The sequence below is a fragment of the Staurois parvus genome, unplaced genomic scaffold, assembly GCF_062004578.1.
Source record: "Staurois parvus isolate SC_StPar_1 unplaced genomic scaffold, SC_StPar_1.0 ptg000135l, whole genome shotgun sequence".
Lineage (NCBI taxonomy): Eukaryota > Metazoa > Chordata > Amphibia > Anura > Ranidae > Staurois > Staurois parvus.
The window spans coordinates 790392-934570 of NW_028317931.1; positions in this window are offsets into that span (position 1 = coordinate 790392).

Sequence of the window (144179 nt, forward strand, 5' to 3'; positions counted from 1 at the left end):
AGTAAAATATGAATGACTGAACAATTTAGTTTTATTTAAATTGTGCAAGAAAGGAAAATCAATGAGTACTTTTACAGCAATTATCTTTATTACAATTCAATACAAACTCCAATCAATAGAACCTAATTTTACAATATAATATGCAGATGCACAGTTACATTAATCCTCTCGAAAACACATCCCCAAGATCAGCACTTAGACAAATAATATTAATAGATGTAATGCAACCAGAACTATTAACTTTTTTTTACCTAAACAGAACAGAGTAACTACTTCCTTGGAAAAATGTGGCCACACAGTTCCTTGGCTCATATTTCAATTTCTCCTGTGAGGTTTTACATTTAATTACCTAAGCCTCATTAGATACTGGCTCACCTATCCCGTCTCTAAAAGCCAAAGACATTTTCAGTTATGCTTCACATTGAGCATTAATTTCCTTGAGCGCTTGCTCTATTAATCATGATAACAATCAGATTAGGACAATTATTTTAATGAGCTAATGAGATGTAAAGAGCAGATGATACACTTTTATTCCTTCCCATGGCAGCGCCCTTTCAGAAATGCCACACATGTCAATAAAGTGCTAGGCAGTAAATGTGCTCTTTCAGGTGAGTATGACAAGATGAAAATGTTTAAATCTGACAAATCTTTCTATGTTACTCCTAATGTAGTCAGTTACAAACCTACTGAACCGTATTTCTCTGAAAAGATTTTTTTTTACTTTACAGATAGATTTATCTGGAATTGTTCTGAATATTTTTCCTGCATGATTCAGTCTTTCACAATCCCAATGAGCTTCATTTACCAAGTAGGCCTTGCTTGTGAGGCTGAGGGTAGAAGAGTTTTATGCTTCTCAGCCAATTAGATTCATACTTTTTCTCTTCATCTGCCACTTTCCAGTTTTATGGCTTACCTGAGGCAGATTTTCTCTTACAACAATATACAAATTAGACCCAATGACTCTAATTTACCGAAGGAGAAGAACATTTTCACTTCTCAAAGAACCTGCAATTACTTTTCAGAAAATCATTTTCTGTATGCCTCAGATCTCTAGTACATCCTGTAAATCAGGCTTTGGGCCCCACTTCAAACTCTACCATATCTTTATAGCGTATGTACTCCCCAGCGCCTCAGGATATGCACAGCCAAAAGGGAAGCCAAGGGTACCAGGACAGCGACAACCAAAGGAAATGCTTCAGGGGTGCAGCCCTACTCAGACGGGGAAATCAGCCACTGGATAGAGAGAAAACAGGTGGCGCACACACCTAGTGCATTATCCAAGGTTTATTGTAGGAATTAAATCATAAAAACATACTCACAGACGAAGCATGTATCTAAAAAGCATCAGCATCAGAGGTTGGTCATCAGCTCTGAGGAAAGGGATTCGTCCCCGAAACGCGTCAGCCATTTGACCGCACTGACAGTGAGAACACCTTGCCCGCCGTTGTGGCCATTGTCATTTTTCTATGCTTTTTAGATACATGCTTCGTCTGTGAGTATGTTTTTATGATTTAATTCCTACAATAAACCTTGGATAATGCACTAGGTGTGTGCGCGCCACCTGTTTTCTCTCTATCTACCATATCTTTGTCCTGTAGGAGCTAGAGAGAGACAGATAAGGACTGTTCTTTATAGGTGCTACCTTTTGTGTGAAAGACCCCAATGGTTAAAATAGAAGTCCAGTCTAAACTCTTTAGTCTAGTCTAACTATAATCTTAAACCTGCCCCACCCTCATTCTAAGTCCTATATATATTAGCCTGAAAAGGAAAGATGTGTTTACTTACCTTTTCCTGGGTTCTTGGGTCTGGTCTCATGATCTCCCCAGAGGTTGACTTTGGATAGAGGAGAGATCTCTGGTAACAGCTTCAATGCCTGGCCGGTGACATCACCCATAGACATACAATGGGACTGTTGTTGACTGTCTCTCCTCTACCCTGAAGCCGGCACTGAGAGCCAATCACCCAGGGAGCACCCAGGGATTAGGTATTTTAGACCTCTTTCCTCTTCAAGCTATTTAGTTAGGACTTAGAATGTGAGTGGGACAGGGGCGGACTGACAACTCATGGGGCCCCTGGGCAATAGGGAATCATGGGGCTCCTGTGTCCTTGCCCAAACTCAAAAAAGCCTATGAAAAAGGTACCAGGGGCATCTCATGGGGCCCCCTACTGACCCCGGGCCCTCGGGCGGTGCCCGAGTTTCCAAATGGTCAGTCCGCCCCTGGGGTGGGAGCAGGTTAATGATTAGATAGGTTTAGACCCAACTTCCTCTTCTTGTTGCAATGAGAATGAATTTCACTGTGTCTGCTGCTTCAAATTGACAAAATTGTAACAAGTTGAACAATGGCTTGCTAATAATAATGGTTGCAGATGAACATACCTGAGAGAATAATGGTGCCCTCTGTTGTTGGGTGGACTGTTTATTGTTATGCACCATTATCTTCTTGGATATGTGCTGTTTAAACTATATATATATACAGTGGGTATAGAAAAGAATCACCCCCTTTCAAATAACCATCTTCATTTCAGGCTGCAAAGCAACAAAATGTGAAGACAAAGACGCAATTTTTGGTTTATCCAGCTGTATTTATTCAGGGCATCTCAATGCCATCCCTTCCCCAGGAAAGTGAAACACACAAACCTGACCATCCACATGAACACATTATCCACATGCATCAATGAGCCTTGGCTGCCCATGACCCTGCCATTGGTTTTCCTTCTTTGGACTGCTTTTGGTCAGTCCTGACCACTGCAGACCAGGAATATCTCACAAGAGCTTTAGTTTGGGAGATTCTCTGACCCATAGTTTTAGCCATTACAATTTGGCCTTTGTCAAAGTCACTCAAATCCTTTTGCTTGCCCATTTTTTCTGTTTTGAACAGATCAACTTCAGGAACATATTGTTCACTTGTTGCTAAATATATCCCATCCACATTCAGCTGCCATTGTAACAGGATAATCAATATTATTAACTTTACCTTTCAGTGGTCATAACGATTATATATACACTCACCGACCACTTTATTCAGTACACCTTGCTAGTGCAGAAAAAATATCCCCCACACCATTACTCCACCAACACCTGAACCGTTGATACAAGGCAGGATGGATCCATGCTTTCATGTTGTTTATGCCAAATTCTGACCCTACCATCTGAATGTCCCAGCAACCAGTCTGCCCATTCTCCTCTGACGTCTGACATCAACAAGACACTTTTGTCCACACAATTCACTGGATATTTTCTCTTTTTGGACCATTCTCTGTAAACCCTAGAGATGGTCTGTGTGAAAATCCCAGTAGATCAGCATTTTTTTAAATACTCAGACCAGCCCATCTGGCACCAACAACAATGCCACGTTCCAAAGTTTTAAATCCTCTATGTTCCCCATTCTGATGCTCGGTTTGAACTGCAGCACGTCATCTTCACCATGTCTACATGCATAAATGCATTGAGTTGCTGCCATGTGATTGGCTGATTAGCAATTTGTGTTACCCAGCAATTGAACAGGTGTAACTAATAAAGCAGCTGGTGATATACTGTGTACATACCAAATATATACATATACAGGTGAAACTCGAAAAATTAGAATATCGTGCAAAGGTTCATTTATTTCAGTAATGCAACTTAAAAGGTGAAACTAATATATGAGATAGACTCATTACATGCAAAGCAAGATAGTTCAAGCCATGATTGGTCATAATTGTGATGATTATGGCTTACAGCTCATGAAAACCCCAAATCCACAATCTCAGAAAATTAGAATATTCCATGCAATCAATAAAACAAGGATTGTACATAGAACAATATCGGACCTCTGAAAAGTATAAGCATGCATATGTACTCAGTACTTGGTTTGGGCCCCTTTTGCAGCAATTACTGCCTCAATGCGCCGTGGCATGGAAGCTATCAGCCTGTGGCACTGCTGAGGTGTTACGGAAGACCAGGATGCATCAATAGCGGCCTTCAGCTCTTCTGCATTGTTCGGTCTCATGTCTCTCATCTTTCTCTTGGCAATGCCCCATAGATTCTCTATGGGGTTCAGGTCAGGCGAGTTTGCTGGCCAATCAAGCACAGTAATCCCACGGTCATTGAACCAGGTTTTGGTGCTCTTGGCAGTGTGGGCAGGTGCCATAGTCCTGCTGGAAAATGAAGTCAGCATCCCCATAAAGCTTGTCTGCGGAAGGAAGCATGAAGTGCTCCAAAATCTCCTGGTAGACGGCTGCGTTGACCCCGGACTTAATGAAGCACAGTGGACCAACACCAGCAGATGACATGGCTCCCCAAATCAAAACAGACTGTGGAAACTTCACACTGGACTTCAAGCGTCTTGCAGTGTGTGCCTCTCCATTATTCCTCCATACTCTGGGTCCTTGGTTTCCAAATGAGATGCAAAAGTTGCTCTCATCAGAAAAGAGGACTTTGGACCACTGAGCAACAGACCAGGTCTGTTTTTCTTTAGCCCAGGTAAGACGCTTCTGACGTTGTTTGTTGTTCAGGAGTGGCTTGACAAGAGGAATATGACATTTGAAGCCCATGTCCAGGATCCGTCTGTGTGTGGTGGCTCTTGGTGCACTGACTCCAGCCTCAGTCCACTCCTTGTGAAAGTCCCCAACATTTTTGAATGGCCTTTTCCTGACAATCCTCTCCAGGCTGCGGTCATCCCTGCTGCTTGTGCACCTTTTTCTTCCACACTTTTCCCTTCCACATAACTTTCTATTATTGTGCTTTGATCCAACTTCTTTTCCAATTACCTTTTGAGGCTTTCCCTCCTTATGGAGGGTGTCAATGATGGTTTTCTGCACAACTGTCAGGTCAGCAATCTTTCCCATGATTGTGATTCCTACTGAACCAGACTGAGAGACCATTTAATGGCTCAGGAACCCTTTGCAGGTGTTATGGCTTAATTAGCTGATTAGAGTGGGACACTTTGAGCCGAGAATATTCCACCTTTTCACAATATTCTAATTTTCTGAGATTGTGGATTTGGGGTTTTCATGAGCTGTAAGCCATAATCATCACAATTATGACAAATCATGGCTTGAACTATCTTGCTTTGCATGTAATGAGTCTATCTCATATATTAGTTTCACCTTTTAAGTTGCATTACTGAAATAAATGAACTTTTGCATGACATTCTAATTTTTTCGAGTTTCACCTGTGTATATATATATATATATATATATATATATATATATATATATATATTGTAAAATGTTTGTATGAATCACATTTTAACTTTGTCACCGAGTGCCTTCTGTCTCGAGTTGTTATCAAAAAGCAGGACATTGTTTCATTATATGAGCACAAGCTGAATCATGTTATGTAGCATCACAGTCTAGAGATTATGGATTGAAAAGACAAAGAAGGCAACAAACCTTCTAGTTAAGCCTAGCGTAAAAATCCTGAATACTTCTTATACATGACTGATATCAGTAAGCATGGAGCACCAGTTTAATACAGGGACACTCAATATTCATGAGCAAAGTTATTGAGCATGTAGAACCTGGAAACTACCTTCCAATATAAATGAAGCATGGATAAGCTGAGAAAAAAAGAACACTTTGCATTCTTTCAGTTTTAGGAATTTAGTTTTAGAAGTACTTTGACAGTATAAGGCAGTTTGTAGAATTTGTATTATGTGTCACGTAGAACACATAAAAACCAATATATAATGTATAACAAAACCTATACTGCAGGTAAGCAATTAAGTATAATTTTGAAATACTGCACATACAGTATATGCGTATTTAGTTCACAGAATTTAATTCCATCCTACCAAAGAATTACTGTTTTGCATGCCAAAGGATTTGTTATTCTGTTCAGTCATTCATTTGACCTAGTGATGAAGAGAAACCAGCACACCAAGTAGGTTCTGAGAAAAGATATCAGTACATCTACTTGGCGTGCTGGTTTTCTCTTCATCATTGGATTCTGTATGGTATCACTGTAAAGTCATGCAGCCACCCTTCAAAAGGTTTATAGAACACAAATAAAGCACTCATGTGAACTCACCAAAATAAATGTCAATAAGTAACAGGTTCTGTGTAATCCATACATGAGGATAATGAAAGTGTGTGCTCTTGTCATTTATAATATAAATGAAGGGTGCAGCGCTATAAATGGAAATATGAAATAATGCATACAATGTATATATAATAAAGTGTAAATAAACAAATCATGCAACTTCAATGTGTCAATCCATATGTGTCACTATGCGTGACCAAAGAAGTGCATGAATAAAGTGCAAACATTATAATTTCCATAAAGAGTATATGCGTCACTCCTTCATAACCACACATGCATATATAGTGATAAAGTCCAAAGTGAATTAATCCAAGTATATAAGGTACATGGAAGATCTCAAGGATTTCCGACAACTGGTATAATCATCCAGTAAGTGATGGTGTGTCCAAAACTATAAAGACTGCGCACTCACCAGATGCGCAATCATTAAGTGCATTTAAGAGATAACACTCTTAGAGGAACCGTTGAAAGCTCCTCAGGAATATGGTCTGGTCTGCTGTCCCTCACTGCTCAATCAGCTGTCTGTCATGGCTCAAATCATCCCTCATGTGGCTATTCTGCCTGATGCGTAGTGATCGGCGTCTGTGTCTCCTTTGCGTAAGAAACTACTTCTCGAGGTAGGAAATCCACCTGAATGATCTTGGAAACTCCAAGTTTAATAGGTCTTCTTCTGGGGTTTAATTTCTAAAGCTGGTTCACTCAGAATCTCATGCACTTCTGCCTTCTTGTCATTTATTCTAGAAAGGCACCAACTTTCAGGAAAAGACATCCCAGTTGAAAAATGTTGCTGAACCGAGAAATCGGCACAAAACATGTTGTCTTGGTCACTGGTGACGTAATTCCTATTTCCTGATGTCTCTTAATTTATCTGTGGTCCCCTACCGTCAACTTCCAGTTTCCAGTGACATCACTTCCAGTGATGAATATCCCCTCTGCTAATGTCAGGGGCCATTTGTTAACTGTGATACCTGTACCTTTTCCACCTAAAGCACTGTGTATTGACATTGTAGACATAATATACAGTACACTGCAATATCTGTCTTCACTGTTACCTTTGGAGTACTATCATCTTTTCCCTTGTTGCTGCCGACTGTGTTTTTTCTAGGTTATGTAGGCTTGCTCAGAGCTATGATGCACTTTGTTAACCTCCTCGGCGGTATGATTCTTTCCGATTTTTTTGTGCTGAAAGCGGTACCATTTTTTTGCATAGAAATATGTAGTTTTTTATTGTAGGCTGTAATTTTTAGGAATAACTCACTGAAATCTGTCCGAACAAGAGTCTAGTAAACATCCCGGGTAGGATAAAACTTGAAACACAAAATCATAAATTATAATTTAATAAATAATCATAAAAAATAATAATATAATAATAAATTTAATTCAATAATATAATCAAACCAAAAACACTGAAATTTGAAATACAGAGGCAAATTCGCACATCGCTGAGCAAAGTCGCAAAATCGTTTTCAGTGTCTGATGACGAATTTCCCCACAAATCATTATCACTCAATTCTGCAAGTGGTTCTGATTTACTATCGCTGTTCTAAAACCGCTTTTGACGTAAAGGGACGCTTTTTGGACGCCATGGACTTTTCTCAGTTTCCAGGCAGAAAGAACAGTAAAAATGCAGGCAGGGCACAGGACAAAGCAGTAGGGACAAAATATATGTGAAATGCATTGAAACAGCAATGACAGCAAAAATGACATTTTTTTTAAATTTCAAATTTCCCGCTGGTTCCGGCGCCCGTATGTCCCGACGTCACAGGGACCGGAACATGGAAGCCGGATGCAAGCATCGGCCGGAGGAGATGGCCGGGGACGCTGCAGGGGACACATCGCGGGAGTGAAGGACAAGGTAAGTGCTGCAGGGACCCCCGGAGAACGCCGCATGGTAAGCCCGAGTGTAGCTCGGGGTTACCGATCTTGGTATAGAAATTTTACCCCGAGCTACACTTGGGAATACAGCCAGGGAGGTTAAATATTCCCACATAGGGGAGGACTGGGCTGGAGGGCAGGGGAGCATTTACCACTCCACGACAGAGCTAGTAGGATACTTCACTATTCAGACATCAAGCAGAATGGAACCTACAGTCGGTGACACATAATGGGCATTATATAGTGAACTGCTCCCCTTTCAGATCTGTGGTCTTATAGTATGGCAGAGAGAAATTTTCCAGAACTAACTTATGTTATGATGTTAAGTGACTAAAAAAAAAGCTGCAACATGTGCCACATTACAGCAGAACTTCACTTTGTAAATTAAGTTTGTCTCTATGCCTTTGCCCCCGACAATGATGATCTTTTTTTTGGGGGGGGGGGGGTTCTAGGTTTTGTTTTTCATATTGTTCTGGTGGCATCACCCCCATCTCCTTTCTGTACCAGAATAATATGTCCTTCCCAGCAGCCTCCCGGGAGATCCAGTTGCATATCCCAGGAGGCTGCATGAGCCCATTGACAAAATGTTGGGGTGGGGAAGGCAGAGCTTCCATGTCATTGGGAGTCCAGCTGCCTGAACAGGAAAGAAGCAGCTGGCTGAAGAGGACCAAAGCCGACCATAGACTAAGCGATTTTCAGTAGGAAAGAAAATCACTTGATTCCCCCATCAACACAATCAGTGTTGATGAGGGAATCCATCCCGCAGAGCCACTGTGTTCTCCCAGCAGGGGGAGCCAGGAGAACACAGTGATTACTGCTAGCCTCTATAATGGCCTCTAGCAATAATACCATGTAAAATCGATCAACTTGCGTACATTCATCCTGCCCATACATGGTTCGAATCTTGGCTGATCCCTACTGAATCGGTCAAAATTTGAACCTTCTATGGCCTGCTTAAGGTGGTAGCACAGGGCATTAGCATAGACAGTAGAAAAGCGTATTGCTGCAGAACAACAATGAATCCACTGGGTAAGCAAGTATGCAACTTGAATTCAAACCAGCATAACAGGTAGGGAGGACAGCGGGAGAAAAGGTGTGTGTGTTTTTTTCCTCTTTAACCACTTCCCGACCGGCCGTTGTATATAAACTGCCGGACGGTGGCAGTGCAGGGTCGGGTGGCCGTTTATACACAGTGGGACACAGTGGAACACCGATCGTCGTACGGGACCAATCAGTCCTGTACGATGATCGGCCAATCAGTGATCACATGCAAAAAGTAGTAAGCAAGATGTCACTTCTGACATCATTGCTTACTACGTGTCAAATCTGTGAATGATCACAGAGGTCACATGGTACAAGGCTATTCACAACAGCCTTGTACCATGTGACAAGCTGTGACCAATCACAGCTCACACAGTAGTTCTCAATGGCTGCAAGAATGCAGACAGAGAGAAAGAGAAGTGATTGTTTTTACATCCTATATGGGTGTAAAAGCAATCAGTGTAAGGAAAAAAAAAAATCTTCATCACCCCCCAAAAGTAGTACAGTGTCACCATGGTGACACTGTACTGCTAGGGTGACAGTATGTAAAAAAACAAAATGTAAAATAAAATGTTTAAAAATTATAATTTTTGGTTATAAACTAATTTGGCTTATTTTTTTTTCTACTAAAAAGATAACGGAATAAATTTTGGCCAAGATTTATGATGAAATATTATTTATTTGCAAAATTTTATAGGAAAAACACTTTATTTGAAAATTTTTGGACATTTTCATTTACATAGCAAAAAAAAGAAAAAAAATCCCAGCGGTGAATAAATACCACCAAAATAAAGTTTTATCTGTCTCAAAAAAATGGTAAAAAATTCATATGGGTACAGTGTTGCATGACCACGCAATTGTCATTCAAAGTGTGATAGCGCTGAAAGCTGAAAATTGCCTTGGTCAGGAAGGGGGTAAAAGTGTCCGGACTGGAAGTGGTTAAGAATAACCAACTTTCACAATGCCCACTAAACAATGAGACAGCATGGCACACTTTATTTAGCCAACAGAAATTAATTCCTTCCATGAAAGGAATATAAGGAATGGTTGGTTGTGCTTTCCCCCTCCGTCTGTAGGTTCCCAGTCCTCCACTGCCCCCTCTTTTCCTAGTCCTCCCTTACTGTACTTGTATTATTTAGCCATTTTAATTTAGTTTGGGATAGAATGAATAATAGGTAATTTTTTAGGTTTTTACTCCAGCCTCTGACCCCCTGGTGAGATTTTCTTGCAATTCCTACCCTCTGACGCTCATACAGTAAATAAGAGGAGCGGTTTCCAGGGTATTGAGTCAAGAAACCATGTCATTCCAGCGGTGGACTGAACTTTTAATATGTTTGTGATGCTTTTCCTTGCTTACTGCACATATGTTGGCAATCAAGTGAACATAAAAAGTTATTTATATTCTCACTGAGATATTTTTTCAACAAATATGCTGTGCAGATTCAACAATGAAGTCATAGTAAGGTTGTAAATATTCTAAAATTAGTGAGTTCACCTGGAACATACAGACTTTGAACACATAGTTTACTAAATCAAAGAAGAGAAGGAGGGTTCCATTAAGCATGCAATATCACTGGATAGTTTCCACCTATGAAGAGCTGTTATTTCCATCACCTGCAACCATAAATTTTTAAATGTAGCATGAGTTTGTTAGGCTTTAAAACATTTTCAGAGCTGTTTTTATTTAAAAAAGTGTTATTTTGGACATAAACAGAGGTATATTAATATGTCTGCGCATGAAAGGATTGATTTTTCTTTTAAAGCACAACTGGTAATAAGCTGCAGGGAAACCAGATTCTTCCCAGGCTCGTTGCAAAATTTTATACAGATTTTATCCAACATTTTACCCAAAGCTGAAAGTAAGAAGGGCGTATTGGCATAGAAGTATTCCTCAGGGTACAAAAGGAAGTGGCAGGAGAGCTAAACTTACAAATAGCACTGCTGTGCTGAAAGCTGATATTTACTTAAACCATTTACATGTCTCTGTGTAGAGTCAAGCTTCACATTTTTTATTTTACTTTTTCATTACTGTCTGCATTTTTTTTTTCTTTGAACAAATTAAAATAATGAGGCTAAAGAGGGACCAATTTAATTTACAAGAACGGTTTCAGGATAGTTGAAAGGAGCTTCTGGAGTTTAGAAAAAAATGCAAAAAAAAAAAAGTACAGCACTGCAATGCATGACAGTGATGCATAGCAAAGCATGCAATTACAGTGGGGATCGAAAGTTTGGGCACCCCAGCTAAAAATTTGTATTAATGTGCATAAAGAAGCCAAGGAAAGATGGAAAAATCTCCAAAAGGCATCAAATTACAGATTAGACATTCTTATAATATGTCAACAAAAGTTAGATTTTATTTCCATCATTTACACTTTCAAAATAACAGAAAACAAAAAAATGGCATCTGCAAACGTTTGGGCACCCTGCAGAATTTATAGCATGCACTGCCCCCTTTGCAAAGCTGAGACCTGCCAGTGTCATGGATTATTCTCAATCATCGTCTGGGAAGACCAGGTGATGTCAGTCTCAAAGGTTTTAAATGCCCAGACTCATCTGACCTTGCCCCAACAATCAGCACCATGGGTTCTTCTAAGCAGTTGTCTAGAAAACTGAAACTGAAAATAGCTGACGCTCACAAAGCTGGAGAAGGCTATAAGAAGATAGCAAAGCATTTTCAGATGTCAATATCCTCTGTTCGGAATGTAATTAAGAAATGGCAGTCATCAGGAACAGTGGAAGTTAAAGCAACATCTGGAAGACCAAGAAAAATATCAGACAGAACAGCTCGCAGGATTGTGAGAAAAACAATTCAAAACCCACGTTTGACTGCACGATCCTCCAGAAAGATCTGGCAGACACTGGAGTTGTGGTACACTATTCCACTATATAGAGATACTTGTACAAATATGGTCTTCATGAAGAAAACATCTTCTACGTCCTCACCACAAAAAACATTGTTTGAACTTTGCAAATGAACATATAGACAAGCCTGATGCATTTTGGAAACAAGTTCTGTGGACCGATGAGGTTAAAATTGAACTTTTTGGCAAAGGTACGTTTGGAGAAGAAGGGGCACAGAATTTAATGAAAAGAACCTCTGTCCAACTGTTAAGCATGGGGTTGGGTCAATCATGCTTTGGGGTTGTGTTGCAGCCAGTGGCACAGGGAACATCTCACGAGTAGAAGGAAAAATGGATTCAATAAAATTTCTACAAATTTTGGATGGTAACTTGATGCCATCTGTGAAAAAGCTGAAGTTAAAGAGAGGATGGCTTCTACAAATGGATAATGATCCTAAACACACCTCGAAATCCACGGGGGATTACATCAAGAGGCGTAAACTGAAGGTTTTGCCATGGCCTTCACAATCTCCTGACCTCAACATAATTGAAAATCTATGGATAGACCTTAAAAGAGCAGTGTGTGACAGACAGCCCAGAAATCTCAAAGAACTGGAAGACTTTTGTAAGGACGAATGGGCAAAGATACCTCAAACAAGAATTGAAAGACTCTTGGCTGGCTATAAGCTGTGATACTTGCCAAAGGGGGCAGTACAAGATATTAACTCTGCAGGGTGCCCAAACTTTTGCAGACGCCATTTTTTTGTTTTCTGTTATTTTGAAAGTGTAAATGATGGAAATAAAATCTAACGCTTGTTGACATATTATAAGAATGTCTAATCTGTAATTTGATGCCTTTTGGAGATTTTTCCATCTTTCCTTGGCTTCTTTATACACATTAATACAAATTTTAAGTTGGGGTGCCCAAACTTTCGATCCCCAATGTAAATGCATACTAGCATGCTTTACTGTAAATGGGTCCCTGGGGTGGAGATCAGGTATAATTTAAAGCTTAACTCCAACTTTGTTATCACTTTAAATAGTTTGGGCCAAGTTGTCCTAAATAAACTGTCTATAAATAAATAAATAAACTTTTTCCTTTACTAAGTGCTGCAGCTGTTACCAGTGCTGTATAACCTGTATGTAGTATCAGCGACATACAGTTTACAGTGCTGTGTACTTTCAGCAGAATGGAGACTTCCAATGCTGCTCAGCCATTCACAAGAAGCCTTGTATTTGTTATCAGCCTCTGAATGGATCAGGTGGAGAGGTGGGTGGATGACATCATGATCATAATCTCAGCCATTCAGATGAAGCCTTGTATTTATTGATAAAATACAAGGCTTTCTGTGAATGGCTGAACAGCTCTCAACCTGACTCGATTTTGTTCAGGCATGGGAAGTCCCCTTACTGCTGCTGGAACACAGCGCTGTATACTGTATGTAGCTGATGCCACATATACCTTGATCTGCATACAGTTTATACAGCAATTAGTAAAAAAAATAGTTAATTTGGAGAGCTTTGCTTAAACAAAATATTTAAATGGATAGGTAAGCTGGAGTTAGGTTTTAAAATGACTACATAAATGGGTCAAAGCATGGACACCAAGAACTAAAAAGTAACCACCTTAATGGAGCTACTGTATCTTGTCCTGCATACATTATGGAAGGTAGCAAAGTGTTGGACAGGTGGACTGTTAGGATCATTATTTCTTATATAAGGGAGGAACCCTATAATACTTGGGTTTATGTATTTATAATGCTGGGCTATTGCTAGCTAGGGGCTGTGCTTTCCATACAGAATGATCAGTGTAATGTTCAGAAGATTTGACGTGACTAAGACAACGTTGTTTTTGTCAGTTAGGAAATGGTGAAGGGTTTTGCTATTTAATTATTTTTTTTTGTGAATGTTGAAGTATAATAAATGCAAACGTGGCAAGATTATTTTGTCTATATTGTGTGCAGTACAAGTCATGGGATCCCAGATAAGGTGATTGCTTTTTGTTTTTTGGTGTCTATGTCTTGACCCATTTTTATGGGTTGTATGATCACAAAGGGGCAAACTTTGAAAACCGGGCCAGATCTAGCCTATCTGATCTGGGGGTGCAGTAAAGAAAGGTCAGGGGGCACAATGCCAACACTGTGTGTGAATCACTGACAGTCTGTCATGACCTGGGAAACACTAATATGTATTAGGCTATCAGTAGATTTGAATGATTGAACAGACTCTGTGTCCCCTTATATCAGGTGTCCTCTTCAGAGTCCCCTCCAAAATGAAGGTTCCCATCAGTCCCCCACTGCATCAAGGTTCCCATCAGAGTGCCTCTTACATCAACTGTTACCATCAGAGTGCCCCCTAACATATGGTCAGTTACCCCATCAGAGTGCCCCCTAACACATGGTCAGTTACCCCATCAGAGTGCCCCCTAACATATGGTCAGTTACCCCATCAGAGTGCACCCTAAAATATGGTCAGTTACCCCATCAGAGTGCCCCCTAACACACGGTCAGTTACCCCATCAGAGTGCCCCCTAACACATGGTCAGTCACCCCATCAGAGTGCCCCCTAACATATGGTCAGTTACCCCATCAGAGTGCCCCTTTACATCAGCTATCCCCATCACAGTGCTCTTACATTAATTGCCCCCACAATACTGGCACATGTATCAGTAGATTCACTCTCAGAGACCTGGGGGGCTCAATCAAAATCTAGGGGGGCAAAGCCCACCCCGGCACCTCACCAGATCTGGCCCTGTTTGAAATGAGTTTGAATTGAGTGAGTTTACATACTGGATGTATTTAATCTCTATGTTTTTATGTCCTTATTCATTTAGAATTTATTAGGCTTTAAAGCAATCTATATTTTGTAAAAACTCAGCCAAATATGAACTAGTCAGGTTATAAACTCACTAGTGAATAATCTGTGAAAAATAACTGCCCTGTTCTGTCTCAAGAGACTCAGTTCTTACCCCACAAGAGGATGCCAAATCTTCCTTCTCCAAACTTTCTAAATCAAGGACCAGATTACTGTCTGTAAGGGACCGCCTGGCAGTACCACTAGCACTCCACTGAATAGGCGTCCCCAACGCACGGAATCTAAGTCCCAGGGTGCTTGTTCACCAGGGCCCCTGATGGTGGGGATGGACTTGGAGCCCCCCGAGACCAGGTCGTGGCTACTGGGTGCGTCCGTCAGTGGTAGTGGTATGCGCCAAGGGCTCCCACGGGGAAGAGTCTGATGTGAGGAGGTCAGAAGACCCCACTGCAAGGGATGGATGGATGGGATGAGCAAGGTCAGACGGGCCGGGTCGGTAACAGAGAGGACGGCAAGGTACAAGGCAGCGGGCATAGAATGGTCGGGTCACACGCCACGTCAGCAATAGCAGGTCAAATCCAATAAGGGGCATTCAGGAGAGAGGTCAGGCAAAGCAAGGGTCAGAATAGGAGAAAGCAGCAAGGTCAGGTACAATCCGGGTCAAAACTTACAGGGTACAGGTTCACAGGATACAGGATGCAGGGAAGACCAGAAGGCACTGAATGACAGCTCAGGGCCATTTAAATATCCCGCCCTGTGCTGCCATTGGTGCCCAGCGGGCGGCCGCGGCTTCTACTGCGCATGCGCGAACTCGAACGCCGCGGCCGGCCCGGACCTAGTGCCCGTGTCCCTGCACAGGGCGGTGCACTGCGCTTGCGCCGGGACCATCGCGGCGGGGATCGAGGAGATCCCTGACACTGTCCTTCAAGCTTTATGGGGGCCAGACTGTTACCAGTAGGAGTAGAAAATGCTCTGATATCAGTGGGAGTGAACAATGCCTCATCTCTGGTTTTAGTGGGAGGAATAGTGTCCCATCGTTGGTGTCTGTGGGAGGAATGATGCCCCAAGGGCTAGATAAAGGTAAGCAAAGGGCCACATCTGGCCCATGAACTGCAGTTTGGAGACCACTGTCCTACAACAGTCACAGTCCACATGTCAAAGATACTTTTGGCCTGCCTGTGGCAGTCTCCCCTCTGATGATGTGCTTTTAGCACGAAAGGCCTTAGGAAGGAGGAGCTGAACAGAGCGTGACGTTTTATGCCGCTGGAGCCACGAGGAGGCTCGGCGGCCATCTTTAAAGGGGTCAGTATTGCAAAAAAAATTTTTGTAACTGATATATGATGCATACTGCCCTATGTTTGTTTTATGCTTCAATAAATTTTTCCTGAAATACTACACTATTGGGCACCTGTTCTATGAGCTCCTATGCGAGCTATTACATGTGCAGGAAATCCCTGTGATATCCAGTATCCAGAGAAGGGAGCCCTTTCCAAAGCAGAATACCTGTCCATCCTAAGGGGGACCTCTGGACCAGGCAGATTCTCACTACTCTCCAAGGCTTGATGATCAGAGAGGCAGCCCACTACCTATCATTTATTACTACATGCGCTGTTAATATGCGCTTCCGGTGAGTGCGCATTTCTGCTATTTTGGTGGGCTGTTTATACCAGCATTTGAAGTACTGAGATACCTGCCTTATAAGGGTCTATTGCTATTCGTTGAACTTTTATATATTTATTGATGGAACTTATCTTAAGCACTGCACTTCTTTCAATTTTGATGTTTTTATGGAGGTATTATGGTCACCTTTAGTGCAATAGCTGCTACACATTCTGAGCGCTCACTATATAGCTTGTTATTTATTTATTAGTCATGTGTTGTTGCTCTATGTATATGTCAGTTGACAAAACCACGTGCAGCGATAAAGATGTTGACTAGGAAACATGTTGATTACTGTGAAATAAAATGAATCTTTGTATATCAGTAGCATTGCTGTTTAGTTTTCTCAAAGTGTTACTAAACCCACAACAGTAAAATCAGTCTGTATATGCAGTAAAGCATGCTTGTTATACTCACTGTGGAACCTAAGGGGTTAATTCCTTCACATTGTGTAAAAAGAATGTTTGATCCTGTCTTCTCTGATCCTCTCCTTCTACTGCCCTCAATTCATCTACTGATAGAACAGAGCATTGGGGGCAAGCTGCACATGCTCAATTTGGTGTGTATTGCTAGTGAGTTTTTTTTCCTGGTAGTCTGCATGTGATCAGTACAGAACCAATCAGCTCTGTCCAGACAGAGGGCCATGGGCTATGCAGCCTCATAGGACAATAAGTGCAGTATGAAAACTCCTCCTACAAGCTGGACAGATATAGTGAATGCAGGGTCCTAGGTTTAGTAACACATTAAGCCTAGTACACAGGATCAGCAAATCAGACAGAAAGCAATTGTGTGATAATCTGATCGCTAGTACACAGCTTTTATCCAAAATTATTTGAAGGGACAAATCCATTTTTATTTTCTTATGATACCAGATTGTACGATTTTCATTTAATCGGTACAGCATTCATCTGAAAAAAATCGGAAGAGCAAGACCAATCATGCTCAGAAATGAAAGAATACATTACAATACAATACAATACATTACAATACATTATATCACTTCTGAAGTTGTATTATGTCGTACGAGAATTTTTGTAACTTTAGTAACCTCTTCACTTTCGATATGAGACTAGCATGTAAAAAAGCCCCCCAAAAAACGGACTATCATTCCGATATTCTCATCGTGTGTAGTAGGGTTTTGGCTGCACATTTTACGTACGCAGGCATCTAAAACAGCTGATGGAGCAGATTATGAACAGTCCTCTATATTTACATGCTGGAAGAATGTGAACTGTATAAAAAGTACAAAAGAGAAGCTTTGGAAACATTTGTTGAACTGCCCACTTCCATATTCTAGCACAGATGTCCTGAGTTATCTCTCAGGTAGGGGATACTGAACGTAATTACAATGACTTCACTGCAATAACATTTTATTTTAACATTTTTTTTGAAATTTGCAATTGAAATAAATAAACTTATACACTATCCTATTGCAACAGTTTTACTTTAGTATTGTCTAACTACTGTTTTCTAAAGGAGTAATAAAAATACATTAATCAGAATATTTTAAAATAATATTTGATAAACAAAAAAACATAACATCTGTTAACTATACTGTATTTGTACTGTAACATAGTAAATGTATAGCAGGTGGTCTTTGAATTTGAAAATATAATTGCATTTTTATTATTAACTGGAATAAAAAATAAATATATGAATAAAAATAAGGAAGCTTCTTAAATGAAATGTATAGTGTTTTTTTAATCTGTTCCTTCTTTTGTTATTATTTTCAGGACTAAGGTTCCTTTCAGACGGGGCTGATCCATCAGAATGATCTGCTTGCTCAGTGGGGGATCTCTCTACTGATCCCCGCTGAGAAGGTGGATGACAGGCACTGCCCACTGATTTCAATGAGATGGTCAGATGGAAATGGACCCAATTGCCGTCCAATCCGATCTGCTGGACGGATGGGGAACAGATCTCCATCCATCTGTTTTTGGTGTACACGATCAGATGCCGACGGGTGTCAGTGGACAATAGTCCGTAGAAGTCCATGAATGGACTGATCGGGTCCACCTGAAAAGCGGAAAGGCGGACCCCATTGGTCCACTTGTGTAAAAGGGGTCTAAAAATGAACTAAATAATATCTGTATTATAGTACATTGCAAAGATAGATACTGTAGATAGTTGATAGTAGGTAGATACCTGTTCATTCCTAGCTGCTCTGTTTGCAAACGAATGTCTGGTGTACAAACCTCAATAGTATCAAATTTAACCAAAAGCTGAAAAGGAGTTGATCAGCCTTTTCTCTTTAGATAGGCTTTAGATAGGATACTGTGAAAATTCAATGTCTATTTAGTCACTAACTGGGAAAAAGTATGCATATGAGGAGTTCTGAATTTACCTTAATTCTCCTTGCTGCATGTTTGTTTCTGGTCATACCTTCAAAAAGTACTTGTGGCCTTCAAATTAACAGATCAACAGTGCGTAGAGAGCTTCTTGGAATGGGTTTCCATGGCCAAGCAGCTGCATCCAAGCCTTACATCACCAAGTGCAATGAAATCATCGGATGCAGTGGTGTAAAGCATGCCACCACTGGACTCTAGAGCAGTAGGGACATGTTCTCTGGAGTGATGAATCACATTTCTCTGTCTCACAATCCAATGGGTTTGGAGGTTGCCAGGAGAATGGTCTCTGTCTGGCAATCTAATGGACTTGTCTGGGTTTGGCGATTGCCAAAAGAATGGTACTTGCCTGACTGCATTGTGCCAAGTGTAAAGTTTGGTGAAGGGGGGATTATGGTGTGCGGTCGTTTTTCAGGGGTTGGGCTTGGCCCCTTAGTTCCAATGAGGGAACTCTTCAGGCATCAGTATACCAAGACATTTTGCACAATTTCATGCTCCCAACTTTGTGAGAACAGTTTGGGAATGGCCCCTTCCTGTTCCAACATGACTGCGCACCAGTGCACAAAGCAAGGTCCATAAAGACATGGATAAGCGAGTTTGGGGTGGAGGAACTTGACTGACCTGCACAGAGTCCTGACCACAACCAGATAGAACACCTTTGGAATGAATTAGAGTGGAGACTGCAAGCCAGGCCTTCTCATCCAATATCAGTGCCTGACCTCACAAATGCGCATCTGGAAGAATGGTCAAACATTCCCATAGACACACTCCTAAACCTTGTGGACAGCCTTCCCCGAAGAGTTGGAGCTGTTATTGGGTGCGCTAACTCAATATTAAACCCTACGGACTAAGACTGGGATGCCATTAAAGTTCATGTGTGTATAAAGGCAGGTCTCCCAATTCTATTGGCAATATAGTGTATAGAGGGTGAATCTCCATAATAGGGGCACAGACTGCAAAAAAATCTGACGGGTTCTAATTCCTCTCCACTCTATCGAAAACTAAAAAAAAAAGCTTTGCCTTTAGTTATACTTTAAAAGCCTATTGGCACATCATTGTTTGGATCTCTTTTTACCAGTTAATTTCCTCAAATAGATGGAATATACACCATGTTCCAAATTATTATGCAAATTATATTTTTCTCATTTACCTAAATAATTGATGTAAATAACAGTCAGCATAATTCTCATGTTATCAACTATTAAGAGTACAAATCAAATTTTATTGAACAAACCTCCTAATGAGAACAGAATTTTTGTTAAACATAAAACACTTCCAATGCACTGTTCCAAATTATTCCGCACAGTAAGTTTCAAAACACCTTATAGGTTGTAAAGAACTGAAAATTGTCATTTGTTGTGTTTGCAGCATATTTACTGAAATCAAAAGCTATTTCAATCAAACATTTAACATTTTAACTTTTTAAACATTTGAACAGGTCACGTTACATTTTAACATAGGACCCCTTATTTGATAGCAGCTTCACAAGTCTTGCATCCATTGAACTTGTGAGTTTTTGGACAGTTTCTGCTTGAATGTGTTTGCAAGATGTCAGAATAGCCTCCCAGAGCTGCTGTTTGGATGTAAACTTCCTCCCACCCTCATAGATCATTTGCTTGAGGATGCTCCAAAGGTTCTCAATAGGATTGAGGTCAGGGGAGGATGGAGGCCACACCATGACTTTCTCTCCTTTTATCCCCATAGCAGCCATTGATGCAGAGGTATTCTTTGCAGCATGAGATGGTGCATTGTCATGCATGAAGATGATTTTATTATGGAATGCATAGTTCTTCCTTCTGTACCAGGGAAGAAAGTGTTCAGTCATAAACTCCACATACTTTGCAGAGGTCATCTTTACACCTTCGGGGGCTCTAAAGGGGCCCGACCATCTGTGTTGCCATGATTCCGGCCCAAAACATGACTCCACCACCGCCTTGCTGACATTGCAGCCTTGTTGGAACAGGGTGGCCGTCCACCAACCATCCACTATTCCATCCATCTGGACCATCCAGGGTTGCACGGCACTCATCAGTGAACAGGACTGTTTGATAATTAGTCTTCATGTATTTTTCTGCCCAATGCAGCCGTTTCTGCTTGTGAGCATTGGTTAGTGGTGGCCGAATAGAAGGTTTATGCACAGTTGCAAGACTCTGGAGGACTCTACACCTTGATGTCCGTGGGACTGCAGAGGCAGCAGCAGCTTCAAATATCTGTTTGCTGCTATGTAATGGTATTTTAGCAGCTGCTCTCTTGATCCGATGCATGGATCTGGCAGAAATCTTCCTCAATGTGCCTTTATCTGCACGAACCCATCTGTGCTCTGAATCAGCCACAAATCTCTTAATAGTGCGATGATCACGCTTAAGTTTTTGTGAAATATCTAATGTTTTCATACCTCGTCCAAGGCATTGAACTATTTCACTCTTTTCTGCAGCAGAGAGATCCTTTTTCTTCCCCATATTGCTTGAAAATGGTGCTCTGCTTAATAATGTGGAGCACCCTCCTTTATTAGTTTTTCCTTAAATTGGGCTCTCCAGCCAATCTAATTATCTCAGGTGTCCGAGATTGTTTTCAGTGATCAAAAGAGCCCTGACACACAATGCCATCCATGAGCTAAACTGAAAAACAAAATATTTAATCTTTGTGACACTTAAATAGAATTTGCATAATAATTTGGAATACAGTATACAGTTGTGTTCAAAATAATAGCAGTGTGTTGAAAAAAGTGAATAAAGCTCAAAATCCTTCTCATAGCTTTTAATTCCATACACACAAATGCATTGGGAACACTACACATTCTATTCTAAATCAAAACATGAAGAAAAATATATCAAATTTGTGTTGTTCCTCTAAAAAATTGAAGAAAAGTGAATATTAGACTGTTAAAAAAATAGCAGTGTTTGTATTCTTCTTTACAAACTCAAACATTCACTATATAAACTGAAAAATGTTTGAAGATTTTGCTTTCCTTTGAATCACTTAATGAATATTTAGTTGTATAAGCACTGTTTCTGAGAACTGCTGTACATCTGTGTTGCATGGAGTCACCCAACTTCTGGCCCCTGTGATCAGGTATTCTAGCCCAGGATGATTGGACTACATTCCACAGTTCTTCTCTATTTCTTGGTTTTGCCTCAGAAACTGCATTTTTGATGTCCCCCCACAAGTTTTCTATTGGATTAAGATCCGGGGATTGGGCTGGCCACTCCATAACGTCAATCTTGTTGGTCTGGAACCAAGATGTTGCACGTATTCTGATGTATTCAAACTGATCCATGATCCCTGGTATGCGATAAATAGTCCCAACACCGTAGTATGAGAAACATCCCCATATCATGATGCTTGCACCACCATGCTTCACTGTCTTCACAGTGTACTGTGGCTTGAATTCAGTGTTTGGGGGTCGTCTGACAAACTGTCTCTGGCCACTAGACCCAAAAAGAACAATCTTACTTTCATCAGTCCACAAAATGTTGCGCCATTTCTCTTTAGGTCAGTCAATGTGCTCTTTGGCAAATTGTAACCTCTTCAGCACGTCTTTTTTTCAGCAGTGGGACTTCTTGCAGATAGCTTGGCTTCACATAGGCGTCTTCTAATTGTAACAGTCCTCACAGGGAACGTCACACCTTCTTTGATCTTCCTGGAGCTGATTGTTGGCTGAGTCCGCGCCATTTTGGCTATTCTTCTATCCATTTGAATGGTAGTTTTTTGCTTTCTTCCACGTCTTTCAGGTTTTGGTTGCCATTTTAAAGCATTTGCGATCATTTTAGCTGAGCAGCCTATCATTTTCTGCACTTCGTTATATGTTTTTCCCTCTCCAATCAACTTTTTAATCAAGATACGCTGTTCTTCTGAACAATATCTGGAACAACCCATTTTCTTCAGAATTGCAGAGAGAGATGCAACCCAGCCACCCCAGACCTTATCACATTTAAGGGGTACCCGTCTATTAGCATAAGTGTGCTTATATAATGTGAGGGCCTTATTTATAAGAAGCTGCACCACCTTCCAGAGGCTCTATAAGTGGACTTTATTACAGAAAGGCAGTTCCGTTACTGTATCGTGTTATTGGAATTAAGCTTTATAGTTGTTCTGAAGGCAGAACTTTTTTTTTTACCTTAATAAAATGTATGCATTAAGGCAAAAAAACATCTGCATGCAGCATCCCCTCACCCTTATACTTACCTGAGCCCAATCTCAATCCAGCATTGTGCACGACTGCCACGACTTTCTGGGCTCTCTTCCTCCTCATTGGCTTCCACTGCTGTAAGTCACAGCCAGTGAGGAGGGGTAGGGGGTGAGCCTAAGTTGTGCTCTGTGTGTCTATGGACACACACAACTGCTGATTCTGAATTTGTTGCTTCTCTATAGATGGAATGGATGAGAGAGTGTAGTGGCCCCAAGACAGGATGTTTTGTTACTGCTCAGATCACCAGGGAAAATAAAGGATAAAAGAAATCTAACACAGCCACCACATCTAAGGATTGGTCATCTGCAATATATTAACTTTTTTGAATGTTAGATAACATTTTTAACACAAAAGAGTCTTTTTAAAATGGAATTCCAGAAGCATTCGAAATTGAGAGAGGAGTTCTTATAACCTATCAGGTTATCACTGGTATTTGTATCCTTATTGGGAAGATATCTCCAAATCAGCACATAGGCACAATAATACAAAAAAGCTGTTTAAACTCTTCCCCGACTTTATCAAATGCTAAAAAAAACGACCCAGCTGCGGTCCCACTCAAACTACTAAAAAGGATTTTACAAAAGAGATAAAAAAAGTTATGGTGACATTTTGTAAGATTTTTACCATATTTATGTGTTCATTTGGAACTGGTAGACTGGCAAATCTGAACAAAATCAACTGGGGACAATGAGCATTGCAGTTGCTTATTGGAATGAGCAGTAATAGGTATGCTGGCACAATGAACATTATACTTAGTGCCCAATTTTCCCTTATTATCTCAGTCTCTAGGGTTATTGTGTTCTCCTGTAAAAAGAAATGAAATAAATAATCAGACACCCATACCAAGAACAAAATTACATTAATGAGTTCAAGGATGACTTTTTTTTTGTCTGGCATGTAGAAATATCTTAGCTACTCTAAAGATCCTATTTAACAGCTTGGCAGGTTACATGTCTTGGACTGTATTCACAAACACATGTTCTACAGACTGCAAACCGTCTTGCAGCGAAGTGATGACTTTGGCAAATGTATTTTTTATTTGCTTGGGAAAAAAAAAATGAAAACGTAAAGCTCTTCTCCCAGAGTGAACTTATTAAATAGTGCTTCTCTCAATCCTCGAGTATTTTATTCTAGCAATTTAGAAACAAAAATTATATTTGAAAACTCATCCAAAACCTTTAGGCTCAGCAGGAGCGAAGTTTCCTGCAGAGTTAACAGTAATACTGAAGATCAGACAAGCAGCTTCTTGAAAATGATACAAGGAGCAAACTAAGATAGTGGGGCAGAACCAGACGTATCAGAAATATTTGCTCCAAATCTGTCCTCTGAGATGCCATGTAAACATTGAAATAATGGAATTTGAGGGAAATACAAAAAAATACTAATAATAGTGACAATAATTCAGTTATATAAAAAGTGTATTATAGATGGAAGTACTTGAATTTGTCTTTAACCACTTATGGACTGCCCACTTGCAGTTTTACTGTGACAGGGCAGCCCTGCTGTGCTGGATCACGGCCATGTACATGATCAAGCATTTCCAGGTAGGGGGCGTGCTCGCGCGCCCACCGCCACACCTGTGCTGTCATTCACTATGGCACAAGTCAGCCAACAGGTCCTGACCAGAGATCAGTTTAGCGAATGACAGTATAGCGTCCTGTGCAGGGGTGGACTGACAACTCATGGGGCCCCCGGGCAATAGAGGATCATGGGGCCCCTGTGTCCTTGCCCAAACTCAAAAAAGCCTATGAAAAAGGTACCAGGGGCATCTCATGGGGCCCCCACTGACCCCGGGCCCTTGGACAGTGCCCGAGTTTCCCAATGGTCAGTCCGCCCCTGGTCCTGTGTTTACTAACAACTACATTGCTGCTGTCTGCCCTGTGCTATTTTTTTTCTCCCTGAAAAGCACATTACTTAGTAAAAGAAGCACCCATTACACATTGTTAGGTGCACAGTTGACCCTTTGATTGCCCCTGTTAATTCCTTTTCGAGCCAGTGTCATTAGTACAGTGACAGTGTATAGTATCAGCACTGGTCACTGTATTAGGGTCACTGGAAATGTCAGTGTCATTTAGTCAGTTCCCACTCTGTCAGTTAGTGTCAAATTGTCCATCACAGTCCTACTTTAAGTCGCTGATCACCGCCATTACTAGTATAAATTAATAAATAAATAAGAATTCCAGTATATATACCATCATATGCAGAGACTATAACATTCATGCAAATCAATTAATATACACTTGTTGGGTTTTTTTTTTTACAAAAGACATGTAGCAGAATACATTTTGACCTAAATTTATGAAGAAATTAGATTTTCTGATTTTTTTTAATGGATATGTTTTATTACAGAAAATAGAAAATATTTTTTTCAAACTTTTTGGTCTTTTTTCATTTACACACTGCTCAAAAATATTAAAGGAAAACATATCAGATCTCAATGGGGAAAAATATCATGCTAGATATCTATACTGATATGGATTGGGTATTGTGTTAGGAATGTAAGGATCCCCCATCGTTTGATGGAAATGAAAATTATCACCCTTCAGAGGACTAAATTCAAAGACACCCCGAAAATCAAATTGAAAAAATGATGCAGCAGGCGAGTCCATTTTGATGAAATGTCATTGTAGCAACTCAAAATTGTACTCAGTAGTTTGCATGGCCCCCACGTGCTTGTATGCATGCCTGACAATGTCCTAATCAGACAATAGGTGGTGTCCTGGAGAATTTTCTCCCAGATCTGGACAAGGGCATCACTGAGCTCCTGGACAGTCTGAGTTCCAACCTGGTGGCATTGGATGGACCGAAACATGATATCCCAGAGGTGTTCGATTGGAATTAAGTCAGGCAAGCGTGGGGGCCATTCAATGGTATCAATTCCTTCATCCTCCAGGAACTGCCTGCATACTCTCCCTACATGAGGCCCGGCATTGTCATGTACCAGGAGGAGCCCAGGACACATTGTACCAGCGTAAGGTCTGATAATGGGTCCAAGGATTTCATCCCGATACCTAATGGCAGTCATGGTGCCATTGTCTAGCCTATAGAGGTCTGTGTGTCCCTCCATGCATATGCCTCCCCAGACCATCACTGACCCACCACCAAAACAGTTATGCTAAACGATTTTACAGGCAGCATAATGTTTCCCATGGCTTCTCCAGACCCTTTCACGTCTGTCATATGTCCTCAGGGTGAACCTGCTCTTATCTGTGAAAATCACAGATGGCGCCAGTGGTGGACCTGCCAATTCTGGAGTTCAATGGCAAATGTCAATCGAGCCCTATGGTGCCGGGCAGTGAGCACATGGCCCACTAGAGGACGTCGGGCTTTTAGGCCACCTTAATGAAGTCTGTTTCTGATTGTTTGGTCAGAGACATTCACACCAGTAGCCTGCTGGAGATCATTTTGTAGGGCTCTGGCAGTGCTCATCATGTTGCTCCTTGCACAAAGGAGCAGATACTGCTCCTGCTGATGGATTAAGGACCTTCTAAGGCCCTGTCCAGATCTTCTAGAGTAACAGCCTGTCTCCTGGAATCTCATCCATGTTCTTGAGACTGTGCTGGGAGACGCAGCAAACCTTTTGGCAATGACACGTATTGATGTGCCATCCTGGAGGAGTTGGATTGCCTGTGCAACCTCAAACGGGTCCAGGTATCACCTCATGCTACCAGTAGTGACACTGACACTAGTCAAATGGAAAACTAGTGAAAAACAGTCAGAAAAGACGAGTAGGGAAAACAATGTCAGTGGCCTCCACCTGTAAAACCATTCCTGTTTTGGGGGTCATCTCATTGTTGCCCATCTAGTGCACCTGTTGTTAATTTCATGAACACCAAAGCAGCTGAAACCGATTAACAACCCCCTCTGCTACTTAACTGACCAGATCAATATCCCAGGAGTTTAATTGACTTGATGCTATACTCTGATTAAAAAGGGTTTCTTTATTTTTTTGGAGCAGTGTATAATAAAAAATAAAAAATCTAGTGGTAATCAAATACCGCCAAAAGAAAGTTCTATTTTTGTGAAAAAAAATGATATAAATGTAATCTGGGTACAGTGTTGCATTACTGCACAATTACCAGGTAAAGTAACACAGTGCAAAAATAGCAACAAATGCCCTGGTAATAAAGGGGGTAAAATCTTCTGGAGCTTAAGTGGTTTTATTTGCCTCCACTACTCCATAGTAGAACTTAGACATACTGTAGAGAGAAAGGGCCATTGCCATACACCAATTAGGCTTGTCTGCAATGCAGTACTTTATTTATCATTAAGATGGCAGTATTAAGCATTCAGACAAATATACCATTGCCCTTTATTGCTGCAAGCTGCCATTCCTTGTCTTCCATTGTGGTCACTGCCCACAGGTTGCTGAACTGAGTTATACCTTTGCTCCCTGGTGGGCAGAATCTTTTCCCTGTAGCTCTATCAGCTTTGGCCTAGACCATTTAAAGAGGGTACTTTTGCTGCTTAAGTTCAAACTCACTTTTTAAAGTGAACCACAGCAACAATTCCAATCCCCTTAAGGTGGCTCTTGCTTACAACTCTATATCTTGAAGTGACTCTTGCACACAACTCTATAGTTTAAAGTGACCTATGCTAACAACTTCTTATCTTAAAGTGAACTGTGCCAACAACATTCCCTCTTGAAGGAAACTATCCTGTTCTTTCCACATCTTAAAGAGACAGCACTTTGCATTACACTTCAACAAAAGGGCCCCAACTAAGCCAGCAGATGAACAAACCCTAAGACACTCAAGGTCTAGCCATTAAGCAATACTGTTATTATTATTATTATACAGTATTTATAAAGCTCCAATAGGTTGCTCAGCGCTGTAGATTACAATGGGAGACAATACATGAGATAGTACAATAACAATACAATGCGCTACACGAGGGGTTCGAGGGCCCTGCTTCTTGGAGCATACAATCTAGGAGGGGGGGGGGATAGTGGTACAGGAGGAAAAGCTGTGGGGGATGGAGTGGTAGAAAGAGTGGAGGAGATTGGCAATTAGCAGGGGGCGGGGTAGGCTTTCCTGAAGAGATGGGTTTTCAGGGTGCGCCTAAAAGGGAGGAGAGTAGGTGATAGTCTGATAGATTGGGGTAGGGAGTTCCAGAGGATGGGTGATGCCCTGGAGAAGTCATGGAGGTGGGCATGGGAGGAGGAGACCAGGGAACTAGAGAGAAGGAGGTCTTGTGAGGAGCAGAGAGTGCGTTTTGGGTGGTATTTGGATATTAGGTCGGTGATGTAGTTTGGGGTGGTATTGTGGACACCTTTGTACGTCAGTGTAAGCATTTTGAATTTGATCCATTGGGCAATTGGAAGCCAGTGGAGGGATTGGCAGAGGGGGTGGCGGAAGCGGAGCGGTTGGTAAGGTGGATGAGTCCGCCTGCCGTATTCAGGATCGACTGAAGCAGGGATAGTCTGTGGTGAAGGAAGCTAGTGAGGAGGGAGTTGCAGTAATCGAGTCATGATATGATGAGGGAGTGGATGAGTTGTTTAATGGTTTCTGGGGTTAGGAATGGGCGTATTTTGGCGATGTTCCGGAGGTGGAGTCTGCATGAGTTTGTTAGCGATTGGACTCGGTGCAGGAAGGATACATTGGATTTAAGAATTACACCAAGTACTCTGGCTTGCGGGGTGGGCCTGATGGTGGCATTGTTGGACGTGATGGAGAAGTCAGTGGGGGGGGGGGCATGGGCTGGGGTGAAAACTAGGAGCTCGGTTTTGGAGAGGTTCAGTTTGAGGAAGTGGAGCAACATCCAATCTGATATGTTCAGCAGGCTAGTGATTCGTGCAGACTGAAGGGGTGAGGCGAGGGGTCGAAAGATAGATTTGCGTGTCGTCAGCATAGAGGTGGTAGTTGAAGCCATGAGAGTGAATCAGTTGGCCAAGGGAGGAGGTGTAGATAGAGAAGAGAAGGGGCCCAAGGACAGTGCCTTGAAGGACCCCGACAGAGAGGGGGAGTGAGGGGGAGGTGGCAGTGTTATAGGTAACGCTGAAGGAGCGTTGTGATAGGTAGGACGAGAGCCAGGAGAGATCAGAGTCTATGAGGCCGAGGGAGTGTAGTTTGTTGAGGAGGAGGGGGTGGTCGACTGTGTTGAAAGCCATGGAGAGGTTGAGAAATAGGAGCACTGGATAGTGGCCATTAGCTTTGGCGGTTAGCAGGTCGTTTGTGAGTTTAAGTAAGGCAGTTCGGTGGAATGTAGGGGACAGAAGCCGTACTGTAGGGGGTCGAGGAGGTTGTTGTCATTGAGGTGGGAGCTTAGTCGATTGTAGACTAAGCGCTCAAGGAGTTTGGATGTAAATGGCAGCAGGGAGATGGGTCTAAGGTTGTTCGGGTCAGTGGAGTCCAGGGAGGGCTTTTTAAGTATGGGAGTGATGTGCGCGTGCTTCAGATGGGAGGGGAATGCGCCAGAAGAGAGGGAGAAATTAAAGATGTGGGTGAGGGAGCGTAGGATGGAGGAGGAGGGAGGTCGTGGGAGATGTGAGGGGACAGGGTCGAGGGGGCAGGTGGTGTGGCGGGCTTCAGAGAAGACCTTAGTGACCTCCTTGGTGGTAGTAAGGTAGAAGGAGTGGAGTGTTGAGGGGGCTTCAGTGTGAGGGATGCTAGGTGGGGTGGAGGTCTGAACAGTGGTGAGGCCAAGGGAGAGGGGTGTTGAGGGGCTTGCTGTGTGAGAGGAGATGGGTGGGAAGGAGGTCTGGGCAGTGGCGATATCCCTGCGAATTGTATCAATCTTGTTTTTGAAGTGATTGGCAATCTCGAGGGCGGTGAGTGAGGTGCTGGGTGGAGGTGGGGGCGGAGAGAGTAGTGAGTTGAAGGTAGAGAAGAGCCTGCGAGGATTGGAGGAGAGGGTATTGATAAGGGTCAGAAAGTAGGCTTGTTTGGCAGCGTGGAGGGAGGAGGGGTAGGTGTGGAAGGCGGATTTATAGCGGGTGAACGCTAGTTGGGATCTGGTTTTGCGCCATAGTCACTCCAGCGCACGACTGAGTTGTTTGCGAGTTTTGGTATGATCAGTCTGACAGGGCTTGAGCGGTCGGGGTCTGATGTCTCGTGTGGTTAAAGGCGCTAGCGAGTCAAGAACGGTTGACAGCGAGTTGTTATAGGCAGTCGTGGCCAGGTCGGGGCAGGACAGGAGAAGGATGCTGTCATAAAATTGATCAGCTGCAGAGTGGAGGGGGCAGGGTTCAGGTTGCGGAGGTTTCGGCTGGAAGTAGTTTGGCATTTGGAGGGGTAGGCGTTTGAGGACGAGGAGACAGAGTGGGTAATAAGGTTGTGGTAAGAGAGAGTAAGGGGGGATTTGTGAGGTGCAGGAACAGATTTTCTTCAGACTTAAATCTACACTTTCTTGACTGAGGGTATACAAGTGAGCTAGCCAGTTCGATACCTTACTGTCCATATGAGTGTCACTTGGGGAGTGATCTCCCTATAGGAGGGCTATTGTTTATGCCTTTGTTCCTGCAGGACATAGGTGGCCACACTCTAAAGGGTATTTGACTTTACTGTATTGTCACTGTGTTTATTGTTTAACCTTTTAACTGTTGCATTGTTTTACCATTTTATTGCTACTAATACAACCTGGTTATTGTTTATCACAGTTGGTATGTATTTTTCTTGTGTGATCGCCGGGAAAGCTCCCCCCACCCCTGGCCAAGGTATTTTGGTGGTGTTAGCAGGAGTGGAGCATTGATTAGGGCCAAGTAAAAGAGCAGAGGACTGTAGGAATATTGTAAATATATATATATATATATATATATATATATATAATGTGGTGTATTCTCAAGTTATTAACACTCAGGGGTCGACTTGTTACATTTCAAAGTAGGTAATTTGCAAGGGTGATAAAATGCAGATTGCTCAGTCAGACTTGAAAGGAGTTGGCCAACAGAGGTATTAAGTATGGTAAAGAGCATTCTTCAAAGGGTAACTTGTTTATCTAATTAATAGTAAAAGAATGCAGTTTAGGAAATATCTAGATAACTTTACTTCAGCTGTCCAAGCCCAAAAGGCATTATCTGTCACCCAGAAGATCAAGGGGCTAATAAAGTGGCCAATCAGAGTGCTTGCCATTGTACTGAATGGGAAAAATGTGTATATTAAGGAAGCTTATTTTTGGTTAAATGTGAGAGGACACAGGAAGGTTCTCTGAAGGGTTCTAATGATTGCCTGTCACCTGCCTTGTCTGTACCTCCGCTGGGAAAGGAGATTTTCCCCTGTCATTAATATGGGAGCACAGGTATAGATCATAACTCACATTACTGCATGCGTGGAAGCTGCCTAGGTGCATATTATAGATTGGACATATGCTGGACGGTGTAGTATCTCTATGCTTGATGTGAAGAAATTAGACTTTGAGGGTTGTTGTTCATTGTAACATTTCTGAATTCCTGTCATCTGTAACAAATATCTTTATCGGAATAAATGCATCTCTCTGGAAAAGAACTGTTAGTTGCTGTGGGAAAAGTACATTTATTAGAAGACAACAAGGACCCAAATCTATAAATGGCTCCTTTGGGGGTAACACTACACTGATAAAAGTAGAGAACAGTGAACACAGTGATGATGGCTTATTGGTTTAGTGCTGCTCCTTCACTGTCCATTTAGCAGACTGGGGGAATAGTATAGCCCAAGTTGTTTTGTCATTAGAGAGAGTCGGGATCAAGCTATGCTGTTTTCCGGAGGGGGGGGGGCTGGGTAACAAAACATTAAAAAAAATATGGATTTGAACTTCAGGTTACTGAAGTACTGAATACAGTTAAATGAAAAATGAATTCTGAACAGATTGTTGAAGCATACTACACCTCTTGTATTTCTTGTCTACTTGTTAATTTTCTTTTCCTGGGTTTTTATCATGCATAGCATTTTCTATTTGGTAAAGCTAAAAGCAATGATATGCAACAGCCCAAAGCAACCAACTACAAATTCTGTCTCAGTAAGCCGTTAAGAAAAATAAAAGGTGATTTATTTATACAGATTTGTTCAGATTGGATGTTTTCTGGTCCTTTAACTCCCTTGTCCCCCCAAACACACACCATAACCATCAACACTACCTTCCTTGTATCAAGATCACTGCAGCTGCTTGGATTAATGTAGACATTAGTTTATAATTGCATTTTTACTAACACCATGCTAGTTCAATCAGTATCTATAAATACCTAGCTTATTCCAAGGTAAAGTGCTGGTGGCAGTACTAGCCTGCAGTAAACTAACAAGAAAACTCTTTTAGGGATCTGATTACTTTAACACATACTGTTGCCATCTCAAAGAAAACACTGAATACATGACATTCTTTAATTCAATCCCACCCAGCTGTGGGTCCCATGCTTTGACTTCTCTCCTTTGACTGTAGGTCTGTCTCTCACTACCTTACTGTAAGTACTTACAACATTCCTCCTCTAGCTACCCCACCTGATAGTCCACCTATAGCTCATTGTCTGCTGACTTTGTACTCTTCCCTGTTGACTAAGTTGTCATGCCTTCTTCAGTTCCCATTGGCAGTTTATGCTGATTTAGTAGAATAAGTTTAGTTATAGCTAGGAGAAGGTTCTATTTCTTTTGAGCTATTGACCTGAGGTATACTACACTCATATGAAGTAAAGCTGAGTATTTTTAAACTCCAAGCCATTTGTAGGGGCAGAATGGTTTCCAGGGTTTAACCTCCCTGGGCGGTATTCCCGAGTGTAACTCGACGTAAAGTTTCTGTACCAAAAGCAGTAACCCCCGAGCTACACTCGGGCTTACCATGCGGCGCTGCATAGGGAGTCCCTGCAGCGTCTTACCTTGTCCTTCTCTCCCGCGATGTGTCCCCTGCAGCATCCCCGACTATCTCCTCCAGCTGATGCCGGCATCCGGCTTCTGTGTTCCGGTCCCTGTGACGTCGGGACGTACAGGCGCCGGCGGGAAATTTGAAAATTTTAAAAAAATTTCATTTTTTTCAAAATGAATTTTACATAGTAAAACATTGCTGTTTCAAACCATTTCACATGCATTTTGTCCCAAGTGCTTTGTCCTGTCCCCTGCCTGCATTTTGACTGTTCTTTCTGCCTGGAAACTGAGAAAAGTCCATGGCGTCCAAAAAGCGTCCCTTTAGGTCAAAATCGGTTTTAGACCGGCTAGAGAACAGAGATAGTAAATCAGAACCACTTGCAGAATTGAGTGATAATGATTCGTGGGGAAATTCGTCATTAGACACTGAAAACGATTTTGCGACTTTGCTCAGTGATGTGCGAACTTGGCGCTATATTTCAAATTTCAGTGTTTTTGGTTTGATTATATTATTGAATTAAATGTATTATTATTATATTATTATTTTTTATGATTATTTATTAAATATAATTTATGATTTCGTGTTTCAAATTTTATCATACCTGGGATGTTTAATAGACTCTTTTTCGGACAGATTTCAGTGAGTTATTCCTAAATATTACAGCCTACAATAAAAAAACTACATATTTCCATGCAAAATAATGGTACCGCTTTCAGCATCAAAAATGTGAAATAATCATACCGCCAGGGAGGTTAAATCTTATGGATAGTAAACATAACACCCTCTTCCTACACAAACACATGAACATACAAATTGGCAAATACCCAGCTCTAAGGAGACAAGTAGCTAAGGATGTGATCCTATTCAGCTGCCAGGCAGGGTATTTCCTTGCCAGTAACTGAATGTAAACAAATAGTACTTGGGATAATGGCTGTCTGCCAGCACCCCCCACCACCACTTTGTCTACATTCAGCGGATGACCAGGGATCTGTCAGTTGTGATGAGAGTCCTGGTGATTACTTGTGTTGACGGTCAGCATTTTTTTATTGGTGAGTTGTCGGGAACTCCATTTATAATTAATGATAATGGCTCTACATCACTGAAGGACATGACTGACAATGGATTTAGATTGTAAGTTTTTTTGTGGACTTTTTTAAAATAAAGTAATTTATTAATGTGTGTGTATTGATTTGCTTCGTAATTTTGTTGTGAATGAGTAACTAGGGTGTAACGTAGCTGGTTGGGGAGCCTGATGTGGAGAAAGGGCGTACTCCTACCACTCCCGCTTGGGACCCCTGATAGGGTAGACAGAAGGTATCGAGTTAGGAGAGGCACGAGTGCCTGATGGATCTGCGGTGACACTTGGCAGGTGATGACGTGGAGGACCAGGATGCAGATCGGTTGCAGATGCAGGTGAGCAGGTGCAGCAGCAGAAAGGTATAGCGGGGATGTGGACAACCATGGCAGCTGGCAGCCAGGAATAGTCACTGGCAGGAGAGGTAGAAGTGTCAGGAAAGCCGGGTCAGGATCAATTTGGAGAATCAGGTACAGAGGAGCAGGCTAGCGGATAGTCAAGGGCTGCGCCGGGTCGGTGCAGGCAGAGTTCAATCGTAGTCAGGTCAAGCAGGTAAATAACAGGAATCAGGATACAGGCACAGAACGTAGTAGACCAGAAGGCACCATTCTAAGTGCAGCAGGGGTTTAAATAGCACACCTGTGCACGTCAGCGCGTGCGCATTCGGGTGCGCGCAAGCGCATGCGTACCGGAACGGCCACTGGGCAACCGGTGCTGGCACACAGATGTGCGCAGATGCAAAACTCTTTTTCCCTGACACAGGGGTACTGTGCACCTCTTACTTATTCATGTAGGCAGGACATCTGGATAGCTGGGGACCCCTTTTTCTTAACTTTAAAGTTCTTATAAGTCATCCCCCTGCAGACCCTGACATCCACTGGGATGTGGTGAAGAGGCCCTTGTACCATCTACATATGTTCTCTGCCTCCCCTTTCTTGGGCTTCCAGGCTACATGCTTGGACAAAGATCTTGTATGGATTCTGGGGAGAACCAATTGCATATCTTCTTTTTTTTGCCCAAGGTTCACTGTTAAAATTAATAAAAGACCCTCATCAAGGATGAGGATTCAAGTAAGGATTTGAGGGGCGGGGGGGTTACACTGTTTATTTTGTGGTTACCACTTAAACTCTATACTAGATGCTTTTCAGATTCAACAGTCATCTGGGCTAAGGGGAGCACCATGCCTTTTAATAAACAAGCCAGTAGCAGGATTGTTTTCTTTCTAGCTTGTCACTTTTTCTGTTTTTAGAGGTACGCCACTTCACATGCAGGTTTAGGGCATCCCCCACCCAAGGACATTTTGTATTTTTAAAGTTTCACTTTGAGCCTTATTAAAAGAGCAGCTTCCCACTGAATGGTATTTTTTGCATTGGTATATGTTCCCCAGGGAAGTGCCCAGCTCCCCAAATCATTTGTTTGACAATTCCTTACTTTTTAGCCTTAAAATGAAGGAAGTTAACTTGCAAGATTCACCTCCTATTGATTCTGGGAGGTTTGCTTTACAGTGTGCAATTTACAGACTATTGGACGTATTTGCTGAATGCGCGTGTGAATCGAACCAAATGAATTTTCCCATCACTACCAGGTCCCAATGACTAGCAATAACTGCAACACCTCTTTTACAGAAATGTTGAGCTCACAGTAAAGAACATAATGGAGATAGCTTTGAACAATTTGTTTATACATTCTAGCCTGTATAATTCACACACATATCAGTTGCACGAGGGGATATAAAATGTATAGCGATAATATTTGCCCAATGGCTCACCAATGCCATACAGCCCCATGATTTGCCTGCAGCTAGAATCAGCCCTGCTTAGCAAGTCTGTTGTTATATTGAACTCCATTTACAACCAAACGGCTGACAGCGTAAGCTTGACATGACTTCATACTTAACTGCTGTTTGATTTTGGTAGCTGTTCATTTGTGTTGCAGGAAATAAATATCATCTGGAGACTTGTGCTATATTTGTAAGATCCTTGGGAACTAAAGTCGTTTGTGCCTAGCTGTAATGAAACAAAATGAGCTTTGTCACAATGGAACATCTTCCATATTCATGACATATTATCAGCTCAGATTTTGACGACTACTTAACCATGTTTAAATGAGCAAGGGAAGTAAAGCATGAAAATAAGTACACCAAATGAGAAGATAAAGAAAGGAAAATGGAATTACAAGAGAGAAACACTATTTCCAATTACTTACTAACATTCTACTTATTAGGCAGGTCTGAAATAATGATCTATTGAATTAAGAGTGCATTACAAGTTTCACAGGAAAGAGGCTGGTGCAATGTTTGGTCTAAAAAATAACACAAAAGCAGTGGAGCATGCTAAGGTACAACCCATACACATCTGTGCTTCTAACCACATAGACACATTTTGACAGACCTCTGTTTTATACACTACCTTGTCAGTCACTTAAAGTGTTATTAAAGCTTTGTTCGTTTTTGTTTTTAATAACCAACATGTCATACTTACCTGCTCTGTGCAGTGGTTTAGTACAGAGCAGCCCTGATCCTTCTCTCCTTGGTTCCCCAGCCAGCGCCCTGTCCACTCCTCCTTGACCAGCACCCCCAATAGCCATGGGACAGTGGTGTGTGCTCGCTCCTGAGCCCCGCTCTATGCATCCATAAGACACATAGAGCCGCAGCTCAGCCCCACCTCCCTTCTCTCCTCACTGGCTGTGATTGACAGAAGTGGGAGCCAATGGCTCCTGCTGCTGTGTCTCAGCCAATGAGGAGAGGGAAACCTGGGAGAGCTGAGGCTCCCATGCACATTGATGGGTTGAGAGGGGGCTCGGGTAAGTATTAGGGGGGCTGTTGGGGGGGGAGCTGCACACTAAAGGTGAGTCATGGGACAACAACTATATCAAAAGAATTAGTCTCTATCAGGGGCAGACTGACAAGTCATGGGCCTCCCGGGCAATAGGGGATCATGAGGCCCCTGTGTCCTTGCCCAAACTCAAAAAAGCCCATGAAAAAGGTACCAGGGGCATCTCATGGGGCCCCCTACTGACCCCGGGCCCTCGGGCAGTGCCTGAGTTTCCAAATGGTCAGTCTGACACTTGTCTCTATGTTGCAAAGAATATGTTAGGAAGAAAATACATTAGATTAGCAAAAGGGCAGGGCTAAAACTGCTGACTCCACAAAAATGCTATGGGGTTGATTTATTAAAACTGGAGAGTGAAAAATCTGGTGCAGATGTACATGATAGCCAATCAGCTTCTAACAACAGCTTGTTAAATTAAGCTTTAACAAAAAAAAAAAGCTGGAAGCTGATTGGTTTCAGAGCTACACCAGATTTTGCACTCTCTAGTTTTAGTTACTCAAGCCCTATGTGTTGTCAGCTCACAATAGGACTTAGAATCTGCATGCATTTCTGACAAATCTATGTTTTTCTGAACTTACAGATGACACATGAAGAAATAAACTATGCATGTACTGAAGGTATGTACTGCATATAAAGTCTAGCAATGCAAAAGTCTAGAATACCTGTCACTTTTATTTTACTGTCTGTTTTCTTGCTTCCAATTTTCCCTCACTTGAAACCTGTCTACTGCCACCAATAGAGTAAGTGTCAGGAACCAAAAACCAAGCAGAGACAGAAAGTGTAGTTAAAATCACACCTTTAATTAAAAAGCAAAAATAACACAGTTCAGGAATGTAGTCAAAACAGAAGCCAGGATTTGGACACCAGAGCGGGTAATCAGATGAGCCAGGGTCAGGAAATCAGAAGTCAGCATAGTCAAGAGCCAAAAATGAGGAACAGGAATCAGAAGAGAAGTCAGCCAGACCAAGTTGTACACAGGAACACAGGCAAGATCACACTGGAGAACACAGACCACACAAGGGCAAGGAGGAAATGAGCTAAACTGCTAAAATAGCAAAGAAGGCTGGCTGTAGGCTGGACAAATCAGGCAGTTAATGGTATCCAGGTGAGTCACTGTGGAGACAAGTGGCTGGCTGAGCAACTTCTGAGCACTGAAAGAAAAGAGCTGCTAGTTATGTAGCAGGAGCCTAGCCCTGACAGTAAGAGAGGTAAAAATGTCTCTAACAGGAGCTCAAGATAGCTATAAAAACCTGTCAAGCTTTCTCAAATGGTCCTTTTAGCAACTCCATTAAAATGTCCATAGAAAAAGAGAGGAAGGCACCTCTAAGTGCAGTATTGACAATTTATTCAGTAAACAATGGCAAATTTGCACTTACAAGATAAACGGTTAAAAAGGCTCATTGTGTGGTGATTAGATCCAGGTGGGACATCCAGCCATCCAGCAGCAAACTATGCCTATAGGATCAGGAAGTAGAGACCGGGATGTGCCTGTGCATCAAAAATGAAGCTTGGAGAGCAGAGTCAGATGTAGCAGGTGAAGGGGCATTTCGGAGCATGCTCAATAGGCTCCTTCTTCAGACCTCAGAGAGATACTGTACGTTTATCTTGTAAGTGCAAATTTTCCATTGTTTACTGAATAATTTGTCAATACTGCACTTAGAGGCGTCTTCCTCTCTTTTTCTTGTTACTGCATTAGAGCCTTGTTTCCACTCTAAGAAGAGCTGCCTAAGTGTTTCTGCTCCCATCCATCCATCCCTGATATCCATCTGGCACCTTTATCTTACAGCTACAGAGGTTGGGCTCCAACAAGCGCGCCCTATACAATATATATTAAAATGTCCATAGCTTGGGCATATGTTCCCTTTAAGGAAGAGAAAGACCATAATGGTTTTTAATCCAAAATAAATAATACGTGTTGCACTATTGCATGTATAAAAACAGATTAAAATATATTCAAAACAATACATCAAAAAGTAGTATTCTATGTGCGTAAAATGAATAGGAAAAAAAAATGTTAAATGAAGTGACTGAAAAGACTCAAGTGGAAAAAATGTCCAAAGAAATAATGTTACATAAAGTAATAATCCACTGTGAAAGAAGAACACTCCACAATCTTCTCTTTCTCCTCTGTAGACACTAGTGTCACCCCACACCACAGTGAAGGCAAGATGTGGGCTTTACCTTACCAAATGCCCTGACCCCCTTGTTCAGAGTGGTCAGTGAATACTCAAATTGCTCAACTACATTGGGAACTCTCCACTCCTAACCAAATCCTATTATCTCACACCTCTCCTCAGATGGAAGGTAAATGCAGTTATAATAGTGTAAAGATAATGAGATGAACATCTCTCATAGTGTAGACTTCATAAAACACCATTTAGTAGACAAAAACCACACTTACAGGCAGGGGCGGACTGACAACTCATGGGGCCCCCGGGCAATAGGGATCATGGAGCCCCTGTGTCCTTGCCCAAACTCAAAAAAACCTATGAAAAAGGTACCAGGGGTATCTCATCTCATATCCCCTACTGACCCTGGGCCCTCGGGCAGTGCCCGAGTTTCCAAATGGTCAGTCCGCCCCTGCTTACAGGCATAAGTAAACATGTGCATATCAGCATATACGCCAAAACTGGCAAACCTGTACGTGATGACGTCACAGGAGAGGCTAGGCCCAATGCACTCCATCATAAACAGATGTCTTCCAGAAATTTTAATCCAAAATGCTTATATGAAATTCTTGAAGGCTAAACTGAACGAATATTACCTAAATAAAAAAGCCATGTATATTCTTACTTGTATTTCTTCCAGATCTGTACAGTAATCTAGCATGAAATAGAAACAGTGAGTGGTCTTTATTACAGGACGTTCCTGCGCTCAGGCAACATGTAGGAGCTATCACTACTTGTGCAGAGTGGCTGGTCTTGTATCCACCCCCCTGTACTTTTCAGCAGACAGCCTGTATTAGGAGGACCTGTTGGATACCACCCAAAGCTCTGTTCTCTGTACAGCCTATGTGCAGCACAGTAATAATGTCACCACTTCTAATACAAGATAGTATCCAGGTTTTTAAGGTAATTGGTGTACACAAAGGGAATGTATATCCTTTGAGGCAAATATATTTAAATGAGAGTATCTGTGCTCCATTTAATTTTTAAATGCTTTGAATATTATACTCTCTCACAATTTGCCTGTCATATGGAGAGTTGCGGACCCTACCTCCCTAGGAGCACGCGCTACCATCCAGTGCCTGCTGTGTCCGGAGGAACACCGATCACTGTACGGGACCTCTGTGTGAGGACCCGATCATGTGATCACTGATTGGCCAATCAGTGATCACATGAATAGTATTAAACAAGATGTCACTTACTGACATCATTGCTTACTAATAGTGACATCTGTGAAATGATCAGAGGTCACATGGTACAGGGTTATTCACAACAGCCTTGTACCATGTGACAAGCTGTGACCAATCGCAGCTCTCACAGTATTTATCAATGGCTGCAAGAATGCAGCCAGAGAGAAGGAGAAATGATTGCTTTTACAGCATTTATGGGTGTAAAAGCAATCAGTGTAAAAAAAAAAAAAGAAAATCTTCATCATTCCCCACAAGTAGTACAGTGTCACTATGGTGATACTGTACTGCTAGGGTGACAGTACGTTAAAAAAAATACCATACGTTAAATAATAATATTAAAAAAATAAAATAAAAATGTAAATAATATTTTTTTTTACTAAAGATAACCGAATACATTTTGGCCAAGATTTATGAAGAAAGATTATTTATTTGCAAAATTTTACAATAAAAACACTTTTTTAAAAAAGGTTTGGACTTTTTCATTTATATAGCAAAAAAATAAAAATCCAAGTGGTGAATAAATACCACCAAAATAAAGTTTTATCTCAATCATTACAGTGTTGCATGACCACGCAATTGTAATTTAAAGTGTGATAGCACTGAAAGCTGAAAATTGGCCTGGACAGGAAGGGGGTAAAAGTGTCCGGACATGAAGTGGTTAATTTTCTTTAAAAAAAAGGTATTATTAACATTGGTGATAAGAAATATAATAATTTGAAAATGTAAAAATGTTGCAATAGCATAGGACTTATACTGTACATCTGATATTATGACACATTATTTTACTTATTCTCAAAAGGTGAGCAAAGCTGGAAAAATGCTCTTCAATATTTGCGATGAGCAGGGCACAGCAGTCGCAGCACACAATGAATATGTTAATGGTTCAGATCACAATAACAGCCCTCTGCAGAGAAACGGCATATCTGTCTATCATCTGGTCTGCAGGTTGTTTGCATGATACTGAATCAGCCTACTGAGGGACAGACATGGAAGAAATGAGCATATCTATATATCCATCAATGTTTATTCAGTCTAAGTAAACAGATGTGAACAGCTGCAAGGAAAATCTAAGACAATGAAAGGGGTTCTTTGCAGATCCAGAGGGCCAAAAAAAGTTAACCTTTGTCCATGAGTTGCACACAGAATATTGCTGTTTGGCATATTATGAATGTCAAGGACAGATCAATGGTAAAGCCAGACTAGAAAAACACACAGACAACAGTTTAGGTTGGAAAGTTATCTATTCTTGGCGGGTTATATTTTACTTTAAAGTGCTTTGGTTTGTTTTCTGAAGGTAATCCATCTTTTTGTTGAAGTTTGTAGCTTTTCACTGCCAGAGCCTATTTTACTTGGCATGCGGATTTCAAAATGCTTGTGTTTAACATGAAAATAAAACCAATATATAAACACAGTATATATATATATATATATATATATATATATATATATATATATATAATATTGCCTAAAGTATTGGTTGGGCCAGCCCTCCAAATCATTGGATTCAGGTATTCCAATCACCTCCATGGCCACATGTGTATAATATCAAGTACCTAGGCATGCAGACTACTTCTACAAACATTTGTGAAAGAATTGGTCATTCTCAGGAGCTCAGTGAATCCAAGCGTGGTCCCGTGATAAGTTGTCACCTGTGCAATAAGTCTATCTGTGAAATGTCCTTGCTACTAAATATTCCACAGTCAACTGTTAGTGGTATTATAACAAAGTGGAAGCAACTAGGAACAACAGCAACTCAGCCACGTAAAATGACAGAGCGGGGTCAGCGCATGGTGATGCGCACAGTGCACAGAAGTCACCAGTTGTCTGCAGAGTCAATAGCTAAAGACCTCCAAACTTCATGTGGCCTTCAGATCAGCACAACAACAGTGCGTAGAGAGCTTCATGGAATGGGTTTCCATGCCCGAGCAGCTGCATCCAAGCCTTACATCACCAAGTGCAATGCAAAGGGCCGGATGCAGTGGTGTAAAGCACGCCGCCACTGGACTCTAGAGCAGTGGAGACATGTTCTCTGGAGTGACAAATCAAACTTCTCTGTCTGGCAATCTAATGGATGTGTCTGGGTTTGGCGATTGCCAAAAGAATGGTACTTGCCTAACTGCATTGTGCCAAGTGTAAAGTTTGGTGAAGGGGGTATTATGGTGTGGGGTTGTTTTTCAGGGATCGGGCTTGGCCCCTTAGTTCCAGTGAAGAGAACTCTTAAGGCATCAGCATACAAAGACATTTTGGACAATTTCAGGCTCTCAACTTTGTGGGAACAGTTTGGGGATGGCCCCTTCCTGTTCCAACATGACTGCACACCAGTGCACAAAGCAAGGTCCATAAAGACATGGATGAGTGAGTTTGGGGTGGAGGAACATGCACATGATCCTGTCCTCATTTGCAAAGACACTTTATAAGGAACCCCACGCTGTGCATTTAAATAGCAATGTGTACACCAATAGTGCTCTTGGGTGGCCTCTCACCTTCAGGGTAGACCACATGGGGTTTATTTACTATAGCTGGAGAGTGCAAAATCAGGCTCACTTCTGCATAGAAACCAATCAGCTTCTAACTTCAGCTTGTTCAGTTAAGCTTTGGCAATAAAACCTGGAAGCTGATTGGTTCCTATGCAGAAGTCAGCCTGATTGCACTCTCTAGCTTTAGTAAATAAACCCCCATAGGCCTAATCGCTCTTTAATCAGAAATCTTCAATTCTTCCCAACCACCTGTTGCACCTACTCCCCTCTCTGGTCATCTAGTAGTTCACCAGCCATAAGATCTATGCTCTCCAAATAATAAAATTCCAACCATAGCGTAGTATGAATAAAATGTATTGAACATTTACTTGATGCACTTACATTCAGGCAGCAGTATTTAGGCAAAACCAAATGACAAGATACGACCGAGGGTGTTCACTTCGCCGGCATCTGACATCAAACACTGTCACTTGCCTAATCCTTCCTTAAAGGGACTACCTAATGAGAACAAAGGCACAAAAATAAAACCCCACGATGCCTTTCTATGTACTATACTAAAAAAAACATATCCCCTACATACTAGGGACTAATACCATATAAAGATACTAATAAATATAAAAATACAAATAAAATAAAAAGGTAAATAAACAAATGAGAACTCCCCAACTACTAATTACTGATAAAACAATTAGGTCGAACCCTCCTGGGAGACCTATAGTGAATGGTACAGAATCTGTAACAGCACAATTGGGGGAGTATACTGATTGGTTCCTACAACCATTAGTACAACAGACAAAATCTTATGTAAGAGATACTAAACATGTATTATACATTGTAAGTGAAATTTAATGAAATGTCAACAAAGAAAGTTCCTCCTAGATTGTCTTGATTTTTGCTTAAAGAACAACTATTCCTGGTACAGACATGAATACTACAGACCAATTTTTGGCCTTGCTATGGGCACGGAATTTGCACCCAGTGTTGCAAATATTTTCATGTCATTATGGGAAGAAGGGTCAATACATCATAATAGACTCCCAGAATTGGAACTCTTCAAACGATTCATCGTTGATCAGATATTGATATGGGAAGGGGAAGAAGACCAGTTAAATTAATTCTTAGTCCAATTGAATGATAATGATAAAAACATAAATCTCTCCTAGAATATCAATAAGAAAATAATTAACTTTTTGGATTCAGAGATATATGTGGAAGAAGGGAATCTAAAAATCAAAACATTTTTTAGGGAGTAGACATCAATGGTTACATACCTATAGGAAGCTGTCTTCATGACTTATGGTTGAACAACATACCTAAAGGACAGTTGGTGAGATTGAGGAGCAACTGTTTGAAGATTGAAGAATACAGAGAAAGAGCAAGGATGATTGGACAGAGATTTGTAGATAAAGGATATAAAAGAGAATTTATCGATAGAAAAATCAATGAGGTAAAAATCTTGCAAGGGAAGCACTTGTTGGAAGATAAAGAGAATATATATATGTGTGTGTGTGTATGTATATATATATATATATATATACAGAGAGAGAGAGAGAGAGAGAGAGACCCAGTAGGATAAAATGGTGGTATGGTGGTAGCTGGAATGTTTCCTGTCACACAATATTTATGCTACTGTTATATATATATATTGGGGTTACTTACCAAAACTAGAGAGTGCAAAATCTGATGCAACTCTGCCTAGAAACCAATCAGCTTTCAGGTTTATTGCCAAAACTTATTTGAACAAGCAGAAATTGGTAGTTGATTGGCAACTGTGCACAGCTGCACCAAATTCTTAGTGCACCAGTTTTAATAAATCTCCCCCATAGTATTTTAGTAAAGAAAAAAATGCTCAAATTAGTACACCTATACACAATATAGTCCCTAAGTTTTTAAAAAACATAAAATATGAGGCATTGTCAAGTAAATAGATACCAAATATGTCCAGCATCAAAATTTTAAAGCCACCCGAACCACTGCTATAAAAAATTCAGTAGCTTGCAGAAACAAAGGTAAACAAGCTCTTAGCTGCTACTGCAACCAGGAGTTTGTTTACATACTGGTATTGCAATTGCTGTAATAGTTACAGAGACAGCATTGAAATGGTTAAAGAAAACTGTACTTTACATTTTTTTTTCCTCTGTCACCTCCTTCCCTTTGAGTTATGCCCCCCTCTTCCCAATCTTATACTTACCTTCAGCCCTGATCCAGTGATCTTTACTGTGCAGCCCCACAATGAGCCACACAACATTTCCTCTGGAAATATCAGCTTGGTACTGAATATGTTTACTGTGGCCGCATTCATTCCTATGGAAAACCTATACTCTGAGCAGGGGCGGACTGACAACTCATGGGGCCCCCAGGCAATAGTGGATCATGGGGCCCCTGTGTCCTTGCCCAAACTCAAAAAAGCCTATGAAAAAGGTACCAGGGGCATCTCATGGGGCCCCCTACTGACCCCGGGCCCTCGGGCAGTGCCCGAATTTCCAAATCATCAGTCCGCCCCTGACTCTGAGTGACTGTTTTTGGTCGCCATGACTATGGCTTTCATATAAAAATAAATACAGTGCTCATATACAGTGTGAAGCAGCCATTTTTGGAGGACTGTTTGCAGAACTACACAATACAGATTTCTGGATTGGGGTAAAGGTAAGTATAAGACCAGGAGCACACTAAGAGAGGTGGAGGTAACTAAGTAAAAAAAATACATACATTAAATTAAAAATACAGTTGTACTAAAAAAAATAGTTTCAGTCCAGTCAACCATGAGATTAAAAATACACGCAACTCAAAAGGGGCCTTTTATTCATGTTTTCAGTTTTTCATCACTGTGTGGAACCTTTCGGTGTATCTATTCCCAATATGTCCAAGATCATTGTTGTCCAGGGGCGGACTGACCATTTGGAAACTCAGGCACTGCACGAGGGCCCGGGGTCAGTAGGGGGCCCCATGAGATGCCCCTGGTACCTTTTTCATAGGCTTTTTTGAGTTTGGGCAAGGACACAGGGGCCCCATGATCGCCTATTGTCCGGGGGCCCCATGAGTTGTCAGTCCGCCCCTGTTGTTGTCTTTCATATACAAACAGGCTTACAGATCAAAATGCTTATTTTCCAAGTTCCTTGCAGTCATTAATCAAATTCCAATCTGACAAGGTTTAATTAGTACCATATTAAGCAGAGAGAGATTAAAAGTGAACCCTGCACCCCCATTTGTGAGAAGCTATGTAAAATGTAATTCCAATGGATTATAAAGAGATCAGATTAACATACATGAATTGGACATTCTAATTTAATTACATTGCATTGCCTTCTGGACAATACTATCAGATTGTTGATTTTGTTTACTTGTCACTTTAAATTGGTAGCTGTGTATTAGAAAGGAAAACATGGCTCAAGGCTAGTCACCATCAGTGCCTGTAGGATCTCTGCAGCTGGCTTCTTTCCATTATTGAATTGCCATGCCTTGTTGTACACTCATGTGTCTTTGTATGGAAGTGGTCATTTTGGTAGAGGACCAGGCAGTGGCGTATTTACCGCGAGGCAAACAAGGCGTTTGCCTAGGACAGCAATTTTTTTGGGGGGCGCTGCCACCTGGAGACCTGCTGCTGGAGAGTGTAAGCTTCCCATACAAGGACGAAAGACACTGGATTTGGCTCTAGGAGGTTAAGGTTAGTGTTTGACTAACTCTATCTCTCTGCGGGTATTGGCGGGAGGCTGAGGACGGGCTGTTTTTTTTGGCATCAGTGGGATTCAGGGAGGTCTGTGTGCTTGTGGTGGTGGGTGCCCAATTTTAGTGGCAGCGGTGGGGGGCCACCCAATTTTAGTGGTGGCTAGGGCCAGGGAGTTGTGGTGGTCGGGGATGCACAATTGTAGTGGCAGCAGGAGCTGGGGGGGTGCTGGTGGTGGTAGAGGACGCCCAATCTTAGTGTTGCCTAAGACAGCACAAGAGATATATACACCACTGAGACCAGGGCTCTGCATTTCAGAACCGCCCCCCGATGACTGGTAATCTAATGACTGGCAGGCTAATATCACAAGACAGCAGGATATATAAATAGCATAGATCTTTCCAAAAAATGAAATAGAAGCAGGGAAAGCCTTGAACTGAAGCTTTCTCTTCAGCAAGCAAAACAGTGGGCAGGACAGCAGTGATGCTACCAAATCTCACTCCAAATCTTGTAAAACTAGCAATCAGAGACAGCAGTGCTTTAGGTGATTTCACACTGCAGATATACTGTACTGTAGTTATGAGATACAGGGCACAGGAAATACACTGCTATTCTTCAGGATGAATTAAAAACAAGAAGGTACATTTTTCAAGTTACTGCTTAGAGATAATTTACAAGTTCAACATGTTCTACTGATTTGCTTTAAGATTAATATAACCACTTCCCTTCTAGTCATTGTACATAAACTGCTGGATGGGAGCTTCCTAGATGCAGGAGGGCACTAGAAGGCTCATTTGAAGTAATTTGAGATTCTAGCTACCTGCTAGATTAGGTGGCCACCTTGCCTGTTGGGTCCAGATGAGAATGAATAAAAACTGGCTACAGTATCAGACTGCTGATACTTTTTTTGCTTGAACATACACATTCTTCATATACTGCCCCTCTTTCAGCAATTTACATAAAGCTGCTTTCAAGGAATGAACAGATCTATATTCTTTAGTAGTGATGGGCCAAACACCCCCGTGTTCGGTTTGTGGTTGAGCATTCAAACCTAATGAATGTTTGACCTCAAACTTTGAACACAATGCAAGTCGATGGGACTTGAACTTGTACATTTAAAGGTGCCCATTTTGAAGGCTTATATGCAAGGTATTGGCCATAAAAGGGGTATTGGGACTCAGGTACTGCTCTGAGGGACATGAATCAGTGAAAAAAAAAAAAGTAACATTTTTAATGGGGCAGTCATTTTTCATTGCTTAAAGTAAAAAAAAAAAGAAAATATCATGCCTGGGGGGTCACCTTAAACTAACTGCAAAGTTGCACATCTATACAATGTATAGAACCTGCTGCAGCGGGACTGAAATTTTTTTTAAATTACATTAAAAAAAAAACAGCATAGGGTCCCCCCCAATCCTTACCAGACCCTTTAAGTCTGGTAGGAAAGTTAGGAGGGACCCCATAGTAAAAAAAAGCCATATCAGGCCCTTTAGGCCTGGTAGGACTTTTAAGAGGAACCCTACCCCAAAAACAATGGGGGTGGAAAGCGTGGGGTCCCCCCTAAATTCCTACCAGACCCTTGACCCGAGCACAGGCCTGGCAGGGCAGGAAAGGGGGGGGGGGACAAATGAGTGCCCCCCTCCCTGTTGCTTACCAGACCTCTTGCCCTTGGGACAACCCTGGCGGTGGTTGTGAGGGTTTGCGGGCAGGGGAGCTCATTAGCATTAGGGTACCCCTTTAAATAATGGGACACCCTTATGCTTCCCCCCCTGTGAATGAGTAAGGGGTACTTGTACCCCTACCCATTCACTAAAGTGTTAAATTCAGTAAAAAGTAAAGACCCCAGAATTTTGAAAAATGCCTTTATTGAACAAAAAACAAAACAGTTTTTGACAAGTGCTTTATTTAAAAGAGTAGAGGGCCGAGTACTCACTGCAATCTGACATTTGCAGATCAGATGTAAACAACTGGGTGGAGCTAGCGGTGATGTCACTGCTAGCTCCTACCAATTGTTCTGTGATTGACCAAAGCATTGCACCTGACCTGTGGTTTAGGTGCATTGCTTTGGCCAATCACAATGCACTGTGAGAGCACAGTGCATTGTGGACCAAGCGGGCGAACAGCCCACCAAACGCCCTTACCGTTCGTGTGTTCAGCGAAACCACGAATGGCCGATGTTCGTGTCGAACTTACGTTTGACTTGAACATCAAGCCCATCACTATTCTTTAGTCTCAAAATGGATTGTAGAGATTGTGACTTGCAGAGTCTGTGACACTATGGAAATGGGTTTAAAATGGACACAGGGCTCTCAAAGAGTCAGTCTGTGAAGCTCCAGCAGAAGATTGTAAGCAGAGAAAATTATGTTTTAGGTTTTCTCTGGATTTTGCAAGTTCAGATCAGGGCTGAAAGCTTGAAGACTCTAAAGAGCATTGGGTGGGACGGAGTCTTCAGTACTGTGCCTAGGGTTTAGTAATTGCCTTCAGCCTGTGTGAGTGCACAGGTGGTCACGATTATGAGGCAGATATGGGCATAGCTCAGTGGAGGTGGAATAGGAGCAGTTGCTGCCATTTGGATGCAGAGCCCTGTCAGTAGACCTGGTTGTCTCTGTCTGAGACTGCATCCCTGGTGAGGGGGACTTCTTGCTTGAAGAATCTAGAAGGTCAGGAGAGACCAAGAGAGGGTCTCGGAAGATGGGAAAGCTGAGATGGCTAGCACGTCCAAGGGGTCTGGAGGAAGCAGAGAAGTTTTTAGGAAAGTGAGAAAATCCAGGTGGGCTGGAGAATCCTGTTGAGGCCAGATCAGGCATATGCTCTGAGGAACTGCAAGTTGAAGCAGAGTGAGCCTCATATAGGGGCGGACTGACAACCCATGGGGCCCCCAGGCAATAGGGGATTTTTTGTGCTGTGTGTCCTTGCCCAAACTCAAAAAAGCCTATGAAAAAGGTACCAGGGGCATCTCATGGGGCCCCCTACTGACCCCGGGCCCTCGGGCAGTGCCGAGTTTCCAAATGGTCAGTCTGCCCCTGGCCTCATAGACAGGTAGCTCTGTATTTTTATCATTTGTTGTATTTACTGGAGAAGAACTCCTGTGTGGGTAATCTATGAACTTTCATTTTTGTTCCTTTTAATAAAAACAGGCTACCTAGCCCTTAAACCTAATAGTCGACTGGACGCACTGAAAAATGCATCTACCACAGAGCTAAGCACCCCCTATATCACAAGATGGTTATAATTTTTGCTCTGGAGACTGAACCTGCTGTGTTGTATAACACATGATGACTGTCATTTAAAAAAAATGGTGACTGTATAAAATGCAGACACCCATATCTGCAGTATCTTTTAGTCCCCCATTCCACCCAAATTCCATGTCTTTCATACGTGGCAAAACTTTTGCCATTTTCCGGTAGGGTAGAGGTTTGTTTGCCCCATAAACTGATAAATTGGACATACCTGGGTTTGTTTAGAGGCAGGTTCACAAAACAAGACTAAAGTCTGGGTGCTGAATCTAAAGCCCACTGGAGCCAAATGGAGCCTAATGTTAAAAACTTTTTTTTAGGTTAATAGGGAAGGGATTTTCAAACAAATGGCAGAGGAGGCTGGGCAATGCCTTGAGGGACATGTAGCAAAGTGAGAAAAATGCAAAACAATACAGATTGGTGGGGAGCAGAGATTTTATTAATGCTTTAAGGTCAACATTAAAAATGCAAAGTTCCCTGAACTGACATGTCTGGTGAATGTCCTTTACCTGCCTGTGAAGTGGCAAATCATACAATGTATGCAACCTACTTCAACAAAACTGACGTTTACAAATAAAAAATACCCTCCTAAGGATTTACCCCCCCTTCCTGACCAGGCCATTTTTTGCTTTACAGAGCTGCAAATTTACAAATTTAGTCTTCTGTTGGTGGTATTTGATCTCATGTGCATTTTTTGTGCTATTAAAAAAAGTCTGACAATTTTGAGAAAAAAAACAATATTTTTGACGTTTTGCTATTAAACAGGTCCAGTAACAAAATTAAAAAAATCAAATTTTGTCATAAACTTATGCCAAAATCTATTCTGCTACGTGTCTTTGCTAAAAAAAAAATCCCAATATGTGCAAATTAATTGGTTTATGTGAAAGTTATAATGTTTACAATTGCAGTATACATACTTTTTTTTTATTTATTAGTAATGGCCTAGATCAGTGGGACTGTGGCATACATTCTGACACTGGGGGGAACTGACTTGGTGTCACTGACATCCTCAGTGACACCAATACAGTGATAAGTGCTAAAAAAAACACTAAGGCTGTACTAATGGCACTGGGCAGGAAGGGGTGAACATGAGGGGCAGTCCAAGGGTTAACTGTGTGCTGGGAGTGTTGTACTAGGGGGCTGGGTCCGTGTGCTTCACTGTAAGCACACTGCCTTGGATGGCTGTGCTGTGCACAGCCATCCAAAGCAGTGTGCCCGAGCTGACAGAGAGGAGAACTGTTCCTGTTGTGATCTTCGGAAATTGCCAGGCGCCAGCAAGTAATCACCGCCTGGGACCCAGTGATTGACAGCCGTGGCCACGAATGGCGGCACGGGTAGGGTGCGCGTGCGGCTTGCATGCGCCCCCTATCCCGAAATGATAAATAACACACATATATATATATATATATATATATATATACATGATTGTGTGCACCCGTGCCGCCCTGTAGCAGTATTTCTGATATAGGGCAGTCTAGAAGAGGTTAAATTGACAGCAAATGACAGTCTTGGCTGCTTTACTTCTGTTTGTAAACAAATAGGTAGTGATTCCCTGCATCTACACCAGATCCTTATCCCAGGTGAGAATCTAATATTGATGTTAATGAGAGACCACCAGAAAAAAAATTAGCAATGGCATCGGCATTCCTTCTTAAAATATATATCAGGCCCCTATTTTTTATATGGTTTGGCATAACTTTTAAGGAGGAAACCATGTAAAAAAAATGGGGTGCCCCCAAAAATAGATTCCAGATTCTTACTTGAGCATGCAACCTGGCAGACCAGAAAACGAGGGCGGTATGAGCTACCCCCTCATACCATACCAGGCTGCATGGGTTACCTCCTCACAAAGTACATTGTTCCCATGTTGATAAGGAAAACGGCTTCTACCCCACAACCATGGCCCAGTGGATGTGTAGGTGTGCAGATGGGGTTGTTAAAGACACTAGCACATTTATGACAAGTCCTTTATTCAAAAAAAAAAGAAATTAAAAAAAGCCCTTTGATGTACATCTTTTGTCAATCATGTCATCAAGTGATGCAAATCCATTTCAATCAAGGTGAACAATGAAAAAACTGCCACTTCCTCAGCAACCATTGACAGATAGGATGTTCAAATTGTGGCACCTGCCACCTCCTTAGCGACTGTTGACAGATAGGATGTTCACCTCCTGCCAAAAAGTCCAGCTTTCAGAAGAGGCCTGAACAGCCAAAGTTCAGTCTGAACTTGTGTTCTAACGAAACCTTGAGCTCATCCCTAGTGACAAAATACTGGGTCAACCACACTGAACCCGTACTGCATAGGAATTGCAGAGGTGTGAATATAGCCTTAATCTTTGTTTAGATGTGACATATTTAGCAACAAATTCTTCTTACAACAATTTAAATGTCTGTTATATATCCTGGCTAACCAGACTCTACATTTTCAGACATTCTAGCAAGCTCATCTTTCTTTACAGTAGAGTATATGGCCTTAGGACATAACATAGTGATTTGCTATGCATGTGATGAGAGAAGATAGCATGGGGATCCTACAAGGCACGAGGAGTAGTCTTTTGGTTTTATAACTGAAATGAAAAGGACAAGAAAGAGACATGTTAATAACTCAAGAAAACTATATTGTGTACTAAAAAATCTTTTACACAAACAACATATAGTTCTTCAATGACAGTGGACAATCCAAACCTCTAAATCCTTGGTATTTTCTGAAATCCTTAGTGAAAACTTGAAGAGATTGTACAAAAACTAGAGCTAATGGCATTTGTAAATACACAAAGGAACAGAAAATAGTCATTCTGCTGCACAGCCTAGTTAAAAAAGGGTTATAGTTGTATTTTACAGAGAACGGAGCAATCTCCAAGAACCCACCGTGAGAGAATTGCTACTAGCCAGGGGCGGACTGACCATTGGGAAACTCGGGCACTGCCCGAGGGCCCGGGGTAAGTAGGGGGCCCCATGAGATGCCCCTGGTACCTTTTTCAAAGGCTTTTTTGAGTTTGGGCAAGGACACAGGGGCCCCATGATCCCCTATTGCCCCATGAGTTGTCAGTCTGCCCCTGCTACTAGCATTCAGAAAACACTTTTAGTACCACAAAAAAAGAGTCTGTTTCAATTATATTAATTTGAAAATGCCAGATATCAGATACTGGCAGACATACTGTGGGGGTCATTTACTAAAACTGGAGAGTGCAAAATCTGGTGCAGCTCTGCATAGAAACCAATCAGCTTTCAGGGTTTATGACTAACATGACTGCGCACCAGTGAACAAAGCAAGGTCCATGAAGACATGGGTGAGTGAGCTTGGGGTGGAGGAACTTGACTGGCCTGCACAGAGTCCTGACGTCAACCCAATAGAACACCTTTGGGATGAATTAGAGCAGAGACTGCGAGCCAGGCCTTCTCGTCTGACATCAATGCCTGACCTCACAAATGTCCTTCTAGAAGAATGGTCAAACCTTCCCATAGACAAACTCCTAAACCTTGTGGACAGCCTTCCCAGAAGAGTTGAAGCTGTTATAGCTGCAAAGGGTGGGCCAACTCAATATTGAACTCTACAGACTAAGATTGGGATGCCATCAAAGTTCATGTGCGTGAAAAGGCAGGTGGCCCAATACGTTTGGCAATATAATGTATATATGTATTGAATTTCAAAGCCATGCAAAGCATAATTTAAAGCATTCGGACTCAATGCAGCAACATGGCTACCACTGCAAGATGCAAATGAAGCTGCAACTGATGTACTTAGGAAGTAAGATGGGCTCAAAATGTGGATAAATACACCAAGTGAAACAAATACAACCTTTAAAATAACATAATTTAAGTGGATAGAAAGAGGTATTTTGCAATGTGCTAAATAAGCACAACTACTATAGTGGAAACCATTAAAAAAAGGCAAAGGACACAGACTCTTTGTTTGTTGGTGTTATAAAAATGTTCAAGATAATAAACAGTATCAGCAACATAATGATTCTGGGAAGCAGATGTAACTATTATAGAGATTGTAATTAAATTCAAGTTGGGTACTGGAGCAGAGGCTAATGTGTTTCCCATTGTTAAAGTTTTATTCATTATCTAATCCTGTGAAAGTGGAGCCCACTACCAGCAATATTATTACTGGTATTATTCCTAGAGGATCTGCTAAGTATAAGTAATGCAGAAAGGCCACAAATATCATATATATTATATATATATATATATATATATATATATATATATATATATATATATATATATATATATATTTAAATATACACACACTTTTTTTAAATTATTATTATTACTGAAAATGCTACACCTATCCTAGGAGGAAAAATATGTGCAGAGCTATATCTGAGATAAATGATTGTAAATGCAAGTAAAACTCAAAAGAAAACAGTAGTAATTTACTAGGAACATGAAAAGTGGTTTATGCTATGCTGCCAACAGCTACACATACTCAGTTGTTACAGACAATAAAGGAAACAATATAGAAGGTTGTAAGTTGGTTAGCAGTCACACAATAAAGGTTGACCCACTTGGAAAAAGACCTGCTTTTCCCAATAGTGTTTGTCAAACTCTCTTTCACATTTAAATGCCTATTGCTTATTTATGTTAAAGTGTTACTAAACCCACAACAGTAAAATCAGTTTGTAGATGCAGTAAAGCATGCTTGTTTTACTCACTGTGGAACCTAAGGGGTTAATCCTCCACATTGTGTAGAAAAGGCTGTTTGATCCTGTCTTACCTGATTCTCCCCTTCTTCCACGGTCCCCAATCCATCTACTGATAGTACAGAGCTCTAGGAGGCACTCTGAACATGTTCAGTTTGGTGTGTATTGCTAGAGAGTTTTTTTTTTCGGGTGGGTGCATGTGATCAGCACAGGACCAATCAGCACCATCCAGACAGAGGGTCAGGGATCATGCAGCCTCATAGGACAGTCAGAGGAGAATTAAAGCTCCTCCTGCAAAATTAACCAGTGCTCGGCTGAATACTGATAGAAGACTGCTCTAACTGCTGATGAGAAAAGGTATTTAGCAGTTTATGTTTAAGAAAATAATTGCATTTCCATGTTGTGTGTACTGTGGGAGACCAGATATAGTGAATGCAGGGTCCGGGGAGACCAGAAATAGTGAATGCAGGGTCCGGGGAGACCAGAAATAGTGAATGCAGGGTCCAAGGAGACCAGATATAGTGAATGCAGGGTCCGGGGAGACCAGATATAGTGAATGCAGGGTCCGGGGAGACCAGATTTAGTGAATGCAGGGTCCGGGGAGACCAGATATAGGGAATGCAGGGTCCGAGGAGACCAGATATAGGGAATGCAGGGTCCGGGGAGATCAGATATAATGAATGCAGGGTCCGGGGAGATCAGATATAGTGAATGCAGGGTCCGTGGAGACTGGGTATAGTGAATGTAGGGTCTGGGGAGAGCGGATATAGTGAATGCAGGGTCCGGGGAGAGCGGATATAGTGAATGCAGGGTCCGGGGAGACCAGATATAGTGAATGCAGGATCCGGGGAGACCAGATATAGTGAATGAAGGGTCCGGGGAGACCAGATATAGTGAATGCAGGGTCCTGGGAGACCAGATATAATGAATGCAGGGTCCGGGGAGACCAGATATAGTGAATGCAGGGTCCTGGGTTTAGTGACATTTTTTTAAATTAGAAAACCTCTTAGAAAAACACTTAGAGATTGAGAACTTCAAACAACTGATTTATTTACTCTTTAATTTAGACATTATGGGGTTAATTTAATAAAGGCATAGAGTAGATATGTTTATGTGGGTTAATTAGATTAAGTTAGATGAATAACAAATGTCATGCAAAATAGATTTTTGCTGGCATATGATTTAGACGCTTATATAAACCCAGCTTCTCCTTATTTACCATTTGCGAAGTCTTGGTCATTACAATAATATTCTAAATGTCAAAATATTCACATTAAGATGTCTATTTCTGGTGATTTGATTTTCTCAAGCCTAAACTTAATATCTTGTTTTTTTTAATGTCTACTTCTCACTACCTAGAGATCTGTGTTTGTAGTTAATACATTGAGCAGACACATAGCTTAGCTGAGTTATTCCGAATACTTGGGACATTCTTCCTTGATGCATATTCTGACACATGCTTCCTGACACTGGATTAAATAATACATTTTTGCAAGATTTTGCAAGAGATTATAAGATCAGACAATATTATGGTGGTATGCTAGGGAGAGATATTTCAAATATTCATCTCCCTGTCCAGTAATCCCGTATAAGCAAAATTACATTCTAACCTGCAAGCTCTGACATTTTCTAATACTGTGGAAAAGGTTTAGTTCATCCCCATCTCTCATACACTTTCCAGTTGGTCATTAGACATGTTCGTTTTGTTTCGATTCATTTTTCAGATGAAAATTCCATTTTTGGAGATTCGGATGTATCAGAATCTCCAAATGGACACAGTAATGAATGTCAACAGATCTGAAAAAAGTTATAACGAAATTAACAAATGCATTTGTTTCATTCGGATGACATCACGACGCAATAGTATTTCGGGCTCATAGGGAAGTGAATAAAATTTTCAAATGTGTGTGATCATTCAGATTTGGATAACAAATGGATCCAAATTTCTTCCATTTAATAATTCAGATACACATGACCCCAGTCAATATTGTCCAATCAGCTCATGCCCAGGGGCGGACTGACAACTCATGGGGCCCCCAGGCAATAGGGGATCATGGAGCCCCTGTGTCCTTGCCCAAACTCAAAAAAGCCTATGAAAAAGGTACCAGGGGCATCTCATGGGGCCCCCTACTGACCCCGGGCCCTCGAGCAGTGCCCAAGTTCCCAAATGGTCAGTCCGCCCCTGCTCATTCCATTTCTCTTGATGGGTTGTATTAGCATCTGAAAATATTGAATCCTTACGATTCAAATCCGTCCAATTTGATAATACACTGGCTAAAAAGTGTCCCTTTAATTTATTTGAGCAGAGTGTAGCGTCAATACAATTAAACTCCTGGGATATTGATCTAGTCAGTTAACATCTTCCCGCCCTGCCCATTGCCAATAAACGGTTGGACGAGAGCACTGCAGATGCAGGTGGACATTTCTAAACATCCCCCCGCATCTATTACTTGTGCATGCCATGATCTGTGCTCACTGTGTCCACTGGACCCAGCAGAACACAGATAGATGTACAGGACTGCTGTGTGCGGTCCCGATTCATGTGATCAGTGATTGGCCAATCAATGATCACATGAACTGTAGTAAACAAGATGTGACTTCCTAAAATTGTTTACTACTTGTGAATTCTGTGAATGATCACAGAGGTCACAGGGTACAAGGTTATTCACAACAGCCTTGTACCATGTGACAAGCTGTGACCAATTACAGCTCTCACAGTATTTCTCAATGGTTGCAAGAATGCAGTCAGAGAGAAGGAGAAATGATTGCTTTTACAGCCTTTATGGGTGTAAAAGCAATCAGTGTAAAAAAAAAAATCTTCATCACCCCCCACAAGTAGTACAGTGTCACTATGGTGACACTGTACTGCTAGGGTGACAGTATGTTAAAAAAAATATACAAAAATAATGTAAAAAAAGTTTTGAAAGTTTATACCCAAAAATTATAATTTAATTTGGGTTATTTTTTTTTACCAAAAAGATAGCTGAATACATTTTGGCCAAGATTTATGAAGAAATATTTATTTGTAGAGTTTTATAAGAAAAACTGTTTTGAGTGGAACCTGTCCTGTTAGACCGCTGTATGGTTTTGGCCACCGTGCTGCAGCTCAGTTTCAGGGTCTTGGCAATCTTCTTATAGCCTAGGCAGGGGCGGACTGACCATTTGGAAACTCGGACACTGCCCGAGAGCCCGGAGTCAGTAGGAGGCCCCATGAGATGCCCCTGGTACCTTTTTCATAGGCTATTTTGAGTTTGGGCAAGGGCACAGGGGCCCCATGATCCCCTATTGCCCGGGGGCACCATGAGTTGTCAGTCCGCCCCTGAGCCTAGGCCATCTATATGTAGAGCAACAATTCTTTTTTTCAGATCCTCAGAGTTATTTGCCATGAGGTGCCTTGTTGAACTTCCAGTGACCAGTATGAGACAGTGAGAGCGATAACATCAAATTTAATACACCTGCTCCCCATTCACACCTGAGACCTTGTAACACTAATGAATCACATGACATCGGGGAGGAAAAATGGCTAATTGGGCCCAATTTGGACATTTTCACTTAGGGGTGTACTCACTTTTGTTACCAGCAGTTTAGACATTACTGGCTGTGTGTTGAGTTATTTTGAGGGGACAGCAAATTTACACTGTTATACAAGCTGTACACTCACTACGTCACATTGTAGCAAAGTGCCATTTCTTCAGTGTTGTCACATGAAAAGGTAGAATAAAATATTTACAAAAATGTGAAGGTTGGACTCACTTCTGGGAGATACTGTATATGTAAAGCGCTGCATAAATTGACAGCATTATATAAGTACCTGAAATAATAATAAATATGGTTTTGTGGGCAATTTTAAAATATCATATAAGTCAAGGGACTTAAGCTGTACATTGTATTCTAAATATTGCTTAGCGTGTAAATTGTATATATTATGTAACTCTATCAATTATTGATATTATGTATCAATAAATGTATATTGCAGATAAAACTACCTCTTTTGTGTAAGAACTCTCAGATCTAGCTGTGTATATGTAAATACTCCTACAGGGATTAAGGTTTATTAACAAATACGTGTAACCTAGGTAACACCCCACACCCTAAAGACATGCTGGTAGGTTAGGTAGGTTATTTGGCACATTTCTAAACTGACCCTAGTATATGTATGTATGAATGTGAGTTAGGGACCTTAGATTGTATGCTCCTTGATGGCAGGGGCTGATGTGAATGTACAATATAAATATATGTATCAGTGCTGTGTAAATTGTTGGTGCTATATAAGTACCCGTAATGAAAAAGTACTTTTTTATTACAGTTTTTATATAGCACCAACATTTTGTACAATTCCTAAAATCTAAGGTCACTATGTCACATGAATACTAGACATACTATATCCAGTTTAGATAGGAACCAGTTAACCTAGCTGCCTGTCTTTGAAGTGTGGGAGAAAACTGGAGTAACAATCCATGCAAGCACAGGGAAAAAATGCTAACCCATGGAAGTATTGTCCGGGTTGGGGTTAGAAAATAGAACTCTAGTGCTGCAAGGCATACATGCTAACCGCTAAGCCATTGAGCTGCCCATCATGCACCTACAGGAGATCACAAGGTAGATCAATATTTTTTGCACCATATCTCAGATGTGCCCCTCCCTCCCCCCCAGTGTGAAAGGTTACTACACTCTTCATTTAGTGCCATTCAATGGGTATTGCTCTTATTTGAAGATCTGACTCAGGTATGTGGTCTCAAGTTGTTTCTTGAATTGAATCAATTCAAATTATGGAAAAAATCTACCACACCATTTAAGACACCGTACTGTTATTTTAAAGGAAGTGGGATACTGGTCCTTATATTGATTATTTTTATGTCCCCTCCAGCAATCTTTAGCTCTCCTGTGGTCTATTTTTTTTTATATGTATTAACACCATACTATCTTCAGGAATTGTCATCTACAAAGATATGTCATTTGTTTATTAGACATTTTTTTTCTTTACCACTTTGGAATGTTACCTTTATAGGGTTTCTTGCCTCTATTTTATGTTTTCTACAAAATGTAATACCTGATTCTTTGACATGCACTACTTGAATGACTGCCTTTTGACTATGCTAATTCTCCAGCTGGAGAACAGTAACTCAGTTGCTGCACTATGAAGGGAAAATTTTGTAAGCCTTCCTTACAAGCAAGGAAGCAGTAGCCATTTGATTATTGGTATATCATAGTATATAAAATATACTAGAAATTTACTTAAATGACTTATGCTGTTAAAGGGGGGACAGTAAAGTGTTAACCTTACATAGAAACCGTATGTTGATGAGTATTGGGATCCATATTTTGAACAGATATTAAGAGAAGACAGTTGACCACCCAAAGGTTTTACCCCCTTCAAGACCAGGCCATTTCTTGCTAATCAGCACTGTGCTATTTTAACTGGTAACTGCTCAGTCATGCAATGCTGTACCAAAATGAAATTTATATATATATATATATATATATATATATATATATATATATATATATATAATTTTTTTTTTTTTTCTCACAAATAGAGCCTTTTTTAGGTGATATTTGATCACCACTCCTTTTTATTATATAAACAAAAAAAACACAGACAATTTAAAAAAAAAAATATATATATATATATACAGTATATATATATATATATATATATATATATATATAATGTACATTCTGCTATAAGACATATCCAATAAAATAATTACAACGTCTAATTTATTCATAAATTTAGGACAAAATATATTTTGCTACATGTCTTTGGTAAAAAAAAAATCCCAATAAGTGTATATTGATGTTTGTGTGAAAGTTATAGCATCTACAAACTATGTTGCCAAAAGTATTGTAACACCCCTCCATTCATTGGATTCAGGTGTTCCAATCACCTCCATACTCACAGGTGTATAAAATCAAGCACCTAGGCATGCAGACTGCTTCTACAAAGATTTGTAAAAGAATTGGTTGCTCTTAGAAGCTCAGTGCCTGACCTCACAAATGTGCTTCTGGAAGAATGATCAAACCTTCCCATAGACACCCTCCTAAACCTTGTGGACGGCCTTCTCAGAAGAGTTGAAGCTGTTATAGCTGCAAAGGGCGGGCCAACTCAATATTGAACCCTACGGACTAAGACTGGGATGCCATTAAAGTTCATGTGCGTGTAAAGGCAGGCGTCCCAATACTTTTGGCAATATAGTGTATAACAGGGTGGCAATAGGGTACGTCAAGGGATAAGTCCATAGGCACAGGGAAGCAATCTAGTACAGCAGGGAGCAGGCCACAATCTGGTACAGCAAAGTTTAGGTCCGTTTCACGGAACAGAAGTCCTTCACAGGCTTATGGAGGGTCCTCAAAGGGCTGGGGTCCTGGCTGTGGCTTCAGGACCATGCAGGTAGCAGTTGTGAGGGGAGATGAGGGACAGCAAAGAGAAATAATCTACAGCACAGGGCAGTAGTTTGGGCACACAGCATGCCATTAAAGTTCATGTGCGTGTAAAGGCAGGCGTCCCAATACTTTTGGCAATATACCAATATGTATATCTTATACTTTCAAAGTGCTAATGAATAGCTTTCAAGATACTGCATGTATCAAACAATTATTACTAGTGACTCAAAACATCATTGTGAATATTAATCTTCATGCAAGTGACATTAATAACTGATAATCCTAAGGTGATAGTGCCTATTAAAGTACAGTGATATACAAATCAGAAATACTCCTCTATTCTACTGTGATCCTTATATTTATATTGTGCAAACACATATATATTATGTGCACGTGCTTATGATATATTCAATAAAAAAAAAAAAAAAAAAAAAAAAAAAAAAAAAGTCTTTCAAAATAAATGTGCAGGTGGATTCTTGGTTCCCTCTCGCCGAGTGCTTAATGGTCTCCCTATGTGCTCACCTCTATATTTGCCTGAATAAATCCAGGCAAATACACTTTTTATCCTTCCAGGATAGATGGGATGGAATGATGCTCTTGAATTATCTCAGAAGGTGGATGTGGATTTATATTTGTTCTCCTGTAGCTGCTCATGAGTGGGTATACTGACCATCTCTCTGAGGATCTCCCAATTCCCCTCCTGGGGCTGTTTCCTTTTCCAGTCCTCCTTATATCAGCTCAAAGGGTGTTGTTCAATTGAGAAAGGAAGACAAACAGACCATAGTGTCTTATCCTTGTGCAAAAAGGGGGTTTATTGCTGCCAGTTGCACAGTAGTATACAATTGTAGTCCAGCATAAATGTGCTCTGCCTCTGTTCCTGCAGTGCTGTCTACCTGTGTCTGTATTCAGATCACCGAGCCTCTCCAGTGCAATGTCGTGACGTCAGAGCCCCTCCCCTACGCGTATCGTCACAGGGTCACGTGACTTCATCAGGGGGAATGATTAGATGCCACGACTATGCTAATACTCCTATTTATATCTCTCGGCCGCCTTTTTACTGGAGCCCAATGGGCGCGGCCATTTTCCCAGTGATTTTCTTAAACTCTATGTATGGTGAGTGTTTACACCTGTGTGTCTACTCAAATTATAACGTGATATCTGTCTGCCAGACATTGCTAACTGGGTCAGCTGTGATCTGTCTCTTGCTCTGCAGTTTCTAAACAGTGGCTGTTGGCTATACATTATATTGCTGAAAGTATACCTATTAGGCTAAATTAAAACCATGTTTTATTAATAATACAATATTAAAAATATAAAATTCAAAATTATAAATTTAACCAATAAAATAAAATAAAAAAAATATTTTTTTATTTTTTTAAAAATCAAATAATAAAAGATAATAAAAAAATAAATAATAGAAAACGCATGTATGTTACTTCTCAAGTAACCTATTTGTCATTAATTATCTAATTCCTTCAATTTTGAGATATTATTTAACTTACATCTTTCTTTACATCTGGGTTTTGGTTTTGTATTTAAGAAGGTATTACTTGAGGATATGATACTTTTTTTTTTTTTTTTTTTATTGAATATATCATAAGCACGTGCACATAATATATATGTGTTTGCACAATATAAATATAAGGATCACAGTAGAATAGAGGAGTATTTCTGATTTGTATATCACTGTACTTTAATAGGCACTATCACCTTAGGATTATCAGTTATTAATGTCACTTGCATGAAGATTAATATTCACAATGATGTTTTGAGTCACTAGTAATAATTGTTTGATACATGCAGTATCTTGAAAGCTATTCATTAGCACTTTGAAAGTATAAGATATACATATTGGTACATGGGAGCGCGGCACTATCTATTTTGAAAATATTATATATACACTAGCATATGAGTCAGTGCAAGTGCCAGCGAACCTCACGTGAGAAATAATGACATCTAAAGTCACATATTGAACACCTCATTTCATAATAGCTCACAAGCATTCACCATTTATACTTTTGGCAATATAGTGTATACTGAAATTTGTATTTATTCTTTTTACCAATTATGGCTGCAATTATCAACTTATAGTGGGAATGTGATAGTTCAGTGGGTATCTGACACTAACTGATTCTGGCTTGGCTTGGAGGTACACTAACTGACACTGACAATACTGGTGACACTAATATAGTGATCAGTGATAATACTATACACCGTCACTGTACTACTGACACTGGCTAGGAAAGGGGTTAACATCTTGGGGTAATCAAGAGGTCAAAGCCGGCCATACACAAGTCCATTTCTGAAGGAATTTTCTTTGGAAAATCTTTTCTAAGAATTTTCATTCAAATTTCTCACCATTATTGGGTCACAGTAACGGCCAATTTTTGTGCTACCATCGAATTAGAGTGATCAGGCATGTTGGAAATTTTTTGAAAAGCAAACAATTTTCGAATCAATGATGGGAGAATCATGCAAGAAATGAAAAACGGAAAAGAAATGAGCATGAGCTGTGACCTGGAAAGAAAAGAAAATTCTTGGCCATGAAAATTCTTTTCTGTAGCAACATGAGGTGTAAAGGAAGGCTTGATTGGTCAAATTTCCAAATCAATGGTGGTACCATAGGATTACAAAATGCACAAAACTTCAGATTTTCTAAAAAAAATTAATTGGAATTCACCCATGTATGGCCTGCATAAATGTGTTCCTAACAAGTGTTAATGTATGTAATATGTATTGCTTTTTACTAAATATCTGTTTATTCTTTTTCTTTGTCAGTATAGGGTTCTGGGCTGTGATTGGACACAGCCGATTAGTAGATTTCACGTGCCCTGAACCCAGAAGAAGGTGCCACTGCACAGGTACAGCGGGCGGTGAGCAAGTGAATAAGCAAAGTCCACCAAAATGTAATAGTCCACAGTCACCTTTGTTACTGCTTGCAAGATACACTGTCATTTTTCTGTTTTCGTTTCCTGGTGTCTGAAACTGAAAAACTGTTAAAATGATTAATGATTTGTCTCTAAATCCAAACGTTATGTGTTATTACAATGGCTACTACAGTCCAGCAGTTATGCACTATTTAAATGTAACTGAATACTTTTTCTATTCTGCTAAAATATTCTCCTTATGAGAATTAGTTTTTGCAGGTTGTCAATGACACAGAAGTGCAGACTGAATTCTAAAATATCAGTATAAAGAAGCTTTCTGTGGAAATATACGGCTCAATAATTCTTGGCTGACATCATACTAAAGGATTATAATACAGCCACTGTAACTGCACTTCTTAGATTTTAAAAATACTCAACTTGAAATAAACAGTAATCCAAATTCTGTGGGTGAAAAATAGTAATAATAGTAATATTAATGTAGAATATATATATGCTAATCAAGCCATATCATACTGTGACATAAATGTATAGATTTGAGTAGCTGAGATGTGACCTGTAGAAAATATGACAATGTAGATTTAGCATTCTATGTTATAATAATATAAGATGTGTTCAGAATTAAGGCAGAGGCATATGGTCACCCATTAGTATCTGAAAAAAGACAGAGCTTCCTCAGACTGGAAGTGACACCTGGGTGCCAATAAGATTTGGCACCTTCGGGGAAACCTGGAAGGAAACGGCTGGAGACAGGTTGGCTTCATGACACAGTGGGAGAACAGAGCTTTGAAGTATATCAGTGGATCAAATGAATATGTTTCATCTCTCATAAAAGCTAAAATATTAGTTGCAGAGAGATGAAAATACTTCATTCTGATTGGGCACTCTGTAGGCTACATATGCATGCAAAAACTATATTTGTGACCTATGTAGAATGGCAGATAAATGCAGGAAATGGTTATGTGGCGCGGGATAGCGACAGTTTAACAGTGATTGGTACTGTCGCGATCGGACTGATGAGCTGGTGTCGGAAATTCAACCCCTGACTTGGTGTTTCAAACCGTTCCTGGTCCAACCGACTTTGGGCATTTCAGGACTCAGAACATCCTGTGGGTGGGTACAGTAACACCCCCCAGAGTCAATTGGCCAAGAACTCATGTCCAGCCCACGTCCATATTCCCATAAATTGAGGACCCTGAGGTATGGACGTTGTGATTTGTATGGAGCTAGTTCGGTTGACTAACAGATTGCTGACTTTCCCTGACTTGCTCCAGTCGCAGGATAAATCTTGGTAAAAGTTTTTTCTTTCTATTTTTTATTCCTTTTATTTTATAGTGAATAGTCAATTGTGTGTCTTCTTGTATTTTCTGTAACTTTTTATACTTTGTACATATTATATGCACTGCCCACTTTGGGATATTAAATCATAAAATTAATAAGTGACTTCTGGGTACTTAAGAGGGCTCATATCTCCGGAGAGATTAGATTGTATTGTATTTTAGTGTCTTTAAATGCTCGGTCAAGTTCATTGCCTATCTGTATGCAATTGCACTGTGTGTTAGCTGATTGCTTGCAGATTGTAAAGGTAGCAGATCTGCCAGATGGAGATCTGTGTGTGTGTGGTGTCCCAACAGACCGTTCTGCAGATAAACTGTTGGGTGGTGGCAAGCTACCGTTTGTGGTGTGTCTGGTGTGGAGGTGTGTGGACAGTGGAAGAGTGATTAACACCGGGGTTCTGGCTTGTAGGATAGCTGGAAGAACCCTAGAAGGGTGTGTGATTGCTAGGCTGCTCCTCAACCCTTAGTGTGCACCAAATTGTATATAAGATTTGTATCTGGTCGACCGGTTGGATTGGAATGGAGTCTCCCTCCGGTGGTGGCCAAGAGGTAGTGCGGGCTGTGAAAGTGTATCACAGCCAGTCTTATATACTTTATATCAGGGGTGGACTGACCATTTGGAAACTTGGGCACTGCCCGAGGGCCCGGGGTCAGTAGGGGGCCCCATGAGATGCCCCTGGTACCTTTTTCATAGGCCTTTTGAGTTTGGGCAAGGACACAGGGGCCCCATGATCCCCTATTGCCCGGGGGTCACATGAGTTATCAGTCCGCCCCTGATTTATATATTAGAAGTTAAGTCCCCCTTATTCCCTCTTACCCCAAGTCACAACCGCACGTGCGCGCCTCGGTTAGCTAGTGGGTGTGTGCGTGTGGGTGAACCGTGACACATACCACATTGTAATTGTACAGTTGCAAGAAAAAGTATGTGAACCCCTTGGGATTACGTGGAGTTTTGCATGAATTGGGCATAAAATGTGCTCTGAACGTCATCTAAGTCACAACAATAGAAGAACACAGTCTGCTGAACATAATACTACACAAACATTAGATGTTGCCATGGTTTAATTGCACATAACATGTAAACATTCACAGTGAAGGGAGGAAAAAGTATGTGAACCTTGGACTTAATAATTGGTTGACCCTCTTTTGGCAGCAATAACCTCAACCAAACATTTCCTGTAGTTGCAGATCAGACCTGCACAATGATCTGGAGTCATTTTGGACCACTCCTCTTCACAAAACTGTTTCAGTGTAGCAATATTCTTGGGATGTCTGGTGTGAATCGCTCTCTTAAGGTCATGCCACAGCATTTCGATCGGGTTGAGGTCAGGACTCTGACTGGGCCACTCCAGAAGGCATATTCTGTGCTGTTGCAGCCATTGTTTTGTTGAATTACTTGTATGCTTTGAGTCATTGTCCTGTTGCATCACCCATCCTCTGCGGAGCTTCAGTTGGCGGACAGATGGTCTTACGTTTTCCTGCAAAATGTCTTGATGAACTCTGGAATTCATTTTCCCATCAATCACAACAATCCGTCCAGGCCCTGAGGCAGCAAAGCAGCCCCAAACCATGACGCTCCCTCCCCCATGTTTTACAGTGGGGATGAGGTTTTGATGTTGGTGTGCTGTGCCTTTTTTTCTCCACACATAGTGTTGTGTGTTCTTCCCAAACAACTCAATCTTGGTTTCATCTGTCCACAGTATATTTTGCCAGTAGTGCTGTGGAACATCCAGGTGCTCTTTTGCAAACGTCAAACGTGCTGCAATATTCTTTTTGAACAGCAATGGCTTCCTCCGTGGTGTCCTCCCATGTACTCCATTCTTGTTGAATGTTTTCCTTATTGTAGATGTGTCAACAAAAATGTTAGCATGTGCCAGAGATTTCTGTAGGTCTTTAGCTGACACTCTGGGATTCTTCTTTACCTCATGCAGCATTCTGCGCTGTGCTCTTGCAGTCATTTTTACAGGACGACCACGCCTAGGGAGAGTAGCAACAGTGCAAAACTTTCTCCATTTGTAGACAGTCTGTCTTACCGTGGACACATGAACATCAAGGCTTTTGGAGATACTTTTTCCAGCTTCATGCAAGTCAACAATTCTTGATCGTAGGTCTTCTGAGAGCTCTTTTCTGCAAGGCATGGTTCACATCAGACAGTGCTTCTTGAAACCAGTAAACACGAAACAGGTGTGTGTTTTTTAAGGGCAGGACAGCTGTCAGCAACACATCCAATATCATCACACTGATTGGAGTCAAGGTTGGCTCACTCCTGGTTTCATTAGCTCTGGGAGAAGTCATTAAGCTAGGGCCTCACATACTTTTTCCTGCCTGCACTGTGAATGTTTACATGTTATGTGCAATTAAACCATGGCAACGTCTAATGTTTGTGTAGTATTATGTTCAGCAGACTGTGTTCTTCTATTGTTGTGACTTAGATGATGTTCAGAGCACATTTTATGCTCAATTCATGCAAAACTCCACGTAATCCCAAGGGGTTCACATACTTTTTCTTGCAACTGTATGTAATTAAACTATACCCTTCCTTTTCAATCTGAAGTTGCTGTAATTTGCTGTAAAATTCAATGCAATATTGAAGCCCGGAGACATGCTGTACACAGTTGGTGTACAGAACTTCCCTAGAAATGTAATTTCAGCTTGTGTAATTGTCTCACTAATTGACCCTGAAGTCTGCGCTAAGATACAACTTAGATTTTAGGCATCCTCTGCAACAAAATACATTTTTGGTGAGATACACTTAAAGGGTTAACCACTTCACTTTCTTTATTAGAAAACTGCAAGTGCATCAGCTGAGTAATACTGAAAAAGTAATTTCCATTCAGGAATCAGTATTCCAAGGACATAGTACAACATACAGCTTTTTCTTAAGGTTTGTTTAAAATCATTGGAATGTACATTGATCAATTGTAATTTTTTGTTACATTACCCTTCCAAAGGAAAGTCCATGTTATGATAAAGATCACCAGGTATCTGTTCTGGTAGATTTCAGTTATGAAACGGTTTAAAAGCTAAGCACTTATTTTTATGCCAAATATAAATTTTAAATGTATTAAACTAAGTATACAAAATGAAAATGCATAATTAAGCAAATGCCAAGGAAGATCCTTTTTAAATCCCTATCATAATGGTATATAAATATTCTCTTACATGGATCTTGAGCTCTTTCTTTGTGCAACCTATAAAATGTTTTTTTTTTACATGAACTCTGTATCCAACAAGTTACTCCCTTGGTCTCACATGTAATCAAATCTTTAATTACGCAATTCTCTTTAGTAGCACTTGATGAAAATGTTTTCAGGTTCTTCACATTTGTCATATCATTACATGCACTTGTCATATGGTTACACTTGTAACATCTAATGAAACCCCCTGAACATTAACTCTCCTATCACTCTTTTTCTCTTACACCTTTACTGAGGGTGGCACCTTTATACTGCAAATATTTTTTTCTTAATGTAAATCTTTTTTTTTTTCAGGTAAGGTTAGACCTGAATATTTGTCTCCTTTAAGATAGGTTCACCTATTAGAAAAAAAATTAAAAATGAAAATTTTTGCAGGTAACAAAATGTGCATTTATTATTTTTGTCAGTAGGACCCTGGAAAGCACTGCACCAGCGATCAGTAGATCGCTGATGCCATGCAAGTCTCCTGCAGATCTGTCAGTATATCTGCTTGCCCATACGGGATGTACAAGCAAGCAGATATTCTGATAGGAAGAATGGTAGTTCATTAAGGACTGCAAGCTGACAGCCGGTAAGGCTGCCAGGACTTGTAGTCTCTTATTTACAGATGACTGTGAATGAGTGACACAGCCATGTTGGCAGAGGCCAGCACAGCCACGTTTTTTAAACATTTGACAGCTAGCAAGGGGGACGAAGATCCACCGCTAGCTGTCAAAGTGGGGAGCGGGGGCTGGTCTGAACGTACCATGTTACACCCTGAATATGGGTAACCCTGTAACGTGTTACCAAAGGTGAACTTATCCTTTAAAGGCAATAGGGTCTCAAAATAGTCTTCAAAATTCAGGGGACTGTGGTTTTCTTTACCTTACTGCATTCTCTGCAGTGAGGTAAAAAAAACATTCTGCATGCAGCTTCCACCTGGCCCCCCTAAATACATACCTGAACCCAATCTCAATCCAGCGATGTGCCAAGGCTCTCTCACCCCTCTTGCTCATCATGGGCTCAGATACAGCATCAGGTGTCATTGGCTCCCACTGCTGTCAATCAGAGCCAGTGATGAGGAGTGGGAAAGGGGCCAAGCCCGTTCTGTGTGTCTTCTGGACACACAGAGCAGGGCTTGGGAGCGAGCATGCATAAGTGCCCTCAGAGCAAGCAGCCTGCTCTGGGGGCACTAGGCAGGGGGGTGGAGCCCAGAGCACCAGCAAAGAGGAAGATCGGGGCTGCTAGGTGCAAAAACACTGTACAGAGCAGGTAAGTAATGCAAGTTTGTAATTTCAAATACAAACAACAACATATACAATCACTTTTAAAGAAAGCTGCTAGCAGATATTCTGTAGGCACTGCAGTAAATATAATTCCCTCTGGTGGCCCTCCGTGAACAGGCAAACCCCTGAAAATTTGTGGTTGTGAAACTTGCCTGCTCTCTCACTTGCCACAAATTAATATTGGTCCAATACTATAATGAGATATATCACTGGCTAATAGTAATATGTAGGCAGGAGGATGTTGGCAAACACCATCATACCATGAAGTGCCAGAGCATTTCCTGTTTAGAATGGCCTGCCATTCAACTGTAGCAGAGGGGAATGGAAGCTCATTGGCTGAAGTTCCATTTTAATTTATATTTCAATAGTATTTATTGAAGAAGATTTTTGTTTTTTCTTTTATAATTAACAGAGACAACAGTTGAACAAGGGTCATAACATAGTAATTAGTCTCAATGCAATAAAGAGAACATAGGTTGAACAGAAAACTTAATCCCTGCTCAAAAGCAGAGTACTTCACTTATGCGTGGTTAAAAACATCAAAGAAGGCCAAAACAGCGGTGGGGTTGGGAAAAGGCAGGGAAACTGGGTGGAATAGGTAAGGGACATAGAATAAGGGAAAAACCTCTGGTCACTAGTTTGCTATTACAGACAAAGTCATAGGTATCTAAAGAATTAAAAGCCTCATACAACCAACTAAGGTATGACTAATCACACATAGTAGAAAAAGAAAGAAAGAGAAGGGTAGAGATAGTAGAGTAATAGATAGAGAAGGAAGGAGGGTCAAACCAGGGCTCATCAAGAAATGGAAATATACCAAATCCACAGGTTCCATAGGATATCAAACATTTTAGTATTATTACGAAGGATACAGGTGAGTCTGTCGTTAACCATAATCCAGTTGAGTTCATTCTTGACGTAGTCAAGTAGAATTGCTGACTATTTCCAATACTTAGATATGGTTCCATATACAGTGTGGATGGACAAATTTCCTGCTGTGGCTATTGTATTCTGACAGCTGGTGCTGGCAACTGTCAGAATAACAAACCTGTTTAGATGCAGCAGCTGTTTGGTTAACAATCTTCCACCCAGCCTTTTTAATTTACCTCATCTTGTTAACCTGCAGCTGGCTGGCTGTATACACATGTTGTTGTTAACCTTGCAGGCATCTATGTTGTAAGGGGTACCAAATGCAGATATCCAGCAGGGATGACCAGATTAGTGGACTACACCTCAAGGAATCAGGAACCAAACCAAGTATGACGAAATAAAGTTTAATAACATAATAAAACCCTTACATTGTTTATGGTTTGTTGGCATTGGAAGAGTGAAAAATAACCGTGATAGCGCAGCAAACTGAGAATGTCAACCTAACAAATGCTATGAACAAATCCAGGGAGCTCACATGAACAAGGCAGGATCAGGGCTGGGACAGGAAACAAGGAGAGCAGAGCAAGATACAGGGTACTAGATGCAGGGAACAGGGCACAGGATATTGGCTGCAGGTCACAGGATATGAAACACAGGATCAGGCAGGGGCATGGCTCACAAGTAAAATGCTGAAGCACTGGTCTTCATCAAGGGAGGGATTAAATACCTTCCCAGCAGCCAGTATCAGGTGGAGCCTAGTTACCAGGATAAGCTGGCTGCTGAGAGACCCTTGCTGGTGGCCACTGGAACTGCTCCGTTCAGACCTGGGAACAACAGTGCCACCAGCAGGTGATGCAGGTCCTGACACGACTCCTGACATATACTGTATGAATGGATGAATTTCCTCCTGCAGCTATTGTATTCTGACAGTTGGATGCAACCACTGTTTGGTAAACAATCTTCCTCCCAGCTCTTTTCATTTTCAGTCAGATTTGTAGAAGGATGTCAGGTGGAAAAGTGCTGACAGGGTCACCAATGAAGTGCATTTTGGCTGGTTCATCAGGACAAAATCCAATCAATGTATGGTGAGTTTAAAGTGGAACTGAATTATATTCTTATTCTCCAAAAACAATCCATATGTATTCACTTCTTAATGACCCTATAATCTTCTTTTTGTTTTCTATTAAATTGTTTATTAATGTGTTTTCCTGTCTCTTTGTAACATCCTCCATGAGCTCCTGGACCTCTGCATTCCCCCCACACTACAAATGCCATAGTCCGTAGTTCATCTCGGGAACAAGCAGAAGAGGGTGACTGTGTTCCTAGTTACAGTGGGACTATGGAGAACAAATAAAGCCATCATCTAACAGGAGGTCAGATATCAGCAACAAAAAAAAGTAATTTGGAGATCTGGAGGAAGCTGAGAGCAACAGGAGGTGCTTTTTTGAGTTAGAAATAGATACTAGAAACATTTTATTTTTAAACAGAGTTTTGTGCAAATTTAATTGTATTCTACTAAGGAGGGCATTAGTCTAAGGAGGGACAGGAAGTGCAATGCCTGACCTATGTATAAGCAGTAGTAATTTATCCTAGAGATAATGCTTTGACAAAAACCAATTTAAAAAAAATAAAAATAAAAGTTTGCTAAGTTCAGATTGTTCTAATTGCAGTACTGTTGATTTTACAGACAAAGCATAACCCTAGCAAATTAGCAGCCAAATTAGCCTCAATGGTGGAAAATATCCTTTCTGACCTATACTTGTTTTATGAATTCTTTAGATCAGTTATTCCACTGACTGTTTAAAATGGTATAAAACCTAAAACAAAAATGTAATTTTTTGCAGCTTGCCAATCCCTGGTTCACATCTGTCAGGTTGTGTGGGCCACGATATGTGCAGGCCTTCATTTGAATGTACTCCAGTGCCTTGGGACACACAGGGAAAAAGTCCCTGCACTACTTTGGAAATTGCAGCCTGCATGGGAACCAAGGTTCCCAGTACAGTTGCAATTTCCAACACTGGCAGCATGCCATTAGAATTAATGGCCGCCTGTGGGTCCCGCATTCCTCTGCGTGGGTGGAACGGCTGCAGATATTTGTGTGGGTCCTGCAGTGGCACCACCAGCACATATGTGAACCAGGGGTAAAGAGGAACTCCAGTCTTTTGTGGAGCAGGGGCGGACTGACCATTTGGAAACTCGGGCACTACCCGAGGGCCCGGGGTCAGTAAGGGGCCCCATGAGATGCCCCTGGTACCTTTTTCATAGGCTTTTTTGAGTTTGGGCAAAGACACAGGGGCCCCATGATCCCCTATTGCCCGGGGGCCCCATGAGTTGTCAGTCCGTCCCTGTTGTGGAGACAGTAAAAGTGGGCAGCTACAAATATTGTAGTTGCTGACTTTTAATAAACAGGTACAAACCAGCCAAGGTATCAAACCCTCTCACCACTTAGGATGGCACTTCACCAATGTTCGGTTTCCTAGTGCCTCCATCTTGACACAGCCTAGGCAAGCAGAGCGGAAGTGGAAGTGGGTACCTGCCAGAATTAGGTATGTGCTCCTGAAAAAAAAATGCTTACATAAATGGCAGAGGATGTGGGGAGGAAGAAGAAGACCAGAACCTCAAATTTTAGGTGAAGTTCTGCTTTGGAGCTATATTTATGTTCTTTTTTAACCAGTTTATCATTTATTTAAACCTGGTGATCCAGCCAGTAACACACTTTCTGTCTTAAGGTATCTGCATTCTGGATGAAGGAGCAATGGAGGCACCCTTGGACGATGGCATTGTCAGTCTGGGGAGAGAGTAATGTTAAATGCACTAGCTGTTTTAGATGGACTTGACAAACAAAATAAATTTGAATTCCAGCTAACACTTGTGAAACAGTCACAGTAACATTTTTTTTTTTCCTGTTGTGATAAATGTTTTACATAAATGAAAGCTGACCATTGTAGGCACCCCTTGTCAGTGATAAATGGTGTGCCTCAAAACTAACTACCATTTTTGTGGAACAGCTAAGTCTGTTGAAAGAAGCTTAAAAACATTGGACTTACATGATAGATGAATAGGTGAATATAAAGGATAAAAGCATAAAAAGAAAACAAATGCAACTACCACGTCTAAACATCTGTAAGCTGGAATTAAACGTGTTTCATTTTGTAATAGAACAATTTTCGGCCGAAAATTCGATTTTTAGAGATTCAGATATATACAAATCTCCAAATGGACATAATGAATGTAAACTAATCCTAAAAAAATTAAAACAAAATTAACAAATGCATTTGTTTCATTCAAAGGATGTCACATGATCCTATAGTAGTTCAGGCCCATAAGGAGAATTTGTTCAGTAATTCGTATTCAAGCAAATTTGTGATTTAAATTGAATTTTTAATTGTCACAGTCAGTTCAGTTCCACCGTCCATTCCAATTTTTAGGTTTATAAAATTTGGGACCGCCAATTTTTGCATTATTTATTCCATTGCTTCTGACATTGTTGCATTCTTTAGATTAGTTTTGATACATGAATATTGAATCCACCTGAAATATATAGAAATCTTCCAAAAAACTGCAAAATGCTTCAAATCCATCCTGATTCAACAAATATATGAAACGAATGTCGAATATAATGAAACAAATCCTGAAAATAAATCAGTTGAACATAAAGAAATAGGAGCGAAACAAAATTCTTCAATGACTTAATGCATTTGAAACGTAACAAAAATTTCCGCCATGCTATTTACAATGTATTACATTTTTGTTTTTTATGCGGCTTTAAGTCTACTAGATATACAATAGATAGAAATGTAATTTTTTTAGTAAGAAAGGCCTCTAATCAAAATTTTGTTTCTGTCTATAACACATCCCATTGAGATTGTTCTTGTACTGTCAATTTCATTTTTTCCATCAATATATAGAGGATGTTAAAATCTTCATCAGTTACTGCAGTCATTACAATCATACTAATAATCAGGCCTTTTTTTCTAAAAAAAAATAGGTGCAGGAACCCCCCCTTCTGAGTCACTTCTTGTCTCCGCCCCCACCCACCTCTGAGCACTGTTACTTAGTTCCACCCCCTACCCGCCTCCCAGTACCTCTCCTTTTTAGAGAACACAGAGCCAAGTATCATTTTGTGATGCTAAACAATTTGTATGGAATTTGTTAAAGTGGTTGAAAAAGCTCAAGGTTTTTTTTTACCTTCATGTATTCTATGCATGAAGGTAAAAAACCTTCTGTGTGTAGCAGTTCCCCAGCCCCTTCAATACTTACCCAGGGGCGGACTGACCATTTGGAAACTCGGGCACTGCTCGAGGGCCTGGGGTCAGTAGGGGGCCCCATGAGATGCCCCTGGTACCTTTTTCATAGGCTTTTTGGAGTTTGGGCAAGGGCACAGGGGCCCCATGATCCCCTATTTCTCGGGGGCCCCATGAGTTGTCAGTTTGCCCCTGTACTTACCTGAGCCTCATCGCGATCCAGTGATGTGAATGACAGCATTGGCTGTCCCGGGTCTTTATCTCCTCATTGGCTGAGACAGCAAGCTGGAGCCATTAGGTCCCACTGCTGTCAATCACAACCAGCCAGCTAACGAGGAGGGGGGGTGGGGCCAAGCCACGTCTCCGTGTGTGGATAGACACACAGAGCAGTGGGTGCCCCCATAGCAACCTGTTTGCTGTGGGGGCATCTGCCAGGAGGTAGGGGACAGGAGAGCCGAGAAGAAAAGGATCTGGGCTGCTCTAAGCAAAAATACTGCACAGAGTAGATGAGTATAGCATGTTTGTTATTACCCCCCCCCCCCCAAAAAAAAAATTAACCTTTAGAATCGCTTTAATGTGAACAAGAAAAACAGAAAAATATAGCCAGCAGCAATAGACTCCCCCAAGCAACAATAGATTCCTCCAGAAACAATTGGTCCCAAAACAAAATACCACCCCAGCAACAATAGACCCCCAGCTAGCAACATTAGACATAAGACCCCTCCCTCAACAGTAGATCCCTTTCAGCAACAATTGACCCCATCAACAATAGACCTCCCCAGCAACAATAGACTACTACACAAAAATAGATCCCCTTCAGTGACAATAGATCCTCAAGCACACCCCAGCACCCCTTGCCATTATACACATTCAGTGCTGGAGGTGCCTGAACTGCGTTCCCCCGTGCTCTCGCTGAATAAAAGCCCTGCTAATAATAATAATAATATCAAACTGTGTAATGTTGTACTGGGCAAGATTAGTTTCAGTAATTATGAACAAAGACTAAAGTGCAAATCCAGACAAGAGAAACCAATCAGTGAACTACTGTTGTAGGAGTAAACATTACAGATATACTACAATCAGAAAAATCTCACAATATATCTGAATGAGCTCTCCCTTATCCACTGCAGACAGAGTGTAGACAGCTCCTCATATGTGTTGTAGAGGTTTATGCTCTCTGAAGCCTGTGCCATAGTGATTTGTAGCTAATCAGATCCAAACTGTGAGACAGGTGGCTTTGAAATGGATTGGTAGCTGTGAGAAGCATCTTAGTTCTGTAACAATGATATCAGGTTTTTTTGTATTTGAGAGGCATTGAGGCTAAGGGATCTGTTAGTATTTTTTTTTTCTGCTGCATGACGGACATGTAAGCAAAAGGGATTTTCTGATCCAGTAATCACTAACAAAAGGGAATGAGGTGAGATGCTGAACTATAGATATGCTTTGACAAAATAATGAATCATTAAGCAGGTAGCTTGTGTCCCCCGTAAGCACCTTAAAGCCTAGAATGATTTACACAGTTGCTGCCAGGCAGAAGAAGAGCTTCCAGTAGCAGTTCTTGGGTGACTTTTGACTGCATTATGAACAAACTCCTGGTAAAAAAAGGCACGCCATTGGTAATCATGAACATGCAGTCTGGACCAGATTTGTGGATAGACCACATTGGATGCATATTAGAACAATACTGAGTCTGTCTCTGTAGACACATTTGTAATTGTATCTGCATGGTACTTATTGTGTTGCTTTATATATGTTTCTGGTTGTGTCAGCTTGGTAGTGATTGTGTTGCTTTAAACATGTTTCTGGTTGTGTCAATAGGATAATGATTGTGTCTCTGAGGGCATGTTCTGGTTGTGTCAGTATGGTAGTGATTGTGTCTCTGAGGACATGTTCTGGTTGTGTCAGTATGGTAGTGATTGTGTCTCTGAGGACATGTTCTGGTTGTGTCAGTATGGTAGTGATTGTGTCTCTGAGGACATGTTCTGATTGTGTCAGTATGGTAGTGATTGTGTCTCTGAGAACATGTTCTGGTTGTGTCAGAGACACAATCACTACCATACTGACACAACCAGAACATGTCCTCAGAGACACATCACTACCATACTGAGGACATGCTCTGGTTGTGTCAGTATGGTAGTGATTGTGTCTCTGAGGACATGTTCTGGTTGTGTCAGAGACTGTGTCTCTGAGGACATGTTCTGGTTGTGTCAGTATGGTAGTGATTGTGTCTCTGAGGACATGTTCTGGTTGTGTCAGTATGGTAGTGATTGTGTGTCTCTGAGGACATGTTTCTGGATGTGTCATTATGGTAGTGATTGTGTTGCTTTGAACACATTTCTGGTTGTGTCAGCAGGATAATGATTGTGTCTCTGGGGACATGTTTCTGGTTTTGTCAGTATGGTAGTGTAGTACTATCCTTGTAAGGACTGGTGGATTTGACTGAGTCCCCCTTAGCTATGCACAGTCAAGCAACAGGCATTTTCCACATTTGCACTCTGAAGCGGTAAACAGTCCTTGAGTTTGGTTTTATGGTTTTTAATAAGAGGTTAAACTTGGATGGGGTCTAAGGGTATATGGGATGCCCAAGGAACTGTGAAACTTGAGGAAAAACTACTGGGCAACTTTGTACCAAAATGTGGTCTAGCAAAAATAGTAACAGCTTCTGTTAAGGAATGCTATAGTCCTTTTTAGTGTACCTCCTCAAACCCCGGATCAATCCTCTTCTCCAACCAGCTGTACTGAGGGTATCACTGAGCAAGGTGGTCCCAAGAGCTTACAGTTAAAAAATCGTCAATGAAGACTAGTTAGGTATTGGCCCAGGGGGTGTACGAGTACTCACTCTGTCCTTTCCTGCTTGCTTGGTGGGTTGGTGGATGCCTTCAGGCCTTATGCTGGGCTGGCTCTTTCCCTGCTATACAGGCTGTTCTTACAAGGAGATGGTAGGAAAGAGGAAATCCTGCCTTCCAGAATCCTACCCCTCTCCTCCCTGGGCTCCTCACTCCAACCTTCCTCTCAGTCCATCTTCCACCGGACACTGGTCACCTCTACTCAAGCTTTGTGATATTTGATGGTTGCCTTGGTCACTATGCCCAGCCTCTTACAAGGGGATTGACCAAGGTCCTTCAAACATGCGGATCTTGGCCTTCTCCCCTACTCCACCCCTGTTACAGAAATTTCTCTAAGTTTCTGGAAAGGTGGGAGGGCTCCAGAATTCCTAACCTGTAAAACCTCCCAGCCTGTCCTGAGGTGAATCCTGCCTCACTCCTATGCTTACTCATCCCAGGCTGCTACTCAGCCTTTATCTAACAAAACAACAAACCTAGATAACCTGAAGGGCATTACAGTAGTGATTGTGTATCTGAGGACATGTTTCTGGTTGTATCAGTATGGTAGCGAGTGTGTCTTTGAGGACATGTTTCTAGTTGTGTTACTATGGTTGTGATTCTGTCCTTAAAGACATGCTTCTAGTTGTGCCAGTATGGCAGTGATTGTGTCTCTGATGACATGTTTCTGGTTGTATCAGTATGGTAGCGAGTGTGTCTTTGAGGACATGTTTCTAGTTGTGTTACTATGGTTGTGATTCTGTCCTTAAAGACATGCTTCTAGTTGTGCCAGTATGGCAGTGATTGTGTCTCTGAGGACATATTTCTGGTTGTGTCAGTATGGTAGTGATTATGTGTTGAAGGCTTGTTTCTGGTTGTGTCAGTATGTTAGTGATTGTGTGATCAACGTTACAAGCAAGTTGCTTCAAAGTCACAAGCAAGTTGCATCAAAGTTGCAAGCAACTCATACCGACATAACCAATGAATCTGAATCTTCCAAAAAATCAAATGATTTGTAACAATGAATATATGAAACAAATCTGAATATACAAGACAAATTCCGAAAAAAAATCATTCTAAAGTAACGAATATGAAAAAATTCAATGATTGACGTAACAAATAAACCAGGAAATGAAATGAAATAATTTTTTTCATCGTACACATCTCTCATGTTAATATGGTTCTGGTTTTCTCTCTGCAGGTATGTTTGTGCTTGTGTCACTACATTATTAATTGTGTTTCTGCCAACATGTTAGTGTGGTGCTGATTGCGCCTCAACTTAGCTTTCTGGTTGTGTTAGTACAGTATTTATCTAGTCCCTGCATACAACTTTCTGGTTTTGACTTTATGAATCTGGTTTTAATTTAGGTATGGTTATGATATTTTTATTATTATAATATTGTAAGCATTGGTAAACTAGTATTGGTGCTGTATGTTGTGTCTGTTGTGATAGTAGGCACAAGGTAGCTGGCCTAGGGCCGAAGAAAATATAAATTCACATTGCATATAATGGCTTCCAACTAATGGAAGTGTGTACTGAACTGTTCATGTTTGTGCACTCACTTGGACCCTCTCCTTTTAAAGTTTACGTATAATCGGCCTTATTTTATTTTGACTGGAATGTACCTGTAAAAGTGTATGTGAACCCTTACCTTGTTAAACAGTGCATACAGTTTAAATTGGAAATGAATTGCAAAACACTTGTATATGTATTGTGACAGTGTGGTGATCTGTCACGATGTAAAAAGAATATTTTGCCCAGGATTCTCAACAAGGCAGGTTGAGGGGATCCTGGGTGCTTGTTTAGCCGCCTCCCGCCCGCCATATAGTAATATGACGGATGCAAGGCGGTTCTCTCGTTCTGGGAGGACGTCATATGACGCAGCGGATCACCGATCCACGGAAAGAGCCGAAGATGTCAGCTCGGTCATGTGATCAGCTGTGTCTAATCACAGCTGATCGCATGAAAATAGGGAAGTGCCGTTTATCGGCATTACTCTCCCCATCGGCATTCCTCTGAGGGGACATGTACACCGATCATCAGAGCACTGATGATCAGTGTGCCCTGATGATCTGTGTAGCTCCAGCAGCACCACCTGTCAGTGTCCATCAATGCCAGCTGTCAGTGCTCATCCATGCCGCCTCCAGTGCCCATCAGTGCCACATTTCAGTGCCCATCAGTGCCACATATCAATGCCCATCTGAGCTGCCTTTCAGTGTCACCCATCAGTGCCAGTCAGTGTCACCTATCAGTGCTGGCAATCAGTGACACCTATCAGTGCCAGTCAGCGCCACCTATCAGTGTCGCCTATCAGTGTGCATCAGTGCCAACTATTAGTGCCCGTCGGTGCTGCCTATCAGTGCTGCCTAACCGTGCCAGCCAGTGCCACCTAACAGTGCCAGTCAGTGCCGCCTATCAGTGCCAGCCAGTGCTGCCTATCAGTGCCATATATGAGTGCTGCCTTTCAGTGCCCATCAGTGATGCCTGTCAATGTCCATCAGTGCCACCTACCAGTGCCTCCTCATCAGTGCCCATCAGTGCCACCTATCAGTGTCCATCAGTGCAGCCTATCAGTGCCCATCAGTGCAGCCTCATTAGCGCACATCAGTGAAGGAGAAAAATCACTTGTTTACAAAATTTTATAACAAAAACAAAGAAAAACTTTTTTAAAAAAATTTTTCAGTGGTTTTTGGTTTGTTTAAGAAAATGTTAAAATCCCCTAGGTGATTAAATACCAACAAAATAAAGCTCTATCTGTCACAAACAAATGCTAAAAATTTCATATGGGTACAGTGTTGCATGACCGCTCAATTGTCATTCAAAGTGCAACAGTGCTGAAAGCTGGAAATTGGCCTGGGCAGGAAGGGGGTATAAGTGCCCTGTAGGCTAGTGGTTAAGTTGTTTTCAGTTTCCTCTGTTCTTTGCAAAACTCTGTTTGGGACCTGGAGCGTGGAGATTTCACAGTACTCTGGGTGGGAGAAAATCTCCAATCCTGGGACTAGGTTTTGAGAATGGGCAGGAGACTGTGCAGGTATGTGTGGGTCTCTTCCAGAGTCAGGACCAGGGTTCTGGGCTCCACCCTCCAGAGGAGTCCATGTGGGTACAAGGGAGCACCCACAAGTGTGCATGGTGACATGTTGTAGTCTGACAGAGCAGACAGAGGGCTCAAGCCTGTGGGCTGGAGAAGCAGGAATGCTGTGAAAGAGCACTAATCAAGGTACAGCGTTTGTATGTGATTGGTCAAGAGGACTGAGGCACAAAGCCTGAGCAACGATGCTGCTAAAGAGAGCCAGGAGGCTGAATCTTTTTCTTTTGCATTGATGGTGGATACCCCTGTTTTGGAAACCTATATTGTATGGACTTTTCTTGTTTTCTTTAATAAAAGTGGGCCAACAAGCCTTTAACCTCCCTGGCGGTAATCCTGAGTGTGGCTCGGGGTTAATTTTTACTACCAAACGCGGTAACCCCGAGCCACACTTTAAGTGTAATTTACCTTGTCCTGCGATCCCACGATGTCCTCCCGCTGTCTCTTCCGGCCATGTCCTCCGGCCGATGCCGACATCTGTCTTCCGGGCTCCCTTCCGTGCAAGCGTCAGGATGTAGGGGGGCGTAACCGGTGTGAGATTCCAAAAAGTAAAAACATGACATACACACAATACATTGTAATCTGTTAGTATTACATTACTATATCAAACCATTCCATCTCAGTTTTCTCCCGAGTGCTTTGTCCTGTGCCCTGCCTGCACTTTTACTGTTCTTTCTGCCTGGAAACTTGAGAACGTCCATGGTGTCCAAAAAAAGTCCTTTTAGATCAAAAGCGGTTTTAGACCGGCTAGAGAACAGCGATAGTGAATTAGAATCACTTGCAGAATTGAGCGATAATGATTCGTGAGAAAATTTGTCATCAGACACTGAAAGTGATGGCAGCAACAATTCTGCGACTAAGCTCAGTGATGTACGAACATGGCGCTCTATTTCAAATTTCAGTGCTTTTGGTTTGATTACATTATTGAATTAAATGTATTATTATATTATTATTGTTTATAATTGCTTATAATTATAGTATAATTTATGATTTCGTGTTTCAAACATTATCATACTCGGGATGTTTACTAGACTCTTGTTTGGACAGATTTAAGTGAGTTATTTCTAAGAATTACAGGCCTACAATATAAAACAACAAATTTCCATGCAAAACAGTGTACCGCTTTGACATTCAAAAATATTGACATAATCAGACCGCCAGGGAGGTTAAACAATCATTTCTGGCATGGACTCTACTCACTGGTAAGCGCCAAGCTAAATAACTTCCAAATTTTTATTACGGTGTGTAGAAAAAAATAGGACTAGCTGTTTTTCCTTTTTTTCTAAGCAATCACGTGGCCTCTGTTCTCAGGTGCATAATGGGTTTAGAGAACTGGGGATCAAAACTGCAGGGGATGTATCAGTAGGAAGCAGAGAAACCGCAGTACACTGATTTACCCAGTGAAGAGGAAACATATCAGAACAAGTCTGGTGTACAGACATGCTGTGCTCCACAATGCAAGGGAGAAAACTGACCACACGTGTATGGATGTGCTTTCATGCCCTGGCACGGTCAGTTTGAAAAAGAAAGACAGGGGGACTGGCAGGATCACTAGGTATATCACACAAAGGATGCAATGTAGGCAAAGCAGGATACTTTTTCGTGCAAGTACATATCACAACAGATACATATCCGGAATATGAAATGTTGGCGTAATATACACTTTAATAAGTAAAAGTGATGCCAAAGTTACAGATTTCTTTTGGTTTATGGTTGATATATTCTTCTCAGCAGGAAACATTAAGGTACGCACACAGCTAATATTAATGAATCTGAATCATTGCTTTCCATCCCGTCTATGCATTGGTTCCTTTGTTATAACTTTACAGTTGAGCATTATGTGCTACATCCACTCTATTCTTTTAGTCGCTAATGGCATGATGCTCACACTTTACTGAAATATAATTTAGTTTAGGAAAATACATTATAGTAAGCAAACTTTCTTTCCTGGACTCTGCGAAGCTCCATTAAGCAAATGAAATAAAGGCATTTGTGGTATCTCAATTTTTCCCCTCTGCACTGATTAAGTGTGCAATAAAAATGATATTGAGCGGGTCTGAATTTTACTGAGCCCTGTCTAAATGACAAACCATTATAAGTATGGCAAAAAACAGGGATTGTGGATTCTTTAGAATTCTTTAGAAATGACTTTGAGTACCAGATATACTGTATGCTGTAATTCAACAGAAGACAATAAAGATTATTGCAATGTTGCTCTTGTAAATGACATCTAGGTTAAAGTCCAACTCGGAAAAGTAAAAGTCCTCCTTGCAGTGGGGTTGCAAAAACTCTGCAGGGGGTTAAATGCTTGATTCTGTCTAAGGGACCAGACAAATACTTTAATGTACCTCATCTTCTGCTCCCTGGCAGAAGAAGCTCACCTACACTCCAGAAGTGGATTGTCCCTTAGTGTCCTCGCATCCATTGAAGGACTATGGGCCCTACATCGGTCCTGATGACAGCAGATAAACTTAGACTACCAGAGCATAGGTTGCAGGAACTGGTCTACCAGAGTGAAGGAGCCTGTGAAAGTGAAGGATCAGGTATTCCATCTGTTTTACTCAGGGGCGGACTGACAACTCATGGGGCCCCCGGGCAATAGGGGATCATGGGGCCCCTGTGTCGTCGCCCACACCCAACAAAGCCTATGAAAAAGCCAATGAAAGGTACCAGGGGCATCTCATGGGGTCCCCTACTGACCCCGGGCCCTCGGGCAGTGCCCGAGTGCTCGAATGGTCAGTCCGCTCCTGGTTTTACTCAGTCCCCCTTAACATAAACGATCAGGTAACATTTGCACTTTAGGCACACTCCCACAGCATGGAACAACTTTTTGTTGAGTTCAGCTCAGGGGCGGACTGACCCTACACTGGTGCAGTGGGTCTTGGGTTCCTCCTGGTGCATGGCAATGCCTGGCTTCACATTGCGAGAGTATGCAGACAGTTCCAGGAGGATGAAGGAATTGATACCATTGAATGGCCCCCACGCTCGCCTGACCTAAATCCAATAGAACACCTTTGGGATATCATGTTTTGGTCCATCCGACACTACCAGGTTGCACCTCAGACTGTCCAGGAGCTCAGTGATGCCCTGGTCCAGATCTGGGAGGAAATACCCCAGAAAACCATCCATCATCTCATTTAGAGCATGCCCGGACATTGTCAAGCATGCATTCAAGCACTTGGGGGCCATACAAACTAATGAGGACCATTTTGAGTTGCTGCAATGAAATTTCAGCAAAATGGACTAGCCTGCTGCATCATTTTTTCACTTTGATTTTTGGGGTGTCTTTGAATTCAGTCCTCTGTAGGTTGATCATTTTCATTTCCATCAAACGATGGGGTATCCTTACGTTCACAGCACATTGCCCAGTCCATATCAGTATAGATATCCAGCATATTTTTACCCATTGAAATCTGATGTGTTTTCAAAGTGTTCCTTTAATTTTTTTTGAGTGGTATATATTGAATATATAGCAATCTTCCAGAAAAACTGCAAAATTGTTCAAATCTACCCAGACCAACGACTATACAAAACAAATGCCAAAGATACTAAACAAATCCCAAAAACAAATCAGTTCAACATAAGGAATATGACTAAACAAAATTCTTCAATGAACAAATGCATCTGAAAAAAAAATTTCCGTCTTGCATGTGTCTACACGTAACACACTTCCTTTCCTGGGGTTACAATGCTCACTTATCATATTGTAACTATGGAGGACCAATGTTACCACCCCAGGACAGGAAGTGTGCTAGGACTAAAGAATATCTCCCTCTCTCTACATCCTAATAACATAGAAGGGAGATGTTCTGTATTCCTCGGAGAAATGTAACTGTAAATGTAAGACCTCTACGATTAAGCCCCCAAAAAGGGCAAAACATGTCTGAGCCATTCTGTACAGGTGGAGAACAGGAGCTGAAGCCATCTTTCACCCATCTCATTCACATTTATACAGTACAACATGGAGTCGGTGTCTGTGGGCAGACAGGCAACATTTTGTTGTAATGGAAGAAGATGTAACTAATTAGAGTGCAGTACAGTCAGGGAACACAAACAGTTGTCAGCTGACTAAAATTTTGTAAAAATCTATATGCATATGTTTTTTTCTGCATTGTCCGATAAACCTTTTCCAAAGCCACTAATTGAATATTGGTATACAAGTTTGATACTAATCTGTTAGTGGAAGTAGCTCTTACTAAAATTTTTAGAAAGGGGGCATTGCACCATTCCAATGCATGCTTTATTTGTAAATTTTGGGAAAGCACTTATTCGAAAGCCCAAACTCCTCTCTCAGCTCTTCAATAGTTTTTAGTGTCCTAGAGGAGTTTAATTGTGAGAGTCTCTCAATTCCCTTCTGCTTCTAATTATTAAAATTCTCTTGTCCCCTAAGCTCCGGTACGTTTTTCTGGTACAATAGTTTTCATTGTTGCAGCAAGAAAATATACAAAAGATCACCCATGCAGGGGTAGCAAGGTGAAAATTTAATCAAACAAGCATGGGTGGAATAATACTCAACCAATGTTTTAACAGAGTGATATGCTAATGGACGACCGCACAGAGGGAGCCGTCGATCTATATATTTTACCTGGGTCCGAAGACCCAGGTGCATTCCCAGCAAAAAAAGCATAGAGGAAAGGAAAGGAAGGGAATCAACTATTGGTCCCAAGGGAAAGAAAGGAAAGAAGAAGATAAAGGAAGAGAGAAAAATAAAGGGGAGGCAGCATCGGGAAAGGGGTAGATAGTTCCTACAGGCTCAGGAGGTGCCATCACCAGTTAGAAATTGCCCAGACTGGCCGGATGCAGGGTAGGGAGAGCATATGACCACCAGGGATTCTAAATTTTTGTGAATTTAGCATGAGAATCGTGTAAGTTGCTGGACATCCTCTCATTTAGTCCTCATGCACATTGGACATTTTTACAGCTGCTGTTTTTGGCTTTTGGCATTTTTTTCTACAGTCAATAAACACTCCAGCATGTCATCCTATGTATACATAAAGTGCAGCACTTAATAAAGTGTCAGAGCCTGGAATTGAACCTGGGCCTTCTGTGGTGAGAGACAGTGTTTCTTCTCACTGAGCCACCTGGAATGCTGGACAGCTCCCTTGACAATTCTTTGGATGATCCTGCCTTTGCCCTGTTTTGTCTTGAACCTTGAACTCCTTGCTCCTCCCATGAACTTCCTATAAAAGCCATGTCTCTGCACTTCCTGGTTGCCAGATTATTGTGCCTTACCAGCCAATATCTCGCTTACTGTTCCTGCTGCTGTCTTCATCTACGTTACTGACCTTTGGCTTGCTACTGACTACGATTCTGCCTCATCCTATCTACTATCATTGGTGACCGACCCTTGGCTTGTGACTGACTCCGCTTCTGTTTGATCCCTGAACTGTTTGATCCGCTTTTGGTTTCCAGCCTACGCATTCCCTGGTGGGGTGATCCTGAGATCTGCGACCTGGCATTCACACGCAGCCAAATCCATCTCCACCATTAGGAGCTCTGGGGAAGACCGGTGGATGCTTAGAGCCCGCACCTCAGGTGAGCCTGCGTCATTCCCAGGGTGGGCCGCTGGTGTACCAATCCTGCTGGTTTCAGGTAAGCCTTACAACTGCTGTAGCAACTGGTCTCTGAACCTAACCTTATATCGTAACAGAATAATCTGGCCCAACATGGAGGCCGCTATAGCAAGTGTTGTGAATCCTCTTAGGCAGCAAATTGCTGAGCTGCAGGAATTTGGGGTTACCCATCAGGAAAAAGTTGCCAAACTGGAAAGCATTGTGGATAGGCAACAGGGAGAGATTCAGGCTCTGCAGAGGCAACTGCTGAACCGTGATGATCCTAGCTCACATATGCCCCAGCCCCAACCATCTAAGTTTAATGGAGACCGCCGCCAATACAGGGGTTTCCTTAATCAATGTCCCATATATTTTCAAATGTACCCTGCTGCATTTCCTTCAGAGAAAAAGAAGGTAATGTTTATTATTGGGCTTCTTACTGGGGAAGCTTTAGCTTGGGCCTCCCCTTATATAGAGCAAAACCATGGCATTCTAAATAATTTTGATACCTTTTTGACCGCGATGAATCAGGTTTTTGATGATCCCAACCTTTGTGCTTCTGCCGAAGCAAAATTACATAGTCTAAGGCAGGGTAGACGCTCGGTCGCTGAATACACAGCCGAGTTCAGAAGTTGGGTTGCAGATACCACTTGGAACCCTGCAGCACAAAAGAGCCAGTTCCGCCAAGGGCTTTCTGAACAGGTAAAGGATGAGCTTGCCAGAGGTGATACTCCTAATGATCTTGAGGAATTCATCCAATTGTGTATCCGAATCGATCAAAGACTTACAGAAAGGAGAAAGGAGAAGCTGGGAATACTTGGAAGTAATAGGGGCATGCATCTCTCTGCTAGTCCGTTTGTTCAGCAGGATTCAAGAGTCTCTCTGGGTTCTAACACTCCTGAGCCTATGCAGGTTGATGCAATCAAGAGATCCATCTCCATTCAGGAGAAAGAGAGAAGACGTTCAGAGAATTTATGTCTTTATTGTGGGGATTCTGGTCATTATGCAATTAATTGTCCTAACAAGGTTAAAAGAACTATTGCTGTGACTGATGTGATTGAGCCTGAACACATAAACTCTATAAGCCAGTCTGTCTCCCCACTGATTTCTGACGAGAATAAAGTGAACTCACTACTTTCTCACTTTGTTATCCCTATTAAACTTGTATTTGAGGGCCGTGAAATCTCCTGCTCAGCTATGCTGGACTCCGGGGCGGGGGGGAACTTTATGGATATAGAGTTTGCCAACAGCAATAATATTGAAGCAAGAGACACATTTACCCCTACTGATATGGAGACAGTTGATGGGTCACCCTTATCTTCAGGACCTGTTACCCATAAAATGGTCCCCCTGAAACTGTTGTTTGAGGCTGACCATTGTGAGACCATCAGCTTTCAGCTGATTACATCACCCAAGTTTCCCATCATCCTGGGCATTCCTTGGTTCTCCACTCACAATCCTTCCATCAACTGGGGAGCACGGACTATAGATTTTACGTCCTCCCACTGTGAAAAACATTGCAAAAAACCTTGCCGACCAAGTTCATCACCGACCAAGGAAGCGCAAGGTGATATAGTGGCTACCCAGTCATATGACAACTTGCCCACACATTACCATGAGTTCCGGGACGTCTGTGACAAGAAGAATGCAGATCTATTACTCCCTCATCGCCAATATGATTGCCCCATTGAGCTGCTTCCAGGGGCAGAAATACCTTTTGGCCGCCTCTTCAATCTGTCGGAACCTGAATTAAAAGTACTCAGGGTGTGGATCGATGAGAATTTGGAGAAGGGCTTTATTAGACACTCAACTTCTCCAGCGGGGGCAGCCCTGTTCTTCATTGAAAAGAGACTCCACCTTGCGTCCATGCATTGACTACAGAGACATGAATAAAATTACTATTAAAAACCGCTATCCATTACCTTTGATCTCTGAAATGTTGGAAAGACTTCACTCTGCCAAGATCTTTACTAAGCTTGATCTACGAGGGGCATATAACATTGTCCGCATTAGTCAAGGAGACGAATGGAAGACTGCCTTCAGAACTAGGTATGGGCATTTCGAGTCCTTGGTGATGCCGTTTGGACTTTGCAATGCCCCTGCAAAATTTCAACATTTTGTCAACGATGTTTTTCGTGATCTGCTGGACCAATTTGTGATTGCCTATCTAGATGATATCCTTATCTTTTCTAATAATTGGGAGGAGCACCGCAAACATGTTTGCACAGTCTTTGAAAGACTAAGGAAGAATAGACTCTACATTAAATTGGAAAAATGTGAGTTTGAACAAACCCAGATCCAGTTTTTAGGCAATATCATTTCTCCAGAGGGCGTGAGCATGGATCCTGAGAAAATCAAAGCCGTGGTAGATTGGTCAGCACCTGGAAATGTTAAGGAAATTCAACGTTTCGTTGGGTTTGCCAACCTTTACAGAAAATTTATAAGAAACTTTTCTAAAGTGATAGCTCCAATCACACAGCTTACAAAGAAAGGGGTACCCTTTGTGTGGACCTCTGAGGCACAAGCTGCGTTTGAAAAACTAAAAACTCTTTTCACTTCTGCACCAATTTTGGTACATCCGGATCCTGAACTACCCTTTACAGTGGAAGTGGATGCCTCCAATTCTGCCGTGGGAGCGATCCTGTCTCAGCAAAGTGGTGAAAAGATGCAGCTTCATCCTTGTGCCTTCTTCTCCCGTTTGATGTCCTCAGCCGAAGGAAATTACGACATTGGGAATAAAGAGCTACTGGCAATTAAGGAAGCCTTTTCTGAATGGAGGCATCTGCTAGAAGGAGCTAATCATCCTGTAACTGTTCTCACAGACCATAAAAATCTGGAATTTATTCGTTCGGCCAAGAGATTGTCTTCTAGACAAGCTAGCTGGTCTCTATTCTTTTCCAGATTTAATTTTGTTATATCATATCGACCGGGATCGAGGAATGGTAAGGCCGATGCCTTATCAAGGATGCTGTCCGAGCCTCTCCTGGAGGACAACTCCGAATATTCCATCCTAACACAAAAGAACTTCCTAGGGGCCACAAGTGCAAAGACATTCTTGAGTCTTCTCAAAGAGGGGTATGAGAATGACCCACTTCTCAATGATCCTCCTAGGGACATGAACCTGGTGTGCAAAAATGGCTTTTGGATTCAAGGACAGCATCTTTATGTACCTGAATCTGTTCGGGTGGAAGCTCTCAAGTTGGTTCATGATTCCAAACTTGCTGGGCATTTTGGAGTTACTAAGACCGAAGAACTGTTGTCACGTTCCTTTTGGTGGCCGGGGTACAAGAAGGATGTCAAACGCTATGTGGGCTCATGCTTGACCTGTGCACGCAATAAAACTCCCCGAGCCTCTCCTTTGGGGTTGCTTCAGTCACTCCCTGTTCCATCGAGACCATGGGGGTCTATTTCTATGGATTTTGTGGTAGATTTACCTCCCTCAAAAGAAATGACCACTATTTTGGTGGTGGTTGACCGTCTCACAAAGATGGCCCATTTTGTTCCAGTGAAGGGGGTGCCCACTGCTGAACAGACTGCAGAACTAATGGTTCGAGAAGTATTTAAACTGCATGGAATCCCTGATGATGTGGTGTCTGACAGAGGTGTGCAATTTACTTCAAAATTTTGGAAAAGCTTTTGCTCAGCCTTGGGTATTACAATCAATCTGTCCTCTGCTTTTCATCCCCAGTCTAATGGTCAGACTGAGAGAACTAATCAAACAATGGAGCAGTATCTTCGATGCTTTGTCACTTATCTTCAGGATGACTGGGTGGACTGTCTTCCCACTGCAGAGTTTGCATACAACAATTTTAAACATAGTTCCACCTCTCAAAGTCCCTTTTACTTAAACAATGGTTATCATCCAGTTTTTATTCCTGATCTCCCTATCACAACTCCAATTCCTGCTATTACCAACAGACTAAATACATTGCAGGAGATTCAGGAGAAATTGAGACTTTGAGGGAAGCTCAGGAATATTACAAAAAGGCTGCTGACAAGCACCGGAGAGCACTTCCTACGTTTCATGTGGGTGACAAAGTTTGGTTATCAACGAAGAATCTGAAGGTGCATGTGCCATCTGCTAAGTTGGGTCAAAAGTTTGTTGGTCCTTTTCAGATTTCTGCTCAGATCAACCCAGTTACCTTTCGCTTAAAACTTCCTGACAGTATGAAGATTCACCCGGGTTTTTCATGTATCGCTTTTCAAATCATTTCATGAAAATCCTTTCTCTGGAAGAATTCTTCCACCTCCTCCACCTGTTGAGGTACAGGGCGAATAAGAATATGTGGTGGAGAAGATTCTTGATTCTAGGATGTTTAGAGGAAAGTTGCAATATCTGGTCCAATGGGAAGGATATGGGCTAGAGGAAAATTCTTGGGAGCCTGAGGAAAATGTTCATGCTCCTAGACTAACAAGAGAATTCCACCAGAGGTTTCCCCACAAGCCTGGTCCTAAGACGTCCAGGGGACGTCCTGTGAGGAGGGGAGTACTGTCAGAGCCTGGAATCGAACCTGGGCCTTCTGCGGTGAGAGACAGTGTTTCTTCTCACTGAGCCACCTGGAATGCTGGACAGCTCCCTTGACCATTCTTTGGATGATCCTGCCTTTGCCCTGTTTTGTCTTGAACCTTGAACTCCTTGCTCCTCCCATGAACTTCCTATAAAAGCCATGTCTCTGCACTTCCTGGTTGCCAGATTATTGTGCCTTACCAGCCAATATCTCGCTTACTGTTCATGCTGCTGTCTTCATCTACGTTAATGACCTTTGGCTTGCTACTGACTACGATTCTGCCTCATCCTATCTACTACCATTGGTGACCGACCCTTGGCTTGTGACTGACTCCGCTTCTGTTTGATCCGCTTTTGGTTTCCAGCCTACTCATTCCCTGGTGGGGTGATCCTGAGATCTGCGACCTGGCATTCACACGCAGCCAAATCCATCTCCACCATTAGGAGCTCTGGGGAAGACCGGTGGATGCTTAGAGCCCGCACCTCAGGTGAGCCTGCGTCATTCCCAGGGTGGGCCGCTGGTGTACCAATCCTGCTGGTTTCAGGTAAGCCTTACAACTGCTGTAGCAACTGGTCTCTGAACCTAACCTTATATCGTGACATAAAGTGACAAATGATTAGTGAAAAAAATTATGAAAAATGTGTCATACAAAAAATAGTCCATCAAAAAATTCAGATAAAGAAAAAGTCCCCAGAGTCTGTGATGAAACAATGGAAATCCAAGGACAGCTGTTGTGTCACCAACCACTCATATGAAAGGCTTACCAGAAAGGCATGACCCCTGTTAAGAGTGGTCAATCATGCTTTGTTGTAAACAACAATACAATAGTGTTTCCAAGCCTGAGCTATGGCTCGCTTTGCAGCAATGAACAAATAGGTGACACGTTTCTGTTGGTAGGAAAGCAGGTCCAGGAAAGGGCAATGCAGCAGTGCCAGCTCTGGTAAGTTTTTTTTTTTTTTTTTTTTTTTTTTTTATCCCATATAGGGGTATATACCCCAACATTAGGTTTTAAAAAAACTACCCCAAACCATTTTGCTCCCATTTTAAGTAAAGAAATTCAACAATCAAATAGCCAAACTGAAACTACAAAATTTAGGGCAACTTGACTAATATTCCTTACCATGGAACTTGTAAAGGGACTTGGTGTTGTAGTGGTTAATAGGTGTATGGGAGCTTAAAGGTGTATGTGAAGCCTCATTCCAAACATTAATGTGATCAACTGGAACCCAAAACCAAAAATGTAACATATTGCAGCTTACCAATCATTAGATGCGATGGCAGCATTAGTTTTCTTTTCTTAGTATTTTTTTCCCTCTGTTCACACCTGGTGATCTGGCCAGTAACATACCTTTTTGTATTAGAGTGCCTCCACTCTGGATGAAGGAGCACAGTGAGCATATTTGGATATTAGCATTGTTAGTTTGGGGAGAGGGGGGTGTTAGATGGACTAGATGATTTAGATACACTAACAGTTTAAAGAAAATATTACTATCAATATATGGAAGTCTGTATTTTTACATGAACTTTTAAAGGACTATATAAGCAAATAGAGCACTGTTTTTTTGTATAAATACTTTGTCTGCACGTGGGGGGCAGTTTATTTCCAGCTGCTGGTTAATTTAATGTGATACTAAACCCTGGACCCTGTATTCACTAAATCTGGTCTCCCACAGTACACACAACATGGAAATTAATTCAATGGCAATTATTTTAGTAAATACAAACAGCTAAATACATTTCCTCATCAGCAGTTAGAGCAGTCTTGTGACTTCAGCAGAGCACTGGTTAAAGTTTGTAGGAGGAGTTTTCTTTCTGCTCTAGGAGGATGCAAAAGTCTTGACCCTCTGTGTGGACAGTGCTGATTGGAAGTGCATGTGATCAGCACAGGGCCAAAGAAAAAAAAAAACTATCTACCAAAACACAACAAACTGAGCATGTACATGTGACCACTGGTTCAGTCTGTATAAGGTGGTCATTTGAACAAGAGGAGAGGCAGAGAAGACAGGATCAAACAGCCTTTTTACACAATGCAGAGGATTAACCCCTTAGGTTCCACAGTGAGTATAACACGAATGCTTTACTGCATATACAGACTGATTTTACTGTTGTGGGTTTAGTAACACTTTAATACCCTTTTGGCGCTGTCTGGTTATTGTATGCAGGGCAGACTGACAACTCATGGGGCCCCTGGGCAATAGGGGATCATGGGGTCCCTGTGTCCTTGCCCAAACTCAAAAAAGCCTTTGAAAAAGGTACCAGGGGCATCTCATGGGGCCCCCTACTGACCCCGGGCCCTCAGGCAGTGCCCGAGTTTCCAAATGGTCAGTCCGCCCCTGATTGTATGTTAACAATTTAAAGCCAAAGTCTAGCTAACCCTTTGTTTGCTGGAACTGCTTATAGTTATTTTTTCTTCTGGGATAAAGGTTTTACATAAATAGATAAATGCTGATCATTGTAAGCACCTTTGTTAGTAGTAATCAGGGGCAGACTGACCATTTGGAAACTCGGGCACTGCCCGAGGGCCCGGGGTCAGTAGGGGGCCCCATGAGATGCCCTTAGTACCTTTTTCATAGGCTTTTTTGAGTTTTGGCAAGGACACAGGGGCCCCATGATCCCCTATTGCCCAGGGGCTCCATAAGTTGTCAGTCCGCCCCTGGTAGTAATGGTTTGTCTCAACCCTCCAACTGTTATATCTGCAAGGCAGCTTTTCCTGTTGAAACTAGCAGATGTAATGGCCAGATTGCCAGATGAAAATACAGGAAAGAAAGCCTAAAAAAGAAAAATAATGCAGCCATCACATCTAATAATTGGTAAGCTGCAATGTCATACATTATTTGCTTTTGGGTTTATACCACTTTAGAAAAAGTTCTCAAAGGACAGAAAAATACATTGAAAATGTGAAATGTTATCATTGAAAACATGCTGATCTACTAGGCTTTAAGAAAAGAGCTAAGGTGTTTTAACAATGCATTTATTCAGTAGATTTTTACACACAATTTCAAATTCCTGCAGGGATGGACCTCACCAACCCAGAAAATCAGCGTGTCAAAACAGAGCCCACTGACCTGGCATGGTTACACGAATGTAAGAATATTGTGTATCCTATTGGCAGGTGCAATGGCTTTGCTTCTCAGTGGTTCTACCTCATAGAAATGTCAACGTGCCAATATTTCTCATTCGAGAATTTGGCTTCCAGGTGTTTTGTGTGTGTTGCTTTGTTATGTATCCACATCTATGAATGCAAAACATGCAATACAGAGACAAATTAATTGTAAAGGGGAAGAATATAAATTACATGCCACCATATTTACTTCTCTGCTTCATTAGCGAATGCTCAAGCAGTCAAAATATCTGCCAGTTTACATAGTGAAATGAGAATAATTTCACGTTGAATGAAAATGTAGCATGATTAAGGTAGAATAATTAGGAATAAAGCTTTGGTATTGCACATTATGGTGTCCCTTTAAATGTTTTTATTCCTTTGTGATGGATAATGTTGACTATCAGTTTCCAAAAATTGAGTGTGCTTTAGATTTTTTTATGGTATGTTGAGCTATTGTCAGGTGGGTCCCCTTTATCTCCTTAACAAATGCTACATTACACTTTGTGAGCACCCATGTTCAACTACACCCCTTTTTATGCACATGCAGTGGTGTCTGCCACTCATGGTACATATATGATCATATGCACCTCTACAAGAAAGTCCCAGTGCTTACCCATGAATGGCCACAATCCCTATGGACCTCAGCAACCTTTAATAAATGATTCCATTATTCCACTATAATTCCCTAAACCACTTAGCGCCGGCACCTCCCGGCCTTTTAAGAGTTTCAGAAGCCGGGAGGCTGGTGGGGTTTTAGGGTCATGTGACCACCGTGATTCGCCATCACATGATCGGAAAAGGTCCCATTCGAAAGGGGAGATCGGGACCTTTCCATGAGTCAGGACATATGTGCTGGGAGAGCTCAGGACGCACGCTCCCAGCACATATGTATTTTCTAATTGCACGCAAATATGCGGCCGCTCGGCGTCAAGGCCCAGATGCCGAGAGGCCACATATTTGCGTGCGCTCGGCGTCAAGGGGTTAAAGTGGTTCTAAAGGCTCAAGGTTTTTACCTTCATGCATGAAAATAAAAACATTCTCTGTTCAGCACCTCCCCTAATACTCACCTAAGCCCCCTCTTGACTCAGCTATGTGCACTGGAGTCTCAGCTATCCCAGGACTTCCTCTCCTCATTGGCTGAGACAGATGTGGTAAGCCATTGGCTCCCATTGCTGTCAATCGCAGCCAGCGAGCCAATGTGAAGAGGTGGATTGCCACATTTTGCCCAAAAAGAGCTTCTTCGGGATCAATTTCATTGTTCTCTCCTTATAATAGTGCAGCCAAGAATATTGATGCCTGAGCAAGCACCCCATTTTGAAACCGCTTGTTGTCAGACACGTAAAATATTTATTTGTAAAATTTCAATTAAAGTGAATATCTTTTTATGGTTTTGCATTAAATATTATTGTGGTTAACACATCTTATTAACCACTTGTCCTCCAGAGGATTTACCCCTCCTTCCTGACCAGGGCATTTTTGGTTGTATGGCGCTGCGTTACTTTAACTGACAATTGCACGGTCATGCAATGCTGTACATAAATTAAATTTGTGTCCTTTTTTCCCATAAATAGAGCATTCCTTTGGTGCTATTTTTATACAGTATTAATATAGTGCCAACGGTTTGCTCAGCACTGTACAATACAATGGGAGACAGTACACGAGACAGTACAGTAGCAATACATTGTGATACACGAGGGGTTCAAGGGCCCTGCACCTTGGAGCTTACAATCTAGGAGAGAGGAGGGAGTGATCTATTTGATCACTTGTGTATTTTTTATTTTTTGCGTTATAAACAAAAAAAGACTGACAATTTTGAAAAAAAAAACTGTATTTTTGACTTTTTGCTATAAAACATATCCAGTAAAAAAATGTAAAAGATCTAATTTCTGCATAAATTTAGGCCAAAATATATTCTGCTACATGTCTTTGCTAAAAAAAAAAAATCCCAATACGTGTAAATTAATTTGTTTACATGAAAGTTCTAGCATCTACAAATGATGTTATATATACTGGAATTAAAAAAAAAAAATGTTTTTATACTAGTAATGGTTAACACATCTCATTTAACCACTTGCCCTCCATAGAATTTACCCTCCTTCCTGACCAGGCTATTTTTTGCGATACGGCACTGCATTACTTTTACTGACAATTGCGCGGTCATGCAATACTGCACCCAAATGAAATATATGTCCTTTTTTTCCCACAAATAGAGCTTTCTTTTTCTGGTATTTGATCACCTCTGTGTTTTTTTATATTTTGCTCTATAAACGAAAAAAGGCCGACAATTTTGAAAAAAAACAATATTTTTGATTTTTTGCTCTAAAACATATCCAGTAAAAAAATTTAAAGAATCAAATTTCATCATAAATTTAGGCCAAAATGCTCCATATCTTTGCTACAAAAAAATCTCAATACGTGTAAATTAATTGGTTTGCGTGAAAGTTATAACATCTACAAATGGCAGTATAGATGCTGGAATTTTTTTTTATACTAGTAATGGTAATCAGTGCCTTATAGGCCTGGTGATCGACATCTGTAGCTGTCAATGATGGTGCGGGCAGGACATTGCGCGCGCCTCCTACCCGGAAATGCAAAATCACGTATATATACGTGAAAAAAAATCACCCTCTTACCAGACACTTTGATCTCCAATCAAGAGATCAAACTAGCAGATGGTGTTCAGATCCCACACTGACACCCTAGTTAGCCGTATCAAGGAGATGAATGGACAACTGCAGGTTCACTTGAACCAATCCATCACGTCAGACAGCTCTCCACATCATACAAGGAATGGTTTAAAACAGAAGAAGAAAACTTCATAGTGAGATCCGATAAACCAGCAAATAATTTATTAAAGTATTGCACTTACATAGATAAAGTTCATAAGGGCAGTGTAAACATTTAAAATTCCCATGGTATCAGACAACCGGCCGGAACGAGGTGACGTCACCTCGTCTGGTAAGAGGCTGATTTTTTTTCTTTTGTGTCAAGCATTTGTGGACACCTATGCACTTTCCGTCGGACGATTTCTTTAGCACCAGCACTATTGGATTTTTGGACTTTTAATTATTTAATATATGAATGTGGACTTCTATCATTTCAGTTAATGTATGCACATTTTTTATGTAGCAGTATTTATTTGATTATTATTTAGCGTACAGCGCACTATTTTTTTTTTTTTTTATATGTTTTGTATTTTCTGGTGTTCAGAGAAAAAGTAGCAGCAGTTCACTAATTGTTTCACTATTGTTTCAGTATATATTTTTTTTAACACATGTATTCACATTGTCTGGGGTGTAGAAAAGGTTTTTTCCCCTTTTTTTTTCTTTTTTATGATTTTTAGGATTTTATAATGTAAGTGAGCAGAGCTTCTTCTCTTTCACTAAACTAGGACAAAATTCCCTTGCAAAATGAACATCCTTTTTGCCTTTAGTAAATCAACTCTGATAAATACTCATTTTTTTTTTTCTAAATATAGAATGCTCTTCTTCATGCAGTGGAAAAGCACATAGAAATGTTACTGTTCATACCAATGTGAATGGTTCAATTAGATGATGACTCCAGGCTTGTACTTCAAAGAAATATTTTCATTTAAGTGGTAGCGCACACAAAGTTCTGACGTGTTTTGTGCTATCAATGGCTTTTAGTCAAATACTATCAATTCAGAGGTTTTTTTTTTTATGCACTTATACAAAAATAAAAGAAATGTTACAGTGGAGCCACACCTTACTATTAATACTGTAAAATTCTGAGAGACAGATGAAAAAAATGCAAAAAAGAGGAGAGACCCAGAACTAGAAAATACACAAGGACATTTATTACTAGTATCACAAGCTTGGATCTGAACACTAGGCAAATATTAAAGACACAGATGAATACAGTTCTCTATTAATACATTATTTAATGTGTTTTTTTTAACAATTTACACATTGGGGGGGCAGGTACCTGGTTTCAACAGGTACCTGCACCCACTTTTGGTTGGATTGCCTCAGCGATCTGAATGGAAGTTCACCCTCCCTTCTTCCACAGCCTCCTGGGACACATCACAGGTCCCAGAAGACCACAGGACAATTCACAAAGTGCAGCGCAGCTCATGCATGCGCAGTGGGAAACTTGCTGTGAAGGCTTCACTACTGGTTTCCCTTAGTTAAGATACCAGCTCCTAGACCCAATGCCGATTGAAGAATTGGCTTGGGCAAGGACAGCACTGGATCCCTGGACCAGTAAGTGTCCTTTTATTAATAGTCAACAGCTACAGTACTTGTAGCTGCTGACTTTTAATTTTTTTTGAGGGGAGACTGAAGCTCCACTCTAAATGTAATTTCGTATTCGCTTATTGCAGTCCCTGTGCAACAGAGTTTAGAATAGGAGAAGAAGAAGCAGCACAAGAAGCCAATCATTTAACTACTTGCCCTCCAGAGGATTTATCCCGCTTCCTGACCAGGTCATTTTGGCGATACGGCACTGCGTTACTTTCACTGACAATTGTGCTGTCATGCAACGCTGTACATACGTGAAATTTTATGTCCTTTTTCCCCATAAATAGAGCTTTCTTTTGGTACTATTTAATCATCTGTGTATTTTATTTTTTTTTGCACTATAACCAAAAAAAGACTGACAGTTTTGAAAAAATAACATTTTTTTTGACTTTTTGCTATAAAACATATCCAATAAAAAATTTTAAAAGATCAAATTTCTTCATAAATTTAGGCCAAAATGTATTCTGCTCCATGTCTTTGCTAAAAAATCCCAATATGTGTAAATTAATTTGTTTACGTGAAAGATATTTTTATAGCATCTATAAATGACGGTAAATATACTGGAATTTAAGAAAAATGTTTTTATACTAGTAATTGCGGCGATCAGTAACTTATAGCAAGACTGTGGCAGGCGTTCTGACACTGGGGGGGAACTGACTAACTGTCACTCAAATCCCAATGACACTAATACAGTGATCAGTGCTAATAAAAGTGTCTGACACTGTACTAATCCACTGGGCAGGAAGGGGTTAACATCTGGGGTGATCAAAGGGTTAACTGTGTGCTGTTTTACTTACTGCACAGCAGAGAAATAAATGGAGAAACAGAAAAAGGGTGCACCGACCTAGTGCATTATCGTTTAAAATAATTTAATTGAAGAAAAAAAATAGGTATCTTACTCACAATGGACATAATAACACAGGCATGTCAAACTGAACAAGATGTATGATCCAAACAACATTTCGAGGACACAACCTTTCGAGGACACAACCTCTTCCTCAGAGGGCTCTGAGGAAGAGGTTGTGTCCTTGAAACGCGTTAGCCAGTTGGTCATCCAGGGTTCCATTGTATGGACTCAGATGTTGTTTGGATCATACATCTTGTTCAGTTTGACATGCCTGTGTTATTATGTCCATTGTGAGTATGATACCTATTTTGTTTCTTCAATTAAATTATTTTAAACGATAATGCACTAGGTCGGTGCGCCCTTTTTCTGTTTCTCCATTTGTATCCAGTGTATTTGGACCACCCCGGTCTTTTGAGGGCAGTAAGCAGTGCATATTCCAGAACATTCCTATTGGGTCTACTGAGTCCTTTCCTAGCGCAGGAGTAAAGTGTTTGTTGTGTTGGATTTTACAGCAGAGAAATACACAGCAGTAGAGAGAGAGACCCACAGTTTACGCACAGTGCTCTCCCCTGTCAGTGATACTCAGCGATCGCCGGGTGCCAGCGGGGAGCCTCGGGCCGGGATACAGTGATCGACATCTGTAGCCGCCAATGGCAATGCGGGTAGGGCGGCATGTGCACCCCTTACCCAGAAGTGCAAAATCACATATATATACATGATTCTGTGCAGTCCTACCACCCTGTAGCAGTAGTTCTGCTATAGGGCAGTAGGGAACCAGTTGAAGTGTTGATATAGAGCATTCTGACAAGAAGAGACCAGAGTTACAGAAGGATGAGTTTATGATCGTGTTGATTTTCCTTCGCCGTACCAGGCAAACTCTGGAGGTAGATCCATGACAGCCCTGGCTTGCAGGATGTAGGTTTAATATTGGTGGCTGTCACACCCCAGAAGACTACAGATATCCAGTGGTGGAAAAAAATACTGGGGGAACAGTACTATGGTTGTTCATTTAATTTTTGACTGAGTTCTGCTTTAAGCAGAGACGCTACATGTTAACAATGAGACACTGAGCTCCCTAATCTACAAATATCTGCTTTCAACACATTTAGAACAAGCGTACCAAATGTTGAAAATAACATCATTTATTACTCCAAGGTAAATACTGCAATAATAACACAAAATTTGTTATCACTGAAATTACACAATACTTCCCCATTACACAAACCCTTAGAATTTTATTTATATGTATTTCAAATGAAAAAAAAAAAACATAACTGCAAAAGTAGACCTATTATTTAACTCGATCCTACTTAATGAGATTTTCTCCATTATTCCCCGGTGAAATCTTTTCCAGTACTGCAGTACTTAGAGGATGATATAAGTTATTTTCATCAGTTTAAATATGTAATTGAAATGAATACTTTGTTAATAAAATTAGTGCTAAGGGCTAGTGTTTGTTGTTGCATGTAATTTTAGTGGAGTGATTTTGAACATTATTCACACTAATTAATTTTATTTGGAAAGGAATGCTAATAATTTAAATTGCAGTCTTACCTAGTTGAAGGCAACAACTTGCGATATTATGTTTATGCATGTAGTGTTTTCTTAGTATAGTATAACAAAAACGTAATTATAGATTGGGCAACATAACCGTAAAAGGAACTCATGGTAATTAAAAAGTGTAGTATGTTTAATTAATTCTGGGAAAAGTTATACAACAAAAGTAATACAGCACACAGCATGCCCTATATCATTATTTTCTATCTTGTGCATCTAAGACCAATCACTTAAATCTCACATACGTGTTACTATGTTAATGTAGTTCAATCTTTTTTTTATTTTATTAAAATGCATACCGTGTGATCCTGCCATGTAGGTCTTTGTTCAGACATTTTCTGTTAATGAGTACCAACTGTATCCCATTGTCCTTTTGCATTGTCACCCTGTCACATATGTTCCTGGTGGATACTCCAAGTGGCTGGTAGGTATGGTCCACCATTGTAAAAAGTTGAGCAATGATATGCAACTAATTATTATTATTATACAGGATTTATATAGCGCCGACAATTTGCTCAGCGCTTTACATTATGGTAGGAGACTACACGAGACAGTACAGTAACAATACGATTCAATACACGAGGGGTTCGAGGACCCTGCTCCTTGGAGCTTCCAATCTAGGAGGGAGGGGATAGTGGTACAGGAGGAAATAGCTGTGGGGGATGGAGTGGTAGGAAGAGTTCAGTAATTAGTTGAGGGCGGGGTAGGCTTCCCTGAAGAGATAGGTTTTCAGAGTGCGCCTAAAGGTAAGCAGAGTAGGTGATAGTCTGATGGATTGGGGTAGGGAGTTCCAGAGGATGGGGGAAGCCCTGGAGAAGTCCTGGAGATGAGCATGGGAGGAGGAGACCAGGGAGCTAGAGAGTAGGAGGTCTTGTGAGGAGCTGAGAGTACGTTTTGGGTGGTATTTGGAGACAAGATCAGTGATGTAGTTTGGGGCAGTGTTATGAACAGCTTTATACCTCAGTGTTAGCAGTTTGAATTTTATCCATTGGGCAATCGGAAGCCAGTGGAGGGATTGGCAGAGAGGGGTAGCAGATACGGAGAGGTTGGTAAGGTGGATGAGTCTGGCCGCAGCATTCAAGATAAACTGGAGCGGGGATAGCCTGCAGTGAGGTAGGCCAGTGAGGAGGGAGTTACAGTAGTCCAGGCGTGATATGATAAGGGAGTGAATGAGTTGCTTAGTGGTTTCTGAGGTTACGAACGGTCGTATTTTGGAGATGTTGCGGAGGTGAAGTCTACATGAGTTTGTCAGCGATTGGATCTGGGGCTGGAAGGACAGATGGGAGTCTAGGATTACACCTAGTACTCTGGCTTGAGGGGTGGGACTGATGATAGTGTTGTTGGTAATGCTGGAGAACGTGCATGTAGAGTCAATGATCTGGAGGCGACTCACTCTCTCAATGAACATTAGCTATTTGTAACCCTTATGCTGCTATAAGTATATCACATTTAACTTTAACCTTTTTTTTACATTTCTTCAGTTACTTTCTGGTTTCCTTGGCCTAGGCAAATGATTTCATATATCCTAGGAGTCTTCAGGAGGTAGGGGGGCTTTCTCAGATAAGCACACACTCCTGCCTGCATTTCTTAACTAAGGGCAGATGGATTCCAGGAAGCAAATCATCAAGATGGTCACATCCTGAAATGCTAGTATGGAGTATTTTTCAAAGTGATTGCTCAGCAAAATAAATCATGGATACATGGATGGATCGCAGAAGGGTGGTGGTGGGAGTTGCTTTGAATATTAAAAATGAATTAAATAGGGTTTTGGTTTGTGGAACTCAGATACAGTGTAGTTCTGCCTTAAGTAGCAACACTTGTGAATCCTTGTGCCAGTAAAACATGGCCCTGCACTGGGCATGGAGGACATTGCCCAGTACACATGAGACCTAAGGCCTTGTGCACACTGGGCATTTAGCCACTGTGAATGAGATTTTGGCATTTTCATGTGAGTGTAAGGCTCAGCTCACTGTCCAGTCATACTGTCAGCCTGTAAAACACTTTGAGAAGCTGAAAGCTGCTGTGGCTAGATGGTTAGGGCAGTGTGCACCTTAGAATGAATGCCCAGAAAGCAAAAAGTCTGAATTCTGTGCATTTTTCCTTGAGCGCATACTGCACTAAATGATAGTACCTGTAGAAGTGCCATCCAGGAACATCCAACCTCAGCAAATTTCAGTCTCTCCTAGAGTTGTACAGGCTTCTAAAATATTAGAATGTCATGCACAGGGGCTAAATGCAGCAAATTACAGCAATCAGGTCTCACTATGTTGAAATATCTAAAGATGGTGCATAATTAGTGTGGCAGAACCGTACCACCTGGGCTTCCTTGTGAGGAGCGATGCATCTCAGCCAATGGTCCCCTTGTCCTGCAAGTCTTCCAGTGCTCTGCCAAGGCAGGTATTAGAGCTCAAAACCAATCCTTTCCCTGCTACCCCAAACCACGAGTCGGAACTTCGTGTAGGGTGAAAATGACTCAATCTTTATTAAACACAGCTCAGTATATACAGCTTCACCCCCATCTCCACCAGACAGCCCGGCACCGGGTCCTCCCCACCCACAACAAAACCCCACAACCCAACAATACAGCATGAACTCTATTAGAAGTGAAAGACTACATGGTCACATTTCCCTAAACAAACAGTGTAGAATGTCTGTCAATATAACAGCGCTTTACAAAGAGAAGAAAACGGAAACAGGGCAAAATGTTATCACAAAGGGACGGTTCGTCACAATTAGGTTTCAGGCTAGGTCATGACAATTAAATACACAACGTTCATGCAGTTATTTTTGTATCAAATAATTTTTATTGAAAAAGTTTTTAATTTATGTATACATACACTCACCGACCACTTTATTAGATACACCTGTTCAATTGCTTAGTAACACAAATTTCTTATCAGCCAATCACATGGCAGCAATTCAATGCATTTAGGCATCTAGATGTGGTGAAGACGACTTGCTGAAGTTCAAACCAAGCATCAAAATGGGGAAGAATGGGGATTTAAGTGACTTTGAACATGGCATGGTTGTTGGTGCCAGATGGGCTGGTCTGAGTATTTCAAAAACTGCTTATCTACTGGGATTATTCACGCACAACCATCTCTAGGGTTTACAGAGAATGGTCTGAAAAATAGAGAATATCCAGTGAGAGGCAGTTGTGTGGACTAAAATGCCTTGTTGATGTCAGAGGTCAGGAGAGAATGGGCACACTGGTTCTAGATGATAGAAAGGCAACAGTAACTCATGTCAATATGAACCAAAATCTTTTAGGAATGTTTCCAACACCTTGTTGAATCTATGCTACGAAGAATGAAGGCAGTTCTGAAGGCAAAAGGAGGTCCAACCCAGTACTAGCAAGGTGTATCTAATAAAGTGGCCAGAGAGTGTATATTCTATAAATACAAATAACATAACATACCTTCCCACACATACATTGGTGTATCACTCTCCTACCCATATTTTTAAAACAAGTAAGCCGTTTTTCCAAATATAAACATAATATAAATTAATTTCTTATTTCCATGTTTTAAAATTATTCTAACACTTTATTCACCACCATCTCATTAGAGGTAATCCCATAGTATCCACCCACAGTCCCCATATTTCTCAAATTTCTTAAGGCACCTCCTATTTACTTCTTACGGAAATTTTTAATATTTCAACCCATTCTATACTTGTTGGAGGGTCCGATGCCAGCCAGCTCTGTGCAATAAGCTTCAAAGCCTGAAATAAGCAGCATGATTTATTTATTATATGATTTATTATAAGGTTCCCTCATCCATATAACCCAATATATATAGCTTAGGATCCAGTCCCAGGGACACCTCAAACACAGAATTTATGCTATCAGGAATATCTAACCAATACCTATTCAGTTCTGGGCATCTCCAGACCATATGGACGAGGTCACCAGTCAGATCCCCACATCGCAGGCATGCAGAATCTGGACAACATGCAGTTCTTTTTTTAAACTCCATTTTGATCTTTTCCACTCATGTCCTAAAGCATTTCATAGCTTAATCACTCCTACTCTAAAGAATATCAGAATATATTGCCATTTTGGCATTTCTGTAACACACTGTGTGTCATTATCATGCTGTGTTTAATAATTCTGCATAATTATTTGTCATCAGCACAAATGGCAAATTATTTTCTGTTTCATACATCAGATAATTAATAAATAGATTTTAAAAAAAACCTCTAAGCTTGATCTCACAATTGCTGACTTAAGTCCATTTTACATTTCTCCACATGCAACTTTTACCTTATTATAGCCATTTGTTTTAATTTATTTACAGCTGTGGTAGATGTCATGGGTTCAAGACTACTAAGGATACTGTGAAAAACAGATAGGAATTGAATTTGTGGTCACCAACACCAATAAGAGCTACTAAATATTGTAGATGATTTTTTTTTTTTACTTTAGTACAATCAGGGTGGTTTGCATGTTACAGTGTTCTTTGTCTATTGAGGTCTATAGGAGCCAAATCTGTCAACATAAAAATTACAATTTTCTGGGCTAATAGGCAAGCGTTGTCAAAAAATAGCATGGGCGTACAGACACTGCCCTGGGGAACATGTACTAATGCAAAAGTAATGACATTTACAAAGGACAAAGGTCTTTTAAGTTGTGACAAATGGAATTTCCCTTCTGACTTCATTTTTTAAATGAAAAAATGGCACACAGACCCCAAAAGTCCCCTAAAATGCATGCAGACCCCTAAGGGATCTTTGTTTTCTTTTTTGGAGAGATGGTCAACACTTGGCATTATGGTTGACATGGATTAAAAAAAAACTGTCTTTGATAACACATTACATTTTTTTTATTGAGTACAGTGTCTGGGTGTCCCTTTATTGATAAAGGGGACTCCCAGATTCTAATAAGCCCCTCAACCACAGACCCGTAACATGGGGACATGGTGCTTTGCAAGATATCCCCCCCCCCCCCTGTTGAGGGCATGTGTTTTTACATTGTAAGCTTGAACGAGCAGGGCCCTCTGAATCCTTCTGTATTAATTTGTATTGTAATTGTACTGTCTGTCCTTATGTTGTAAAGTGCTGTGTAAACTGTTGGCGCTGTATAAATCTTCTATAATAATAATAATAAATGTGGCCTGGATCAGGAGGGGGGCTGCTCACTCATCCTCCCCCCTTTTTCTGGCCTGCCAAGCTACATGCTTGGAGAAGAGTCTCATGTTTTTTTGCATGGATCCTCCCCTTAAAATCTATATCAGACCTAAAGGGTCTGGTACAAAAATTGGGGAGGGGGGGATTACGCCTTTTTTTGTGGGGTCCCCCTTAAAACCCAAAGCAGACCTGAAGGGCCTGGTATTTATTATTAGGAAACCCTATTAAACTATTTCCAGGATCCATACCAGACCTTTATCCTAGATGAGAGTCTGATATAGATGTTAATAAGGGACCACAAAACAGGGTGTTGGGGTTCCCCCTTAAATAAAACTAGGCCCTACACATCTTAGTATCAATTTTAGGGGGATAACACTAAAATAAATAAGCAAGGGCTAAAAATTTTGCATGCATATGGAGAGGGACAAAGAAGAATGGCAGTTATGATTTATACAGTCCAGAATTCAGAGCTAACACGGGTGGTTGAGGTTTTAGTGCAGCAAAGATACTGCAAAGATACTGTATTATCAGCCCAAACAAGAAATTGGGAGAACACTAAGTTTCTGGTATATCAACAAGTGTTTTATGTACATTGTTTTTAAAAATAATAAAACATTGAAAATGTGCATGTACTAGACTTGTGCGATTCAATTAATTTAGATTTGTGTTTTGGACTGAAATTTTATTATCAGAGATTTGGATGCATTTGAATTTCTGCATAGACATAAACATGAATGGCTCCAAATGGATCCAAATTCATTGTAAAAAGCTGTAGTTGTTAAGGAGCTGATGGCCGCTTCTGTCAGTAGAATGTAAACAAAAGAAATGCTGGTTAAAAGAAAATTAAAAAATATATAAAAAAGATTGACCCCCAATCCATACCAGGCCTTTCAAACCTGGCAGGGATTTTGAGGGGAAACCCTATCTAAAATTTAAAAAAATGGCATGGGGTCCTCCTCAAAATCCATGCCAGAACCTTATCCAAACATGCAGCCCGACAGGCAAGGAAAGAAAGGGGGGGGGGAATCAGCAAGCACTCCTTCCCCCCCAACCAGGCCTCATGCCATCAACATGGGGTTGCTTTGGGGGAGGGACCCCTCAAAAAAGAAATGTCCTTCGAAGTAGATGCAACATCAATCACAATTAATTGCAGCCCACACGGAAAACAAAATGCCACCTACCGAACACGACGTATCCCATCCATGCTGAATGACTAGTAAATATGGGGGCAGGGTTGCCCGGTGATGTCATCAGGTGATCCTGTCCCCATGTATACTGTCAGTGGGTGAGTGTCTCTCCAAGGGACACATCACTCCTCAAATGACAGATAAATATGGGGGCAGGGCAGGGGCGGACTGACAACTCATGGGGCCCCCGGGCAATAGGGGATCATGGGGCCCCTATGTCCTTGCCCAAACTAAAAAAAGCCTATGAAAAAGTACCAGGGGCATCTCATGGGGCCCCCTACTGACCCCGGGCCCTCGGGCAGTGCCCGAGTTTCCAAATGGTCAGTCCGCCCCTGGGGCAGGGTCACCCAGTAATCTTGGTAAATTACATACACTCCAAACCTACCATGGCCTAAAACATAGCTTTTATTACATCTATATAAAACACATGATATAGGTAGTTTAAAGAAGTCACAAGAAATTGCCAGGTATGTAACCTCACTTACTGTATAGGGCAATATGGGTCTAGTGCAGGAGTATACTACTGTAGTCCTGGAGGGTATATACAATTGACCTCCATCCAAAGGGACATAACAAAATATGTCACTTGACAGCAGATATGCTTATTACTGTTATGAAGAGTTCCTATTGTCTGGCCTGAGGAGTGTATATTGGAGGATCAGTATCATGACCAAACCTATAGGCATGGACTATTGCTAAGGTTCACTGTGGCTACTGAAAAGCTTGTCTACCTACCTAAAGCCCAGCACTCCACAGTGCCCATTCCAGCCTGGTAGAAATGTAGCCCTAATTCACCACTACCTCCGCTGGCTGACTGTTTTACTTTCTTGGGTTATGCTGCCACCTAGAAAAGTGACAGCAGAAAAATACTGAGTGGTCCATCGAGTCTGCCCACTTTAGGCTATGGTGGGTTTCGTGTGTGGGTTCAACACATCCCTGCTGGTGCCTGTTGATTGGTATTCCCAACAAGAGGTCAATTCAAATAGGGTATCTATATATCAGGCCACCTTTTATTTCATTCAATTGCATACACTGCAAGAATTTTAGTAAACTTCAATGCATGGTTCTTTCTCCTGCATTTGGCATTGGTTTTCAAGTTCAGATTCCACTGACTTTCTACTTCCTCAGAAATGGGTTTGAGATTCTCCCTGCTACAGTAGCATGCTCAGTCTAGGTTTGTAATAGAATACAAACACTGACAACAACAGTGAACCAATGTCATTCCAAGCATGAAGGGAGATTCCTAGAGCAGTGTACTGAAATCCTCCCCATACAAGGAAGCCATTTTTAAATGTTGATGTAGACAGGTAAACATTGAACTTAAAAAAGGAATTTACATAGTCATAGTTAGTCTGGCTGAAAAAAAGACAAAGGTCCATCAAGTTCAACCATTGCATCCAGTTCAACCATTTATATAGACTATATGTGTATTTAAAGACATTAATACCATTAACTGCTTGAGCTCCAGAAGATTTTATCCCGTTCATGACCAGGCCATTGTTTTGCTATTTAGCATTGAGCTACTTTAACTGGCAATTGTGCGGTCGTGCAACACTGTATCCAAATTAAATTTATATACATTTTTCATACAAATAGAGATTTTTTGGGTGGTATTTGACGGCCACTGGGTTTTTTATTTTTGTATTATGTAAATGAAAACTACTAACATTTTGAAAAAAACAATATTCTTCACTTGCTGCTATAAAACATATCCAATAAAAAAAATTTAAAAATCAAATTTCTTCATAAATATCGGCCAAAATGTATTCTGCTGCATGTCTTTGGTAAAAAAAAAAATCACCATAGGTGTATATTAAATGGTTTGTGTGAAAGTTATAGAATCTACAAACTACTGCATGGTATATGGTATGTAATTTTTTGTTTTATATTTGTAAGGCGGTGATAAGCTGTGATGGGCAATCTGACACTAACTGACACTGGCATCACCAGTGACAATAATATAGTGATCAGTGATAACAGTATACACTTTCACTGTACTACTGGCACTGGCTGGAAAGGGGTTAACATCTAGGGGCAATGAAAGGGTTAACTGTGTGTTTAACAATATATAATTTGTGTAATGTGTGCTGCTTTTTACTAAATATCTGTTTGTTCCTTGGTTCTCCCTGCTTTGCAGAGTGAAGTAACAATCAGATCATTCTCTGTATAGAGCCCTGTATTGTTTATCAACACAGGGTTCTAGGCTGTGATTGGACACAGCCGATCAGCAGGTCTCAGCCATGAATCATTGGCTGAAACCTGCTGACAAAATCCTGTTGTGTCCAATCACAGCGGGAGTCAGACGGGGGGGCGCTCTGAACATGGAATCCGCTGCCTATGTACAGGTATGTGATTGTGCCTGTATGAGCCGCCTACCCACAGTAAAATGTGGGTGGGAGGGTGACAAGCAGTTAAATCCCTCAGTAGCACTGAACCAAAATCATCAATGTCCTATAACTCTTAGAAAGTAACAGAATATCTAAACAATTTAGCAGATGATGCCATCCAAGGTACATTTCACTAGCATTCTATTTTTTGCTATATTTTTATCCTTATTAAATTCCAAGATTTAAGCAAGCAATTCTGGAATCAATTCAGGCTTAATCTAAATAAAGAACGTTTTTGGCAGGAAAAGATAGCTATAGTAGAATATTTGCATTGAAAAATACTTATGCCAAAAAAAAGGTTTTTTGGATAAAGGAAACATATTGTGAGTTGATGCATTTTCATTTCCCAGTGGAGCAAAAAAACGTTTTGTTCCTATGTTTCTCTCTTTCAGGTAATGGGAAATTTTATACAAGGAAGAAATCCTTAAGTTTTCAGCTTGACGTTCCCCATTTAACATTTTCCACTCAAAGCAGCTGGAAAAAAAATGTAGAAGATTGATAGAAATGATTCTGTGTGTCAAAAAGTCTTATGGTGTAGAATGAGCATCTGTCTTTGTGATTCTGCAATAAGCTCCTAAACCTCTAGGGAAATGAAGTAAGTTACAATATTTCATTGAGACTGAAATGTGGGCATTAAACAAGAAAACAATCAAGGCTTATGCAGGCTTTTGGTTCCTGCAGTGCCAATGTTACCAGATATTCTCTAACAGGCACATCTGGTAAGACAGCTAATAATGCAGTAACCTATAGTAATCAACCAGAATTTAACTCTCTGATCTAACTGTGCCAGAGTTAAAGACCAACCGAATTTTCAGTTTAAATCAGCTAAATGCATTCAAGGTGCAACATACTTGGATAAGAAGAAAGGAGTGCCCGGTGACCAGAAAACTACAACTTATGTTGTGTGGCTCATAAGACGTTCAATAAAAATGTCAACATGTATATCGAGCCAATGTGTTTCAGGGAAATGGACTCCCCCTTCTTCAGGGATGTTGCTGCATGTTTGTGGATGGGAATGATTATTACAAGGAAATATTGATTACAGGATTTCAGGAGGTGGATTGGCAGAGTTCCAGCTAAGGACATGCTGACATTTTTAATATAGATCTTATGAACCACATAAGTGTAGTTTTCTGGACACCGGGTGCTCCTTCTCATCCAAGACTGTACGGTGAGACTACCTTAAGGCAGTATCTGAAAGGTAGCAGCCCAAGCCCCAAGAGGGTCTTTCGCCTCCATCTACCATTGCTTCCTCCACTGAGGAAGCCTTTGGAAGTGTAACGCGTATAGGAACTGAGTCAAGTCAGCACATTGGAACCACCACTGGGTGGTGTGGAGACCCTGCAGTAGGTAGGTGGTTTACTTTTATACTATGCACAGAACATGGCACGGAGAGTGCATTTAATTGTGACTGTCCCATTATAGATTTTACTAAATTGTTTTTAAAATGTATGGAGAGCACTCTTGGTTTTATTCCTTTTGCATGAGTACATGTCATACAGAGAGGAGGAGGTCGAACAGAAGCTCCAGTCCATGAGTCAATGCCTGTGATTGTTACTGGGAGTCAATTGTAGTTTAAGGTCGTAGAGGGGCAAAAGTAAATTTGACCTTGATAATAGATTAAGGTCCAGTCCAGGAGGTGAGCACATATGGTTCACAGGATGTTATAAAGTATAAACTCTCCAGCGCCTCGAGGGAGCCAATGACAGGGGAAGGCCAGGGGATCAGGTATATGAAAAGCCTAAGGATAATGTTCCGGAGATGCAGCCCTCTTCAGATGGGGAGATCAACAAATTGGAAGAAAGCATACAGGTGGCGCAAACACCAAGTGCATTATCCAAGGTTTATTAAAAGTATAAAAAAAACAAGAAATGTACTCACGAACATAGCATGTATGTAAAGCCTATAAGGCCATGGAGATGGTCACAAGGATGGCAGAGTGTTCGACTGATGGTTCTGTCGGCCTGCTGATGGGTTTCGGGGACAGATTCCTTTCCTCAGTGCTGTGGCCAACCTGAATTCGGGCCTTGCTTTAAATGTTTGTGGCCAGTACTGCCTATAGCAAAGTCCCTCCCCTCATGCCCAAAATAGGAGGGAACCATGGGATTTGTTTGAAACCATATATACGGAAAATAACTACATAGATGGTACAAATATATACGTTTAAAAAATCCAGAGTTCAGTATTAAAAACATTGTAATATAATGGTAATGTGATGACAATCTATATACCTGGCAACAATGATAAAATAAAATCAATTTGGATGTGGAATAGAGAACTAACTGCAGTGTTAGAAGCAACAACATGCTGTTACAGTACCTCAAAACAGGACCCACATCTTGTTTTAGAAATGCCATGAAAAGCAGAGTAAATTTGTGAACATATGCATAAAAGACTGGAGAGATGACAAAGAAGGAACCTAAAATGGCTGCCGGAACGCATGCCAGCGTGCGTTCCAAAGGTCGGAGGTGGCTGACTGGAAGTGTATCAAAATGATGCCATGTCCGGTCCTTGCCAAAGAAAGACTGACACCAGAGACCAGAGATGTGCTGCAGCGACACCGCACCTGGTGTGGACCTCGCACACTAGAGCACACCAATGATAGTACAAAAGAAAAGGAAAATGTCCATATAAAATAAACAAATGAATAAAATGATGGTACAATCTGTTGACACTCCTATGTAAGGGTGTGAAGTAATATTGTGATGGGCTACCCCAAAAAAGACAGGGGGGAAGAAAATAATACTAAATATATCTTTTTTCTTTAAAAAATATATCTCTCTCTATGTGTGTGTGTGTGTGTGTGTGTGTGTGTGTGTGTATATATATATATATATATATATATATATATATATATATATATATATATATATATATATAAAATGAAGATAGATGTATATATAGTTAATTAAATGAATTACATAATGCCAAAGTTGTCTGGACACATTTGACCCTTTGATGTCATCTCAGAAAATGCGGAGGTAATCTTTAGGAAACCTAAGGACTACAGGAGCTTCATAGCGACTAATAGGGTCTAATGTGTCCAGACAACTTTGACATCCTCTTGGAGAATGCTATTTGATCAAAAATTCAGCTATAGATGTGGAATAGGAAACTGTGGATGTTGCCAATTCATACATGCTATGTTTGTGAGTATATTTCTTGTTTTTTTATGCTTTTAATAAACCTTGGATAATGCACTACTGTAGGTGTTTGCGCTACCTGTATGCTTTTTTCACAGGGTGTTAAGCATGTGACACATGGGTGATCCGTTGAAGTGAAGACAAGAATTCACTGAAGGTTGGCCACATATACATATTTATTGACTTTTTTGTTTCATCATTTGGGACTCGTTTATTTAAGAGACACTGTTTTAGTTGCACTGCATCATTATTTGTATCACATCCCCCAATTATCTTCAGCTAAAATGCATTGAACTGATTCTGCTATGAATCAATGTTATAATTCAATGTGAGAACCACACAAACATCCAAAAGTTCAAGGCAATTTAATGATATGTCCCCTGCTATAGTTCTGCAAAAGCAAGCTCCTGATGAATGAAAAGCTGAGGGGACACATGAGAATGAAGAAAACCTAAACCCTGTCATCAGGAAAGGATCATCTTCCTATAATCTAACATTTAGCTATGAAAACGATGGCGGTAGACTTGTTTGAATCCCAAATATTTTTTTTTCTGAAGCCAACACAAGTAATGATTGATAGTATAAGTATTTTATTGCAGAAATTAAATTAATGATGCCTGTTTTATGAACATTTTAGAGGCAGAGAAATGTCAGGAAGAAATGCAATATTCATTCTTCTATCCTTGCTTGTACTTTTTTAAGAAGTCATGCTTAAAATTATGCATTTGCTTGATGTTTATTGCCACTATTTATTGTAATTATGAATAGTTTTTTTATGTACGGCATGTTTAAACACATTACTTTCTAGTACAGAACCTTCAATTTAAATATCTTTTGATAATCCTGTGCAGAAAATGCAACTCAGTGTTGATGCAGTGCTTATCACATTGGGCAGAGGATGGATTGGCTATAAAAAGTAATAGACACTCCCATCTTCATTTACAATATATTCACAATTTGACCATACAGAGTAATAAAAATCCTCATCTTCACCATTTATTTTCACACTTTTGCTGCAGAGGGAGGGACCTTGGTTTTTAACTAAAATGTTTGAATTTTTATATACAGGAGGAATTTAGTGATGTAAAAGAAGTAAATGAAACAGATCCTATATTACAATGGTTGTAAACCTCAGACATGATATACAAACATAACATATCCCTCAATAATGCATACATGTCTTAATCTAGAGCACTAAGTGACATTTGTGGCTGCTGCCTCATTCCCCTGCTATCTGCATAAGTCATTTCTGACAAGTTTTCCTGACACCAAGAGAAAAAAGGTGATGTGGAGGGATCTCCAGCACACAGCCTGTGATTGACACTGTAAGTGTGGTTGTCAACAGAGTGCTGACCAGGGGTGGACTGACCATTTGGAAACTCGGGCACTGCCCGAGGACCCAGGGTCAGTAGGGGGCCCCATGAGATGCCCCTGGTACCTTTTTCATAGGCTTTTTTGAGTTTGGGCAAGGACACAGATTGGGCAAGGAAATGATCCCCTATTGCCCGGGGCCCCATGAATTGTCAGTCTGCCCCTGGTGCTGACTACTAATAATATTGGAAAGTGACCAGGGATTATTGGCTGCCCAGAAGTCAAAAATTGCACTGAAGAAGAGCCAAGCAATCACATTTGGCTGTGTTGTTTACAGAATCAATCAAATGTGTATAAACTTTATTTAAATATTTTGAGATGTTTTTCTGTATTGCCACACTCTATACTGATTGCTCCACAATTTTTTGTTTTGATGCGTTAGACATTATATTGCCTTAGGTGTTATTTTTGCATTTGATTTTTTTTTAAATGTAACTTTTTTTTTTTGCATTCTAAAGCCTTTTATTTTTAATGTTGAAATTGAGGCAGGCAGATAACTAAAAAAGAAGGTCTATGTTAGTGGTCTACAAGTCCTACATCATAATATCACATTTATTTCTATTGAATGTTAAGCATGCATATTGACCAATTTAAGTAGCTTTTCTGTTGGTCTCCATGCTCTGATGTTCTGTGCTCTTAACAGTACTTGATTTGTATGCAGATAATTTTTTTCTAATTAGATAGGGGCTTAGTATTTGGAAAATATGAAGTAAAGGGGTTTATTATGTTTTTGCCCTGGAAGCTGTTAACTATGACAAAATTAAAAAAATGATCTCTAAAAGAAAATGAACATATAACTTAAAACAATCTATAGGATGCAACCTCTCAGAGTGTATGAAATATTGCCTGTGATTTCAAATGAGCAATGTTTATGGGGAAATTCATCCAATAGATATTGAGAAAGTATGTTATTTACGCTACCCTGTATTAAAGTGATTGTAAAGTGTGACGGAGGGTAAGCGGGACAGAACACACAAGGCAGACGGCAAACACTTAAAGCTTTATTAAAACAGACAACAGTCACTGAATGGGGAGTAGTGCAGGGAGAGAGAGTCCAAAATACTTGTAATCCAGCCCCGGTGGGCAAAGTTAAAGGCTCTACAGCAATTTGTAATCCAAGAGGCAGTTCATAAGCAGTCAGATAGCACAAGGGGAGCATACACTCACGCAAAGCTGATGCGATAGTCTCAGGCAGAGCTGACTTTGTTCCAGGCAGGGCTGATGTAGCTTCTGGGATCCCCCTTCCTCCAATGGGGCTCAGACAGAGCCGGGGGGCCACTAAAGTCCAGCTGGACCCCTCAGTGGTTGCCCTGCAGAATGGCACAACAAGAGAGACCAGCACTGACCTCTTAAACCCCCTGAGCAGGAAGAGAGGCGGAGGGGGGTCATTAGCAGGTGACAATGAAGAGAATGGAACTACAGTAATTTAATTTGTGGCTGTACACAGAAAGGACTGGTTGGGCAGGATAATTAGTGGGGGGAAATACATTAATACAAAAGTAAGGCACTAATTAGGGATGTATACACTAATTGAATTTGTGACCTTTTGTGGAGTGGCGAGTTAATTACAGCTAGGGGTCTTTGGCACACAGGAGTGAATACTAATTGAAGGAAGCTCTTCCTATGGCCAGGAGGGATTAGGAACAAGGAATTAATACCTGGGACTGGCAGCGACCCATATCGTGACATAAAGTTTTACATTTTTGTTATTAAATTAATAAACATGCCGTACTTGTCTGCTCTGCTATGACTTTGCACAGAGAAGCCCCAAAACTCTTCTTATGGGGTACGCTGCTGGAGCTCAAGGCTCCTCTCCCCCGCTGATTGTCCCCATAGGAAGCCACTTTCTATGGGGGAACTTGTGCATACTCAATATCGAGTTGGATTGTTTGCATCTATTCAGATATACTGCTGACAGGTTGTGACAGCAGCAAGAGCCAATTGATTTTGCTGGTTTCATCCAACATTCTGAGAGTGTAGAGAGAGAGGAAAAAAGCTGATGAAGATGTGCACAGTCTGGATCAGGGGCGGACTGACAACTCATGGGGCCCCCGGGCAATAGGGGATCATGGGGCCCCTGTGTCCTTGCCCAAACTCAAAAAAGCCTATGAAAAAAGTACCAGGGACATCTCATGGGGCCCCCTACTGACCCCGGGCCCTCAGGCAGTGCCTGAGTTTCCAAATGGTCAGTCCACCCCTGGTCTGGATCAAGATTGACCTCATGTAAGTATTTGGGGGGGGGGGGGTGCTGGGGGAGCTACTATTAAAAGGTTTTTTACCTTAATGCAGAGAAAGCGTCAAGATAAAAAATCTTCACAACCACTTGCAGTAAACATAATATATTGTATTTTCTAGTAATGTTGAAATAACCAGTTCATCTATATGGTAACATTATAGTGGCAGGTGTCTCCATAAAGTGTTGCACATTCCAGTTCCAGTAAAATCTAGGAGCTCACAAAGAGTTTCTATTTTTCCCATGTGTTGCCTTTATGTTTTTTAAGTAAAACTAATTGCCTTTCCTCTTCTTTTTATAAGCCATTTTTTTCTGCTTTGGTAGCTACAGAAAACAGACAAAGACACATTTTCACATCTACAGTAGCCTTTTCAAATGTCCTACATTGCTTACTGAAAGCTAAATCAGAACTTTTCATGAAATTCAATAGCAATTCAAATGCCACTAAAATATAACTCAGTATCTGTAGCCATCACTGAAACGTCTAGTATGTATTGGATGCAGCCATATCTTGTCATTTAATTATTGATTATCTGATAATACATGATACACATTATCTGCGATTTCTGTATATTGGCAGATAGGCCATTAGAGACATAAGTGTCAACTATGCATCACAGCTAGAGGTAAACACCATTTACTTGGTGGCCTTGCATGGCTGTAAAACTGACAGTTGAACTTAAGTGATTCATGATCTGTAGTTATTTATGATGGCTATTGCCCAGTCTATTAGAGTAGAGAGGAAGGTTCTTATGCTCGATAGAATGTTAGAGAATGTTATCAGTAAAATAAATAGTCCAAAATCTCAACGTCTGGCTAGGATGATTTATATATAAATAATTATTAGACAATATAATGATGATACTATGTGCAAAGAAAGTTGCCATATTTAGCTAGGTGATTACACTGCAGGCTCTCCTACCACTAATCCACCAACTCAGGAGCCAGCTCCCAGCAGTCTCTCCAACTGGAGTTTACTCATTTGATTTTATGAGTAAGCTCTGGAATTATAAAAATGTGTTAGATTTCTGGTGAACCTGGTAAGACAGTCTATATATTGCACAGTTCAATAAAGGTAAAAAAGGCTTGTAACGGTGAGTGGCTTCTTTTTTTCTTGTGGATCGGTAGTGGAATAGGCGATCTTAGAGCTGAACTCCAGGTATGGATTTTATTGCGTAATTACATTAGTCCATCTTGAACCAATATAATTATGTATATTCCATACCTGTGAGATCCATGTGAAAGCAGCACTCAATTAACAGAATGCCTTACATTTTTCTCAGTGAATGCAAAGTTCTCTGATTGGTTGAGATGGAGATTGTGATATTACCTTGTTCTTTTATTTCAGGATTACTTTATTGGGCTGAAGAAACCAAAAAGCCTTAAACAAGAGCAAGAGAAAGACAAATAAACAAGGTTTGCCAAAGTAGAAACAATAAAGACAGTAATAATACTTGTGGTAAAAATAAGTGCTTCTACACAGCAATATTCTAGACAACTAGTATAATGACGTATATCAGCAGGTGATCAGAGTGTATAAATACCAACAGTTGCCAAGATCTCTCAAAGGCCTTAAAGGAGTCTGAACAAAGTGCTATTAATCTTTCAGATGTATAGTGTAGGTAAGTGGTTCTCAACCTTCCTAATGTCGTGACCCTTTAATACAATTCCTCATGTTGTGGTGACCCCCAACCATAAAATTATTTTTGTTGCCACTTCATAACAGTAATTTTGCTACTATTATGAAAAATGATAAACAATTTCAACTGGGTGCAGCGTTGCATGACCGCACAATTTTCAAAGTGTGACAGCGCTGAAAGCTGAAAATTGGCTTGGGCACAAAAGGGGTAAAAGTGCCCAGTAGGCAAGTGGTTAACTAGATCAAAGCTGCAACTAATTCAAGGCTAAGCTCCACCCACTGACCAATCAGAGTGTCTCTACTGGCTGCTGAGGTAACCTGACTGGACAGTACAATGGCAGGTGGCACAGCTCAGCCATGACACCAAGTTTATATAGAGAGGTAACAAAGTAGACCTAAATCAGAGAACACACTTACCCACACAAAGCTCTCCTGGGCAGGGGCGGACTGACAACTCATGGGGCCCCCGGGCAAAAGGGGATCATGGGGCCCATGTCCTCGCCCACATTTAAACCACACCCAAAAAAGCCTCTGAAAGGTACCAGGGGCATCTCATGGGACCCCCTACTGACCATGGGCCCTCAGGCAGTGCCCGAGTGCTTGAATGGTCAGTCCGCCCCTGCTCCTGGGACAGACCAATGGTGGTGTATGCTCCCAGGCTGGACTTTTCAGGAGAACACTCCTCACATGGCAAACAAGTTCCAGCCTGGACTGTACTGTCCCCCTCTGGAAGGATCACCATTCCCTGCATGCTCTGTTCAGGTGAGACTACAACTCTCAGCATGCCACGGCACAGAAATCAGGACCTGAGCACCACAGGGAATGCTGGGAGTTGTAGTCCCCGCACAGCGGCTAGTACTGATGTAAAGTACAAGAAGCAGACTGGCCGTGCAGTGTTCTCGGTCCAGTCACCTATTCTGCGCCTCCAGCCCCCACAGGCGGATCTGGCGGTCGTACTGCGTGGCCTCCTCCTTGCTTATCACAGCCTGCTCTTTCTTCACCAACTTCTGTCGCCGTTCCTCGCACACCGAATGGGGGCGGGGCCCGGATGCATCACTACCTTATTGCCGGCCCACATGACGTGACATGGAGACACAGCACCCTCTAGTATATGAAGTACTTACTGCAAGCCTTGTGTTGACAGACGTACTATACTATACTTAGGCGACCCCTGTGAAAGGGCTGTTCGACCCCCAAAGGGGTCGTGACCCACAGGTTGAGAACCGCTGGTGTAGGTGGATAAGAGTAAGAACCTTTGAGGGATTAGAAGCCAACTCCTTCTTCCGGTGTTTCATAATAGTGAGTCTTTCGGCTAACAAAATGTGTGATATTGCTGTGAGATAGGTGGTAGGGAAGTTGTCGATCTCCAAATTTTAAATTGCCAAAGCTATATCTGGGCTGGGTAAGATTCCCAAGACACTGGAGAGAAGCTAACAAATCCTCAGTCAGAAGCTTTGTAGGTTTTTGCAAGCCCAAACAATGTGTAATAGGTTTCTTATTTGTCCACAACCTCTCCAGCATAGGGAGGCCAAAGGAAAAAAATACTGTAGGGTAGATGGTGAAGTACCACCGAGTTGCTATTTTCTGATCAAGCTCTCAGTGTTTGACACATATTTGGAGATCCTTCAACCACGTCAGGATGGGTGAGGTTTTAATGAATACCAGTGAATTTTTCAAAAGAGTTTAAAAGCAGGCGGTACCTTTGGTAGAGCAGGATACTTGATCATAAAATTGCCATATTTTGAAAGAACTTTAATAGGAGGTGGGGGAGAGGATGAGAGAAAAATCTGTTTATGCAGAAATGTGAAGAATTCAGTGTTGGGCAAGCCAAATTCGTTATTCAGGTCTCCAATGCTTCTGAGTTTGCTTGTCCTATAGAGGTCATCAACCAAGTGTATAAAATTTCAGTGCCAATTACTGGATGTCAATTGAGGTAGTAAAGTGTCTAGAACTGCAAGGAGTAACCTAATTTGTGAACTCTGTGAGTGAGTCAGTTGATTGGATTAATGTTCCCCATGTCAAAAGCAAGGCTTCAGTCGAGAGAGGAAAATTATCTAAATTGAGCAGTTTCCACAAATCTGTCACAATAGGAGACTCCACATGTGAGCCAACACAGCCTCTATATCCACCTATACCACCTCTGTGCACAGGTTGAACCAATGCTTCAGTAGATCTAGGTTTCTGGCCATGTAGTAATCTTTAATATCAACCAGGCCAATACCTACCATTTTTTGTGTTTTATGAGTTGGCTGTATGAGCTCTTTGCCTGTTAATCTTGCCAAATCATTTTTTTAAAAGAGATGTTAGGGATGTTAAATAAGGGGATGAGGCAAGGGATGAGGGATGGGCAAGGTTTGGAGACATTACCATGTTTAATCAGCGAACACCTTGCAAGTATAGCAAATGCATACTTACATTGGTCCAAGCTTCTTCAGTGTGCAAGGAAATCCATACCTGGAATTCAGCTTAATTAGGTGGGGCACAAAATATTAAAGTGATAGGAGCAGAATTGTTTAAAGAAAAACTCTAAACATTGTTATTCATATTTTTTGGGATAGAACCAGAGTTTATGAACTGATATTTTGTTAGTTGCATATAATCGTATTTTTTTTATTAAACATTTATTACAGAGCACTTTTTTGACTCCTAACATCTGATAAGATGCCATGATATCGGCAAAAAAATACTCATTTCAGGAGGCACTAGGCAATCAGTGCATATAACTTTTAAAAAGCTAAAATAAATATAAAGTCCCAAGTGGACCTAAAAAAACAAGTTCAAATGTGACCCCCAAAAAATAGTCCACCAAACCTATACAATGTTCTTAATGTGTTATGAAATTATTGTCCATCAATACGCACCGGATTGGTGAAAAATCACTTTCCAGTACACCACATGCTTGTGATTCACCACTTCCTAGAGCTCAATCTCACTTACCAGATTAATATGCCTCTCATAAATATAATGGGCATAAAGCGCTTATGGTTAATAGCAGTTCCCAGTCACCGCCTGGTGTGCCATCTCCAATATTGTTTTCAAAGTAATCCACCAGACAAAACATATACAGAGGAAAAAGCTTTACACTACCAGTAGTGTAATACTGTAAAAAAACATTTTAAATTCAATCAACTTCAGTTAAAATCCTTCTCACAAAAGTAAGTACAAAACAGCCCATCAAAATATCACATAAGATTCTATGCATTATTATTACTTTTTACAGTTTTTGTAATATTTCATACTTGCCAGTATAAAAAATAAAAACGTAAAAAAAAAATTATTCTAAACATTATTCATGTTTAATGCAACACTGTACATAACTGAAATGTATATAATTTTTTCACACAAATAGGGCTTTCTTTTGATTGTATTTCATCACGACTGGCTCTTTTATTTTTTGCACTATAAACAAAAAAGACAGAAACTTTGAAAAAAAAAACAATATTTTTTACTTTTTACTATAAAACATAATCATAAATTGTGACCAAATTGTATTCTGCTACATGTCTTTGGTAAATAAAAATCCCAATAAATGTACCGTATTTTCCGGCGTATAAGACGACTGGGCGTATAAGACGACCCCCTACTTTTCCTGCTAAAATATAGGGTTTGAGCTATACTCGCCGTATAAGACTACCCCTCTTTCAACGCACACCAAATAAAAATGAAAAAACATCAGATTTGATTTCAATATGGTATTCCAATGATGGGGTGCTATTCCTCCCACTGACACCAATGATGAGGCACTACTCCTCCCACTGACACCAATGATGGGGCCCCATCATTAGTGTCAGTGTGTGAGGAATAGTGCCCCATCATTAGTCAGTGGGAGGAATAGTGCCCCACCATTAATCAGTGGGAGGAATAGTGCCCCATCATTGGTGTCAGTGGGAGGAATCGTGTCCCATCATTGGTGTCAGTGGGAGGAATAGTGCCCCATCATTGGTGTCAGTGGGAGTAATAGTGTCCCATCATTGGTGTCAGTGGGAGGAATAGTGCTCCATCATTGGTGTCAGTGGGAGGAATAGTGCCCCATCATTGGTGTCAGTGGGGAGGAGGAATAGTGCCCCATCATTGGTGTCAGTGGGGAGGAGGAATAGTGCCCCATCATTGGTATCAGTGGGGAGAACAGTGCCTCATCGTTGGTGTCAGTGGGAGAGGAACAGTGCCTCATCGTTGGTGTCAGTGGGGGAGGAACAGTGACTCATCGTTGGTGTCAGTGGGGGAGGAACAGTGCCCCATCGTTGGTGTCAGTGTGGAGGAGGAATAGTGCCCCATCGTTAGTGTCAGTGGGGGAGAGGAGCGGCAGCTCCTTCTTCCAGTGCGGCCGCTCGATTTTCACGCGGCCGCTCGTCTCCGCCTCCTCGCCGGTGATTGGTCGCCTGTGTGCCTTTCCAGTGCTGGCGCCCAATCACCGGTGAGGAGGCGGAGCCGAGCGGCCGCGTGACCATCGAGCGGCCGAACTGAAAGAAGGAGCAGCCGCGCTTCCTGGACCGGATCGTCGTGGGACCGGAGCCAGGTAAGGTACAGCAGCCCCTCTGCCCACCCCTTTACTTGGTGTCCGTTGGAGGAGGAGGGGGGGGCGGCGCTGCGCCGCCCCACGAAAAACTGCCGCCCTGACACCGGCTCGCATCGGCGTATAAGACGACCCCCGACTTTTCAGAAGATTTTAAGGGGTTGAAAAGTCGTCTTATACGCCGGAAAATACGGTATATTAATTATTCTGTGTGAAAATTATAGCATCTACAAACAATGGTACAAATACTAGAATTTTTTATACTAGTAATGGCAGCGATCAGCGACTTATAGCGGGATTGTGATAGTAAGGTGGGCATTTTTAATATTGAAAGCAAACTTCCCTATCCATCCATGTGTCCTTGCTTTATTTTGCTGAGAAATCACTTTGAAAAACACCCCCCTATCATTTCTGTCTGTGGCTCTTGAGTATGGGCAGATGATTCATGTAGTATTTACTTCTTGGAATCCATCTGTCATTAGTTCAGGTATACAGACAAGAGGATGTGCTTAGCTGAGTAAACCTCTCCTCCCCTCCAGAAGACTCCTGGGATGTATCATCATTTGCCTAGGCATGGAAACCAGGAAGTAACTGAAGAAATGTAAAAAAAACAAAAGTTTAAAACAAGTAAATATGATATACATTACTATATATTTACTAATGCTAGCAGCATTAAAAAAAAGTCAATTTTGATTGTGAGAGTGAAGTTCCCTTTTAAGAGGATTTAGGAGCTGAGTGCATTTTAGGCAAATTAACATGTATTTTTCTGTACTTGTTGAGTGTTTAAAGGGATAAAACTGGGAATTGTGCACATTCTGTAGAGATAAAATGCATTTGTTTGTACATATTTATTTTTATTTTGTCTTGACATATGATATCATATATCATATAATAATCACTGTGCTTTCCTTCTAGACATAAACTGATGGTTAGGTGTAAATCTGATGAATACATTAGCAGGAAACATTAATATATTCTTACATTTTAGTTCTTGTGTTGATTTATGATAGATCACATTTCAGAAAATAATGAGCTCATATTAATGAACACCAGATGCATTTTGTCTGTTATCGTATATATTTAGGGACATCTATGAAAACGTTAACATATGTTCACTATTCCTAACATTTGTTTGTTAATATTACACATTACCATATTCCTGGACATTTCTCCATATGTGTCAGAATAATCACAAAGGCAAAATATGTATGTTAGCTCAAGTTAATGTTTTTTATTAAATGTTTGTACTGGGCAGGAGTCTCTTACAATGAACACAAATATTCTTCATGTAGACCACATGTGCCAAACACTAGCCTGCCAGGCCATTTCATGTGGCCCTCACACTTTCCTGTAGTTGTGGCACCCCCTTGTCTCTGCCGCCACCTTGTCTCAGCAGTGAGGAGGACAGAACTCCTCAGCCAGATCCTGTGCTTCTCCGTGCAAACGCAGACAGGCTGGTCTCTGCCCACCATCTCAGCATTTGACAGCAGTGAGGAGGACAGAACTCTTCAGCCAGATCCTGTGCTTCTCCGTGCAACCGCAGACAGGCTGGTCTCTGCCCACCATCTCAGCATTTGACAGCAGTGAGGAGGACAGAACTCTTCAGCCAGATCCTGTGCTTCTCCGTGCAATGGCAGACAGGCTGGTCTCTGCCCACCATCTCAGCATTTGACAGCAGTGAGGAGGACAGAACTCTTCAGCCAGATCCTGTGCTTCTCCGTGCAACGGCAGACAGGCTGGTCTCTGCCCACCATCTCAGCATTTGACAGCATCGAGGGGGACATTACTCTTCTGCCAGATCCTGTGCTTCTCTGCGCAACCATGGAGAGGCTGGTCTCTGCCTCCCCCCCATCTCAGCAGTTGGCAGCAGTGAGTAGGACATTACTCTTCTGCCAGATCCTGTGCTTCTTCGTACAACCACAGAGAGGCTGGTCTCTGCCCCCCATCTCAGCAGTCGGCAGGAGAGAGGAGTACAGAATTCCTCCTACAGACCCTTCACCTGTCTATGCAGCTACAACATCCCCTTATCTCCGTCTCCCCTGGTCTCAACATTCAGCAGACTCCAGCATCTGATTCCAGCCCTCCTCCAGACCCTGCACTTTCTGCTTCCCAGTAGACAATTGATCAGTTGGTAGAGTGTCTCAGCTGTGACCTGTATATTGTAATCCCTTCACCCCTTATCCTACACATCTGAACAATATTCCCTTCATCTACATCGTCCCATTTTATGTGACCTGCCCAATAACTCCTTTACTTCCTCCTCCCTCTACGTATGAGCTGTGCATTTAATGTATCTAGTGCACCATTACCAAACTCCATGTTTTACTTCCCTCAATACCAGCATTTTCTTCATTTCCAAAAAATTTTAAGCAAAAAATTAGATTGGGGCATCTACTTTCCAAAAAAAAGGGTCATTTTAAGGGTGTTTTTTTTATTTACTATGTTTTATAACAGTGGCTAAGACAAACCGCTATTTTTAGTTTTTTTTTTTCCTTTCTACAGTGAAAAACATTTATTAAATACCACCAAAAGGGCATATCCTGCTATTGGTTTCCTTGTATTGATGTACTCACCTCATAGTAGTGTGAAATATTACAGTCTTTGCCATTCCAGTGTGTCAATAGGTTATAATATGCCAGTTGTTCTATATCTGAACTACTTCCATGTGTATATGTGTGTACTTACTGTATTTTCTGTTCTTTTTCTGTATTGTTTATGATTTCTGGATGACCTCTTGTTTCATTCAATAAAATCTATTTCTGATTTTAAAAAAATACTACCAAAAGAAAGCTTTACCTGTCCAAAAAAATGATATAACATTGATTTGGATACAGTGTTGCTAGTCTAAGTCACTTACATGTGGATAAACCACAAAAAAAAAAAAGAAATCAAATTAAATTTAGATAACTACTTGCGTTTGACACAGTTCCCCACACACGGCTAATGTGTAAGGTAAAGTCTACGGGCTTGGAAAAATCTGTATGTAAATGGAGAGAAAACTGGCTAAAAGATCGTATTCAAAGAGTAGTGGTTAATGATTCATATTCTGAATGGTCTAGGGTTGTCAGTGGTGTACCCCAGGGTTCAGTGTTGGGACCCTTACTATTTAATATATTTATAAATGATATAGGGTCTGGGATTAAAAATCCCATTTCAGTCTTTGCAGCTGACACCAAGCTGTGCCGTGGAATAACGTCCTTACAGGATGTCTCCAACTTACAAGCCGACCTCAATACTCTGTGTAATTGGGCAACTATGTGGCAAATGAGGTTTAATGTTCATAAATGTAAGGTTGTGCACTTGGGGGCTAAGAATATGCATGCATCATACATACTAGGGGGGTGCAACTGGGGGAATCAATGGTGGAGAAGGATCTAGGGGTTCTGGTAGATCACAAGCTGAATAATGACATGTAATGCCAAGCTGCGGTTTCTAAAGCGAGCAAAACCCTCTCTTGTATTAAAATAGGTATAGACTCCCGAGAGAGAGATATCATTTCCCCCGGTACAAATCATTAGTAACACCTCATCTGGAATATGCAGTTCAGTTTTGGGCACCAATTCACAAAAAGAACATTGGGGAACTGGAGAAAGTAAAGAGAAGGGCAACCAAACTGATAAGAGGCATGGAGGAGCTCAGCTATGAGGAAAGATTAGAGGAACTAAATGTATTCTCTCTTGAGAAGAGGAGATTAAGGGGGGGTATGATCACCATGTATAATACATAAGGGGGGGTATGATCACCATGTATAATACATAAAGGGGGATATGATCTCTATGTATAATACATAAGGGGGATATGATCTCCATGTATAATACATAAGGGGGGGGTATGATCTCCATGTATAATACATAAGGGGGATATGATCTCCATGTACAATACATAAGGGGGGATATGATCTCCATGTATAATACATAAGGGGGGGTATGATCTCCATGTATAATACATAAGGGGGGGGATATGATCTCCATGTATAATACATAAGGGGGGGTATGATCTCCATGTATAATACATAAGAGGGATATGATCACCATGTATAATACATCAGTGGTTCATATAGTGAACTCGGTGTAGAGTTATTCACCCTGAGATCATCACAGAGGACAAGGGGGCACTCTTTACATCTGGAGGAAAAGAAATTTAATCTCCAAACACGGAAAGGTTTCTTCACAGTGAGAGCTGTGAAAATGTGGAATAGACTCCCTCAAGAGTTGGTTCTGGCCAGCTCAGTGGATTACTTTAAAATAGTCCTGGATTCTTTCTTGGATACACAGAATATAACTGGATACTAACATTTATAGGTAAAGTTGATCCAGGGAATATCCGATTGCCTCTCGGGGGATCATGAAGGAATTTTTTTCCCCTGCAGGAGCAAATTGGATCATGCTTTGCTGGGTTTTTTTTCCTTCCTCTGGATCAACTGTGGGTATAGGATTATAACTTTTTTTTTTTAATGGTTGAACTTGATGGACTTTTGTCTTTTTTCAGCCAGACTATGTAACTATGTTATGCAAATATCTTGATTTATCTATTACAGCTAGTCTGTTATGAAAACCATGCATCATGGTGTGCACGCTAATATACGGCACATCATCCACAGAAGGCTATTTATCTGGCTTTCCCAGCCAGAGTAATTTTTGCAATTTTTGCACATATTTAAAAAAAATTCATTTTAGGCCTGCAGATTACATAAAACCCCAAAAATATTTTATAATTTATGAAATCAGATACCCTAGAAAATAAAGCAGTGGTAGTTCCAATTTTTATGCCACACAATATTAGCACAAAACGTCATTAAAAAATGCAGTAAAGTTAATTTTATTACACACAAACGCAGTAAAATATCCACTTTTTGCTAAGACATAAAAGATGGGGTCATACAGTAAATACATGCTCACCATATATTTGTGAAAACTGCGAAACTGTAACAAGCTTTGATACCCTATATTTTCCAAAGGTAATACTTTAAAAGACCCTACAGGTTACCAGTTTAGGGTTACTGTTAATAATAGGCCTAGAATTATGACTCTCGCTCCTGTGTGCATGGTGATACCATTGTATAGAACAGGTAAGTATAACATAAAATTGAATTTGAAAAAGCTTTCAATAGAGTCAAAAGTTCTTTTAATTTGCAAAAAAAAAATATCTGATCTCTATTTACATTTTCTATTAATCTTAGCTCTGAAAATAAAAAATATTGCAGAAGATTATGTTCTTTTCTTAGTTGTATGCTTTTACGCTAGATTTAGTTTGGACTATTACTTTAATTCATGTAAATGAAAACTGTTGCTGTGAATAAAATGACAAACCTTTTTCCTTTGGGAAAGGAATTGGAGTGCTTTTACTACTAAATGCAGGTATTCTTTAAACATCAATCACCTTTAATTAGCTGATTTCTTTAATCTTTGTGCATAACACATACATGCATTGTCTGGTCTCCTGAATACAGATGAAGGAACCTTTTTTAGGCAGATGGTACAAGCTGCTACTTGTCAAAATGAAATGAGAAGCAGGTGCCTCTGTTCCCTTTTCCTTTTCCAAACTACACTTGTTGGGTTTTTTATTGTAAGGTGCATAATATAGATGATTTATTATTTAGATGTTCTCTTCTACATGAGCATACCCAGTTGTCCAAATATTATTATTATTATAGATAATATGAGTAATACAAATACTAATATTTTAATTATTATTGTAATAATATAATTATTATTGTTGTTGTAATAATAATAATAATAATAATAATAATTGCCTTCCACATTGGAAAATAAATTTAAATTTATTTGACACATTTTCTTCAAAAAAGGGTTTTGCATTAATGCACTGCCAAGCTGTCATTATTCCTGAAAGTGATATGAGAAGCAGGTGCCTCTGTTCCCTTTCCCTACGCTTGTTGGGTTTTGTATTGTAAGGTGCATAATATAGATGATTTATTATTTAGATGTTTTCTTGTACATGAACATATCCAGTTGCCCAAATACCCATATTATCTATAGTAATAATAATACAATTATTATTATTACTAGAGATGAGCGAATCGAACATGACGAAGTGGAATTCGTTCCGAAGATTTGGAAAAATTCTATTCGCGACGAATCCGAAGATTAGCAAACTTCGGATGCACGAATCAAATTTTCCCAAAAATGGCGGCGACATGTGTGGCCACGGAGAAAATGGACAGAGAAGATGGGGCGGGGATCTCTGGGAAGGCGCGCAGACAAGGCGCGCTGACCCATAATGCATTCATGACGTGATCGCATTAGCCAATCAGCAGCCAGCCAGCACTATAAATCGCGGCCATCTTAGAATTCTCCATTAGCCTCCGGTCATTCAAGAGAGACAGACCTGTGTGTATTAAGGGACAGAGTTAGGGCCACAGAGACTTTAGGGCCACAGAATCGTTACTCAGGGACACAGAATCGTTACTCAGGGACACAGAATCGTTACTCAGGAACACAGAATCGTTACTCAGGGACACAGAATCGTTACTCAGGGACACAGAATAGTTACTTAGGGCCACAGCTATCAAAGAATCGAAAATTTAAAGTGACATACACCCTTTTTTTTTTTTGGTGGCTGTCGTGCACAGTTGGTGCTGCAGTTTGCCGATTGTGCAAAATAAACTGACTTTCTGCTTCACAACCACTATTGTACGTTCAAAGAGTTAAATTCATTTACACGCCGGGTGGCGGTAATATTTTTTGGGTGATTAGTGCATTCCAGTGACACAAACGTACAGTTTCCAGCCAACGGCAAGCTGCAATTGACCGATTGTGCTAAATAAACTGACTTTCTGCTTCACAACCACTATTGTACGTTCAAAGAGTTAGATCCATTTACACGCCGGCTGGCGGTAATATTTTTTGGGTGATTAGTGCATTCCAGTGACATAAACGTACAGTTTACAGCCAACGGCAAGCTGCAATTGACCGATTGTGCTAAATAAACTGACTTTCTGCTTCACAACCACTATTGTACGTTCAAAGAGTTAGATCCATTTACACGCCGGGTGGCGGTAATATTTTTTGGGTGATTAGTGCATTCCAGTGACATAAACGTACAGTTTCCAGCCAACGGCAAGCTGCAATTGACCGATTGTGCTAAATAAACTGACTTTCTGCTTCACAACCACTATTGTACATTCAAAGAGTTAGATCCATTTACACGCCGGGTGGCGGTAATATTTTTTGGGTGATTAGTGCATTCCAGTGACATAAACGTACAGTTTCCAGCCAACGGCAAGCTGCAATTGACCGATTGTGCTAAATAAACTGACTTTCTGCTTCACAACCACTATTGTACGTTCAAAGAGTTAGACCCATTTACACGCCGGGTGGCGGTAATATTTTTTGGGTGATTAGTGCATTCCAGTGACATAAACGTACAGTTTCCAGCCAACGGCAAGCTGCAATTGACCGATTGTGCTAAATAAACTGACTTTCTGCTTCACAACCACTATTGTACGTTCAAAGAGTTAGATCCATTTACACGCCGGGTGGCGGTAATATTTTTTGGGTGATTAGTGCATTCCAGTGACAGAAACGTACAGTTTCCAGCCAACGGCAAGCTGCAATTGACCGATTGTGTACAATAAACTGACTTTCTGCTTCACAACCACTATTGTACGTTCAAAGAGTTAAATCCATTTACACGCCGGCTGGCGGTAATATTTTTTGGGTGATTAGTGCATTCCAGTGACATAAACGTACAGTTTCCAGCCAACGGCAAGCTGCAATTGACCGATTGTGCTAAATAAACTGACTTTCTGCTTCACAACCACTATTGTACGTTTAAAGAGTTAGATCCATTTACACGCCGGGTGGCGGTAATATTTTTTGGGTGATTAGTGCATTCCAGTGACATAAACGTACAGTTTCCAGCCAACGGCAAGCTGCAATTGACCGATTGTGCTAAATAAACTGACTTTCTGCTTCACAACCACTATTGTACGTTCAAAGAGTTAAATCCATATACACGCCGGGTGGCGGTAATATTTTTTGGGTGATTAGTGCATTCCAGTGATATAAACGTACAGTTTACAGCCAACGACAAGCTGCAATTGACCGATTGCGTACAATAAACTGACTTTCTGCTTTACAACCACTATTGTACGTTCAAAGAGTTAGATCCATTTACACGCCGGCTGGCGGTAATATTTTTTGGGTGATTAGTGCATTCCAGTGACACAAACGTACAGTTTCCAGCCAACGGCAAGCTGCAATTGACCGATTGTGCTAAATAAACTGACTTTCTGCTTCACAACCACTATTGTACGTTCAAAGAGTTAGATCCATTTACACGCCGGCTGGCGGTAATATTTTTTGGGTGATTAGTGCATTCCAGTGACATAAACGTACAGTTTCCAGCCAACGGCAAGCTGCAATTGACCGATTGTGCTAAATAAACTGACTTTCTGCTTCACAACCACTATTGTACGTTCAAAGAGTTAAATCCATATACACTCCGGGTGGCGGTAATATTTTTTGGGTGATTAGTGCATTCCAGTGATATAAACGTACAGTTTCCAGCCAACGGCAAGCTGCAATTGACCGATTGTGCTAAATAAACTGACTTTCTGCTTCACAACCACTATTGTACGTTCAAAGAGTTAAATCCATTTACACGCCGGCTGGCGGTAATATTTTTTGGGTGATTAGTGCATTCCAGTGATATAAACGTACAGTTTCCAGCCAACGGCAAGCTGCAATTGACCGATTGTGCTAAATAAACTGACTTTCTGCTTCACAACCACTATTGTACGTTCAAAGAGTTAAATCCGTTTTTATTTTTGGGGTGCTTATTGAATTAAAGAGTATGTCAGACAACACGCAGAGGAGTGGCAGAGGAGGCAATGTTTCAGGAGCGAGCAGACGTGGCAGCAGAGGAAGGGGTCGAGGCAGCACTAGTCGCAGCCAGAGGCCAGTGCTCCCGGTGTCATCCAGCGGTCGTGTCTCCACCGACAACCCTGCCGTCATCGATTGGTTGACTCGGTCGTCTTCCTCTTCCCAGGTCACCTCTGACACCTACAGCCAACGGTCGGTGGGTACGTCAGACACAACCGTTAGTTGGCATGGCCCGGGAGCAAGCCCACTGAAATCACGTGTCCTCGACCTGCCCCTGTCCTTTGGTGTTCCCTCACCAAGCGAAGTATCGCATGCTGTGGGCTCAGCCCCACTGTACAGTGAGGAAGAGCTAACAGAGGGCGGTCAGGAACGGGGGGAGACATCCGCCTCTTCAGCAGCCAGGCGAAGATGTACTGGCGAGGAGAGTGGCTCGGTAGCCGGTCTAGAGACAGGTCTGTCTCCTGACCCACACGCAGCCGAGGGGGCTAGTAGTGACGCGGAGACCCTAATTGATGATGATGAGGCTGATCGCACTTGGCAGCCTCGTCGTCATCAGGCTATTGCTTCCGCATCCTCAGGAGAAGAGGGTGCCAGCTTGCCAGCGAGCAAAACATTCGGTGGGTTGCCCAGGAGGCAGCAGGGTCGCAGCAGTGTCAGTGGAGCCAAACAGCCACGGAGTAGAGCACCAGCTACACTGCAGCCTACCACCACGGCCAGTAGTGGTGCCGGTGTGCACGGAGGAAGTAGCAGTCAGCCAGTGAGGAGTAGCGGGGGCAAAGTTTCCTACTCGGCGGTGTGGCAATTTTTCATCAAGCCGCCCGAGGAAGTAAACGTAGCCGTATGTCGACTATGTGGCCAGAAAGTCAAGCGTGGCCAGGGGGCCAATGTTGGGACTACAGCGTTGCATCAGCATATGCAGCGTCGCCATTCGGTGGCCTGGGAAAACCGTGCTAAAGATACGGCGGTTCTGCCTGCCCCAGCCCCCGCTCCATCACCCGCTCCGTTACTTGCTCCGTCACCCGACGTCAATCGCCCTCTATCAGCCAGTCAAGGCTCCAACACCTCTGCTGAGGGGAGTTGTCGCTCGTTGGCATCTTCCGCTTGTTCAGATGCTCCTTCTCCTGCTACTCCTCTTCACGGATTCCGTCAGCAGTCTTTCTTGAAAGAGACAACAGTTTGCGAGCACGCACCCGACGGTGCAGAAGCTGAACGTCCTCCTGTCCAAGTTGCTGGTGCTGCAGTCCCTCCCTTTCCAAGTGGTGGACTCAGCACCTTTCCGAGAAATGATGGCTTGTGCCGAGCCGCGGTGGAGAGTGCCAAGCCGGCATTTCTTCGCCAAAAAGGCAGTGCCAGCCCTGCATTCACATGTAGAAGAGATGGTGGGCCAGTCTTTGAGCATGTCGGTCTCTGCCAAAGTGCACGGCAGCGCCGATGTGTGGAGCTGTAACTACGGTCAGGGACAGTACATGTCATTTACGGCCCACTGGGTGAACGTGGTGCCGGCACAGCCGCACCAGCAACTTGGACAGGTCACGCCGCTTTTGCCTCCACGTTTGCACGTCCTTGGTCCAGCAAAGATGTCCGCCTCTACCACCTCTTCTTCCGCCGTGTCCTCAGCCGCCACCCCAGTGCCAAGTCCCATTACCCGACCGGCATATCACATGTGCAGGGCGCAACGGTGTCACGCTGTGCTGCACCTGGTATGCCTTGGCGAACGTAGTCACACAGGGGAGGAACTTCTGAGTGTAATGAACAGAGAAATCGACAGATGGCTGTCTCCGCGCAAACTGAAAATCGGAACCATGTTGACCGACAACGGAAAGAACATGGTGTCTGCTCTGCGTCAAGGAAGGTTGTGCCATGCGCCATGCATGGCTCACGTGTTCAATCTGGTTGTCAAGCGGTTCCTAAAATCCACCATCCCACTGCAAGACATCCTTAAAATGTCATGTAAACTTTGCATGCATTTCAGCCATTCCTACACCGCAAAGCACACCCTCCTTGAGCTGCAGCGGCAGAACGGAATTCCACAGCATCGCCTGATCTGCGACGTTGCAACAAGGTGGAATTCAACCCTACATATGTTAGACCGCCTTTACGAACAGCTAAAGGCCATCACCGATTTCCTGATGTTACAAGCGGATAAAGGTACTCCCCTGTGTAACTTAGATGTCAGCCATTGGCAGCTCATGCGTGACACCTGCCGCTTGCTCAGGCCCTTTGAGGAGGCCACACTATTCGTGAGTCGGCAGGACTATGGGATGAACGACGTCATTCCTCTGTTGCACGTCCTGGAACAAATGCTGTTAACAATGGCTGGTCAGGGTGCGGTAGACGTGGCGCACAGATCTCAATGCCACATGACCCCTGTGGGGGCAGGACAGGAAGAAGAGGAGGAGGTAGAGGAGGACATTGGTGCTCAGGAATTATTGAGTGAAATGGGTGGTTTTTCCACTCAGCGGACAGGAGTGGAGGAGCAGGAGCATCTGGTAGAGGAGGAGGAGGAGACAGAGGACCCAGACGCACCGTGGCAGTATGCTGTGGAGATGGAGGCAGGGAGTCCCTCGCATTCCTTGGCACAAATGGCCCATAGCATGCTCGGTTGCTTGCGTAGCGACAGCCGAATAATAAACATCAGACAGAGGGATGACTTTTGGCTGTCCACCTTGTTGGACCCTCGCTACCGTTCAAAAATGGTGGCCTTTTTCACACCTGCTGAGAGGGAGGCCAAAATAAAGTACTATAAAAACCACCTATGTAGTCAGTTGGTCTCTGCCTTTCTGCGCCAACGTCCATCCTCCGACACTGTGGGCCCTGTGCGCTCGCGGGAATTGCTTTGTATATCTGTCGCCTTAGGGGCCGCTGTCTGGAGACATAATTTTTTGTCACTGTGTAGACATCTATTTATAGGCCGATGTTTGGCCACAAAAATATATTTAGTAATAACCTAGCCGTTCAGGCCGCTCCCTGAACACCTCGGGAATTGCTTTGTATATCCGTCGCCTTAGAGGCCGCTGTCTGAACAGCTCATGAATTGCTTTCTATATGTGTCGCCTTTGAGGCCGCTGGCTGGACAGCTGATGAATTGATTTGTATATATGTACTTATTGTCCGCTGTCCGGACAGCTCATGAATTACTTTTTGTATATAGCCTTCCAAACCACTCTCAGAATAAGTCATGATATTCATGCTGTGTATAGCCTTATAGGCCAATGGTCAATCAAGTCATGATTGTTATAGTGTGTATAGCCTTATAGGCCGCTGTCTTTACAACTTTATAATTCCATGCAGTATATAGCCCTATTGGCCACTTTCTGGCATCCAGTTGCTGTAGCCCCCATCACCACACTGTGCCACGGGCCCCTGTACCGCCTTCTCATACTGCTGCCAGATCCATCCTCTGCCATGTGCGTCTTTGTCGTCTGCTCACGCTGCTGGGTTCCAGTTTTAAACCTAGGCCTGTGTATGGCTTCCGAATACTGCTGCCTCCACCGCCACCCTGCGCCATGTGCCTCTGTCGTCTGCTCACGCTGCTGACGGCTTCCGCTTTTTAAACTAGTCCTGTGTATGTCTTCCGAATACTGCTGCCTCCACCGCCACCCTGCGCCATGTGCCACTTTCGGGTCTCCTCACACTGCTGCCAGGTCCATACTGATTCATGGCCCCGTGTACTGGCTCCTCATGAACGTGGTTCAGCGGGTTTGCATCACTTAACGGCAAATCGTTGACAAATGCTGGGACGTTCAGTGTTGTGCGCATTAAGCCAGACACCAAAGGGCAGCACAGACCTGTTATTACTCGCTCAAGCATGGCTGAACAAAACCAGTCTCTACCACAAATTGGACCCAGACCTGACCAGGGTCTCGTAACTAGATTGCACGGAGGAGTAGAGTCCGTTATCGGAATTAAATAGACAAAACGCCACACCAAAAAGAGTGGCCATATTTCATATTCCAGAAAGAGGAACAACCCGTTTCATATACGGCCCGTAGACGTTTCACGTCTGCCACATTCAGTCGATTTAAGACGCAAGCTCCACTTCCTGTGGTCTCTGACCGTCGATATACCTTTAAGTGTCAGCTTTGAAGCTATATTCCCTCCGGAGCACTGACACTGGTGCTCTTCCGTCAACATGCCTTTAAGTTTCAGTTTTCAACCATATTCCCCACAGAAGCCAAACTCTTGGGTATCCCAGAAGCTGCTCAGCGGGTCAGGGCAATAAAGCTCCCGGTTCGCAGGTTGTTCCGTCTTATGGATGGAAGTACGACGGTATATGATCTTCTTCGCACCCACGGCATCACCTCATAGAATCTCTGCATTGCATCTGCAATCACAACGCTGACTTCCCGGATCGCCACTCAGCCATTGGACTCTTGATAGTCGTCTCCCCACACTGCTGCTGGGGGGACTTTTTAACCTAGGCCTGTGTATGGCCTTCAATTGAAGCTGCTTCCGCTCCGCCACTCTGCCATTGGACTCTTGATAGTCGTCTCCCCACGCTGCTGCTGGGGAGACTTTTTAACATAGGCCTCTGTATGGCCTTTAATTGAAGCTGCTTACGCTCCGCCACTCTGCCATGGGCCTCTTGGGTATCCCAGAAGCTGCTCAGCGGGTCAGGGCAATAAAGCTCCCGGTTCGCAGGTTGTTCCGTCTTATGGATGGAAGTACGACGGTATATGATCTTCTTCGCACCCACGGCATCACCTCATAGAATCTCTGCATTGCATCTGCAATCACAACGCTGACTTCCCGGATCGCCACTCAGCCATTGGACTCTTGATAGTCGTCTCCCCACACTGCTGCTGGGGGGACTTTTTAACCTAGGCCTGTGTATGGCTTTCAATTGAAGCTGCTTCCGCTCCGCCACTCTGCCATTGGACTCTTGATAGTCGTCTCCCCACGCTGCTGCTGGGGGGACTTTTTAACATAGGCCTCTGTATGGCCTTTAATTGAAGCTGCTTACGCTCCGCCACTCTGCCATGGGCCTCTTGGGTATCCCAGAAGCTGCTCAGCGGGTCAGGGCAATAAAGCTCCCGGTTCGCAGGTTGTTCCGTCTTATGGATGGAAGTACGACGGTATATGATCTTCTTCGCACCCACGGCATCACCTCATAGAATCTCTGCATTGCATCTGAAATCACAACGCTGACTTCCCAGATCGCCACTCAGCCATTGGACTCTTGATAGTCGTCTCCCCACACTGCTGCTGGGGGGACTTTTTAACCTAGGCCTGTGTATGGCCTTCAATTGAAGCTGCTTCCGCTCCGCCACTCTGCCATTGGACTCTTGATAGTCGTCTCCCCACGCTGCTGCTGGGGGGACTTTTTAACCTAGGCCTGTGTATGGCCTTCAATTGAAGCTGCTTCTGCTCCGCCACTCTGCCATTGGACTCTTGATAGTCGTCTCCCCACACTGCTGCTGGGGGGACTTTTTAACATAGGCCTCTGTATGGCCTTCAATTTAAGCTGCTTACGCTTCGCCACTCTGCCATGGGCCCCTGTACCAACTCCTCTTGCTGCTGCCAGGTCCAGAGTGTGTCATGGGTCCCTGTACGGCCTCCCATTGCTGCTGACTTCATTGCCAGACTCTGCCATGTGCCACTTTCAGGTCTCCTTACACTGTTGGTGGGTTCCATTTTGTGATAGGGTGCTGTATGGCCTTCCATTGCTGCTGCCTCCACCGCCACCCTGCGCCATGTGCCTCTGTTGTCTGCTCACGCTGCTGACGGCTTCCGCTTTTTAACCGAGGCCTGTGTTTGGCTTCCGAATACTGCTGCATCCACCGCCACCCTGCGCCATGTGTCTCTGTCGTCTGCTCACGCTGCTGACGGCTTCCGCTTTTTAACCTAGGCCTGTGTATGGCTTCAGAATAATGCTGCCTACACCGCCACCCTGCGCCATGTGCCTCTGTCGTCTGCTCACGCTGCTGCCAGGTCCATACTGATTCATGGCCCCCTGTACCGGCTCCTCATGAACGTGGTTCAGCGGGTTTGCATCACTTAACGGCAAATCGTTGACAAACGCTGGGACGTTCAGTGTTGTGCGCATTAAGCCAGACACCAAAGGGCAGCACAGACCTGTTATTACTCGCTCAAGCATGGCTGAACAAAACCAGTCTCTACCACAAGTTGGACCCAGACCTGCCCAGGGTCTCGTAAGTAGATTGCACGGAGGAGTAGAGTTCGTTATTGGAATTAACTGTGAGGGACTTTTAAACCTAGGCCTGTGTATGGCCTTCAATTGAAGCTGCTTCTGCTCCGCCACTCTGCCATTGGACTCTTGATAGTCGTCTCCCCACGCTGCTGCTGGGGGGACTTTTTAACATAGGCCTCTGTATGGCCTTCACTTTTAACTGCTTACACTCCGCCACTCTGCCATGGGCCCCTGTACCGCCTCCTCATGCTGCTGCCAGGCCCGTAATCTGCCATGGGCCCCCGTACCGACTCCTCATGCTGCTGCCAGGCCCGTAATCTGTCATGGGCCCCTGTACTGCCTCCTCATGCTGCTGCCAGGTCCAGAGTGTGTCATGGGTCCCTGTACGGCCCCTGTACGGCCTCCCATTGCTGCTGTCTCCATCGCCACACTCTGCCATGTGCCACTTTCAGGTCTCCTCACACTGCTGGTGGGTTCCATTTTGTCATAGGGTGCTGTATGGCCTCCCATTGCTGCTGCCTCCACCAGCCACACTGTGGCTCCACACTCTGGTTTTGGCCCCGTGACTGCCCAAATGAGTGAAGTGTGCGGTGATTCTAAGAGTCATACTGACTGACAGTATTATTTCTCTTCCCCAGCAGACTCCAAGGGCATTTAAATTAAAGGTACAGTGTTCTGCACTAATATAAAGGCTCTCTGAAGCCTAGAAACACCCTTTTTATAAGTTAAATTCGCAGCGAATATATTCGGCTCGAAGCGAATTTATTCGGCGAATTCGGCGAATCAGCCGAACCGAATTTTTGAATAATTCGCTCATCTCTAATTATTACTAATAATAATAATCACCTTCCACATTGGAAAAGGAATTTAAATTTATTTGACAAATTTTCTTCGAAAAAGGGTTTTGCATCAACACAAATACCCAAATACCCATAGTATCTGTAGTAATAATACAATTATTATTATTAATAATAATAATCACCTTCCACATTGGAAAAGGAATTTAAATTTATTTGACAAATTTTCTTCAAAAAAGAGTTTTGCATCAACACACTACCAAGCTGTCATTATTCCTTAAAGTGAACCTGTGCCAGGACCATGTGCACAAAAGAATTAACATATTCTGAACAAACAGCAACTAGACTTTAAAACCATTGCTGTTAACAATCTCTCATTTATTCTTTTTTAGCTACTAGCATTGTGGAGAAATGTATCTTCAAATTTTACAACAGATGTGAAAGCAGACCTTTATCAATCTTCCAGACTTTTAATGTAAACACACAGAATATTTTTCTAAGCTGAAACCAACTGAAACATGATAATAAAGGATTCTGAAGATCTTTGAGGAGGAATTATTTCACAGTACATGCAGTTAGAGAGATATATGAGGGTTTACTTTAAAGCTAGCAATTGAATGTTAATATGTAGCTGTGCATAGTCTAGGCATAGGTGAGCTTTGACACCAATCTATGAGCAAATGTTTTAAAAGTGTCATCTACATGTTAATTCATTATCTTTTACTGGCTTAATTGTTTTGCAAAAAAATTATCAAGGTTAAGTGCAAAGTTGTAATAAAGGCACTGGCCTGTTGGAATCAGAAAAACATGAACTGCTCACTCACTAAAGCCCAGTGCATGGTATATGCAAAGGCAATATTGCTGTGGATGTGAGATAGGGGTGTGCTGGTGCCTTTACCATTCTAACTCACAAGAGTTTCAGTATGGTTGAAATATACAGCATATACAACTGCACTGGGATAGAGCTAAGTCAACTTCAACCACTTCAGTACCAGCCTGTAATACCCCTTCATTATCTGGCCATATTTCAGCTTTCAGTGCTTTGATAAGAACACTGTATCCAAATGAATTTATCCCATTTTTGAGACACATGGAGCTTTCCTTTGGCGGCATTTTCCTTTGGTAGTATTTGATGACCTTGGATTCTTTTAATTTTAATATATAAAGGAAAAACATTTTGACAAAAAAATGTTTCCCTTATATTCCGTGATTAAACAATGCCAGCATACTACAAAAAAAAAATCAAAAAACAAATGACACCTTTTGGAAAGAAAACTCCCCAAGGTTATTTTCTTTTTGGCTTTTATGGAAATTAAGAAATATAACGGTATTGATGGGGTTAAACTATTGAGCTTGGTAATGCTGCACTAAATCCATTAAATGTACAGATCACATATAGTAGGAGGGTGAAGGTAAAGGGGTACAGATGTGCATGATCAGTGAGGTGAAGGGGTTAATATAAAGATCACTGCAAAGACTTCAACAGGGATCGTAAAAATAAAATGTAAAAATAAATAGATAAATAAAATTGTAAAAAATAATTAAAAATTGTAAAAAAAATAATTAATATAAAATAAAAATAAATTACTGACACCAACTACTGATGTCCATTGCCTTATTGATGAAAGGATCTAGATAACTTCCATTTTGTATTATGTACGCCATTTTAAGTATTAAGTATTAAGTTAGCTTTTTGTAGAGATATTAGAAGTTTAATGAAACTGTTTTCAGTTGTTCAAAGATGTATCAACAGAAGCTAACACGACCCTGACAATGTTTTTGTCTGTCTGTTTTCCCAGAAAGTTAGCCAAAACAATTTGTACCAAGAAATGTATATGTTATGTTTCATGTAGTTAGCTCATGATGGAAAGTTACAAGTTACAGTTTTGAAACTCGCTCCCCCCCTCCCTTATTATTATCTGTAGTCTATATAATCTTATTAATGTCTAATAAACTTTGAACATCTCTGAACATAAGCTGTCGTGATTTCCGTGTTCAAGGGGTGTTCCCAGAATTCTGCTGATAAACCAGGAATCTCTCCACAGACCGGGGGTCTCTGAGGAGGAAAGAAAATCATTCCTTTCAGCTGGGGGCTCGTCCGGGATGACCACCCACCTCACTTGGTAAGTAAACCTTTTGTCTTTTTATGACTAAAAGCTCTTTCTTGCCCTGTGTTGAGGGAAGGTCTTGAATCATTCTGTATTGTCTATATAGACCCGTGATAACCTGTAGCTGCTTTTGGTAAAGCAGACTTAACTCTTTGGTAAGAGTTACAAAATAGTGCACTATAATATAAAAAAAGGTGTTTTGGTAAACACAGTTCTCTGTTTTTGGTAAAACAGTGAAGAGATAACTTTGGGAAGTTATCAAGAGGTTAATAAGTCTGTGGAGCAGATTCTGGTTTATCTGTCTTTTGCTTTTTCTTTCTGTTGCGTAGAAGTATAAGATAATTTGTTGTGTGGAACAAAATAAGATTTTAAGCTAAAATTGTTTTATACACTGTCTAAATATGGGTCAAGGAGGTAGTTACCCACCAGGTCCCCCAGAAAAGGGAAAATTGTAAGGATTATGTTGCTAGAGTTTGTGGAACGGACTATTATTTAATAAATCCCTGGGTGGATTGTATGGCAGGCTGGACAGAAGCTATGGGGAGTACAGACCCATTCCCAAGAAAGGGGGAGAAAACTGGTTAAAATGGTCACCGTATTGGGTTGATAATAGCAAGGGAAAGTTCAATTTGATTTTCTCTTTAAAACAAAAGAGGAAGTTGAAATTGGATACATTAAAAATATGCCAGGAAAAGCATCAATCTGAAAAGACATGCAGACCCAAGATTGGACTGAAAACAGTTCAGACACCAACCCCACCCCCTCCGTATAATATATATCCTTCATTAAGTGGTTTTAAAAATGCTGCTGATGATGATTTTTTGATTAGTTTGGGGATGATTACTCCCCAGCCTAATGCCCCTCCAGCCCCTGCCCCTGTCCCTGCGCCACTTCCCGTCCCGGATCTACAACCAATACAGCCAGGCCCCTCCACTAGACCCAAACAGATTATTAGTATAAAATCACCAGAGGAGGGTAGCCAAGTTCAAGGCATCCTTACGGAGAATAATGACAACGAAGGAGAGTTGGAATACGAAAAACAGGTAAATATAATAAAATTACAGAAAAAGGATGGTCAATGGAGAAGAAGTGACACCAGTCATAGAAAGGGCAGAGAGAGGTGGAGGAATTTAGAATGCAGCTTAGATCCATGGATAAGAAACAAGAGGGAAAAAGAGAAGATGAGGGGGCCGTAGGAGGAAAGGAGTTGGCTATATTGACACTACCTTTTCTCACAGCAGGAGAACTAATTCTAAAAAACCCCATAGAATTAGAAGATATTAATAAGATTGTTAAACATTGTCCCAAGCCTACAGTATCTCCTGGAGGTACACTTGCTTATTTAAAAAAGGCATGTTTAGGAAGAAATTACATACAGGAAGATATGAGATTGATCATTGATGGTATTCTGGGAAATAATCCAGCTTGGGATTGGATAAATGTAAAAAGCATTAGTCACATAGAACCAAGTAATACACAGGCTACTGCCTATAAACTGAATACCACAGAAGGGAGAGAAACTATGTGGGAGGAGCTTGACACACAATTAAAAAGGGTTTTCAAGAATAAGGCTTCCCTCCCTATTGCTACAGCATGTAAACAGAAGGTAGAAGAAACTGTTTCTCCTTACAACACACCTATCAATTCTGTCAAGAAGCCGGATGGCTCTTACAGGTTTGTACAAGATTTGAGGGCCATAAATAATTTGGTGGTTCCATTAGCCCCAATAGTGCCTGACGTGCCATGACTCCTCACCTCCATTCCGTCCGATGCAGAATACTTTACAGTGATTGATTTAACAAATGCATTTTTTTCGGTTCCTGTGGACCACCAGACAAGGGCGCTATTTGTATTTATATTCTGAAAATTGCCAGATGAGCTGGTGTAGAATGCCTAGGGCTATGTAGATTTGTTTGCAGTCTACTCACTTGCCCTCCAGACCACACTGAGGTCCTGGACCCCTCCCAATGGTTCGGTCCTCATTATATATGTGGATGACCTATTGATTTGTAGTTCAAGTCAGGAGGCCAGTCAGGAGGATAGTTGGTCTCTGTTAGAATGGTTGTCAGGGAATGGTCACAAAGCATCTAAAAAGAAATTGCAATGGTGCCAAAAACAGGTTGAATACCTTGGTTTTATTCTAAGTCATGGTGAGAGGAATGTCAGTCACAAAAGAGCTGCGGCTCTCGTGGGTCTGCCCCGCCCACAAACAAAAAAGGACATGCTAACTTTTCTTGGTATGATTGGTTACTGCTGCCAATGGATACCTGATTGTTCATTCTATGATCACACTCTGAGGTCTGCCACACTTTCAGAATCACCTGACATTCTCACATGGTCAAATGAAATGGTTGATGCCTTTGTGTACCTAAAGAATGCTATGGTAACGGCCCCTGGTCTTGGACTACCTGATTATAAGAAAATGTTTCATCTGTATGCTAGGGAAAATTGTACAACCATGGCGGGGGTCCTGGCTCAGGAACATGGAGGCAAGCTCCGCCCTGTAGTTTTTTTTTTAAAGTAGTGCCAACTCAGGTTCAGGGCATGCCTGCTTGTCTGAGAGCTGTTGCATCGTGCGCAATTCTGGTGGAGATGGCTATTTCTTTCACATTGGGACATGAAACTACCCTACACACCACACACCAAGTGTCCTTACTACTGAAAAACATACACACTCAACACATGTCAGCACAAAGGTTGAGCGGATATGAAGTGATTCTTCTATCTGATCCCAACTTGATTATTAAATATTCTTCAGCAAATTCAGGTCCTGCTCCAATTTTGAATGCCCTACTGGGGCTAAAGGGGGAACAGGATGAAGTGGCACCAGAACACAATTGTATAACCCACATACAGCAAGACACTTCCCCTAGGTCCGACATGTCAGCTGTGGCTCTTGATGGGGCCCCAGATGTGTTTGTTGATGGTTCATGTTCTAGGCCAAATGATAGTATTTACCATGCAGGAGACAGCATTGTGCAACTTCCTGACAAAATACTCGAGGCAAAGCCAATTCCATATCAGTCAGCCCAAGCAGCCGAACTGATTGCCCTTACAAGAGCATGTCAATTATTTGCAGGACAGGATGTCAACATTTACACAGACTCCAAGTACGCCCATGGTGCTGTACATGATTTTGGGGTCATTTGGGAGAGAAGAGGATTCATTGCTGCTGATGGCAAAACCATATCTCACTCTTCTTTGATATCTGATCTACTCAAAGCCATACAGTTACCAAAAACATTAGCCATTCTCCATTGCAGGGCACATACAAATCGCAGAGATCATATTGCCAAAGGAAATGCATTAGCAGATAAGGTAGCAAAGGAAGCCGCATTACAACAGGTGGCCAGTGAGCAGATGCCTTTGCTCACTTCAGGCATCACAACCACCCCACATGACCAGATGTATGCAGATTTACAAAAATTTGCTACAAAAATCGATTTAGCAGACTGGGATGGTTCTGGAGCACAACTAGATCCAGCTTCTGGTCTAGTGTGCTTAGAGGGGAAACCATGCATTCCCATGTCAAGTGCCCCATTGTTCATTGCACAGTACCACGGTCTAGGACACAAAGGATGGAAAACAACATGTGAAACATTATTGCAGGATTTTTACATTACAGGTTTATCTAGGTTGGTGAAAGAATATGTTTCTAGGTGCATTACATGTATAAGGAACAATCCACAGAACCCAAAGAAATCACAACACCAGCATCTAGTGTACCCAACTACACCTTTCACCCATTTACAAATAGATTTTACCCACATGCCAAAAACAGGACAGAGGCAAGAGTTTTTGTTGGTAATGGTGGATATGTTCAGCAGATGGGTGGAAGCATTTGTCACTAATAAAGAAGATGCGCAAACTGTAGTCAGAATTCTCACACAGGAGATAATACCCAGATGGGGATGTCCGCTGCAGATAAATTCTGATAACGGACCAGCCTTTGTGGCCAAGGTATGTCAAGATTTGGTAAAAGTACTTAAGATAGATTGGAAGTTTCATATTCCCTATCATCCTCAAAGTTCGGGTATAGTAGAAAGGATGAACAGGACGATTAAGGATAAGTTGAGGAAGGCCACTGGAGGAACCTATACCCACTGGAAGAAGATGTTACCTGCAATTCTAGCAGAGGTAAGAATGACACCTAATAAGACTACAGGGTTATCTCCTTTTGAAATATTAATGGGAAGACCGTTCCCCACTCCTTGGGCTAGACAGCCACTTATGTTAGAAAGAGGGGACCTTGACCTGGTACAACAAGAATATGTGAGAAAATTGATTCAAATTTTAGATAAGGTTGAAAGAAATGTTGCTCGCACTTTTTCTTTTATTTTTCAGGAACCAACACACCTTTTCCAAGTGGGAGATGTCGTAGTGGTCCGCCAACTCGCTAAAGACAAGAAGCAAGGCTACCCCTTTGGACCACCTACTACGGTGATAGCGGTTACCAGAACGGCTGTTCTGGTGGAGAATTCCCAGTCCTGGATCCATGCTAGTCGAGTGAAGAAGGTGAACCAAACACCTGAGAAACATGAGATGGAAAAAGGAGGTGAAGTATGAGAGAAAAATCCTCGAAGAGTGGGTGAAGTAAGTGAAAAAGGCCCTGAAGATGAAATTTTTTATTGCCCCTCATGGTGCTTTGAAACTCTGGGTCCTATTGGGCACACTGACTGTGCTCTTTTTCCTGCCAGTATGGATCCTAACTAACTGTATTTATCACCCTGAGGACTTGGGCCTAATAAAAGGTATCTGTGGTCAAGGACTAGATTTAAATGAGACCCAGATAACCAAAAGTGAAAGAAAGTCAAAAAGAAGTTTTGAAGAGAACAATCCTTTTTCAGGAAAAATGTTGATGATGCAGTTTAAATATGCTTATGCTCAAAAGTCAGGTTATGATAAATGTTGGATCTGTAGTAAGTTACATCCT